This window comes from Crocuta crocuta, unplaced genomic scaffold (genome assembly GCF_008692635.1).
Source record: "Crocuta crocuta isolate KB4526 unplaced genomic scaffold, BGI_CrCroc_1.0 scaffold162, whole genome shotgun sequence".
NCBI lineage: Eukaryota > Metazoa > Chordata > Mammalia > Carnivora > Hyaenidae > Crocuta > Crocuta crocuta.
Genome location: NW_027529433.1, coordinates 3425909 through 3565498, shown reverse-complemented (window position 1 = coordinate 3565498; position 139590 = coordinate 3425909). Strand labels below are relative to the sequence as shown.

At 36.5% G+C, this 139590-nt stretch overlaps 1 protein-coding gene and 1 long non-coding RNA gene across 6 annotated transcripts; one reads left to right on the top strand and one right to left on the bottom strand.

Moving 5' to 3' along the window:
* Positions 1-40551: 40551 nt before the first annotated feature.
* On the bottom strand, positions 40552-62726 carry LOC144228021 (uncharacterized). Its single transcript, XR_013334096.1, has 3 exons — positions 62475-62726; positions 58395-58479; positions 40552-40850 (listed from the first exon to the last, which is right to left on the bottom strand). It is a non-coding gene; the product is annotated as an uncharacterized LOC144228021 (long non-coding RNA).
* Positions 62727-64412: 1686 nt separating this feature from the next.
* On the top strand, positions 64413-136874 carry TENT2 (terminal nucleotidyltransferase 2). Of its 5 annotated transcripts, none has more exons than XM_077759887.1 (16): positions 64413-64740; positions 64972-65036; positions 71021-71194; positions 71605-71694; positions 74074-74311; positions 93556-93670; positions 93760-93851; positions 95595-95673; positions 97638-97707; positions 105599-105675; positions 106044-106172; positions 111349-111392; positions 118588-118724; positions 127439-127530; positions 133867-133946; positions 135427-136874. In XM_077759887.1, the coding sequence occupies exons 3-16, from the start codon at positions 71058-71060 to the stop codon at positions 135499-135501; spliced, it is 1455 nt and encodes a 484-aa protein (XP_077616013.1). In that variant the 5' UTR covers positions 64413-64740; positions 64972-65036; positions 71021-71057; the 3' UTR covers positions 135502-136874. The 5 variants fall into 5 exon arrangements, with proteins under 5 accessions (XP_077616013.1, XP_077616015.1, XP_077616011.1 ...); XM_077759889.1 differs by having other exon boundaries at positions 64967-65036; positions 95607-95673; XM_077759885.1 differs by having other exon boundaries at positions 64967-65036.
* Positions 136875-139590: the final 2716 nt, after the last annotated feature.

Genomic DNA, 139590 nt, shown 5'->3' with positions numbered 1-139590 from the left:
CGCCACAGCCTCCTCCGCGCCCCACACCAGGTGCTCGCGCTGTGTCTCCATCCTCCCCGCAGGAGGACCTTTAAATAGCAACGTCAGCGCGCTCCTCTCCGCACACACGTCACCCGCCGCTCTCGTCACCCGGGTGCGGGGGATGATGTCACGCGGCCGGAAGTCCTGCTAAATTAGGGAAGGAGCAGGGNCGCCACAGCCTCCTCCGCGCCCCACACCAGGTGCTCGCGCTGTGTCTCCATCCTCCCCGCAGGAGGACCTTTAAATAGCAACGTCAGCGCGCTCCTCTCCGCACACACGTCACCCGCCGCTCTCGTCACCCGGGTGCGGGGGATGATGTCACGCGGCCGGAAGTCCTGCTAAATTAGGGAAGGAGCAGGGGGAGGAGGACTCGGTGAGCAGCAGCTCTGTGCCCACCTGCTCTTGCTGCTTCTTAAAGGCCAAAGCACAGGAGACAGCCCGAGAGGAGCTCCGAGAAGGAAGCGGCGGGAGGAGATTTCCTTGCAACAAATGTGCCAAACACAAGTGAATCATTCGTAGCAATAGTGCCGAAGTGTCAAGCGGGTGATCTCCTATCTCCCACCCCCACCTTTCGCAGCAGCATCCCTGGGCTTCTCAAGTTTCAACTAGCACGGAAATGTGGGAGGAGAGCCTGATCGCTGGTGGTAGATGGATTTCCAGCAAGACTTGGGAAAAATCATCTTAATTTTTGAAAGACTGATTAAGTGCCATTCTGAACATACTAGACTTTAAAACTTTTTTCCCCCACTTAGTGGTTTCCCAAGTCACAAAAGAATAAAGAGCATAACGATGAACAAGCCGTACAGTGTTATAAAGGGTCGTAATTAAGGTTGGAGGAGGGAAGGCAGTCAAATGATCTAAGTGTTTTCATTTGCAGAACAGCAACATTTTGGCACAGGATAGTGAGACAATCTTTAAAACTCACTCATAATCATTGTCATATCTATAGCAAATGCCACTATATTTTCTTGGTTCCAGTTTATCAAGAATGAATTCCAGTCTATGGACATTAAAAATTAGAAAGACTACCAAATTCTTTTTAACATTTTTTTAATATTTTTATTTATTTCTAGGAAAGAGAGAGAGAGAGAGACAGCGTGAGCAGGGGAGGGTCAGAGAGAGAGGGAGTCACAGACTGAAACAGGCTCCAGGCTCTGAGCTGGCAGTCAGCACAGAGCCCGACGCGGGGCTCGAACCCACGAACCGCGAGATCATGACGTAAGCGAAAGTCGGACGCTTAACCGACTAAGCCACCCAGGAGCCCCCAAATTCTTTTTAATATTAACAGAAGTTCGTTCAGGTTATTTTTGTATTCTTTAGTTTGGCCATGTAGTATATAATTACAGTATCACTTAAGTGTATTGTTTTTCATTTCCTATATGACAAGGGTGAGTAGCCACTTATAGGTTTACTAGTTATGTGTGTTTGTGTCTATAATAAATCATATTACGAATGCTTTTCAAATTGCAAATTACTACAAAGTTTTTAAACGTCCTTACTTTTATTATTAGATTATTGGGTAAACTCGAATAATGAACTCTGATTTGGTTTAATTTGATAATCATGACCCAGAAATAGAAAACTGCAGAATGCCAAAGGCCATTGCTATTTCAGGGTTGGTCTATAAATTCAGTGACCACGTTTTCCAAACTAAAATCCATACACATCATTTGACAACAGATAAAATATTTAAAATCTGAAGTGACCTGGAAAAGCCAGGACATAAGATTACCAACCTGCAAAGTGATTGTTAGGAGAGCTATAAATGGATATCAATGCATTTGTTTTAAATAAAAGAAGCTAAAACTCTAAGGAATTTCTATCATGTATTTTTTTTAAAGTTTTAATGTTAAACTACTCACATGACTCCTAGTTAAGGAAACTGGTTTTCCAGGTTTTTATTTTTATGTTTTCTTGATCAAGTTAGAAGCTTGATATTAAAGGACATCAGCCAAAAAGTTAGGACCAATTTGCATCTAAACCAGTCTTTCTGTTTATCTTCACATTATAAAATCATGATCTTATAATCTGATGAAATATTGAAAGTAGTTTTAAGGTTATAACAAAGGATAATCAAGAGCAAACCCCTGCTTGCCGATTTGTCTAATATATATTATCACATTAATAGAAACTGGTACTAACTTATATTTCAGATAAATGGGAGCTTATTATGTGTAAAATGCTAAAACAATAAAACTGTTATTCTTCAAATAATGTCATCCCTTGGCACTTGCAAATTAAAATAAAAATTAAGTTATGACTGTATAAAATCTCTGCACAAACTATTTACTATCTGTACTAAATCACTTTTCTCTCTTTCCTACTCTTTCCATTAGTCCATGTAGATTAAAGCTCTCACTTTACCATTTTCAAACACTTCGTTCTACCCTTTTATCAGAACTTCCTCCAGTTTCCAATCTTATTCCCCCTCATCTTTACCCAACTGTCAAAACAGCATGCCAGCTGCCTCCCTGCTTTTAAAATGCTGACCCTTCACTAGAGATTCTACTTTTCAAAGCTACCATGGTCTCTTCTTTTGTCGACTTGAAATTGAGAGCAACTTTTTTTCTATGTAAATCTAATTGTGCATCGTGAGGTAATTACTCAGAGTTTATGTGGTTATCTAATGTTGGCCTCTGTTCTCAACCTAGAAAAGTCTACCAATCGTTGGTCAATTTTTCTTTCTAGCTGGTATAAGATTAGTATATTGAGGAATACAAATGTCTGTGTACCCAAAGGGATAGGTAAAACATTTTATGTATCATGGAATATCTGATCAGAAAAATATAAAAGTAAGTGCTCTTCTCCTCCCTTGAAACAATTCCAACACAATTTTTGAGAAGAGTCAGAGAACCATTCTATGGCTTTCCGTCTAATAAAACAAATATCTTCTGAGGCGCCTTCATGGCTCACTCAGTTAAGCGCCTGACTTCGACTCGGGTCATGATCTGGCAGCTTGTGGGTTTGAGGCCTTCATTGGGTGCTGTGCTGACAGCTCAGAGCTTGGAGCCTGCTTCGGGTTCTACGTCTCCCTCTCTCTCTGCCCTCCTCCATTCATATTCTCTCTCTTCTCTCTCTCTCTCTCTCTCTCTTTCTCCCTCAAAAATGAATAAACATTAAAAAAAATGTTTAAGTAAATATCATCTAAAATGAGGCTGATGTAACCCAAATGCTAACCATGAATTTCCAGCCCAGATTGCTTTGTATGTTTTTTAAAGTATTGAGCTTCCTAGAAAGTAATATATTTTCCTTTCCCGGAAGAGGTAAAAAGTACTTTAGTAGAGTTTCAGATTTCTAACAGTTCCTGTTTCCCACTACACTCTGAAAATTTGTGGAGAGGTTTATGAATACCCTCTGATTTTAGAACCTGTGGGCGAAGGCATCTGTTTTAGTTACAGAATTTGCTTCCATGCCCTTAATAGGAGATGGCGGTGTTCAATGGGGTGTTCATAGATTGGTTGTGAGATAGGCCTTTTTCAATGAAAAGACATCTAGGTGATAGAAAGAATTTGCAAGAAAGAGGTTAAAGCCAGATTTTATTTTCGATTGCTTAACATTAGGTAATAGCAACTCCCTTTCAAGTTCTCTTTTTTTTAATTACCAGAATACCGCTATTGCTTTGAATAAACTCATAGTAGAAATAATAAATTAAGAGATATTTCAGCATACAACAGAAGTCTCAAGATTCATGGTTTATGCCACTTAGTTAGGAAGAAACTGCATAACCAGCAAAGACTAGATGTACTAATAACAATAAAAAAGAATGAAAAACTTGTAGGGAAACAGAGTTCATCCAGTTGGTTGTCCAAAGTCATCCCACCTCCTCCACAATATAACAGACATTGGGTGGCAGTAAAATGTGTTTGGCTTGTTCGAAGCTCTATTTTATTATTAATAATGTTCTGGGTCAAACCAGGGTAGTTAATGGTTTCAAGGATATAATGGCTTAGCCTCGCCAGCGTGGTGAGTTGAGGAAAATTTGTACTCATCTGGGTTTGTGCATTGTTTTACCAGAGGGTTTGGGAATGGTGGAGGGAGGCAAGTTAGAGAATTAGCCTCAGTAAAGATATGATTTAGAACACGTGGGAGATAATCTCATAAAACTACCTTTTGCTCTGATATTTTACTGTAAATTCATTATTTGTTTTCTAAAAATGGTTAAAGAGACGCAAATAATCCCAGACTTATTAAAGAGCATACCGGAAAGTTTTTGGTTGGTGCTATGAGAAAATCATTGTACAACTATATATGTGAATTTTTAAAATGTTTAGAATAGATGGGGATATGGTGTCTTTGAAAAAATTACCTGGCTTAACTTTAGGTTGCTTGTTCTAAACAGCAGTTACAGAGAACAGGTTGGAAAAAATATGCAGATCTGCAGAGAGCTACAGTAAAGAATGTTGAGTAAAAGCTTGTGCTATACCTGTGCGGTTACTTGTAATGGAATGCTGTGGAAGCTGATTGCCATGGTAACCAATAATCTTTTTCCTGAATGGGAGAACAGGACAACCATGAGGAAAATGCTTTAAATGAGCTATCTTGTTCTGCGATTCTTCTGGTGCTAGCTAAGAGAAAAACAACACCCAAGGTATTTAGTATAGCCATGCTTATAAATGGAAGTCGCCTTCTTTACAAAGAGTCAAGGCTGAGGCCAAAATTGGGGACAAAAGGTGATAAGGGCTTAAGGTGACAACTGAACTCTCTGAAGCAGAACATAATTGGTAAAGACCCTGACATGACTAAAGAGGGCAAAAGCAATACCTAGAAACTGTGTTAAGGTTCTCCCAAGCATAGGATGTCAGACATTAAGTAAAGATTCTTAACCTTTGAGATTTTCAGCCAAGGTATTTCCTGGGGTATTCATAAGAACTTTTATTTCTTTTAATCTGGTTCTAAATAGTAATTTCTCTAAAAATTAAAAAGGAAATGGTAAATATATTTTTATTCAATGTACCTTTTCTATTATTTTAAGAACAAATTATATTTCACCTATGCATAATAAATATGTATATAGATACAAATATACATATAAATATAGATAGATATATATCATATGCCTGCATTGACTTGATCATCTGCTAAAATATCTTATCCTTAAAATAAAATCCAAACTCATGCCTTGGCCTAAGAGCCATTGGATGATGGGCCCCTGTCCATCTTTCTTACCTTGGTACCATACCCTCCCTACACCTCCATGGCTAGTATGTGGGTTAGTATATTAACTGCAAGAAACAAAAGCCCCACCTGATTGTGACCTAAGCTATTAAATTGTTCAAATTACTTAAGAAATCGGGGGGGTGGAGGGGGTTCAGCTGGTTAAGCATCTGACTTCAGCTCAGGTCATGATCTCACAGTTCGTGAAATCAAGTCCCACATTGAGCTCTCTGCTGCCAGTGTAAAGACCACTTAGGATCCTCTGCCACCTCTCTCTTTGCCGCTCTTCTGCTCTTTCTCTCTCTTAAAAATAAACATTAAAAAAAAAAAGTCTGAAGGTCCTTCAGTTGGTTTGGAAAATCCAAAGTGTCATTATGGTCCAGGCTCTTCCCAGCCTTTCACTTTGCCATCTCAATCTGTTGTCTTTTAAACCTGGTTTGTTATCTCATGGTTGTTAAATTATTACATTTCTAGGTATTACAGTCTCACAAAGTGCGTTTCAAGGCAAAAACATAAGGAAAGAGACTTAGGAACTTTTTTCTTTGTGACTATGTCTTACCAGAAAGAAAAATTCTCAAGAGGACCCCAGAAAATTTCCTCTCATGTCTTCTTGGCCAGAACTGAGTTATATCCCTGTGCCTAAATCAATCACTGACAGCCTGCAACAGGATTTCCATGATTTTCTTAGACAAATGGTGGTTTGTCCCTTGAGTCTACATATTGTGTCTGAACCAAATTAGAGCTCTCCCAGCAAGGAAGAAGAGGCATTGGGTATTAGGCAAGCAGACCACGTATTCGACACACAACCAAAAGCCACTCTGGTGTTCCATATGCCTGGAACACATATGCCCAAGATCGTCACACTCATCATTCAGTTCTAATATCAAATTACATCTCTTGAGGGACACTTCCTAAGCATTCTTTATAAAATACCAGAATATACATAGTCACTCACCCTCTACCTGATTTACTTTATTTTCTTCACAGTGTATTTAGCACTGTCTAAAATAATATTTTATATTTATTAATTTTCTTATACACTCTAAACCCCATGAAGAGCAACTATAACTATAATCTTGTCTACTTTTCCATCTGCAATAGCAAGACAATGTCAAGCACATAGGAGGTACTCAGTAAACATTTATTGAATGAGTGAATTGCTAGACTTTCAGTTATACTTAGGTAGAAATGACCCAGTTAGCAAGGGTTCTTAACCAGTTTGCTAGAGTGAACCACAGAACCTGCTCTAACTAAAACAAGAGAGATTTACTAGAATGGTATATGTAACTCACGAAATCACTGGGAGAGCCGGTAATACTCTAGGCTGAGCTCCCAGGAATAAGAACTGGCAGGAAACAGAACATTTAAATAAGTTTTGAGGAACACGAGACTACTCTTTACAAAGGTGGGGCAAGAGAAGAGCATGTGGAGAGGAGCTGTGTCCTTTGCTGAAGAGTCACAGCCAGCCCACAGAGACTTCATGTGAAGGGAGCAAAAATAAATAAATAAATAAATAAATAAATAAATAAATAAATAAATAAATATCTCCACTTCACTTTCCTCCCCACCCAACCGTCCATCTCCTGTTGGTGCTTTTCCTAATCCTGACATATAGGAAGATAGAGAGGACACAGGAGCCCAGTGATGAGGTCCATACAGATTGACCCCCTGGGCGGGGGGCGGGAAGCAGGGAAAAAGAAGGCTGCAGGGTAGATCTGAAGGGGCAAACAGAAAATACGCAGCCCAAATCATACTTCATTTATCTGCTGTTAGATTAGCAATTATTTTAAAGTTTGGCATCTGGAGAAGCAAGCACTATCACACAGTCTTAGCCATGTCTACTGGTATACCCTTCAGGACATACATACATTTTGACACAGCAGTTCTGCTTTAAGGAATTTATTTTAATCGCTTCCCAGCCTTTTGGCTAAGACCAAGTGTAGGAATTTATTTTACAGATAGACTTTCTCAAATGTTCAAAAAAACACAGTTGTTTTTTTTAATTTTAATGTTTCATTTATTATTCAGAGAGAGAGAAACAGAGCATGAGCAGAGGGCCAGAGAGAGAGGGAGACACAGAATCCGAAACAGGCTCCAAGCTGTCAGCACAGAGCCCGAGACGCGGGGCTCGAACTCACGAACCGTGAGATCATGACCTGAGGCGAAGTCAGACGCCTAACCAACTGAGCCACCCAGGCGCCCCAACACAGTTTTTTTTTTTTGTATTGCTATGAAATTTAAAAAAAAGATGAAACAACCTCTATATTGATCAATGGGGAAAGGTAAATAACTGACCACTTTATTACATGGTGGGACCAAACAATAAAATATTATGCAGTCATTACAAAGAATAAGGTAGATCTATAGGGCTGATGTGGAAAGATGCCTAATGTAGAAAAAGAATTCTGGATGAATATAGTAAATTAAATTGTGGTTGCCTTTAAGGAGTAGGATTATAAATTTTACAGAGGTGGGATTTTTTTATTGCCTTATACCGTTCCTATTATTTGCATTTTTAACCATAAACTATATTATTTTCATAATATAAAAGCAAATCAAATTGTTTTAAAATATTATTTAAAACACAAATACACTTAAAATTCAATTGCAGGAGGCAGAATAAGGCATTACATACATTTCATTTTCCTATCTCCCTCAGATTCTTTTATGAAGAAGACTGTGTAAGGTTAAAAATACATTTATAAAAATAAAAGAAATAGAAATATGGCATTTTATTGGATATAGTCATTCCATCATTCTCTCCACGGATGCAATCATATGTAGATGTTCTATTTTAAGAAAGATGCTGATGAGACAGCAAGATAACCAAGATAGTGAGAAAGAACCAAGAAGGGTCGTGTGAGGTGTGGGTGAAGGTATGTATATGTTTAATGTGCTGATGACAAAACTCAAATGTTTAATTTGCTGGTTGATCTCATAGCATATACATCACAAAGAATGGATAATAGCTTTGTGAATATGTGCTCTATAAGGTAGTAAAGGCTTGATAGTAAAAATTAATAAAAGGTAGGTTTTTAGCTCAATATGCGAAAGACTGCAAAGGCATTCAGATCTATATGAATAGAACTGGTTGCCCTGACAATCAGTGGCCTCGCTCTTCCTCCCTGTATATTGAAGCAGAAACTAGCTGTATAATCATTTGCTGGGATGATGTAGAAAAAATGTTTGTATCAGGTAACAGGTTGGATATAACACCTCCAAAGCCATTTTTTATTCAAAGATTTTATGACTGCTTAACTCTGAGCTCACATCAAAGTAGTCTTTCACCATTAGCTTCTCTACATTGTTTTCTTCAGAGAACTGATTCTTTCCTCTGATGTCATTCATTGTCACTGCACAGATTACTTTCTCCTCTTTCCTTCAGGCTCCGATGTCACATCTAGCCTACCACATAACTCTCATTTGAGTGTTCTTTTTTCCCCCAGTTTATTTATTTATTTATTTTGAGAGAGAGATAGAGAGAGTGCATGCATGTGACCAGGAGATGGGAATAGAGAGAGGGAGAAATAGGGAGAGTAAGAAAGAGAATCCAAAGCAAGTTCTACACTAAGAAATGCCGGGCTCAAACTCACAAATGGTGAGATCATGACCCGAGCTGAAATCAAGAGTCAGATGCTTAACTGACTGAGCCACCTAGATACCCCCCACTTGAGTGTTCTTATAAATCAAAATGGCTAAAACAAATCAAACACCTGAAGCACTCATAATTGTCCTCTCGGGATTTTCTTATTTCTGTACATGACAGGTCAAGCAAGGCTAAGAGATTTGGCTGGCAAAAACAAAAGAAAACAAATCAAAAACTAAAAAACAAACAAAAAAACCACAAGCTTTTTAAAATTCAGACAGCTTATTACATAGATAACAAAAGCAAGAACAGCAAAGATGCCCGTTCCCCAGGTTCCTTTTCCCACAGACCAAGACAGAAACAAAAGGGGCTAGATGACAATGCAACCTGAGAGGTGGGGTACCCTGTCGCTGATGAGCTGATTCTCTGCTGCATGCTGCAAAATAGTTTGATAGACTGCAGTTGCATGCTAAAGAGGTGGAGATGTTGTATAGGAAAGAATGTGGCTGATGGTATCCAGGGGCTAACCTCTAAATCCTTGAAATTTCCCCAGAGATAGGATGTCTTTGACCATCATGTGATTAGAGAGTGGGACTTTTTTTAAGTTTATTTTTTATTTATTTTGAGAGATAGAGAAAGTGGGGCAGAGAGAGAGGAAGACAGAATCCCAAGCAGGCTCCATGCTGCCAGCACAGAGAGTTGGGGCGATGGGGGCGAGGGTGGCTTGAGCTCAAAAACTGTGAGATTATGATCTGAGCTGAAATCAAGAGTTGAATGCTTAACCAATTGAGCCACGCAGGTGCACCTAGAGAGTTTGGGACTTTGAACCAGGTGATATCAGCCCAACTTCTGGGAAGGAGAGAGGGACGAGAGACTAGGTTCAAACATTTGGCTCATGATTTAATCAATCGTGCCCACCTACAGAAACCTGTATAAAAACTCTGAACATAGAAGTTCGGGTGAGCTTCCCTGGTTGGTAATCATACAGTGATGTGTGGGACGATTAGACAGTCTGAAGATCTGAAAGCTCTGCATTTAGGACCCTCCCAGAGCTTGCCCCACATGGGTCTCTTCAGATGGCTGGTCCTGCTTTGTATCCATCGTAATGAAACTACAGTCACTACAGTGTAGTACTTTCCTGAGTCCTGTTGAGTTGTTCCAGTGAATTAGAAAAATTGAAGGATCGTGGGAACTTCTGAGTTTGTGGCCAGAAGTGTGTGTGGCCTGAGAAACTGAGCTCNTGCCCTCACCAGTGAAATTTGACCTAACTCCAGGTAATTAGCATTGTAATTGCCTGGCAGAGGAGAAGTTAGCAAACCTCTTACCTTCTTAGAACCTAGGAGATGATGAGACACTATCTCATGATAATCTCCTGAAAAGATACCAAGACAAATGAGAAATGGCCTTGTAGAAGTTTCTCACAACATGCTCTCATATTCCAAGAGGCTCACAGGAGATTCTGCCAAAACTTAGGTCAGCTACAGTTGAGCATTGCATCAAAGAGTGTCTGGAAATATACAAAATGTTGTCCTTGACTCATGGAATCAGAGGACCTTTGGCTTTTTTCTTGATGTCTTTCTTCTTTATATTTAAAAAAAATTTTTTTTAATGTTTACTTATTTTTGAGAGACACACAGAGAGACAGAGTGTAAGCAAGAGAGGGACAGAGAAAATGAGAGGGAGACACAGAATCTGAAGCAGGCTCCAGGTTCTGAGCTGTCAGCACAGAGCCCGATGTGGGGCTTAAACTCATGAACCACAAGATCATGACCTGAGCCAAAGTCAGCTGCTTAACCATCTGACCCACGCAAGGCCCTATTCTCCTTCATAATCTATAGAGGCAAATTAGGGAATAACTAACTATGGGGACATCCTGCCTGGCTTTGGATCTCAACTGTGCATTCAGTAACTACATGTCCTTGATAGTGATCCATTAACCTTTCCTCCAAGGGCTCAGCTGGCTCCAGATCCTCCTAGATCTGCTTTCACGCCCCTACCTTTACCTTTTTTTTCTTACAAAAGCATCACATGGAACTATCATTTTCTCTTATCCAATGAAGACTTTCCTTTATGAATTCATGGCAGGTCCTAATTCTTCATTTTATTTTCTCATTGAAATAAACAGCTCAATGAATAAACAAAAACCATGCTAGTTTGGCTTAACTGTTTTCCTGGTAAACTAAGACTTCCAGTAAATTGGCCTCTTGAAGACTAAATTTTCTCATTTTAAAATGGAAATCATAATAGTCACTACTGTACAGAGTTCTTGTGAGGATTAATTGACTTAAAAAAAAAAACCCATAGAATGGTGCCTGGCACATAGAAGACACTCAACAAATATTACCTATTTTTAATACTTATATATACTATCTGATTTGTTTAGAATGACCACATATTATCTTTGTAAACAGAAAGAATAAAACTAAAACTTGCAAAAATTCAAAATTTCTATTATATACAAATCCCATTAATTTATTTTTTAATTCACAACTAGACAAATTTGCCACATTTTTGCTTATAATCATAACATCTTACAGTCATCAAATAAAGAAATGGGATAACTTTAGAAAAAGTATTTGAAAACATTAGTAAATATGTTAGATGAATATATACATATATAATAAATATATTTGAAATGTATATATATAATTTTAAATTACTTGAAATTCTTCAACCACTCTCCAAAATAAGACACAGTTAAATTTTTATCTCGTATATATTTAAGGGAAGTACATTAAAATGTTCATGTTTTTTTTATCTGTGAGTAATGGAATTTTGAAGTTTTTCTTTATACCTTTATACATATCCTAAATTCTTCCAAGTCATCATGTATTACTTTTTGAAATTAGAAAGAAATTTTATATCTAAAGATAAAATTATTCTGACCAGAACTCTTGCACTGCACAAGAAGAAAGTAGAAACAGAAAAACATTTGAGACTCCAATGACATGAGAGATTGCTTTTGAAACATTCTGAAATTATATTTTTATTGGTTTTAACAAGATTTACAACCTACTCAAAAATGCAATAGAGTGGTCACCACAAAACAAATTTGTTTGAAAGCACTTGAACCAGTACATGAATAGTCATGACATTCAGGAACATGTCTGCTGTAAAACAGTTTTTATAATCTGTGATGGTGGATGTTCTACTGCCAGGGTAACGTGCATATAGAATAAAATGGAAAGAGTTTTCAGGTAGAGAGTAAAGATGAGAAAGTATTTTAGTGAAATTTCCTTTTGTTATGGTTATATAAATTACAATCGAATACAAACATGAACTTTAAAGAACTTTAAAGAAATCAGTAAGTTCTTATATATTTAGGGATATTGAGAACATTGACTTTGAAATCAGATCAACTTTGAGTTGACTCTGGAGTTGTCTTGGCTCAGCCAGGTAGCCCTGGATACATTATTTAATACTGCTGAGCCTCAGTTTCCCAGTTTCTGAAATGTGAATAATAATAGTACCTGAAGGCCTTGTAACAATTAAATGAAGTATGAAATATCGGTGCATTGAAAATGCTTAGTAAATGTGATCTTCATATAGGAAAGCAACTGTCAGTTTTTCTTACTGATGTGAAAATTAATTGCATTCTTTCTATTCCTCTTATAATAAGTTGTTTATTTATTTATTTACTTTTTTAATGTTTATTTTATTTATTTTAGAGAGTGTGCACATTCGTTTGGGGAAGGGGCAGGGAAGAGGGGGACAGAGGATCCTAAGCAGGGTCTGTGCTGACAGCAGAGATCCTGATTAGAGGTTGAGCTCACCAGTGCTGAGATCATGGCCTGAGCCAAAGTTGGACACTTAATCTACTGAGTTATCCAGGTGCTCCTATAATCAGTTGACTAAAAGCAACTATATAAATAGAAACATTAGAGTATATAGGAATTAGAGGAATTGACTCCGAAGTTGTTTCCAAAATGCATTCTCCTTTAAAGCATACAAAACCTGGGGTGCCTGGGTGGCTTAGTCGGTTAAGCATCTGACTTTCGCTTAAGTCATGATCTCGCGGTTCGTGGGTTCGAGCCCCGCATCGGGCTCTGTGCTGACTGCCAGCTCAGAGCCTGGAGCCTATTTCAGTCTGTGACTCCCTCTCTCTGACCCTCCCCTGCTCATGCTGTCTCTCTCTCTCTCTCCTAGAAATAAATAAAACATTAAAAAAAATTAAAAAAATAATAAAGCATACAAAACCTTTGAGAGTTTTACACAGAGACATACATACCATACCAACCCTTTGATCTTATCAGGTATAAAAGGAAGCAAAATCAGAGACCCTAGTACAAATACAAAATTCTTTCTACTTCAGGCCCAGTGATCTCTGAATCCTTCTGAAGTACTACATTTTAGTGTCTTCCATCCATGAACTGGACTGCAATTTATCATTGACTCTGGATTTATCCCATAGGATCTAGAGTAAACTCCTGGTTTTTTAAGAACATTTTCCTTGCACAAGGCTTGTGTCATCCCTCAAAGGACTTTGGAGATCTCAAAGATGGCCTCAAATCTTGCTTGTGAGTTAACTGATCCCTTGCAAGTACATTAGAGTACCTGACTACAAGGTTTAGTTAAGCCTCCACAAAACATTTTTCCTTCAGGGGAAAGCTTCACTTCATTAGTTTTTTTGCCCATCACACCGCTACAGGAAGACTTCTCTGGAGTGACAGAACATCCCAGTTTGGACCCAGAGAGAAAGTGGTCCATGTTTTGCCTAGAACCTACCTTAGAGGGAACAGGGAGACCCCAGTTCCATGGAACCTCCTCATGTCCAAGGTACTTTATTAGCTAACAGCATCTCTCTGTGACCCTGCTTATCTAAAAAGCTGGGTCAATAATCCTGGGCATTGAGGATTAAAGAATGAGAGCTGCTTTCTTTACGGCTACTTACTACTCACACTTTCAGATTTTTCCTACCATTACTCCCATTTGCTACTGCTGGCATTTTCTGCTTGGAATAACTCAATGTTACCTATGAAGCTGGTGGCCTGTCTTTCAGATTACTTACACAAAATTTAAATACCAATGTCCCAGCACAGAAGAATCTGTGAAATGCTGTTTATGCTCCTTCAAATTATGACGTGTGTATTGATTCATATACCCTGTTTCTTCATTTTAAGCCAGGTGCCTAGACATATTTTTTTTTAAAGTAGTGCTAATCCAATGATGACCCAATCAAAATTTCTTATTAAATAGTAGGAAATGGCTGTGCATATAATGATTATGGGGAGGTCTTATTTTTAGAAATGTTATCCACTAGTTTTCCCTTTGGTACAATAAGTCATTATTTCTTTAAAGTCCTCATGCTATTTCTACATGAATTTCCCTGATAAGCTATGATGCCTTTTCCCTGATAGATTTTGTTTTTACATTCAACTGGTTTATCCTGTATTGTGTGATACCCACTATCAGCAAGTTTCCACAGCTATGCCTGCAATTCTTCTTTCAGATAGAATTTAGATAGGCAATCCATCAGTCCCCTGGAAAGTTTGCCGAAACAGGGTACACAACTTGGCCAGCAGTTGCATAATTTTACCCTTGATGTTCTTTAAAAACCTAGATAGATCAAATCTTTTGATTTATCTCTTTCTGGTATGTAACTGATATGTAAACTAGGTCCGGGACACTTCTCACCATTTATTCATACCACCGTCCATCTGTATAGTGCTTTATCCCTTTCAACAATTTTCAACTTTTTAATGGTCCAATAGTATTAATCTTTGTGAATCATAGATAATTTATTTTTTCCCTAAACTTAAAACTACTCAAAAAAAAAAATCTGGGGTGCCTTGATTTGGTTGGGTCATCATCTGACTCTTGATTTTGGCTTGGGTCATGATCTGATGGTTCATGAGATCAAGCCCTGTGGTGGGCAATGTGGTGACAGCAAGGAACCTGCTTGGATTCTCCTTCTCCCTCTCTCTCTGTCCCTCCCCCACTTATGTACACCCCGCTCTCTAAATAAATAAACTTAAAGAAAAAAATTACTCAAAAAATCAAATAATTTTTTAAAATCTCATAATTTAAAAGTCTCATAATTTAAAAGTGAGACTCCTGGTATTGTTTCCTTAGTAAAGATGGAGGAAAAACAAAAACAATTCATTTACTTTATTAGGACTGTTGCATTCCTTTCCACCCCAGTTTAGTTTCTCCTTGTCTCTACTTTACCTCTCTGGATTATTTCAAGGTTCTTTTCTTGCTTCAGAGCTCCCTGCATAATGGTTCTTAAGTTCTTATTGACCATCATGTAGGTCTATTATCAGGTGATATTTCAAAGAAAGCTAGAAAATGTTTATTACTACTGCTATGTGTAATAGCTTTTATTTATTGGCTGTTTACTGCATGCCAAGCACTGTGCTAAACGTGTTATATATTTTTTTTTCAGTCAACGCAAAACAGCTCTAATGGGGTGGTATTCTGTATTCACTCCAGTCTTATAGAAGAGGAAAGGTTGTTTGCCTAAGGTCCAGCTAGATCCGAATTCAGCTCTGCCTAATTCCAAACCTTTGCCCTTAAGCCCTATGCTCTTTTGCCATTTAACGGGAGTTAAATCAAGCATTTCTAGAACTACGGGTGACTAGGTTAGGATGTCGATTATCTGCATTCTGGTCTCGTTCTCCCACAACTAACTACTTGATTGAAGTCAGGTGACTTAACTTATGGGGGTCTGTTTCTTCATACGTTAGACTCAGGGGTACATTACCAGACCTTAAAGTCTTTCAGTTCTATGACTCTGTTTATGTAAATATTCACCAGTGCCTAGGGGGTCATGGATAGGCCCTGAACAAAAGCAAAAATTCTTCAAATATGCCTTTCTTATAAACTGAAAGAGAATGGTTTTATTATTCATAACAATTTTTCTACATCAGAGGAACATGTTCTATTATTTTACTTTATAGTCAGAAAAACGGAGGTGCTCATTAAGCAGGTCAGCCCCCATTTTTGAGTGAGTTGGCAGTTATGTCTGTGAATGAATGTTTATTCATTGCCATGAGTGATGGATATACATGCTCATTTCTTGACTCGAAAATACAACAGTTGAAAGTTTGAATATAACAGAACATTTATTATCTTTATTCAGATTGTATTCAGAGTGATCCCGTGAAGAAAATTAACAGAGTCAGGGTCTGAATTTGGCTAAGTCAGATTTACTTTCCCAGATAATTTTTGTATTTCTAAGCTTTGCTTGTTCTATATGTACTATTTCAGCTTTTTGTTTGTTTGTTTCCATTTTGTTTCCCCATCTCTCTCCACCCTTGCCTCAGAAGACTGAAGTTGCTGGATGCATCTCCATGACTCCCTATGAGCTAGAAGTGGAAAGTGGGAGGCTTCTTCCTTGCCCAGTTCCCTGGTAGCTGCATCCCCCCCAACCATGTTTTCTTGCAGTTTGGTCTTATCCCCAGCTCCAGCTCTCACTGGGTTCTGCTGTGTCCTTTCTTTTTTTCTTCAGCCCCAGGGGAAAAATGTCTCTCCCTCTGTAGCTGGTTGCTGGGTGCCTCATCATACTTTGTCTTTTTAATGTTTATTTATTTACTTTGGGAGGGGTGAGGGGCAGAGAGAGGGAGAGAGAATCCCAAGTAGGCTCTGCACTGTCAGCCCAGAGTCTAACGTGGAGCTTGAACTCATGAACTGTGGGATGGTGACCTGAGCCAAAATCCAGAGCTGGATGCTCAATTGACTGAACACCCAGGTGCCCCAACTTTGTCTTTTTTCTTAATGTGGCCAATATATCTTTGCATAGCCTTTTCATTAAAGTGTCTTCATTTGCACCATCTAGCATGAATTTTGTTTCTTCTAGAGGACACCATCTCTTACCTAAAACACTTTATAGTGGAATTTAAATACCTCTTTCTAAAGATGACATTCAATCAATGAGTGTATATTGGATATCTTGATAAACATAGGATTATACTGAGTGCTTTGAGAGGTACCAGAGGTATCTGTGGCACGATTCTTGCCCTTAAGAAGTTTAAACTCCAGTTAGAAGGTTCCCGATCAATATATTAAGCAATATATAACCCAGGACTTTAAATCTTCAGTTAGGTAGCTCATAGGACTATTTAAGTGACACAAGATAAAATTATCATAGGAAACACTCTCCTTCCAGATATGCCACACTTGTATTTTTTTTTATTTCCTGAACTGGAAAAAGTTTTATTCATTAGACTAATAAAACATGTTATACTCGAAACGTATTCGTGAAATTTTAACCAGCTATGGAATACTCATTCTGGAAATATCCTGAGTAAGAGAAATGTGTCCAAAGTTACCTACTATATAAACCTCTTGAAGGCCAAGAGGTCATTTCTGTGTGTGGAAGAAAAGTTCATTAGCCAAACAAGAAGAATGGTGGGCCACTTGTCATTGATCAGTCTGGAACTCTCTATCATTCCTATATACTACGTGAGTAAGAATGTGATCAACTGCCGCTGACTCTTCACTTCAGTGGGAGCTTCATATGGGCCCAGAGACGTGAACTAAAACCCAACCTTGCTTATCAGTGTATTTCCTAAGTTGCTTTAGAGAGAAGGCTCTGGGGACAGGAGAATGGGAAGGGCATCTACTACACTCTGGTGCCTAACTGAGATTCATTAAACAGATTACTGTTTTTATGAACCTGGATGTCAAAAGTACAATTGATAGTTCAGCCACAGGTCAAAAGGGGAAGACAAAACAGTGAATTTCTCTGCTTGTGTTAGATACCAGTGGGGTTCTCCATCAGAGCAGAAAAGGCTTTAGGTGGATCTTGGGAGCTTGTTTTCAAGTGTGATTAGAAATCAGATAGGCAAGAGAGTAGACAGACTTACACAACAGAGAAACAATACAAGGGTAGGCAGAAATGTGGAAATAAGCAAGGTGTTACACACAGGATCACGAAGAAACCTGCTTGATTTGATGTCAAAGTACACTCTGGGCAGTACAAAGTAATACTGGACAGATAGGATACAGACAGATCAACTTTCTGTAATTGAGCTGATGAAAGAGAACAAAGCGTGAGAATTTCAAAGTTTTATCAGCTATGTGATTTCTCTTAAGTAATGCAACTTGCTCTTAAGTATGGATGTAGGCACTCTTTAGAATCATGGTTACCTAAAAATTGCTATCATATTCAATAAGCAGGGCCTGAACTGGACAGGATCTCATAAGATTTTAGATATGGAAAATGATTCTGAAGTCCTGTGCTAGATTGTCAGAAGAGAGGAAGTTCAGAGCTGCATTCTCAGCTAAACAAAGTGTAGGAATAGATCTACTAATGAGGCAACATAAGTTTGCAGCTATGGCAACAATAGTATCATTCAAGATTGCTTCCTTTCCGAAGCAGGAGACAACATTACAACGATTTCCTCTTTCTACACAGGAGCCTGCTTCCTACCAGCAGGGTGGAAAATGAGAGAAGCTTCACCATTTATTGCCAGTCTTTCCATGATGGGAACTGGGTAAAGTAAAGGTCGTAGGAATAGGAATAATAATGGGCAGGCATAGGAATGTTTAAGGTCTTAGCAAGCATTGTCTTGTTAATGCTACCTTCCGTGGACTCTTCCTTTCTGTCTTTGCCCTCTGTTTTCCCAATTCCAAATGAAGATAAGTGGCACTGAAACTCATCCAGCATTAACAACCGCTGCTTAAATGTCTTTTATCACTTGGTTCTGGAGTAGCAATTATTGGAGCACTTAGCTAATAAATGCCTGGTGAGTTTCATCTCTGGATATCAGAAAATTTAAATAAAAACGCCAGAAAACTGGATAGTAAATTAGCAACACTGGTTACTGAAGTGATATGTAAGTGGTTTTTTCACGTTAAGGTACCAGTATGATATAACACTCCTATCACGACAGTGCCTTGATTCCTTGAGTTAGGAGAACAAAGAATTTATTTTCTACATAACTATTTTAGGCAGTAAAAATGTATAAGTCAGCACCATTTTTCTCTATAAACCTGTCCTGCATACATCACATTGATGTGAAGTCAGATGAGATAATTACGTGAAGACACTTTGTAAACTGGAGAGCTGTATAATGGTCACAGAATCATTATTACTGTCATTCAGTGAATCATGAAAGAACGTATTGGAAGGTGACTTGTAGGTCAATATTTTCAAATTCTAGAAAAAGCATTTATCCTTAAGAACTAACGGCAGTGAGGGGTGCCTAGGTGGCTCATTCGGTTAAGTGTCCGGCTTTGGCTCAGGTCATGATCTTATGGTTCGTGGGTTTGAGCCCCACGTTGCGCTCTGTGCTGACAGCTAGCTCAGAGCCCGGAGCCTGTTTCAGATTCTGTGTCTCCCTCTCTCTCTGACCCTCCCCTGCTCATGCTGTCTCTCTCTCAGAAATAAATAAAACATTAAAAAAAAAATTTAATACAAAAAATAAAAAAAAGAACTAAAGGCATTGAGTTAAAATTTTTGAAGTACTTATTGAGTTTGATATGTTGATAATAATAATCTGAAGTGCTAACAAGAATGAATACATTGAAACAGTATTATTCTATTATTTCTTTTTAATGCTCTATGGTACCATGTTCCAAGTATATACAGATACATTTAAAAGGATATTCACTGCAACACTGGTGTGGTAAAAGAAAACAAAACAAACAAAACCAACCTGGAAACAACTAATGTGTCCATCATTGTGGATCTATTTGAATAAATTATGGTATATTTATATTATGGAATGCATATACATAAAGAAAAGAATGAAATAGGCTATATAAATACCAACATGAAAAGATGTCCAAGAGATATTAAGTGATAAACACAAAATATAAAACAGTATGTGCTGTATAATTTAGTACATTTCTGAGAGCTATATAATTATCGAGGAATTATTGAAAAAAGTCTCTCTATAAAGTAATACGTACATGTAAACAGGAAAACATTATTAAAGAATATTTGCTATTCTTCCATTAACAATGACTGTCTATATCAGAAGAGTTTATCTACAATAATTTTTTAACGTTAGAATTTTTTTTATAGTGAACATATATTCCTCTCATGAGCATAAAAAGTCAAGGCTTTTACAAATGGACAAAATATCTGTGCTTCAAACAAAACCTAAACACATTAATGAGTAGATAGGATTGACTTTCAATCAGATATTGAAAAAAATATTGAAGGTTTGAATTACTAAAGTCAAATAGAGTTTAGTTCAACTTGCTGAGGCTCATTTGGAACTGCAAGACTTGAAAAAAATGCCTCAAAATATTGATCCCACTGCTCCAAGGCACCAGGCAATAAGTTCAAAATAAGGTTCAGAGTCTCCATGGAGCTAAAACAACTCTTCCTGCTAACATAAGCTGAAACAAAGATGAGTTTTATCCTCCTGTAAGATTTTTAGCTTTTGTTTGTGACCAATAAATCAAATGTCCACATGTTTGTTGAATGCATTCTAAGCCCCAGAGAGAAATCAACTGAAATGATTTGAACACAGGTTGAACAAAGTCAACTTGGACTTGCACTAAAGGAAGTAGGGTTAATGTCCAGAGTTAGCTTTTCTATTTGCCGTCAGAAGAAAGCACGGAGAGTGTGGACTGTGTTTGAAGAGAAGTGTTTCAAAGATTCAGCCATTTCGAAGATGAATGATTTGTTTTTCCTATTTTCCTTCATTTGTCCATCCCCATACCATTAAAATACCTACCTGATGGCTGAATAGATAGAAAACTACTATGTTACTAAAATTATATTGCTACAGGCTCTTTAGTGGTGCAAAAAACCCCAAATCTTATGCAATCACATACAGTAGTAATAAAATAATAAAATCTCAATCTGTGAGGATGGTGAGGTTATAGATGATTCAAAAAAGTTCCTAGTGTTATTGTTTTCAAGTTGAATAAGCCACACATTGAAATACAAAACATATTTGGGCGGCCTGGGTGACTCAGTCAGGTGAGCATCCAACTCTTGATTTCAGCTCATGTCTTGATCTCACGGTTCAGGAGTTTGAGCTCCATGTCAGGCTCCATGCCATCAGCACGGAATCTGCTTGGGGTTCTCTCTCTGCCCCCCCCTCTCTGCCCCTCCTGTGCTAGCTTTCTCTCTCACAAAATAAATAAGTAAACTTAAAAAAATGTTTTTTTAAAAACAGAGTATTTAACAAAAATTATGTTTTCCTATTTCTCAAAGGATGCACATGAAGAAAAAAATAATTCAGTACTATATTTGTGAGGATAGGTAGGTTCCAGACTGATTCTCCAAAACTATTTGTAAATGTAGCACAGGAAAGGAAAACGTACTTTAGGTATCCTGTGACCATCTAATAGTTTCAGCTTGTTCAACAGTCTGTTATTATAGACGAAGGTTCACAAAATAAAAAGACTTTTGGAATCTGAAAGCTAGCTTCCATAATTTCACTCTGTTCCTTGTGGCATTTTCTTATGAGAATATAGAGTAAATGTGGATATATTATATTATATCCCCTTCTGGAAAAATAATGAGGAAAATTTTATAAAAAAGAAAGAAAGAAAGCTCAGGGCTCCTGGATGCCTCAGTTGGATAAGTGTTCAAGTCTTGATCTCAGCTCAGGTCTTGTTATCAGGGTCATAAATTCAAGCTCTCCTTGGGCTCCAAAATAAATAAGTAAATAAGTAAATAAATAATAAATAAAAAAGAAAAAGAAAACTTGTATACTCTATTAAATATTTACCACAAATTCCTAAAAGCTCCTTAGGGAATCTGAGGTCCTGGATCCATAATGCTTATAATAAAATATTGTAAACACCAATATATTTATAACATACACATATGAAGCCGTATTTAATAATTTTAGAATGGCATAAACTCTGAACTTGATTCAAAAATATTTTAAGTGAAAAAAGCCCTTATAATAAACTTAAGAAACTAGTCAGGAGGTAGCATAAGCTTAAATTTTGCTTGAAGTGAAGCTAAACAAATAACATGTTTAATAACAGAAATTACATAAAGATGGGAGTTTCAGATATTGATAGTATTGACTGCTAGGTGAGTTATAACATAACACGTTAGAGCTATCTTGGCTTTCAACTAATTTTAATCAAAGATTATGCAACATAATTACTTTGCTTTTATTCTTGTAAAAAACAGATTCAAATGTAAGCTGTTACATAAATGTATTTGCTTCTAAATGTATAATTGAGTTGCAGCATTGGGCTCTTTATTTCTTTAGCTAAAATCTGGTGTTTGCACATTTGCTAACATTTTATACTATGTACAATGACATTCTCTTCGTGGAATCATAATGAGAAATAACAGCATGTAGAAAACAAATTTAAAAAGGATTATTTCTAATAATAATCCTTAAGGTACAAATAGTAAAACAGTAAGAAAAAAATCACATCACAACGATTTCATATAACTCTTAAAAACTTAGATCCAAAAAGATTAACTTCTACACTTTTTAAAAAATTTTTAAAGTTTATTTAAAGTTTATTTATGGTTTCCTATTTTGAGAGACAGAGAGAGAGAGTGAGCATGAGTGGAAGAGAGGCAGGGAAAGAGGGAGAGAGAAAATCCCAAGCAGGCTCTGAACTGTTATCACGGGGGCTCGAGGCAGGGCTCGAACTCAAGAATGGTGAGATCATGACCTGAGCCTAAAGCAAGAGTCAGAAGCTTAACCAACTGAGCCACCCAGATGCCCCTAACTTCTATCATCTTTATTCTTCTTTATGCGCAAAGTAAACATAATTGTTTTCTTAGAAACTAATAACTTAAAAGTTCTGAAGAGTGCAACTTACCTTAGTATCAAAATAAATTATTATAAATAACTTTTAAAAAGTTTTTTTTTTTCATTTATTGAAGTAACCTCTACAACCCATGTGGGGCTCGAACTCATGACTCAGAGATCAAGAGTTGCATGCTCTTTTGGCTAAGACAGCCAGGTGCCTCATGTAAAAAATTTCAATTAAACAAAATAGATTTTTAAATCTACACATTTGGAATTCCTTTGCAAACATTTGTCAAAACTTAAAAACACCTCTTAATTTGTAAACAGGTGGAATAGGGAAATAAAGGCATACAGACTCTGGTGTCAAACAGCCTAAGTTTGATCTCAGGCTTTGTTTCTTATTTGCTGTGTGATCTAGGGCACGTTATGCAATCTTAGTTAAGAAACTGCCCTTCAGTTACCTTATCTGTAAAATGAGATGATAATAAGAGCAGTACTTCCTTCTTAAGGTTGCCATTTAAAATTAAATGAGTTAATAAAAGTAAAATACTCAGAACTGTGGGACTTAGTATGTGCTATACAGACATTAGATAGTTTTATTATAGTGCCTTTCCTTTAAATCCTCTAAATTAAAAAGCGAATGGTAGTTTCACAGTTCAGGTGTAGTTGATGGTTGGTTTAAAACTAACCTCATGTCTGTCTTATGGGGCTGAGTTTTCATTGAGAAATGTCTCAGGACAGAAATTCCAAGACTGTCACACTGGTCTTTGGCCAATGATTGCAAACATGCGGAGATGAATCCACTCTGCAGGAAGTGTGGTAAATGAGTCAGCTGGGAGGGAACCCACCTCTTCGCCGTTGACTGAACAAATACTAAAGTATCGTTTCATAAAGTCACTTGGTACTGGAGGGCAAGTTTTCCAACACAGGATGTAAACTTGAAGCCATTTAAACTTTCATGTCATTTTTTTCCAGAAAGATGGAAGATTAACAAAACCATGGTAAAATCATTTAGCAACGCACAAAATGAAATNGGGGGAGGTTGGGGAAGGGGGTGATGGGTATGGAGGAGGGCACTTGTTGGGATGAGCACTGGGTGTTATATGGAAACCAACTTGACAATAAACTATTAAAAAAAATGAAATGAAGAAGTAAAAGCCATGGAGCTCCTGGCCACCCAGTCAGTTAAGCCTGCCTCTCTCTCATACTCTGTTTCTTTCTTTCTTTTTAAAAAAATTTTTTTAATGTTTTATTTATTTCTGAGAGAGAGAGCGTGAGTAGGGGAGGGTCAGAGAGAGAGGGAGACACAGAATCCGAAACAGGCTCCGGGCTCTGAGCTGTCAGCACAGAGCCCTACGCAGGGCTCAAACCTACCAACTGCGAGATCATGACCTGAGTAGAAGCTGGACACTTAACCGACTGAGCCACCCAGGAGCCCCTCTGTTTCTGTCTCAAATAAATAAATAAGCACTTAAAAAAAAAAAAGCAGCAAAAGTCATAAAGAAACAAAACTCAGTTTTCTGAAGACCCTGTCTATCAAGTAATAAAAGTAAAATGCCTGGCAGGATTTCCTGAATGACTCCTCCCCGTCATGTCCAGCTGCCGCCCTGTCATCTTGAGGCATTAATAGTAGAGGACTGGGTGGCAGAGTCAGATTTGCCATGAAATGCTTTAGAGTCGCCCTGATTTACGTGTGCACAATTGAATGTATACTGCAAATATTTCCATAAACGTGGTGGACCAGGGGTGAGTCACCTACCACCAGTTGTGGGAACAGCATCCTTGCATTTCCTCTCCTTCTTCTTGACTCCTGTTTTCAGAATAGGATTACTAGTTCTAGAATAAGAATAGTAGGTAAGATTAATTTAGAATGTAATATGTGATACTGTGCTAAAAATTTTTCATATATTACCTAATTTCCTCATTAATCCCATGTGGCAAGTACTATTATTGTGCGCATTTTATAGGAGAGGAAGCTAAGACATCAACTATGCTATAGCCTTATCATTTTTTTAAAAAAATGTGTATTTATTTCTTTTGAGAAAGAGGGAGAGAGAGAGAGTGAGAGAGAGTAGTGGAGGGGCAGGAAAAAGGGGGAGAAACCCAATCAGGCTCTATCCTGACAGCACAGGGCCTGATGTGGGGCTTGAACTCACAAACCATGAGATCATGGCCTGAGCTGAAATCAAGAGTTAGATGCTCAACTGACTGAGCTACCCAGGTGCCCCAAGTCTTCATAATTTTTAAAAGGATGATCTGGGGCTCTTACCGATGCCCATAGCTTTTGCCTTGCTCTGCAATCCTCTCCAGCCTCTGGAAGGAAAGAAGCATTTCTTTGTACTAAGGGACAGCAGAGATGCAAATGTATCTGAAAGTGAACACAAGTGGTCTTAGGCAAACGTTTTGAAAAAAATGCATCCGTTTTCCATACCTGCCCACTTCTACTTTTGTACCTTTCTCCTACATTGTTCTATTACTCCTGTGATCTGGAGTACAAATTTAATAAATGTATTAATTTCTGGTATAAAATTTGCTAATACAATATAAAATTTGAGTATCGAATCATATCACAGTTCCTTACCCCTCATTTTCCACGGGTATCACACCAGCTCCATTTCCTCACACCGCGCTCTGCTCAGGCTGCCCGCCACAGACCCTGGTGCTGGTTAGCAGGGAGAGGAGACCATTCTGCTGCCCCAAGTGAGCTCTAACACGAGTCCTTTCTTTGGTCTTGCACTGCTCAGCAATGGCCTTCTCAGATCAGCTCCAAAATCTCTCGAGAATACAGTACCGATGTCCTGAAAGGTTCTGTACCAGATATACCAGGCTTTACACCTGGTCCTGATTATTAAAATATAGTTTTTAGTGAATTAACTATTTAAAATCCTGGTTCCTAAAAGCTTTTTTTGAAGTTATGGTGACAACAAACATGGTCTTAAGTTCATATTTATACACAGCTTCTAAGGAACAGACTTCTGGAGCAAAATGACTACAGTGTATTCTGGTTTGCAAACCAACATGTTTGATTGTTATATAACATTAGTGCTTAGAAATCATCTAATTCAAAACTTTTACCCTAAAGATGAAGAAATGGAAATCCCAAGAAGCTAAGAAATATTCTAAAGTTATACAACTTATTAAAGCTTGTACAGAATCTTCTTATCATATCTCTTCTAGTGAACAAACAACAAGGCCAAGCACAGTATGATGTGATGGAAGCAGCAGTTGGTTAGAGATAAAGAGAACTAGTCAGTTAAGTGTCCAACTTCGGCTCATGTCACGATCTCACAGTTTGTGAGTTCGAGCCCTACATCAGGCCTCCGCTGTCAGCACAGAGCCTACCTCAGATCCTGTCTCCCTCTCTCTGCCTCTCTCCTGCTTGCATACGCACGCTCACTCTCCTTCTCTCAGAAATGAAAAAAATTTTTTTAAAAAAGAGAGAGAAACTAGGTTCAATACCTAATTCTTCCATTAACCATGTGACTTCAGATTAGTCTCTTACCCTCTTTGGACCAATTTCTTCAACTATAAACTGATGGTTTTGACTTAGAATTGTCCAATAATATAGCTTGGAGCTGCACATATGGCTAGTGATCCCTCAAAACGGGGCTAGTCTAAATTAAGATGTTCTATAACTATAAAATATCTATACGGTTTCAAAGACTTAGTACTAAAAAAGAATGTAAAATATCTCATTACATAGTAATTTTTATATTAATCAAACATCGGAATAACATTTTGCATATATTGAATTAAACAAAACACATTACTAAAATTATTTTTCTGTTTCTTTTCCCTTTTCCCTAATGTGGCTACAGCAAGTTTTATTTATTATTATTTTTTAAGGTTTATTTATTTTTGAGAGAGAGAGAGAAACAGAGTGCAAGTGGGGGAGGTGCAGAGAGAGAGGGAGACACAGAATCTGAAGCAAGCTCCAGGCTCCGCACTGTCAGCACAGAGCCCAACGCAGGGCATGAACCCACAAACCACGGGATCATGACCTGAGCTCAAGTCCATCACTTAACTGACTGAGCCACCCAGGTGCTCCTACAGCAAGTTTTAAATTACACATATGGTTTGCATTATCTTTCTACTGGATACACGACAATAGAAGAGCTCTCATTTTCCTTTTAGGTGGGAAGTCAGCAAACTTCTGTGCAAATGGCCATATCATAAATATTCTGGGCCTTGCGGACCATATGGTCTCTGTTGCAACAGCTTAATTCTGCCCTTGCAGCCCTAAAGCAACCGCAAACAATACATATGAGTATAGCTATGTTTCAGTACAACTTTACACATATATACAAATGGGTGTATTAACATAATACATAGAGATGGTTGTGGCTGTGTCTCAATAAAACTGTAGTTACAAAACAGGCAATGGGCCAGACGTGGTCGACAAGCTAGCCGTAGTTTGCTGCCTACATTGTATGAGTCTATTCATTCTTCATTGACTAATTTATTATTTTAAAATACGTGAAATAAGGACTCATCCTCTGCCTTCAGTCTAGAGGGGGAGCCAGAAGCTTGAAGACACAAGCCACCATGGTACAGTGTAAAGAACACCACACTCAAGGGGATGAGGAAAGCTTTGTGGAGGGGAGCAACAACAGAGAGGCCTGAAGGATGAGTCGGGTAGCACCCAGATTTAAACCATATAAATATATCTGTGGAAGCCTGATAAGGGGTAAGGGGATGTGTGTATGGGGGCGCAGGAGTACTATGGTAGTGATAGTGGGGAGGCTGAAAGAGGAAAGGGGCCAGATAACGAAATGCCTTTTATGCTACATTGAGAGCATGCATGGTTGCTATGATAGTACGTATTCGACGGGGACTCTGAAGGGCAAACATGCCACTTGGGGGCCAGCCCTGAGTGCAGCACAGCTGTGGAGGGCAGCCAGGCTGGCAGGGGTGAAGAGGCCCTGGAGAAGCATAGAAGCAACTGCAGAAGTGATGAGCAGGCAACGTCTGGGTAACTAGATGAGGGTGTTTTGCATTAGAGGCTGAAAACCTAGGCCACTGTACCACAGTAGGTTAAGGTGGCCTTCGCAACTACTGTCGGCAGGCCTCTGGCAGAAGCACACAAGAAGTAAAGGTAAGGGAGGAAAGTAGTTGAAAGAAAAAGAGAGTGAGGCCAAAGCTGAGGTCTCTACAGAGGTAATATATTGCTAATTGCCCTAAGAGACCCGTGGAGAGGCAGAGTTGGGCCTGAGAGGCTAAGTCCAAAGGTTCCTGGTCTAGAGTATGCACTAGAATCTTGTGTGCAATTGGAATTTTTTTTTAAGCTTATTTACTTATTTTTGAGGAAGGGATAGAGAGAGAGAGAGAGAGAGAGAGAGAGAATGCATGGGAAGTACAGAGAGAGAGGGAGAGAAAGAACCCCAAGCCAGATCCATGCTATCAGTGCAGAGGCTAACATGGGGCTCCATCTCACAAACCATGAAATCATGACCTGAGGCTAAATCAAGAGTTGGATTCCTAATCAATTGAGCCACATGGGCAATCCTGTAATTAAAACAAAAATATGACTAACGCCCTGCCCTCACTCTCCTAAGATTCTGATTTAATTGGAATCAGGGGCCTATCCATTAACAACTTAAAAAAGATAATTCCATTGTATAGCCAGGGTTGAGAACTTCTGGTTGGGCTGTTTGGAAGTTAAAGTGATGCCCTATGATTGTTCGGCTGGTAAAAAGAAGCTCAGGAGAAGCCAGGCAGAGCAAAAGAGAGAATCTAAACTCATTTTTAGATGAGTGTGCCCCTTTCTCTGCTCTGTGCTCTGTGCCGCTTTCTCTGCTCATGCTCTTTCTCTACCAAAAGAAAGAAATAAACCTCCAACATATTTTCATATGTGGGAAAACACTGGAAATTACATGCTTTACTAATCTACAAATATTTATAGTTGGTTAGTACTATTTTTCACTGTATATGAAATGTAGCAGCATGCAAGAAATCTTTGCCTTTATCTGAAATAACTAACATCAGATGGGTTCACCAGAGGATTTTGCTCCCAGGTTTTCTAGAGTACTCTTTTTTTAGAGTCATCAACTCTTAGGAACATACATGTCTCTGATGCTCCAAATTGACAGTTACTTCCAAAAGTGGAATATTGCCATAAAGTGGTCAATTCAAACAGCAGCTATTCTATTTCCACTGGAATGGAAACTACCTGAAGGCAAAGGTTACTGTGTCTTTTATTCAGCTATGTTCCCAGTACCTGGCCCTAGTAGGGACTCAATAAATGTTTGTTAAAAAGTTGAATGAGTTGATTTAAAGACCTTGTTACTTTAACATGTTGCCAACCTGTTTGAGAACAAGAGAGGATATGTCTGATATCAGTTCAAGAGTGAGTTTCTTTGGGGTACCTGGATGGCTCAGTCAGTTAGGCATCCAACTTCGACCCAAGTCATATTTCACAGTCCATGAGTTCAAGCCCTTTGTCGGGCTCTGTGCTGACAGCTGGGAACCTGGAGTCTGCTTTGGACTCAGTGTCTTCCTCTCTCTCTCTGCCCCTACCCTGTTCATTCTGTGTCTCTCTCAAAAATAAATAAACATTAAAAAAAGAGTGAGTTTCTTTAAGAAACACACTGAAAAGAAATGGAATTCTGCCAAAGCTGTTTGAAGTGAGTCAATAATACATAGATGGAAAGTGTAGGTATGAAAGCAGTTACAAGCCTGCGAGAAATGGGATCAAGTTAGTCAGCAGTTGTGGAATTGCCTGTTGACTGAAAGAGGATCACTTGAGGATTTTCATTCAGGTCTAGGGCATTCTGAAGCACTTTTTCTTCTTCTTCTTTTGCTCTAAGGACCAAAAGATGAGGTCTGAAGCAGGGAGAGTTAAAGCAATTCCTTCCTTTCTAAAAGTTGTAAGCAGTTATAGATAACTCGCAGTTTACAAGCAGAGTAGAAACTATTTACAAAAATTTCTTTATGAAAAGTTGCTCTAAAGTCCCTTGTTTTCCTATCAAAGGCATGCCTGCAGACTTCTGATTATTTAACTGTAATGATAACAAAGGCTAATGGGCAAGGTTGTTGAGTGTAGAAGGGTATTAGATTTTCTTGCATTGTTGTACATTGTGATAGCTTTCGAATAAAAAACACATCCATCATCATTAAAAAATTTTACATAATGCATTATATGTTTCAGTAATCAGATTTCATATGAAAAAGTGTCACTGAGTGGTAGTTACTCACTCCTGTGAAGAAGCCCTCCAATNACTTATTTCACTCAGCATAACACCCTCAAGGTCCATCCATGTCCATCACCAGATGAATGGATCAAGAAGATGTGGTTTATCTATACCATGAGCCATTACTTCTTACTGGTTAACAGCTAACTAGATTTTTAGGTCTGCTGTTACCAAATGGTAATCTGGTTGTGGGGTACTCATCTCCAATCCCAGCTCAACGAAGTCATGGCACCATTAATAAAACATTGACTTCAGGGGGCACTTGGCTGGCTCAGTCAGTAGAGCACATGATTCTTGATCTCTGGGTTGTAAGTCTGAGCGTGTTGGCTGTAGAGATTACTTAAAAATAAAATCTTGGAAACAAAACATTGACTTCAGTTCTATATCCTAGTCGGTCAATGGAAACAAATAGACTCAGGAGCTACGAGAAGAGGAGGGAGAGAGAACAAGATGGAGAGGCAGGAGAGGGAGAAAGATTAACAGTAAGGAAATTGAGACAAAACTATCAAGGGACAAGAAGCATTATGCTTAATGGACCCCTGTGCTCATGCACACAGAGATCACAGACAGACAGGGAGAAGCACAATGAAAGACAGTCTTTAATGGAGTTTAGGGCTTATTAACTTAACGGANTTTTTTCCCCAACCATATATATATATATATATATATATGTATATGGAAATATATGGAAATACATTTTATATATATGGAAATATATATGGAAACACATATATATATATGTATATGGAAATATATATCCATATATGTATATGGAAATAGCTACATCTGAAACTTGCAAAATGAGCTGATACACATAAATCAAGAGAAAATATTTATCCTTCCTGTCTTGTGATATACTCTTTAGGCATTAAAAACATTGCAAACCCTAAATTTTCTTTCAGGTAAGGATTTTCCAAGTTACTTTCAAGATTACAGATAACTTAGAAGATATAAGAATATGTTCAACTATCTTGGTGACCTTGAATGGACCAACGAAGAAAAGATTACAAAAAAGTTTTTAAATCTTACATGAGCTATATAGGAAGTGAAAGAGAATAAAGTAAGGCAATATGGGTAACAAAGAGAGGACTCAAACTCAGTTTGCACTGAAGTCCCTCTAGGCCTACCCACACTTCCTTCTGGGAAATCTGCCCTGCTCATTTTTGTTGACCAGTCAGCCATATTTTGTACCACATGACCCTTCCTTCTCAGTGTCCAGCCACAGAGGGCAGCGCCCGAAGGTGGTATCTGATCTAGAGTTTGCCAGTTCGGTGACTTGTCTGTGGCAGTAAAATAAGTTCTGTGACAGCAGGCGTTTTTATCCGTTTCTTCCAGTGCTTTTACCCCAGAAACTAGAAGAATATCTAGCATATCTATTCTTTAAATATCTGTTGAATGAATATGGCTTGATGAACTTTGTCACTTAGAGTTCTTTCTTGTGGATCCGAAATTTGAGAAAAAAGAGGAAGTTGTGGGGGCAAAAGGTGAAAGAATGTTGAAAACTTGAATTGTAGCCAAAATTCATGCATAAATTATCAGGAAATCAAAAACAAATGGAGCTTGGAGAGAAGGAAGAGAAAGATGCAAAGATGTGACAAGAGGCCAAGAAGATGTTCTATGCCCCATGTGTACTTATATATCCCAAGAGGCTGCCTGTGCTTAGAGCCCCTACATATCACCTAAGTGTCTTAAAAACAGCTCCCACCCCCATCTCATCCCTTGAGTTAGCTCGAGTAATTCAGTTCCTTCTAATTATAAAAGTTCTAACTTAGGGGTGCTTGGATGGCTCAGTCGGTTGAGCGTCCGGCTTCAGCTCAGGTCATGATCTCACGGTTTGTGGGTTTGAGCCCCACATCGGGCTCTGTGCTGACAGCTAGCTCAGAGCCTGGAGGCTGTCTTTGGGTTCTGTGTCTCCCTCTCTCTCTGACCCTCCCCTGCTCACACTGTCTCTCTCTCTCAAAAATAAATAAAACATTAAAAATTAAAAGAAAATAAAAGTTCTAACTTAAGCAATAATGTTGTATATGATATAGTAATGTCCCAAAATAAGGTTATAAGAACTGCTTACATGATACTAAAAGAAGGATGCTAAGCTGGCATACAGAAAGGATTAAAATTTGCAAAGATAAGCAGGACACCTGGATGGTTCAGTTGGTTAAGTGTCCCACTTCAGCTCATTTCATGAACTCACAGTTTGTGAGTTCAAGCCCCATGTTGGGGCTCAGAACCTGGAGCCTGCTTCGGATTCTAAGTCTTCCTCCGTCACTGCTCCTACCTCGCTCATACTCTCTCTGTGTCTCTCTCTCAAAAATAAATAAAACATTAAAAATTTTTTTTAATTTTGGAAAAATAAGATTTATAAAATGAAGTTAGTCCAGGGACTAACAATACATGAAACTATACATTCACTCAGCAAACATTAAGTGTTTACTAGGTAAGGCATTGTGGCAGCCACTAGAAATGCCAATATGAGGCAAGTTCAACCCTCTTTAGGAATCAACAGCCTAAAAAAAGTGCAACAAATATATAAAAAAAGATCCAAACAAAGTCGAAAGGGAGCATGCAAAAGGGAGACATTTTGAACCAAGGCATGAGGCATCAATAGAATTTTGCCAGCAATAAATGAGAAGATTCTGCAGAAATATTGTACTAGAGTTGCTAAGTGGGAGGAGGAAGTCATTTTAGGCAGGAGGAATAAATGTGCAAATGCATTGAGGCAGGAAAAAAACACAACCATGGAGTTATTATGAAGTCCTAGAAGGGACAGGAGAAGAGAAAGCTGAACGGGTAGGCAGCACTAGATGGTGACAGAACTGAGGTTTCATTCCACAGATAACTAAAAACCATAATGAACACCGAGCACTAGAAAGACTTGATTACATTTGCACATGAGAAATTTCACTCTGGTGTTGGAGTGGTTTGAATGGAGTCTTAGGATAGTCAGGGGTGGGGTTAAGTGGGTGGTGAGGTGGTGATCCGGAATGGTGCAGAGGAATTGAGAGATATGAGAGATTGGGGGTAAAACTATCAGACGTAATAATGGATGAAGACAAAATTGATAGGTTTGTATAGACAAAAATAAATGAAGATAAAAAAACAATCACTAACATTTGGAAATAACTTTGGAATCTCTAAAAAGAATTTACACTTTTACTTAAACATCAGAACAGCACTGTGGGAGAGCTACTGTTATGATCAAAACCCCATTTTACAGAAAAGAAGTGTCTGAGAACTGTAGTGGCTTGTTCAAAGTCATTTACACTTTAAGAGGCAGAACCAGAGCTAAAATGACTCCAGTGCTATGCTTTCCCTTTCACTGGGCTGTGTATATGAAAATTGGGCAAACAGAGAGGAGAGCACAGAAACAGCTTTCTCAAGGTAGTTCTACTATTGAAAAAGCAACAACAACAACAACAACAAGACAAAATATTAGACTTCTGTCCAAGTATTTTTATAGAATTAAACTTATTTTTCATTTATTCATTAAAATGCCCAAAGAACTAAAACATTCAGGACTCAGATTTGATTCTTTTCCTTCATATATTGATTTTGTGTTTAAATTCAAGGGTAGGAGTCTTCATTTTTCTTATTTTCCTCTCTTTGAAGAAAAATGATATTTTATAGTTTTGTGAGCAGGGTTATTTTTCTTGTCGCGATTTTATACCCTATTTCAAAAATAGCATGTGGTGTATTTCACAGAGCCCTGGTAGCCAGTTTCTGATGATAGTGCACTGAGTCTTTACGTAACACTTCTCTTCTAAGGTACATGATATTTTTACCAACATTCAACTCGCTAATCTTTATGATGTCCTTGTCATTTCAAAAGGCATCAAGAATTTTATTCCTTACTTGAAAATAGAGAATACTCAGTCTTAAAGTGGTTAACTCTGTTCATGAGTTTCCAAAGTAGATAAATGCCATTCTCTTTTATTTTCAAACCACTAGACACATCAGGCTCCAGCTGGAAAAAAAAAAAAAAAAAAAAGTATTGTTGTGTTTTATATTCATGTTCACTCTCATGTAAGCTGTTTCAATACACTGAGTTGCCTACTATAGGTTAAGCTCCGTGTAAGTTATTTTGTTGAATCCTTAGGAATTCTCCAGTCCTTTACCTATCTAGATAATGATTAATGGCATTAATTTAGCAGAAGAGAGATGAATTAATTGATTTTTTTCCAACTTGGGCAAAGAAAGCAGAGCTTTTTTTTTCTCACTTTGTATTTAAAGTGAGTTGCACTCACAGAACATAAGTGCAAAACTTTTAAGTGTTTGGCTCAAGGACATTATTATTAAAACCAAATATCAATTCTTGTCAGTGGGAAAAATATATTTTTATTTAAGTGTGTGTTTTCAAAAATTTTAGTAACTTCACAAAATGCTTCCTTTAATTTTCATACATTTTAATTACAATGCCTAAAATACATTAAAGCAGGAAAGTTTTTGAGAGGCCTTAACAACCATTTTAAGCCAAGTTTTCTAGTCGCAAGGCTAGAAATAGCCACTAGGGGGCGATCAAAACTGTCATTTTTCCAGAAGTATTTTGAAATCACTGGATTGGCGTTTTAGACCTGGAAATGACCCAAAGGTCATTAAGTCCAAACTCCATATTTTATGGACTTGACAACGGATTCCAAGTTAAATTACTTGATTTACCCAAGATCGCACACCCATCTGTAAATAGAGGCAGCTTAGAAGTCAAGTTTTCTTGTTCATCTCCAGCCATGTTCTCCTTAATAGTAGTCAGACTTCAGTTCTTCTTTCCATCACTTGGCGAACATGTACCATCACTTGGTAAATCATTTCATTGACTCTTCCATCCTCTTAACTCTTGTTCCCTACCGGGAAAAACCTGGAGGCTGTGTTAGTTTTCTTGGAGTTTCTCCTGGTGAGTTTGCTGATAATAAGTACGTTTTGAAGCCAAAACTAGTGAACGAAGCATGAGCTCTCCTGATGTATCATTTTTCAGCAAGAAAATCAGCACCAGCATCATCAAATACATGTTCTCTGAATACTGTGGTTTGGCATTGCTTTGATTTCTTAATCTAACTATTTTGATAAATACTAAAGCTTTCTACTTTTAGATTTTCATCCTAGAGAAATTTGTGCACATGTACCCCAGGAGATATGAATAAAAATGTTCACAGTAGCACTGTTCATGAAGACACGAAAAATAGGAAACAATCCAAATATGCATCAGGGGTAAAATGGATAATAAAATTGTGGTCTATTCATATAGTGGAATACTACAGAGTAGCAAAACTGAATGAATTACAACTTCACATATCAATGGATGATAAATCTCAAAAACATGTTGAACAAAAAAACAAATCATGCAAGCCTACATATGTATACCATTTATGTAAATTGCAGAATCAGGCAATATGAAACCATATATTGCTTAGGACACACATATATGATACATCAATTAATAAAGGCAAGGGATGGTTAACAAAGTTTTAACATGTTACTTATGAGGTGGACAGGAAGGGGGACATCATTGGGGGAGATACAAAGGAAACTTCTAAGGTACTGGTAATGTTCTATTTCCTAAGATGAATGGTAGGTACATAATTAATCTTTTCTTCTTCTTAAACTACACACACACACACACACACACACACACTCACACACACACTTTCTTGTGGAGGTATGATGTATTTCACAGTAAGAAAGTTCAAACAAAAGAAAGCTAATATTTTCTGAATTACCTTGGAAATTCTAAATTGTAGTTACAAAGGTACATCTTTTTTTTTTAATGTTTATTTATCTTTGAGAGACAGAGAGACAGACAGAATATTAGCATGAGCAGAGGAGGGGCAGAGAGAGAGAGGGAGACACAGAATGGGAAGCAGGCTCTAGGCTCCAAGCTGTCAGCACAGAGCCCGACATCGGGTTTGAACTCACGAACCATGAGACATGACCTGAGTCAAAGTTGGACGTTTAACCAATTCAGCCACCCAGGGCACCCCTACACAGGTATATCTTAAAAACTCTTTTCTTTTTCATTTAGAATTAAAGCTTGGTTTTAACTTATAGCTCAGAACATATTGAGAATTAAACATAGTACAAAATATTGCGATAAAGACCATGTTTTAAGAAATACACTAAGCATGGGTAGGCTAAATATGGCTAGGTCTGTTGTTGTTGGATATAGCTATATTTGTGTTGGGCCAACACATTTGAAAAACCAAACATCCTCTTTTCATTGATGTTCCCAGAAATATGACATATCTGGTGAGCCTTACTCTGAAAACCGCATCAACTTGGTAAATGTTTCCTTTTCCTTGTTTTAGGTGTGGTATTATAAAAGCTTAAGTGGTCAAAAAGAAGAACAGATATATTCTGTTATCCACTTTAATATATCTTCAGCCATTTGGGGAACTGAAATTTGTTTTTGCTGAAATAAACATGGCCTTAAACAACCATATGTGTGCATAATTTAGAAATGTTATAAGGAAATTCTTTCCTATTACCACGTGTGTAATACCTGCTTATATTGTTAAGCTCTGCAAAAGTAAAGACTCTTGGCTAATGGACAGAGCAATTCTCTATGCCAGTAATTAGGGGAAGATGTAGGACCTTCTATGTGTTGTCAGCACAGAGCCAATGCAGGACTCGAACACTCAAACCGTGAGATCATGACCTGAGCTGAAGTCAGACACTTAACCGACTGAGCCACCCAGGAGCCCCCATGCTTATGTATCTTAATCTTTGCAACTACCATGTAGAGTAGTTCTACTAATGGAGGAAAATGAGGTTTAGGAAATTTAAGTACCTTTTCCCATAATATACAGAAGTATCTGGTAGAGGCTAAATCAAACCAGAAGTCTGTCTGTGTGATTGTAGAGCTTAGATTTACCCCTACACATTCTAAAGTAGTCCTTAAGACCTAATACTTTAATAAATGGACTGGGGCTGAGGCAGATTTTACATGAAGCTAATGAAACTTTAGCTTCAGACCCCCTCACCTGCATGGGTCCCTTCCATGTCCTCTGGGACATGCTCATATAGTCTACTGATTTTGTAAAATGTGAAGGCATAATTTTTGTATTCATTTTCTTAAAGTAGCTTTCCCAAATTGTGAAAGTTTAGGGGCTCACAAAACTTGATCCATCCCTGTTTGTCCTAGTCTCATAGAAATAAACAGTCTGTCACTTAGGACTGGCCTAACTCACTCAGTTTTTATTCATTCAAAGGCTTTTGGAGAATTGTCCTGGACATTTGGAACTTATGTTCCTACCCTATGAATACGTGCGATCATCTGTGTAACTCACCAGAATATGACTCTTTAAAGGCAGACACCATAGTTTTTTAACCTGTGTTTCTCTGACATTGAACACATTAAGCTCTTGGTAAATATTTGTTGAATGAATGAGCTTGAGATTCATAAAGAGTAAACATCCATTTTCTTCCCATAGTACTGATGATTAAAAATCTACATATGGCGAGATAGACTTCATTTCAAACAGTTAGATTGTGGAGCTGTTTTCCTTTAGCCAGATCAATGGGTTCAGAGTTGAAATTAAGACGGTCTGTTTCTTTCTTTCTTTCTTTCTTTCTTTCTTTCTTTCTTTCATGTTTATTTATTTTGAAAGAGAGCACAAGCAGGAGAAAGGCAGAGAGAAAGACGGAGAAAGAGAATCCCACGCAGGTTCCTTACTGTCAGCACAGAGCCTGACACAGAGCTCAATCTGATGAACCGTGAGATCATGACCTGAGCTGAAATCAAGAGTCAGAAAGTTAACTGACTGAGCCACCCAGGCGCCCCAACAGAGTCTATTTCTGATGGCACTACTGGATGTAGGGAGAGGAGCTGGAGAGGTTCTGGGAAAACATAGGGTCATACTGGGACATAAAAACATTAAAGAGGTTAGATTGACCCGATGTTTTTCAGGCATTCTGATTATTCTGACATGGATTTGGGGTTTCATGTTGGCATGGGGCTAAACTAAGTTCTCCATGGAGTCATGTTATAGCTGTGCCCTGTAGGATGGGATAGGTGGGGAGTATTTTGGGAAGGGGAGGGCCTGGCATGGAAGAATCAGGAATGAGTACCTGTCCCTCCTCTGAAAACAGGTAAGTGGGAAGAGGCATCGTGAAGGGAACTAGTACAGCAGGTGAAGAGAATTGGTGTTAGGCTTCATCTTAAGCATCAACTTGGCTGGGCATCAAGGTACCAAGACATTTGGTGAAACATTATTCTGGAGGCTGTTTATAAGGATGCTTCTGGGTGAGATTAGGATTTCTTTTTTTGTTGTTTTTTAAATTTTTTTAAATGTTTTATTTATTTCTAGGAGAGAGAGAGAGAGACAGCGTGAGCAGGGGAGGGTCAGAGAGAGAGGGAGTCACAGACTGAAACAGGCTACAGGCTCTGAGCTGGCAGTCAGCACAGAGCCCGACACGGGGCTCGAACCCATGAACTGCGAGATCATGACCTAAGTGAAAGTCGGACGCTTAACCAACTAAGCCACCCAGGCGCCCCTTTTTGTTGTTTTTTAAAATATAGTCTCTATACCCAAAATGGGGCTCAAACTTACAACCCTGAGATCAAGAGTCATATGCTCCACCAACCGAGCTACTCAAGTGCCCCTGAGGTGAACATTTCTGACTGGGGACTGAGGAAAGCAGATTGCCCTCTCTAAAGTGGGTGGGCTCTGTCCAGTTAGCTAAGGGCCTGAAAAGAGCAAAAAGGCTGCCCCTCCCACTTGTAAGGGGAAATGTCTCCTGCCTGACTGCCATTGAGCAGGGAAGATTTTTACTGCATTCAGACTCTGAATTGAAACACTGAATTGAAGCATTGCGTCTTCACGGGTCTCCAGCCAACCGATCTTCCTAACAGAACTACACCATCAGCTCTCTTGGGTTTCCAGCTTGTTGACTGCAACTCTTGGGATTTGTCAGCCTCCATAATCACGTGAGCCAATTCCTCATAACAAATTTCTTTATATATCAATATCTATATTTATACCCATATCTGCCTCTATATTTATCTGTCTCTATATCTGTCTGTCTTGATATCTCTGTATCCTACTGGTTTTGTTCCTCTGGAGACCCCTGGTAAGGTGTTTGGAAATAAGAGCCTGAGGGGGCAAACATACAGGTTTCTTGTGGTCTGCATGTGGATTATATTAAAAAGAGCAGGCTTTGGGTCATCTAAAAGATATATCAGGGGCGTCTGGGTGGTTTAGTCGGTTGAGGATTTGACTCCTGATTTTGGCTCAAGTCATGACCCTGGGGTCTTGATGTCAAGCCCCAGATGAAGCTCCATGCTGAGCATAGAGTCTGGTTGAATTTCTCTCTTTCTCTCCCTCTGCACCTCTCCCTGACTTGTGCTCTCTCTCTCTCTTAAAAAAAATTAAAAGAGACTCCACCAAAACAGTCTTTCTAAGGAGTGGTGGTGGACCATCTCAAGCTTCAAACTGAGATGCAATACGTGGAGCAGGAAGTGGTGAAGAAAGCAGTAGTTAGCCCCTCATCACTTATTATGAAAGGAAACTGGAGGTCCTAAGGAGTGGGAACTCAGGAAGTCCATGACAACAGCTAGAGAACACTACTTTTGTCCTCTAATTTACCTCCTCCATTGAAAGGACCATCAAACAGCCACAGAGGGCAGTTAGAAAGTATAGGAGGAGATAGATCCAGAAAGAAAGAATACCTCTGCATCACCACAACCAGGCAGATCTAGAAAGAAAAAATATCCCTTTGTGCCACACAAACCCACTCTGGCCTTTCCCATTTGAGGCTTGTGAGCTTGATTCAGGCCTGAGCGTGGAGAGAGGGGAAAGTGGGGTCATAAAGAGAAACTCTGAGTCAATTGACAGTATAACATGTTAATATTAGATAATACTGAGTTTTTAATACCCAAATATGATCAGAAAAGCTAGGATTCCTGCCTAAGACTTCATCCAAGGATGGAGGAGAATAATTTGACAGAAGTTTCAAAGAATGGTGAAGAAAGAGTAAAGCTGCGTTCTTTTGCCCTTGACTGAGTCCAGCTTATTCAATTAACCAGGAATATGCGGTTAGCCAAAAGATAAAGTTTTGGTGTGCTACTTTGTAAAACTTCCTTGTGACTGCCATTACTATTTTATTCCAAAAACTATCTTGGAAGCCTAAGAGTGCCCTTGATTTAAGCCCCAGGGGATTTGCTTTCTCTTTTTCTTTCCTCCAATGACTCTGCCAAAGGCCAGCAAACTCATTTCCTGCATCAACTGGATGATTCAAAATTTCTCATCTCCAAAGTATAGCCTTAAAAATCCTTTAAACAGAAATTGAATATTGTAGCTTTGTATGTATCATTGTAATAATATAAGCATGAAAATGACACCAAGACTTAATGAGGCAACAAGGTCTGTGATTAATTCAGGAAGGTAGGAGTCTGTTGAAGAGGAGGAGGTGGTTCCTGCCAGGAATCTAAATGCTTTTAATCAAGGAAAGACACATCCTCAAGATGCAGATCATGATAGTTGCAGGGCTATAGCTTTCAAACAATGCCCCTATTTCTAGGAAACAATACATTTGCCCTTAAGTATTCATAACAATCTCTGAGTGTTTAGCAACTCACTGCTTTTTGCCAGGCAGCAAAGTTCTCTGCTAAAATGTTGTCAGATCATCAACCCACAAGCTATAAACCACCTACCCACTGGCTCTGCTCTTCAACACTAATTTTCTTTTAATGCCTGTTTGTTTGTCCGGGAGGTGAGGGAACAGGGAGCTATTTTGATGATGTATAGCATCTGCTTGATCTCCAATATTTGATTTGTTTAAATATGGAGTCTGGTATTCAGAAGGCACTTGAAAAGTTTGCAAATAAATGAATATCTTTTCTTGAAACTGAACCTAGGAAATGATTAATCCCCTTGGTTTCTTCTTGTTTGTCTGAAAGTGAGGATCAGAAAGCATCAAAATGGAAAGCACCTGTTGTGCCAGGCTTAACTTTAACACTCAAATACAGCATAAAATCTCCTGGATTAGTAATAGAGTTTTGGTTTTCCAAAGCAGCCTCTACATTCTCAGAACCTAATTAATGGGCAGAATTTTAGGCCCACCAGTCTCATCTTGAATTTTCTACATGATGCTACTTTCAGATGTCCACACCTTAAGTCTCTGCCCTTTACAGGAAGGTTTCTTTCTTCTGCTTCCATTCTTTTGTTTTCTTCTTCGTCTTCGTCGTCGTCTTCTTCTTCTTCTTCTTCTGTCTGAAGGAATAGATCTGAAGGAATAGTGATAGCTCACAGAATCGCTGAGAAACCAGAGAACCAGGGTCTGCAAAGAGGGATAGGAAAGGCCAGTTGAATAGAACCACAGACACAGACCCACTTTAGCATCATCTGGGAAGGGTACTAGTGTCCTTGCTGGGTGAGAAACCCTGTAGCTTTGCACTGCTGGCCTTGAACACTAGATAGTGCCAATGGCTCCATGACTTCTGGTGCCCCTGGACACAGGTGTTACATTAAGGATTTTTTAAAAGATATAGTTGATGTACAATGTTACATTAGTTTCAGGTGTACAACATAGTGATTCAACAATTCTACACATTATGCAATGCTCACCACTATATGTGCAGTCAATATCTTTCACCCTACATTATTAGAATATTATTGACTGTATCTCCTATGCTTTACTTTTAATTTCCACAGTTTATTTGTTTAATTAATTAATCTAATTTTTTAAAAGATTTTATTTTTAGGGGCGCCTGGGAGGCTCAGTTGGTTGAGCATCCGACTTCGGCTCAGGTCATGATCTCACAGTTCATGGGTTCGAGCCCTGCGTCGGGCTCTGTGCTGACAGCTAGCTCAGAGCCTGGGGCCTGTTTCAGATTCTGTATCTCTCTCTCCGACCCTCCCCTGCTCATGCTATCTCCCTCTCTCTCTCTCTCTCAGAAATAAATAAAATATTTTTAAAAAAAGATTTTATTTTTAAATAATCTCTATACCCAATGTCAGGCTTGAATTCATAACCCCAAGATGAAGAATCACGTGCTCCACCTGCTAAGCCAGCCAGGTACCCCCTTCACAACTTATTTTATAACAGGAAGTTTACACTTCTTAATCCCCTTCACCTATTTCATCCCCCATCCCCTTCTGGCAGTCCCTCTCCCCACCCTTCTGAGGTTTGTTCTTGCTTCCATTCCTAGCTTCCAGATCTCTGGTAACTTCTCATGTGCTGATAAAATGCTCATGTTTGGGGTGCCTGGGTGGCACAGTCTGTTAGGTGTTTGGCTTCAGCTTAGGTCATGATCTCACATGAGTTCAAGCCCTGCATGGGGCTATGTGCTGACAGATCAGAGCCTGGAGCCTGGTTCAGATTCTGTGGCTCCTTCTCTCTCTGCCCCTCCCCTGCTCATACTCTGTCTCTTAAAAATAAATAAATATTTAAAAAAATGTTCATGTCTTGTGGTTGCAGATTCTGTTTTTCAAAACAGAAAGTTGAGAACCTCAGTATTACTAGTAATGATTCAGAACCTTTCCCCTGCATATCAGAAGCCTGACTAGAATGTATGACTTTATCTCTTTGGGTCAAGTACCATGACATCATTATAGCTTGTTGCCATTCTAGCCCAGTTTTTAAAAGGCTTTCTTTCTGTTTGCTTTCCTTCCTTTGAAATAAGTAGTCAATAACCATTTGGGCTTAAAAAGCAACCATACAACTGGTGATGGGTATGAGAGATAGGCAGAGAGAAAAATGAACAAAATAGAAAGTAATGGGATTAAGTGAGAGCAAGAGAAAGAAGAACAAGCCAAGAGGAAGAGAAGAATAAGAGATCATGAAGAGAGAGACGGGATTATCACACATGCCAGAGATGACCTGTGATATGATATTAACTAATAAAAAGCATAGCTAATGTGCAGGCCTTCTGCACTTTCTTATAATGTGGAAATCATGAGAACATTTCATTTTTCTTGATATATTTGATAGTTTTGGCCTCGGTCATTTAATTTTTGAAACAGGAGATGATAAGTACTCTGGATTTTGAAGGAATTAAGTTAAATCAGATAAAGTAAACAAAGCGTTTAGCCCAAGGCCTGGTGTATTGTAATTGTAATTTCCCAATGAAATGTTTGGTTTCCTCCTTTGCACACAACAGGTGAATGTTTTATCACCAAAGGAAAAGAGCGGGAGGAAAACAAAAACAAAGGCAACAGGGTGAAATTTCTAAGTAATGACATAACCACCTTTATCTATGGCTTCTAAACTCTTCTTCCTCTACGACTTCTTTAATCAGGGCTGTCAGTGAATAATAATATTAGCTGATTTGAGCTTTTCCTGTTCTGCTTCCTCTACTGGAAGAGACAGTATTTGCTTTGCTTTGAGGGGGGAGGGGACAGTTGTTTTCACGGAAGCCTGTTCTGCTGCGCTAAGGAGAGTAGACTGTACTTTGCAGGCTGAGGAGCCAGCAGCATTGTTCAAGCTCAGAAGGGATCCAACAGGCTTTTCATCTTGAAATGTCCACCCTATGTAGGAATGGAGATGAGAAGAGTGAGGCTGTAAGCTAGAAATAATTAGAAATAATCACACAACAGTATGTACTCAGTGCCTGTTTTATATTAGGAACTAGGGATTCAAGGTCCCTGACTACTTGGAGCTGACCGTATAGGAGAGGAGGCAGACCCTCAAAAAAGAATATAAACACATAGATAAATGTGATGAAGGAAAAGAAACAATAGGCACTGTGAATGAAAGGAAATGCTTCTCTGAGAAAGCGATGCTTGGGCTTGAGGATAAATAAAAGGAAGTCAGACAGAGAGGAACAAGGGAGGACCTTATTCAGGAAGCGAAAACTTGAACGTGTTTATGCACTGAAGGGAATGATGAGGTTGTGTGGGGGAGTTTAAGAAAAAGGAAAGAGACAGGATCATTTATGGAGTAAGAGTCCTCAAAGGATGTGCTCAGTGCTGGGGTAGAAAAATTAGGCTTGGCTGGAAAGAAGGTCACCATTTGCTTTGGGATAGGACAGATGGAGAGGGAATGAAAGGAAACATGGGTTAATAGATTTATAGATGAAAGGTAGGATATAGCAAAGTTCTTCTGGGATTATCTCCTATTCTTTGCTCAGTAGAAGAAGTAGTTGCTAAAGATGAGGAGAACTTATAGAGAGCTTATTGAAATAGCCTCCTTGGAAAACAAAAAGAAGCCATGCAGGGAGGGGAGGCTCCTGTCCTTCCTCTGACGGATGCTCCCATAGTCTCCTTATCTCCTTTTAATATATTTTCCAAGGAACTCAGTAATGACATACAGCACCCATGAGGACAAGCATAGGAGAATTCTCCCATTATACCAGTATGTCTTAAACAAACAAACAAAAATAATGGGACACTTGCGCAGGCTTCCTTTCATCTACCCTTCAATGAGACCCAATAATGATATTGGCAAAAATAAGAAATCTGAGAATATGGAGTGTGAGTGTCAATGTGGGCAAAAAGGAACTGAACTCTTATACACTGCTGAGCGTGGTGGTGGTGGTATAGACTCATACAATTTTGAAGAGCTAGGTTGCAATGTCTTGTAAAATTTAAACTTTCATAAACTATGCATGCTGCAACAAGATAACAGACCTAGGGGATTGTTTTTCTTTTTTCTTTTTTTAAAAGCTATTTATTTACATTTATTTATTTTTGAGAGACAGAGGCCGAGCACAAGTGGGGGAGGGGCAGAGAGAGAGGGAGACACAGGATCTGAAGCAGGCTTCAGGCTCTGAGCTGTCAGCACAGAGCCCTACGCGAGGCTTGAACTCCCCAACCGTGAGATCATGACTTGAGCTGAAGTCGGATGCTTCAGCTGAGCCACTGAGCCACCCAGGTGCCCTGAGGATTGTTTTTTAAACAGCAGATGGACACCCTATAGTGGGTCCAGAAATCAAGTAGCTCTCAGCTAGCAAGTTAAAAGAATATAGAGTAAAGATAGGTAATATCAGAAGTCATTATTCGTAGAAAAGATAAGTACTGTTTCTCATAAAACGTTGATTTCAGATTCATATATGCAACTGGTTACAAGGACACCTGAGCTGCTATTGTGAGATGGGGGCCAAATAGATAGAAACCCTGCTCTGGGGAGACTCACACACATGCACACAAGAAGACATGATTATAGCTATTTTTCACAGCATTGATTATAATAGTGATTTATACTTAGGAAACAGTCTCTGTCAGTAGATGAATTGAAAGTGGTCTGTTTATATAATGTAGTATTGAACTAGGTCCAACTATATCAGCATCCATAAATCTCAAAGGTGAAAAAAAGCAAGCTGAAGAATGCACAAATATGATACCAATTGTGAAAAATTTAAAAACTCACAAAACAATGCTATATATTATTTTCACTATATTTATATAAAAGAATAAAACATACAGGAAATATATGCCATATGGTTTGAAAATTGTTGCCTCTGGAGAGTAAGAAAGGGACTCACACTGCACATGGGAACAAAGAAGATTTTATTTCTAATGTTTTTAATTGAAAATGTTTCTGAGGGGCATCTGGGTGGCTCAGTCGGTTGGGCAGCCAACTTTGGCTCAGGTCACAATCTCACGGTTCCTGAGTTCAAGCCCCACATCAGGCTCTGTGCTGACAGCTCAGAGCCTGGAGGCTGCTTCAGATTTTGTGTCTCTGTCTCTCTCTGCCCGTCCCCCACTCATGTTCTGTTTCTCTCTGTCTCAATAATAAATAAAACATTAAAAATTTTTTAAAAAAAGAAAATGTTTTTGAGAAAAATACAATAAGATAATAATTGCCAATTTGGGGCAATGAGTACCCCACTGTTGTATTATTCTTTGTACTCACTGTAGGTTTTTTTTTAAGTTTCATTTATTTATTTTGAGAGAATGAGAGAGAGCAGGGAAGGGGCAGAGAGAGAGAGAGAGAGAAGTAGGAGAGAGTCCCAAGTAGGCTTCACATGTTGTCAGCATAGAGTCCAATGCAGGGACAACCTGCATGATCATGAAATCAAGAGCTGGATGCTTAACCGACTGAGCCACTCACGCACCCCTGTACTCATAGTAGTTTTAAAGATATGTTTATGCATTCTTTGTTATTCTTCCCCTCAAGAGATGGACTTTAATTTCCCTCTCCTTAAGTTTGAGCAGATTTGGTGACTAGCTTCTAAAAAATAGAATATGACAGAAGGAATGGAATGCCACCTTTAAGATAAGGCCAGTAGCTCGGACAGAAGATTACAGCTTGTATCCTGGGTTCTCTCTCTGCCTCTATTCCTTCCTCCCAGCCCACCTCTCAGATTTCTCACTGTGGGGGACCAGCTTATGGAGAGGCCCACATGGTGAGGAAATGAATCTGATACCAACAGTCACATGAGTGAGCTGGTGTGATTCTCAGTCCCTTCAGATAACTATGGTCCTGCCAGACAACATGACTACAATGTTTATTGTTTAAAGCTGTTAAGCATTAGAATAATTTGTTACGTTGCAGGAGATAACTAATGTAAGTTCTCTATATTTATATTTTTTTCTGAAAAAAGGAAAAATCTCCTCTAAATACATTGTTAAGGCAATAAAGCTTTAAAATGAAAGGAATGGAAAGAAACTATTACTTACGCCCTACAAATATCAACACAAAGCCAAAAAGTCAAGTGTTTGAGGGTGTCAGAGTCATAGAATGAAGCTTAAAAGCATGAACTCTAGAGCCAGACAACCTAGACTTAAAGCCCTTCCTCTGTCCCTCACTAGCTTTGTGATCTTGGGCAAGTTACCTGACGTCTCTGACCATCAATTTCCTTATCCGTAAAATGGGAATAATAGTAGTTCCTTCCTTGTAGGTTTGCTGTGATGATTAAATGAATCTATTTGTTCTCTGTATTTATGAGTTTGTTTCTATTTATTGTTTCTTTTCTTTTCTAGACCCCACATATAAGTGAAATCGTATGTTATTTGTCTTTCTTTGACTTATTTCATTTAGTGACAGACAGTCACTATACGGTGACAGACAGTGACTGTATTTGTCATGGTAAGCATTGTGTGATGTATAGAATTGTCCAATGACTGTTGTGCACCTGAACTAATATAACATTGTATGTCAAGTATATTTTAATGTGGCACAAAAACAGACACATAGACCAATGGAATAGGATAGGNAACGGACGAATGGATCAAGAAGATGTGGCTTATCTTTACAATGGAATACTACATGGCAATGATTAAAAATGAAATCTGGCCATGTGTAGCAACATGGATGGAACTTGAGGGTGTTATGCCGAGCGAAATAAGTCAAGCAGAGAAGGACAGCTACCATATGTTTGCACATATGGTGGATTAGGAAGATTAGGAGGAACTTAACGGAGGACCATGGGGGAGCAGAAGAGGAAAAATAGTGGGGGAGAGAGAGGGAGGCAAACCATGAAAGAATCTTGAATGCTGAGAACAAACTGAGGACTGATGGGGGTGGCAGAGAGGGGAAGGGGAATGTTGGGCATGGAGGAGGGCACTTGTGGGGATGAGCACAGGGTGTTATATGGAAACCAACTTGACAATAAACTATTAAAAAAAAGAAATCTGGCCATTTGTAGCAACATGGATGGAACTTGAGGGTGTTATGCTGAGTGAAATAAGTCAGGCAGAGAAGGACAGCTACCATATGTTTGCATGTATAGGTGGATTAGGAGGAATTTAATCAAGGACCATGGGGGAGAAGAAGCGGAAAAATCGTTGGGGAGACGGAGGGAGGCAAACCATGAGAGAGTCTTGAATGCTGAGAACAAACTCAGGGCTGATGGGCGTGGAGGAGAGGGGAAAGGGGAGTGATGGGTATGGAGGAGGACACTTGTGGGTATGAGCACTGGGTGTTATATGGAAACCAACTTGACAACAAACTAAGAAAACAAAAACAAAACCCAAAACTATATTTTAATTAAAAAAAAAAAGACTAAGTGAATCAACAAATAGAAGACAATTAGAACAGTGCCTGACATACAACGAGCATTTTATGCATGTAACTTATAATTATTGTCTAAAGGCAGGGGACCTTAAAGATGATCTAATTCAACCCCTTCATTTTGCAAGTGAGGAAAATGGAGATTTTTCATTCAGGGCTTAGAGCTATTTCTTCCTTGAGATGTCATTTCCACAAGAATTTTCTTTTTCCTCCCTTTATGTTAATTATACCTACTGAATGTCCCAATTTGCAAGGATCTCTGCTGGGCTTCTTTACATACAGTACCTCATCTAATCCTTAAAATAATGTAGGTATTTTTGTTATCTCCGTTTTGAAAAAACACTCAAACTCTACAAGCTTATCATTCACTCACAGACTGGTCAGTGGTAAAGCCAGAATTCAAATTCAGGTCTTCTGATAACAAGATTAGTGGCACAAGAACTTTTTAAACCTTTTCAAGGTATTTCATGATCGACTGTCTGAATTATAAAGGTCTTGTAGCCTTCTCCGCCTGTAACCTTATAGGACTCTAGAGCAGATGTTTTCTTTGTATTCTTCTTTGGAGGTTACTATGGGTCACTTTCACATTTTTCCAAGGATGATTGAATCCGGAATCATGAATTCATCTTTCTATAGGGCAAGACCTGTTTATACAGAATACATTGTTTGGTCTATTTCATTTCCATAATATTCTTCTACTTGGTTCCCTATTCTATATTCCAAAGAGGAACATTTCAGCTGATTGCTAAAAACTGGCAGTTGGTCTAATGAGACATAGCAGATTAGGAAGAGCTCAGGAAATGCTCCTATCTTACTAAAACTAACCTGAAAGCTAATATGAATCAACCATGAAGCTTTAGTTTTGTTAGTTGATTTTCACAACAATCCTATGAAATACTGAGATTTTTCCTTGTCTTACAGATGAGATAGAATCTCGGGGGAATTGAAGTGATGTACTCAGGGTAACACAGATCAGAAGAGGCAGAGTTCTGAGTGTCCTTTTCAAAGCATCTTTACAACTTTACCCAGTAATTCCACATCTGGGTCTTTAGCTTCCAGAAATACTCTCAAAGGGTGCAAGAATATATGTACAAGGGTGCTCACTGCATTATTCATAATATGAAAACTTGAAGATTACCTAAAGATTCAACCACAGAAGATTATTTTTAAAAATTATGAAAGGGGTGCTTGGGTGGCTCAGGTGGGTAAACGTCCAAAGTCAACTCAGGCCATAATCTTGCAGTTCATGAGTTTGAGCCACTCATAGGGCTCTACACTGACAGTGCAGTGCCTGCTTGGGATTCTCTCTCTCCCTCTCTCTCTGTTCCTAACCCACTTGTGTGCATGCGTGCTCTCTCTCAAAAAGAAATAAACTTAAAAAAAATCTATTTAAAAAAACTATAATAAATAAAGACATATTCATACGGTGGGAGGGACACTTAGCAGCTATCTAAAACAATGAGGTGAACACACACACACACACACATACGGACATGAAGAATAGACCAAAAAATTATTTAATTAAAAAAACCCAGTTGCGGAACAAGATGTGATTCCATTTTTATATAAGGAATAAGCTTTACATATAAAGTTTCTGTCTGTGCATATAAAAAGGTCTTGGAGATCATGTAACACATGTTAACAATGATAATCCTTGGTTACAGATAGTTGGGGGTAGGGGAAAAAAACATAGGAAATCCAACTTACGTTGTTTATAATGGTTATATGTTACTTTATACCTAAATCTTTTTGGTTGAGTTATTCACAATTTTTAAAGAAGTTATTCAGCCTCTCAAATATTTATTGAATTTTTGTTATGTGTGTGTTCAGCACTCTTCCAGGCATTAAAGAACTCGCAATGAGGCTTTCTTGAGGAACTTTGCATCTGGTTGGAGAGAAAAGCAGAACTTGGAAAATGATACAAGACAGTTTTTATACTTAAATGTGTATGTGTGTGTTGGGGAGAATGACCGATTAGTGTGCCAGTCAGATACCTTTTGGGAAGAGTCACACAGAGTTCCTTCTCTGTTGGAGCTTTTGTGTAAGAGACATGGCCATGTGTCCCAAGTTTTCCTGTAATGGGATATTTGCAACTTTGGGTATCACTAAAAATCATGAATTGCTCAGTATCACTTGAGCTAATTAAACTGGAGTAATATGTCCTTTTTTCATCTATTACTTATAGTTCACAAAGAGAGACTTTGATTGGCTTGTCGCCATCAACAGAAATTGGGCTGCTGAAACTGGGTGATGCTGCCTCAGGCACCTGGTGTCCCTTACACATAGACCAGAGAAGGTCATTTGTGGCTTGTGAAGCACTTCTCAGCCCAAGCCAAACCCAAATGTAATGGCCAGGATATCTGGGTTCATTTTACTGACAAAGCAAGCTCTTGAGCCACAGAGCTTATATTTAAAAGAGCTTATATTTAAAAGAGCTGATTGGTGCTGCTTTTCCTCATGGCAACAAATATTATGGACTCCTCATACAGCTGTGTAGTATAAAAGTTAGCAGTGAGAATAGCAGAGGTAAAGGGAAAACTTTTCTGATGATAGCCAGGTTCAAAAATGAAAGAGAAGTTGGCATCTCTTAGCTAGATTTCTTGGATGGCGCTGCTCTATATAGCTGAACAGGTTGTACCTGCATCGGAGTGTTCACTGAGGGACAAAATCAGGCTGAGCTCTGCTCACCAAAACACGGTGCAGCTCTGGCTGTGTGCCCTGGCATGTATGTGATCAGGTTCTGTGGGAGGAACACGCCTTTCTTCAAGTAACATAAAAGCACCTCGTGGACTAGCAATGACCCTGTCCTTGGGATAATATTGGCTTGTAAACCCTAGCAAACTGTAGAGTCAGAACTAAGCGTCATGCTAAAAGATGTGGAGGAAATGGAATTCAGAGAAAACTCAAGCAAATGTCTCCAACTTGAGCCTGGTACATAGTTGATACTTAATAAATATTTGTTAAGTGAATAAATAGTGCTGGGGAGAGAGTAGGGAGAAAAACAGACAAAATCTTTGAGCTTATGTAATAAATTAAAGTAAAATACAGTACATGCTCTACTGTATGATACCATTTACATAAAGAGCACAATCAATAGTTAACTGAGAGGAGAATTCAAGAATTATTAAAGATGCTAAATTAAAGGGACTTTTCAGTTCATATTGTTGAAAATTTTTACATGAAGAATATGTTCATGAATTACTTGTTTAATTTAAATTCAAGAAATTTAAGTACAAGAAAGCCGAGAAATAGGGACGTACAATAGATCATAACAGGGTAGCTTTTCAATCTTTCTCAAAAAACTTTTATAGTATTAATTACATGTATTATGTATATGAATTAACTTAACTTGTGTTCTATCAGATTGCCTCAGAATTACTCCTTAGCACAGTCATGCTCTGACTTCCTTTCTATAATTCATTCTCCCTTCATTCTTGGGGGCATATATCTTAGCACTTTCAGAAATCTTCAAATTACAAATTTCATGATAGGTTTTTTTTTTGGATAAAACTTCTAGTTAGGAATCACTTTTTAAATTAGGCTATTTCTGGGGCGCCTGGGTGGCTTAGTCGGTTAAGTGTCCGACTTTCGCTTAGGTCATGATCTCACGGTTCGTGGGTCCGAGCCCCACGTCAGGCTCTGTGCTGACTGCCAGCTCAAAGCCTGGAGCCTGTTTCAGTCTGTGACTCCCTTTCTCTCTCTCCTGGAAATAAATAAAACATTAAAAAAAATAAAAAAAGTAAATTAGGCTGTTTCTCTTTTTCTACAATTCCAACACCAGCACTTAAAGTTGGCTTCCTTGTGGAGACCATTTCCAAAAGGAAAAACCAATTAAAGAAAATTAATTCCCAAGCGTCCCCCTGTATATAAAAGTAAGAGGAGAACAATAACGTAAAAACTTGAGGGGTACCTGAGGAAATCTGGTAGTCTCATTCAGTCTCCAGAAATTCTGTAAAACTAGAATTTATGTATATAAAATTCAAATTCTTTTTTATGTATAATTCAAATTCTTACCACAAAAGAATGACAAATGGTCTCAAGACCAAGTGCCTATTGAACAACTGATTATATTCGTAATATTTCAGTTCAATTGGGTCTCTCTGAGGTTATGTTCAGATTACTTTGACTAGATTTTTGATGTTTGTAAAATTTTTAAATCTCACATTAATCAAAAAATTTCTTATGATGTATAATTTCTGGTTTAAAATTTTTTATTATTATGCATAACATAGACATAAAGTATAAATAACAACCACAGCAATAATAATAACTGAACACCCAGATATGCTCCAATCCACTTAAGAAACAGAATATTACCGCTCTCTGTCCCGCCCTCTGTCCCTGCACCAACTTATCCCTCTTCTTTCCTCCCCTTCCCCATGGCTATGTTCTACGCTGAATTTTGTATTTATCATTTCTTTGCATTTGTTTTACTACATATAAAAGTAACAGATTGTTTAGCTTTGTGTGTTTTTTAACTTCATATGAACAGAAGCATATCATTGTTCTCTCTTGAAACATGTTCTTTTCATTTTTTTTCAGCATATAGGTTTTTGATGTTCATCTATGTTGACATATGTAGCACTCATTTATTTTCACTGCTATATTGTATTCCATTTTATAAATAAACTACAGCTTATTGATTCAGTTGCTTGATATTAGAGTTACCAGTTTTGTATTTGAAAAAAACGGCAGTGTTAACATAATTAGACGTATCTCTTGGGTAAGAATTTTTTACAGTTTATATTTAGGGGCAGGATTGCTGCATTGTAAATAAATACACATTCTAGTTTATTTGAAATCCCATAATGTTTTTCAAAGTGGTTTTAAACAAAGTTTCTTTTTATTGAAGTATAGTTGGCATATAGTATTATATTAAAGTAATTTTTTAAAGTTTATTTATTTCGAGAAAGAGAGAGAAAGCAAGCACAGGGGAGGGGCAGAGAGAGAGAGAGAGAGAGAGAGAATCCCAGGCAGGCTCTGTGCTGTCGGTACAGAGCCCAATATGGGGCTCCATCCCAGGAATGGAGAGATCATGACCTGAGCCAAGATGAAGAGTGGGATGGTCAACTGACTGAGCCACCGAGGCACTTTGAAGTTTATTCATTAATTCTAAATTAACACTCAGAATTCAATCCTCACAACAAAGAAGTAGCTGCTATTATAATATCCCTATGCAGGTAAGGAAACTGAGATGCAGAGGTGTTTAAGTTATTTGGCCAAGATCTCATACGACTGGAAAGATGTAGCTAATATAGAGACAAAATACATAGACAAATAGACTTTTTGTTTTTGAAGGATGCCAAGATTTTGAAGTTATTTTTCTTTCCTTATTTTATTTTCATCACATTTCTATTTTCTGTAAACCAAAAGCCACACTCCAAAGTCTTATTCTTAGATTTCTGGCAGCTTGGACATCTAGCCAGATGATTGGAATTTCAGTCATCTTTTTTTTTAAAGTACTTACTTGTAGGTGGCAGTGTTACTTGCAAACCCTACTTTGCATTTTTCCTGGGGAAGATTAGAAAAAGCCATCTGGTTAACATTACCCTGAAAAATTCTTCTCTGAGTGGAGCTTCCTAAGAAGACATTTTAAGAGAAGAATGTGGTATAACCCTACACAGAATACAAATAGAAACATTTAGAAACTGAAGCATTGCATTCTGATACTTATGAGAATTATCTTTCCCTACAATAAATTCACTTTTCTTCCAGCCCTTTTCTTCGCTTTTCCTTTTGAGAAAATATTTTTTGAATGAAACTCTGTTTCTTGATAATACTGTTGTAGCTCTTGTTGAAGTTTAATCTTGTTCACATATTGCTTGTTTGATTTTGAACTTTGGGCTCCTTTTCTATTGTCTGTCTCTTCTATTCAGGTTTTTGTCACCACCATCCTCCATCTCCCTAAGAGTCATCTTTGCAACTCTTTGCCTAGAAGAGAATCTGGCAAATAATAGGTGCTCAGTAAATATTTGCTGATTAACTGAATGATTGCTTAAATAGAATAAACAAATGAATTAGTGAATGAAGAACTTTCCAGAGAAGGCAGAAACAAGATCAAGGAGAGAAAACTTGAAACAATTGTAACTGATGGATTTTGTAAAGAAGGTTTGGTAATACCAGCTTTATTCTTTAACATTCCCTAAAATCTGTTAATCTTAAGAAGGCTACATATCTATATAATTTCAGGACTCAGTTTAGAAAAATCAAATGTTATTCTAAAAATGACTATTGGATCAATTTAAAAAGTTAGTTTTTTGGTCTAACTCATGCATTTAATTGCAGTTATCCTGTCCAGGTATTTAGAGCCTACAACTAACAAGATGTTTGAAATCTTCAATGCCTAGTAAATTACTCTTTCATTCACAGAATTTATCTTTTACTTTGAATCTCTTAGAATATCATCTTACATTGTATGGTTCTGTAGTTGTCAAAGTAATAAAAGTTAAACACTGTGATGTTAATCTGGGCCATATTAAATCATACCTTTCTAAAAAAAATGTTCACGATGATAAAAATGGAGCTATTGATTGGCATTTATTATAATTCTTATTTTTGTCTTTATAAAATTAACTTTTTAAATTTAATTTATTTATTTTGATAGAGAGAGAGAGTGTGTGTGTGTGTCTGTGTGTGAGAGAGAGAGAGAGAGTGAGCAGCATGGGAAGGACAGAGATAGAGGGAAAGAGAGAATCTCAAGCTGAGCATGGAGCCCAATGCAGGGCTCGATCCCAAGAATGTGAGATCATGATCTAAGCCGATAACAAAGCCAGATGCTTAAGTGACTTAGCCACCAGGTGTCCCATAAAATTAACCTTTTAAACGGCAACTTTCAGGCCTGTAGACTTAAATTATATCATATCCTGCGAATTAAAATGTTTTATTTCCTTCTTACTATATTTCTGTATTTTCCTTTTTTAAAAAATGTTTAATGTTTTATTTATTTCTGAGAGAGAGAGAGAGAGAGAGAAAGAGAGAGACAGAGAGAGACAGCTGAGCAAGGGAGGGTCAGAGAGAGAAGGAGATACAGAATCTGAAACAGGCTCCAGGCTCTGAGCTGACAGTCAGCACAGAGCGTGACGCGGGGCTCAAACCCACGAACTGCGAGATCATGACCTGAGCCAAAGTCGGACGCTCAACCAACTGAGCCACCCAGGCACCCCTATTTCTGTATTTTCCAAAATTTTTCCCATAAACTTTTATTTCTTTTGTAATCATAGAAAGCAATAAACCCCATTAGCATCCTACCTCTCCAAATCAGCTACTTATCCTTCTGAGCAAATTGCTGCTCAGATTTATATTTTATCATTGTAATTTTTAAAGGCATGAGAACCTATGACAGTAATTTCTGAATTACTCTGAATTTCAGAGCCCTGAAATTTCTAAGGGCTCTCTCCAAGTGAATGAATAGAGAATTATATTCAAAATGTATTCATGTAGAATTTGTACTGTTTATTCTCAGGCAATATCTGAGTTGAAATTACATGCTGATATACTTAAAATTATTTAGAACATATAAATTTATTTCCTTTTCTATCTTTATTACATCCATTGTTTTCTTACATGTAAAATATGGCAATAATTGCTAACCTTTGTTTTATATTGATACTCTCTAATCACTCACTTAGACTGCTCTACAATAAATTCATTAGAGAGAAAATTATGGAGTATTGTATTTTGAATTTCCAAGAACACTGTTCATCTCAGGAACCAGTATATATTCACAAATTGCATACAGAAAAATGCACTTTGAAAGAGTACCCACGACCTATAAAGAGTCACACTGGATAGAAAAAAGTTGGTAAGTTTGAAGAGTTTTAACACTGTAACAATCATCTAACCATATCCTGTACATCTGGTTGCAATCATTCCCTCCTAATTAGTAAGACATCTATGGATTTCCGTGTAACATTAGTTAATAAAGAGGAACTTCCAGAATTTCTTTGTATCTTTTTGAATCTTTTATTTCTCTAACAGTAGAACCCTGCTTATAACGTAGACTGTTAATGAACTTCTATTCAGTTACCTCACGACTTTCATACACATCACCAGCGTAATTCAGGATGTCTCTGCTCTGTTTTTAGAAGAGGTGGTGGCCTTTGGATGGATTATGAATTAAAAATATATATATTACAGGTATTTTCTTTCTTTTTTTTTTAATGATTATTTATTTTTGAGAGAGAGACAGACAGAGCATGAGCAGGGCAGGGGCAGAGAGAGAGGGAGACACAGAATCCAAAGTAGGCTTCAGGTTCTGAGCTGTCAGTACAGATCTCCACGCGGGGTTCGAACCCAGAAACTGCAAGATCACATCCTGAGCTGAAGCCGCATACTTTCTTTTCAAAATCCATTTTCAATACTTCTGAAGGGAGCCAGTATAAGTTGGTAGAGAAGCAGTTAAAAATAACAAGCTTGGAAACAAACAAACCTGTTTGTATCACAGCTGCACTTTGAACTTCTGCCTGACCTTGGACAAGTTACTTTAGACTCTGATCCTCAGTTCTGTCATTTGTAAAATAGAGATAATAACAGAACTCCTTTTGTAAAACTGCTTATGAAGAATAATTGCATGCCACACATTAAGCACTTTGCATTCCATTTAGTCAAGCAATACTTATTGAGCACTAAAAATGGCCAGGCACTGTGCCAAACTCCTGTCTAACTCAGGACTGTTCTTTTTCTTCCCTCAATATTTTATTTATTTTATTTTATTTTATTTATTAAAAATTTTTTAATGTTTTATTTATTTTTGAGAGAGAGATAGAGACAGCATGAGCAGGGGAGGGTCAGAGAGAGAGGGAGACACAGAATCCAAAGCAGGCTCCAGGCTCTGAGCTGTCAGCACAGAGCCCAGTGTGGGTCTCAAACCCACGAACCATGAGATCGTGACATGAGCTGAAGTCAGATGCTTAACCGACTGAGCCACCCAGGAGCCCCTTCCCTCAATTTTTAAAATTTAACTTTTATTCCTTTAGGTTTCAGCTTAAATGACACTTTCTCACAGAAATTCTCTGTTCATGTCCTCCAAGAAGCTAATATCAAGTTAAGATTAGATGTGCAAGAGATTTATTAGGGGAGATTCCTGTGGAAGATAAAGGACAGAAAGCAAGAGTAAGCAGAGAAAGACTCAGATTCCAAGTCTGACATCTGTTGAAGGAGAGGAAGAATGAAGGAGAACTGGGTAAGAAAAGATTGCAGTACCGACTAAGAAAATGTTGCCTACGCCAATGGGGGAGTTCGCAAGCCAGACTTGTCCATTAGAGGAGTTCTGTGTCCTGTAGGAATGGGCTGGCAGTAGTATCTCTGCTGTGCTCAGTCATTGGCTGGTTGAGGCTCAGGAGAGGCATAGCCTCAGCTTTGAATGTAGTGGATCTGGAGACACAGCAGTTGGGGTTGTCAGTCAACTATGCTCCTTAAAAAGGGACTCTAAGTATTGCATGTGCACACCCATCACCGCCTCCATAATAGTTTGGATCCCTCTTATAGAAACATGTATTTCCCTTTTCTCTGTTACCACCATAAAAATCAAATTTTTGTTTTCTACATTTGTAAAGGTTTTTCTCTCTGAACTGTCAGCTATGGGGTAGGAACTGGGTACTTCCTGTTTATCATTGCTTCCCTGTTGCACAAGATGCAACAGGTGAAATAGCAGATGATAGGTACAAAGTACAGTAGTAGTCATTATTTTTATGCATTCTATTCTATTCTGCACATTACCACATCCAAATCAAAGCATTGCAGCCTCACACTGCAGTGTGAGTTGCAGATTTGAGCTTAATGTTATTTTCTCTGGAGCATCTTTATTTCGTTTTGTCTTAGGGAGAGGTTGCATCTTTACTTTTTTTTAAGTTATAAAAAATGTTCATCCATTTATTTTGAGAGAGGGTATGAGAGCATGTGGTGCAGGGGAGGGGTGGATAGAGTGTCCCAAGCAGACTCCGTGATATCAGCACAGAGCCTAATGCAGGGCTCGATCCCACCAAACATGAGATCATGACCTGAGCCAAAACTGAGTCAGATGCTTAATGAACTGAACCAACCAGGTGCCTCACATCTTTACTTTTAATATATATCAAAGCAAATCAAAAGTGGTGAAGCTTTGAAGATGGATTTTGGAAATGTTCTAAAATACACTCATGCATAAGAAAGTAGAACTGTCAGCACCTGTTTGTAAATCCTTTCTTCTTTTTCAGCGGGTAGAATCTAAAGAATGTCTCTTCTGGGACTAGACAGCTATCTATATACACTGGTGATTGCCAGCTTCTCTCTAAATGACCTATTTCTCTATCCCCATCTCCTTTCCAGAAAGCAAAATTTTCATCATATATAGCAGAAAAGTGTTAGGGAGATAAGAATGGGAATGTAAGTGAATAAAACAAAGATGAAGGAACCTAGAAGTTACAGTTGACTACACATCATGGAAAAGTTCAAGATGCCCAACATGCAAATATAAAATTAAAAATTACAAAACCACACCATCAGAAGCTCTTGAGTCCCTTAGTCCTGCCCTTCTTCCCTGACTATGTCCCAAAGCTGAGGGTTGAGTCGGGGAGGGACCTAGACCATGCTAAAGGAGGAGGCATGGAGTGCTGGGATCCAGCTATCTAGATTCAAATCTTATTTTTGGGATTTTTGTGGGATATTGAGCAAAGTCGCTTGACTTCACTAAGACTTAATTTTTTCACCTGTATAATAGTAAAGACAATGAAAGTAGTAATCTTAGAGGACTAGTAATCAGAATATAAGAGATAACTTATATAAAGTGCTTAGCAAGGTGCCTGGCATATAGTAAGCTTCCAATAAGTCTCTTTACAATCAATTCTTGTTCTGCCATACCCTGTTCCAGCCATTTTCAACATGTGATTACAGATAGTTTTAGGAGCCATGTAGTCAAAAATTTTTTCATAGTAATAGTAAGAATTTGTTTACCTTTTTATTGTTTTAACCTTTTCATTGATAGTTCAAAAGCAAATCATTGTAGAGCACAAAATACTGCTTCCCATCCACGAAATGGCTATAATAAAAAAGAAAGACAATAACAAATGTTGGCAAGTCTGTGGAGAAATTGGAAATCTCATACATAGCTGATGGGGATGCAGTTGGCAAGTCTCAAAAAATTAAACACAGAGTTATCATATGGCCTGGCAATTTCACTCCTAAGTATATACCTAAGATAATTGAAGATATATGTTCATTTTTAAAAAATTTTTAATGTTTATTTACTTATTTCTTTGAGAGAGAAAGACAGACAGACAGAACACATGCAGGAGAGGGGCAGAGAGAGAGAGAGGGAGACACAGAATCCAAAGCAGGTACCAGCCTCTAAACCGTCAGCACAGAGCCCGATGCGGGGCTTGAATCCACGAACCATGAGACCATGACCTGACCTGAAGTCAGATGCTTAACTGACTGAGCCACCCAGGCACTCAAAACATATGTTTAAGCAGAAAGTTATACATGAATGTTTATAGCAACATTATTTGTAACAGCCAAAAAGTGGGAACAATCCAATTTTGATGGATATCCATCAGCTGATGACTGGATAAACAAAATATGGTATATGACACGATGGACTATAAGGCTGGATAATACTATTGAAGGGGTTGTCCTATGTATTGATTATCGGAATGTTTAGTAGCATCTCTGGCTTCTGGTCATTAGATGGCAATAGCAACCATCTCTAGTCCCAAGTTGTGTCAACCCAAACTGTCTCTGGACATTGTTAAATATCCTCTGGGAGCAAAATCACCTCCAGTTGAACACCACTGGCACAAAACAATTGTCTTATATTCTTCACTATCCTTCTCTTGCTGTTTAAAAATAAATTACAATTTACTTAACAGTGTTCTTAAGGAGGGCTCTTGAGTGACTTAGTTGGTTAAGTGGCTGACTTTGACTCAGATCATGACCTCACAATTTGTGGATCTGAGTCCCATGTTGGGCTCTGTGCTGACAGTTCGGAGCCTGGAGCCTGCCTCAGACTCTCTTTCTCCCTTTCTCTCAGCCCCTCCTCTGCTCGTGCTCTGTCTTTCTGTCTCTCAAAAATAAACATTAAAAAAAAATAAAAAAGAATGCTCTTAAGGAAGCGGTAAAAATTATTAATTCTATTGACTATTGATTCTTGAATTCACAGCTTTTAAAACATGTTAAAAAAAAGTATTCATAATATATTTCTGCTACACACTAAAGACCATAACTGTCTCTAGGAGAAGTAATTTGTGAGATTGAGTTGCAAGCTGAACTAACTTCTTTTAATATTTAGAAGCACAATTTTTATTAAAATATCTATTCACAGGCAAATTGTGGTTATTTAGACTTGGGTATTTGATAAATACTTTCTCAGAAATGAATGAAGTGGAACCATCAGTTCATGTAAAACAACTGATAATATTTGTTGTCATTGATATAATTAAACTTTCAGGAAAAAAATTGTAAAAGTTGCATCATCACTGTCATCTTGACAATTACCAAATACTTAGATTCTTCTGATAACAAATGTGATATTTTTATAGCATAGGATGAAATATGTCAGCATTTGGGAGATCTAGATAACTCAGTGAACCAACACTTCCAATTGACCACTGTGGGATGTTAAAATCATGCATAGTTGAAGAGATTCACTGAAAGTGCAATGTGGGCCAATAGATTTTCCCTTAAAAAAATTTTTTTTAAAACATTTATTCATTTTTGAGAGACAGAGAGACATACAGCATGAGCAGGGGAGAGGTAGAAAGAGAGGGAGATACAGAATCCAAAACAGGTTCCAGGCTCTGAGCTAGCTGTCAGCACAGAGCCTGACATGGGGCTCAAACCCACAAACTGTGAGATCATGACCTGAGCTGAAGTCGGATGCTTAACTGACTGAGCCACCCAGGCTCCCCCCTTTTAAAAAATTTTTTAACAGCTTGTTGGAGGTATAACTGACCCATAATAAGCTACACATTTTTACACATGAATATATACGTGAAACTATTAGAACAATCAACATAATTAACATGAATATCACTCAGAAAAGTTCTCTTCTACTCCTCTGCAATCTCTCCCTTCTGCCCTTTTTAGCCCTTCACCCCAACTCTCATTTTCCTGACTAACACTGACTTCTGTTTTCTCTCTGAAGATTGGTTTTCATATCCTGGAATTTTATATGAATGGGATCATAGAGTATGTACTATTTTTTGCCCAATTTCTTTCACTGATGATAATTATTTTGACATTAACCACGTTGCATGTATATCAATATGCAATTTATTCTGAGTAATATTCCATTGCCTGGATATATCATCAATTATTTATTTACCTGTTGACAGACATTTGCATTGTTTCCAGTTCTTGCCTATTATGAACACAATTGCTGTGAAGATGTGTGTACAAATCTTTGTTTAAACAAATGCTTTCATTTCTTTTCGATATATACCTAGGAGTGTAATGTCTAGGTCACATGTAAATATATGTTTAACTTTTTAAGAAATCGCCAAAGCATTCTCCAAAGACGTTGTAACATTTCACATTTTCATTAGTGGTTATGAGGGTCGGTAGGGCTAGTCTTTTTAATTTTATCATTACATAGGTAGGTAGAGGGGTTCCGGGGTGGCTGAGTCAATTAAGCATCCGACTTCAGCTCAGCTCATGGTCTCACGATTCATGAGTTCAAGCCCCGTGTTGGGTTCTGTGATGGCAGCTCAGGGCCTGGAGCCTGCTTCAGATTCTGTGTGTCCCTCTCTCTGCCCCTCCCCCACTAACACTCTGTCTCTTTTTCAAAAAAAAAAAAACACTTTAAAAAAATAAAAAAAAGAAATAGGTAGGTAGCGATATTTCATTGTGGTTTTAATTTGTATTTTCTCTAATTATTCATGATGTTGAATAATTTCATGTGTTTATTTGCCATTTATATGACTTCTCTGGTGAAGTGTCCATTCAAATTTTATGCCCAATTGTTTATTAGGTTGCTCAATTTCTTCTTATTGAGGTATGAGAGTTTTCTGGGTTTTTTTTTTTTTTTGAGGTATGAAAGATTTTTTAAAAATACATTCTGGGGGCGCCTGGGTGGCTTAGTCTGTTAAGCGTCCGACTTTCACTTAGGTCATGATCTCGTGGTTCGTGGGTTCGAGCCCCGCGTCGGGCTCTGTGCTGACTGCCAGCTCAGAGCCTGGAGCCTGTTTCAGAGTCTGTGACTCCCTCTCTCTCTGATCCTCCCCTGCTCACGCTGTCTCTCTCTCTCTCCTAGAAATAAATAAAACATTAAAAAAATAGAAAAAAAAATAAATAAAAATACATTCTGGATACAAATTCTTTATCAGATATGTGATTTGCAAATACTTTCTTCAGTTTTTGGCTAGTCTGTTCATTTTCTTAGTGTCCTGAAAAGAAATAGTTAATTTCTCTTAACCATTTAATGATGAAGTTCAACTTATTACTTTTTGTCTTTCAAGGATGGTGCTTTACATATTAAGCCCAAGAAATCTTTGTCTAGCCTAAGATCACAGGTATTTTTCCTGTTTTCTTCCAGAAGTTTTAAGTTTTATGTTTAGATATATGATCCATTTTGTGTTTTCACGTACAATATTTAATTCATTCATTCATTTTGCCTATGAATACCCAATGTTTCAGCATTATTAGTGTAAAGTCTTTCTTCTCTCCACTGAATTGCCTTTGTCCTTTATTGAAATTAACAACTTTGGCACCTTTTAAAAATTCTCTATTCAGGGGCGCCTGGGTGGCTTAGTCGGTTAAGCGTCCGACTTTCGCTTAGGTCATGATCTCGCGGTTCGTGGGTTCGAGCCCCGCGTCGGGCTCTGTGCTGACTGCCAGCTCAGAGCCTGGAGCCTGTTTCAGAGTCTGTGTCTCCCTCTCTCTCTGACCCTTCCCTTCTCACGCTGTCTCTCTCTCGCACCTAGAAATAAATAAAAAACATTTAAAAAAAAATTAAAAAAAATTCTCTATTCAGCTTCATTGAATGGAATTTGGTCCATCTCATTGATCTGTTTCTCTCTCTTTACACCAATACTATACCTTCTGGGTTAATGCAGCTTTATAGTAAATATTGGAATCAGGTAATTTAGTGTAAATTTTCCAACTTTGCTCTTCACTCTCAATGTTGTTTTGGTTGTTCTAGGTCCTTTGCATCTCCATATAAATTTTGGAATTTTGTTAAGAATTTTTGCATCTGTTTACGAGTATATATAGTTTACTTATAACCTCTTGGGTCTGGGTATCAGGAGGACTTTTGTAGAATTAGAATTTTTCTTTTAAAAATACATCTTGTTAACTCTACAAAAAAAAGAAAGCAGGAGTGGCTATATTACCATCAGACAAAGTACAATTTAGAGCAAAAAAATATTACCAGAAGAAAAAGAGTTTTATAAAATGGATGATATATAAAATGGATCATTTCATAATGATAAAACACTTTTCCTAATCAATTTCGTTATGGATAAATATATCTAAATGACAGAACAGAATCCTGAAACCAAGAGCAGAATGTATACATTCTGTTAGCTAACTTGACAATAAATTATATTTAAAAAAATTAACAGAACAATTATAAATACAAAAAAAGACTGTAAGAGCAGAGTTCAAAACATATGAGGCAAAACTGATAGAACAACAGGCAGAACTAGAATCCGTAAGTACAGTTAGAGAGTTCAAAACTCCTCTCTTAATAATTAATCGGGTGAGTAGACAAAATATCAGCATATTCTAAATCCTCTAGGATTTAGAAGATTTGAACAATATCAACCAATTCGATGCGACTGACATTTGTAGAACATTTAACCCAACAATTGTAGCAATACACATTAATCTTAAATGCTCACTGAATATTTATCAAGGCAGACTATATTCAATAAATTGAAAATGATTCAAATTATGCAAAGTATGTTAGTTGATTATAATGGAATTGAATTAGAAATCAATAACAGAAAGATGTCTGGAAAATACCTCAATTTTTGGAGACTGCATAATATACTTACATACCAACCATGGATCAAAGAAAAAAATCTATGGGGAAATTAGACAGTATTTTGAAATGAAGGAAAATGAAAACATAATATATTAAAACGTGTGAGTTGTAGTGAAAGCAGTACTCTCAGACCACATCCCACCAGATGCCTATATTACAAAAGAAGAAACATCTGTAATCAATGATCTCAGTTTCCGAGTTAAAAAACTAGTAAATTAAAAAAAAAGCAAAAGAAAGGAAGTAAACCTAAGAGAAGTCAGTAAATAGGAAGCAAAGATAATCTTTGAAAGCGAAACATGGCTTTGGGATTTGAGATCAGTAAAGTTGGTAAGTCTCTCATCAGAATGATCAAGAAAAAGAACGAGGGCACAAATTACCAGTTTCGGAAATGAGAAATTCGTCTACACGTATTAGGAAGAAAATAAAGGTATATTGTTAACAGATTTACGTTAAGAAACCCAACAACTTAGATATCTTCACTCCAGTAAAATATTAAACATTTGAATAAAAGAATATTAGCTATTATTAAAGACAGGGAGCGGAGTCCAGGCTTCAGGGATAAATAAAGCATTTTCATGCCCAAGCTGCTTTCATTTCACTGCAGGGGGGAAAATAACCAAAACTTAACACAGATCAGCCCAAAAGAGGGAGGGAAAACTGGGTCAGGAAACGCTTCTCCCGGGGGCAGTCATCCAGCTAAGACACAAATTATCAGCAAAAAGTGCTTAACAGAATAGAAGCCGTTGTGCATCAGCTCGGGAGGGTGGCTCCGAGCAGAACTCCGCGGCTCGGCCACTGCCGACTGCCCGGTTCCCCTTGTTAACAGGGAAGTCCTAACCCTCGTCAGCGAGCGCTGACCTCCCACCTCCGTTCGAACCCAGACCTCGGCGTTTGTGCGCCGGCGCACTCAAGCAAAGCGCTGGCCGGGGCCGGGAGGCTGCCGGAAGTGTGACCTTTCGCTCCTTGCTCGCTGTTCCCATCCGGGTCGCGGCGGTCTTCCGGGTGTTTCTGACAGGGCTTTCTACGCCGCTTTTTCGGTGACTTTTTGGTCTTCCGCTTCTTGCCACCGCCCCGATCCTCCCACACCCTTGCTGGCCCTGCCTTTCCTTGTGTCGCTCCTCCCCGGCCGCCGAGCCTGGGGTTTAGGTTGCAAGCCGGATCCGGCCGGAGCCAGGCCTGGTTCTTCCGCGGGCCACTACCTGCCTTGGCAGGGGCGACAGCTGCATCCGAGCGCGCCGGGCTCTCGCTGCTCCGGCCTTGGAGCTCCTGGGCGGGCAGTACCAGTAGGCCCTGCTTAGCCCTTCCCCAAGGAGACCTGTGAGTTAGTGGGTTTCGGAAAGGGACGCAATGGTGTAGGCCCAGGTCGGGGGCGGGGCTCGGGGAACTTTTCCTCAAACCGCACTGTTGTGTTTGCGTGGGAAGTTCCAGCAGTCTCTTAGACGTCCCAGACACACGGGCGGCCCCCCGGCTGCTGCACTTTCTGGAGAGTCTTAGGACCGCTTACTTTTTCCACTCGTTTCCTTTCCTCGCGCCCCGTTCTCAGTCTAGGAGCCAGAGAGGAAGATTGTCTTGGCACCCCTGCATGGAGTTTCAGAGGGTGGTGAAAAAATAAGGTAAACATCTGGATTAAGAATTTAAAATTTAAGACGTTTAATTAAATTGGCCTCAGTTCTTCACTTTACAGGAAAGTGCACAGTCCAGGACTCTGTCAGATTGTTGTACCCTTCATTTCCCGCTCAGCCTTTGTAGATAAGACTCTTCCTCTCTCCAGGCCCGAACACGATGGGGTTCTGTGTCTCACAATTTCTTGATTATCCACATACCGTCTTTTCTGTCTTTCCGCTCTTCGTTTAAAATAGTAGTTATTTATTTAGATTGCGGATACCGATAGGGTGAACCGAGAAGAAACAAAGAAAAACTATAAAACTTAAGTTAAATAGGAACTGGTTAACAGGTCGGTGGTATGTGATTTTGTGAGGAGAGATCATAACTGAACAGTGAATCTGTGTTTTGTATTACAGGTAACATATCGTTTTGTAAATTGTGTCTTGCATGGTTTATTACCACAGGCTTTTGATATGTACAGCGAAAAGGCTCATAATAGCCAATAATAGTAGCATTTTGTTGGTGTGATAGCCCCATTTATGTCTGATCTGGAAATGGTCCCTAATATAGGCTTTATGTGAAACAAGCCATTTATCAGTCATTTAAGAAATGGCCATTTCAAACCGCATGACAGGATTATTTTTTTAGCTCTTAGATGGTATCTTATTCTTAGTGAAAAGGAATGTCCTTTTCAAAAGTTTCAAGTAGTTTTGACAGTCAGTGAGCAGACTATGAATTGGACTTGTGCGTTGTGGAGAAAAGAAGTGAGTTTAGGAGATGAAAGGCATTTATTTGGACAAAGTGGACAGATAACTTGATTTAATTGTCATAGTTTTGGCTTTTGGTTTTTATACTAGGGAGATTCTGCTTTCCAGGGAATCCTGATTATGGAAGGAATTATGTAACCTTGAAAGTTCTCTAACTGGTTGGAGAAGAGTCAAATTCAGGATAAATTCCAGATTGTTAGTTATAGGACCAAATACCGTATCACTAGGAAGTACTTTGTAAACTACTCCTATACACCTTTGTTTCCTGTATGATTGTTTACAAATAAACTTGTGTAATTTCCCATTGTGTCAACCTTAGTCAAGAAGCAGCTTTGAGATTCTTTCCTTAAGGCATGACCAATCCAAAGGTTTTAAAGCACTTCAGAAGTTCCTATATCATCATATTTTATTGTCATGTGCATTCAGAAACCAATAACTTTCAAGCTGAGGAAAATAAGATACCAGCAATAATCTGGATTTTCTTTATTTATTGTAGAATTTCTCATTCCCGCTACCACAGTCGATGTGGAATTTTGTTTTATGTAGATCATCAAGTAGACTTAGTGAAGAAGCCTTTCATTCAGAATTTATATATCTGAAAAAGATATTTTGGGGTGGTCTCCTTAATTCTACTATGGTAATAGGTTTGCTGGGTTTTATACTCTAAAACTCTATATTCTGTTTAAAAAATGATTCCTTATATTATTTTTGATAGATTATTATTTTTGAATTCATATTATTACTTTTATCTTCATCAAAATCAGTGTTGAAATGTATTAGAAAAAATATTAGAAAGAGGAATTGAAATTCATGGACTTTTGGTTTACTTCTTCATTTCTAGATGGTGGTGCCCGGTGCCTGTCTTGTGGAGGAGTAGTGAATGCCATTGGTTACTTGTTCCCTAGGAATGAGCTTACTGTGAGGGCTGGCCTAGTTAAGAGCCATTTTAAGGGCCAAGACTTATACTGAGGAGAACCTGACAGATATTTTGTTTGGAGAAACTCCAAAAGCTTCAGTTACTTATATGGGAATTTGGGATAGGCTGAACTAGATGTCTGCCTTACGGTAAACTTCTGACTGTGGAATGGTTGTAAGCTTTTAGACTTGGGATAATTTGGTCATTAGCTTTGTAGAGTACTTCTGGGCCACACATCTTTTGACTTGTTCTTGTTTTGGATCTTATCATATCATGGGATAGAAATAAGGTGAGGTCTAAGCTATTTTGTTATTTTGGGCCTTCAAGTCTGAATGCATGTATATGGGACTTTATTTGGGGCCAGAGGAAAAACATATTATATATATATATATGTGTATATACACACACACACACATAAATGTTTTATTTATTTCTGAGAGAGAGAGAGAGACAGTGTGAGCAGGGGAGGGTCAGAGAGTGAGGGAGACACAGAATCTGAAACAGGCTCCAGGCTCTGAGCTGGTTGTCAGCACAGAGCCCGACGTGGGGCTTGAACCCACGAACCATGAGATCATGACCTGAGCTGAAGTCAGCTGCTTAACTGACTGAGCCACCCAGGTGCCCCATGGCATATAATTTATAGATGTAAACAGAGTGTCTAGAATTTTAACTATGACTTGATTTAAATAAGTCTGAAAATAGAACATTTTAATTTTAGCTTTCTTAATACATATTCCTTCCCTTGTTTGATCAGTAGTATCTGCTTTGCAACAAAATGAAATATCAAGGAAAATTCATTTTAATGAATTATATTTAATGTCATTTTTGCATGAGTCTTATGAAACAGGAATTATATTTTGTGGGAGTTTGGATTAGGAAAGCAGAGTGGAGAAAGCCAAGAAAGAAAGGAGCGAACCCAGACAAAGGTTAGAACAAGGTTTTAGTTGATAGTCTTGAATCTGGCATTCTGTGATTATTGCATGTACTTTTAATAAAGAATTATCTTGAATCCTGTTTGGTTCAAGATACTTTCCATTTCCTTTGAGCAGTGAAAATCAGGGAGTACAGGTTAGCAATTATGATAGGAATGATTTTTTAAAAAATCTCCTGTGAAAAGAGATACAGACCTGCTGAAGGGAGTTAATAAACTCTTGTTTTCTGGAGGTAACACCTTGCCTCTGGTTCAGATTACAGAGTCAGGAACTTGGGATGAGATGTGATTGGGTCCCAAGACTTATTCACAATCCATTATAAAACCTGGACTAGTGAATCTCATTATTTGTGCACATCCTTGGAAATTTAGTCTTACAGAATTGAAAAAAACAAGGAACAAAGTGTGTATGAGTGATGTATTAGTTTCTTCACAGATCTTCCTCTTTTTCTCTCCTGTTTTCTCTAGTTTTTCCAACCATCTGGTCTTAATACCAAGAGGCAGCTATTATTTCTTTTAGATGCTTAAGTGTTATTTTCCTCTGTTAGTCTTAAAAAACTTCCATGGCTTGTTTTTAAAATTGACATCTACTCAGGGCGCCTGGGTGGCTTAGTTGGTTAAGCGTCCGACTTTCGCTTAGGTCATGATCTCACGGTTCGTGGGTTCNAAAAAAAAAGAATCTGGTTATTCTGACCTCTTCAGACAGAGGGACACTATTAAAAAAAAAAAATTGACATCTACTGAAAATAAGGATTTAGCACCTTAATGTACCCTCTCATTAAATTATACTGTATATGAACCTGTAAATATTTACCTTATATTTTAATAATATATGTAGTCTTTAAATAAATATGTGAAGGAGATTATATGGAATAAATGTTACAATTTTTGTTTAAATTAGTATTCTATGTTTGTGTTGTGAGAACCAAATAGATAATGATTATATTTCCTTTTTTATATGATTTGAGTGTGTATGTGTGTATTTTTTTAAGTAATTTCTTTTTAACTTACTCCTTTTTTGTTTCTGTGATTATTTTTGCTCTGTTAGCACAACTCCTCTCTGTGGTCAAATACATCAGGTAAACTGTCAGTAAAGTTCTTTTTTTCTCCTTGGGTATCTCCTTGAAACCCTTTATCCTCTTGCTGTAATTTAAGCTGGTAGCTTCCCTTCACCACCATTCTGGGGAATTTACTTTGTCTCTGCCCTACAGCAGATCTCCCTTTCCCTAGGTCCCAGGTTTTGTTTTGTTTTGTTTTGTTTTTTGATACTTTAAAAAACATGTTTGAACATGTTTGTATTCTCCCTTGCATTGATAGTGTAGCTGGGTATAGAATTATAGCTTGAGAGCATTTCTTTCAGAGACATGAAGGCACTAACTTCATTGTCTTATAGTTTCCTCTGTTGCTCTTGAGGATTTTAATCAAAGTCATTTTGATTGCCAGCTCTTTATTTATAGCTTTTTTCTCTTCTGTAATATTTCATACGTTTCTTTTTCCTGCTGTTCTGAAATGTCACCATAATATAGCTTGATAAATAAATTTTTTTAAAGGTCCTCGTGCTCATTAGGTCCTTTAAATCTCAGGATTAGTTTTTGTTTTGTTTTGTTTTTAGTTTGGGACATTTTCTTGTTTTGTTTGTTTGATAATTTCCTTCCATGTGTTTTCTCTCTTCTACAGAAACTTCTGTTATGTTGGATGTTGGACCATATAGTTTGATTCTTTTACATTTTTTCTCATTTCCTGCCTCCTTTCTGACTTCACTAGTTTTTCCTATTTATTCTAAGAGATTTCCTCAGTGTTCTTTTAACTTTTTATTCAGTATTTGTCTTTAACTTTATAATTTCCAAGAGCCATTTCTGCTTTTTACACAGCATGTTTTATGGTGTGTGTATGTGTGTTTTATTTGTTTTTTTAAATTTGCTCTTGGTATTGTTTTTGTTTATTTGTAGATCTTTTTCTCTTCTGGTGATCCTTGGATGTTTATTTTAAGTGAGAGGTTCTAGAAGTCAAATTGGAAGCTCTGTGTGCATGGGTGGGCAGTTTAGTAGTAGACTTTACTGTAGGTTGCTAGCAGGCTTAACTTTTCCTTGGTAGAAAACTGTTACTATATTATTGGTTTTCTAGTTACCATGTCACTTGGTTTCTTTCTCAGTTATACCATAGATGGGTTTTCTCATTACCTGCATTGGAAGGTAGGCTGGGGATCCTATTTTCACTTTGTTGATTTTACTTAATACTTGATTTCAGTTTGTTACCTTGCCCTACTCTTTGTAAGTTTGTAGCCTTTGGGATCAGTCATTGCAAAGTATACATCTCTAGTCTCCTGCCTGTGAAGTGAAAGGTTCTGATTGCTTTGTACAGTANTACCCCCCCCCCGCCCCCCCCATCCACAGGGGATACATTCTAAGACCCCCAGGGGATGTCTAAAACTGTGGATAGTACTGAACTCTATATATACTATATTTTTTCCTGTACATATGTACCTTTGATAAAGTTTAAATTATAAATTAAGTACAATTAATAATAAAATAGAACAGTTATATTAGTATACTGTGATAAAAGTTTTGTAAATGTTGTCTCAGAATATCTTATTATATTGTATTCTGTGATGATGTAGATGATAAAATACCTATGTGATGATAATGAAGTGAGGTGAATGATGTGTCTGTTATGACATAGTGTTAGGCTACTATTGAGCTAATGATATGTCAGCAGGAGGATCATCTGCCTCTGGGCCTGGTTGACCACAGATAATTGAAAGCACAGAAAGTGAAATTGTGGGATAAGGAGGGACTTATGTATGTTTTCGCCATTGCTGTGGAACAAGCTCTCTTTTATTGTACGCCCTTTATATAAATTATTTAGACTTCGAAGGAAATCTCAGAATTTTATAGTTAGGTAGTACAGATTCCTTCTTTTGTTTGAGTATATCTGTAAGAAGATGTGTCAGATCTATATTCTAGGAATCAGGTTGTCATATTATGATTTATACTTTTGAATAAATTTGGGTATAAACCTAAGAATCTATACGGCTTCATTAAATGTGTGTCCTGAGTGGTGTCTTTTTTATTATCAAAGTATGTGGTGATCACCTGATTTCAGAAAGTTCTGTTGATACTGGGTTAAATTCATCAGAAATTAGAAACTTGCATATTTTTTCTGTCATTTGCATAATATTCTTAATCTAGATTTAAAATTCATTATTAACAAGTTTTTTGTTACCTGTAGTAGGACTTAAGAGATCTGTTGAAAGTTTTGAAATAGCTTTGTAAATGAAATTCATAACTTGGTAAATAATTGTTTTAAATAATAGATACTAGTTATTACAGAGTTCAATATTTTCAAGATACAATAATTTGTCTTTTAAAATTATTCTAGGTAGAAGAATACATGTTCACTTTTAGTGAACAAGAGCATGTTCCCAAACTCAATTTTGGGTCGCCCGCCTTTCACTCCAAACCATCAACAGCATAATAACTTCTTCGCTCTGTCGCCAACTCTTTATTCACACCAGCAGCTTATAGATGCACAGTTCAACTTTCAGAATACAGAGTAAGTTTGGTGATATTTTGGTCCATATCATTTATAAATTTTGTTTTCTACTTGAGACATCCTTTTTATATGAAATGTTTGAAGTTAAAGAAAATGTCATTGTTGGGGTGCCTGGGTGGCTCATGCGGTTGAGTAACTGGCTCTTGGTATTGGCTCAGGTCATGATCCCAGGGTCATGGGACTGAGTTGCTATGTTGGGCTCTGTGCTGAGCGTGGAGTCTGCTTAAGATTCTCTCTCTCTTCCTCTGCCCCCATCCCACTTGTGCTTGTTTGTGCTCTCTCTAAAATAATTTTAAAAAAGTAACCGTCTTGTTTTTTCTGATCATTGACATATTTAGTTTTTTATGAAATTGCTTTTTGTTTTTAAGGGAAAATGTTTATTACTACTGTTCTCTATGTATTTTTGGTAGTTTGTCAAGAGCTGTGTCATTACAGCAGTTGACATATGGAAATGTCAGTCCCATACAGACCTCAACTTCTCCGTTATTTCGAGGAAGGAAGTAAGTACTTCTTAATTATTTTAAAAGAAAAGTTTGCATTTCTCCGAACTATAGTTCAGTGTTTCTTGTATTAAGATAGGGTGGACATTATGCGAGGTCATTTCTGTCACAGAATTTTAAAACTTCTATATTAAGTTAAAAAATTTTTAGGGATACTTTTGCTGATTTATTCCTGCCATTGCAAATTTTAGATGTAATGAAGCTATATTTTTAATTGAAATTTTGATTAAATTAGGTGGTTTTCTGAATTAGTTTGCTAGGGCTGTCATAACAAAGTACATCAAACTGGGTGGCTTAAACAGAAATTTATTTTCTCACAATTCTGGAGGATTGTGGGCTAGAAGTCCAAGATCAAGGTGTTGGCATGTTTGGTTTCTTCTGAGATGTCCCCCCTTGGTTTGTAGATGGCTGCCTTCTCTGTGTCCTACATGGTCATCTCTCTGTCTGTGTTTTCTGTGTCCTAATGTCCTCTACTTCTAAGGACACGAATCATATTGGATTAAGACCCACTTTTAATGACATCATTTTAACTTTTATAAAAGCTGGATGTCCAAAACAGTCAAATTTTGAGGTACTGGGAGTTATTGCTTAACCATTAGAATTTTGAGGGGACACAGTTTAGCCCATAATAACTTTTTTCTAGTAAAGTTTACTATTTGATTTATCTAAATCTTATACAGGTAAGGTTCTGTAATAAATATTATTATAGTAAAAATTTCTGCACGATTTAAAGCTTTCTATAGAGAAGTCAAAGTTAATTTTAACCAATTAAAAGAAATTGATGTACCACAAGTAATTATAATAGAATTTTATACATGATTATTAAAATAAGATTCGGCAGTATTTGCAAGACATTGCTGTTTAATATTCATTACCTTTATGTCCAATTAAAAATAACACTAGCTAAGAATTATTGATCACTCATGTAGTAGGCGTTGTTCTGAGGATTTTACAAATGATTTAAGTTTCACAAAACTTTATGAGGTAAGTACTGTTATCCCTCTTCTGTTGAGAAGGATGAAACACAGAGGTTAAGCAGCTAGTTATTCAGGTAGAAGCACAACTAGGATTTGAACCCAGGCAAAACTTCAAAGCACTGTGAGTTGTTCAAAGTTATCATTGTGGAAAGCTTTATAATGATACCAAAAGTATTGACTTTATTGAGATTTTTTTGAAATTGCCTGGATAACTAATTTGTGAACCACAAATGAAAATAAATTCCATTGGTTTCTAGTTGTACTTTAAAAACTAAAATTGGCATTCTCAAGAGAAGCATCATATAAAGCTAAATCACTTTTATGTTAGCAGATATTAAATATACTCTTATCTTTTTAGCACTGTACACTTTTACTTGTGAGTAGGCGTTCTACTTATTTTGGCAGTCAAGTAGAGATGAATTGGTGTAATCCTAAAGGAGTGTTGTAATAAAAACCTTTAGATGGCTGTGACCCATAGAATTTTAGAGCCTAAAAGTAATTGGACCATTCCTAAAGTATTGTCTCTATGAACAAACTTAATATAACAATGAAGTAAATATCTTTTTTTAAACAAATAGTTATTTTCCTTCTGCCTTTCATTTTGAAAAATTTTATGCCTCTAGAAAAATTTAAAGAATATAATAATAGTATAATGAACATCTGTGTGCTGTTTACCTAGATTCATTAAAGTTTTGCTGCATTTGGTTTTTTTTTCCTCTTTCTCTACCCCTACTTTTTTCCCCCCTGAGCCATAATAAAAAGTTGTAGACATCATTTCACTGTACCCCAAAGCACATCAGTGCATTCCTCCTAAGAATAGGGATATTTTCCTATATAACCAAAATATGTTAGTCATGCCCAAGAAATTTAACATTAATACAATACCTTTATCTGAAATGCAGTAAGTTTTCGTATTTCTTTAGATGTTCAGTGTCTTTATGGCTTTTTAATATGATCTTTCCAACTGATGATCTAGAATATAGGTGGACTTAAAGACTCTTTTAACTGTATAGCACTCAGTTCACTTAATCTTACTCTCCTTATTTAGAATTTGGGTTTTTATTGTCATTGTTTCTATGAATAAAAGTTTTTCTCCCAAGTTTTAACTGCTGAGATAACACATTGGGGTAGTTATACAGGAGACTAACTTTGATGTATGTAGTATTTTGGTTTTTTCTTAAAATAATTATTTATATATACATTATCAGTATGCATATTTCCTAAGGTGTTTTTCTAAGACTTCTCTTGTGATTAAAATGAATATTTTAAGATTCGTAGAGAACTACTAATGTGGCCTTGCTGAAAGAGTCAGTATTGGTATTTGTTACTTATATAGTTTTAATTATTTTCTGTTATTAGAAAGTTATTTCTTTAATCACTAAGGTATATTGCTTGTTTTCAGGAGATTAAGCGATGAAAAAAACCTTCCTCTTGACGGTAAACGGCAGCGTTTCCATTCACCCCACCAAGAGCCAACTCTAGTTAACCACATAGTGCCTTTATCAGGTGAAAGAAGATACTCAATGCCACCATTGTTTCATACACACTATGTACCAGACATAGTCAGATGTGTTCCACCTTTTCGAGAAATACCATTTTTAGAACCTAGAGAAATCACACTGCCTGAGGCCAAAGATAAGGTAATAATAATATAGATTTTAGTTTTACCTTTTGGGAAGTTGATTAAAGTATTGAAAACATCAGAAGTATCTAATGTTTTAGATTAAATAGAATATGCCTTTTTTTGTACTGTTTAAATTCTCAACCCAGCTTTCTAGGTAAATTTGATGTTTTGATTTTTGTTAGCTGTTCTTTTATGGAAGTGCAGCTTTCATATCAGGAAATCAGATTTTCTCTGGTTCATAAAAATCTGGATTAGAGCTCAAAATATTTCATTTCTTAGTTTAGAGAATTCTATTGTTTGTTGTTATTTTAGAGAAACACATTTTCATATGGTTATTATAATAAGTGTCAAAAAGCATTTCCTTTTTGAGTATTTGTGTTTGTCATGAGGTATTTGAATCCAGGGACTCATGGAGAAACTGATACAATCAGAGTGATATGATAAAGATTTATCAGAAACATTTGTCAAAAGCATTTCCAATAAATGAAATGAAGCTGTTTAAATAATAATTCTTGGAAAATGACATTATCAATTGTGGAAAAATGAGTTATTTAACAGTAATATTAAAAGCATATCCACCATATGCCCCCAAAAAGTTTTAGGTAATTTAGAAGAGTTTATAATGTGAATATCTGTGTTCTCTTCGCTTGTCTATGGCTTACATTTTGCTGTTTTCACCTTTCAAAGCTGCACCACTTTTAAGAAATAATTGACATCTGTAGGCTAAGGAGAATGATTCTGAAGGAAATACAGTGACTTTATTTTACTCATCTTTGGGTTCCTGGCAACCAGGATAGGTCTGGAATGTAATAAGTGTACACATTCAGGTGTATGATTATAATAGGTGTATGATTCAGTTTTTAGTATATTCATACAGTTATACAGTGATCACCACTTTCTAATTCTAGTATGCTTTCATCATCTCCAGAAGAAACCATGTACCTAGTACCAGTCCCTTCCCCATCCCTAACCGTCCTCTCCCTTGCCCTCTTCTTGGTTGCCACCAGTTGATTTTTTTTTTTTTTAATCTCTTTGGATTTGGTTATTCTGGACATTTCATGTAAGTGGAATTCTACAGTATGTGGTCTTGCTTTTTTAACTTAGTGTATTTTCAAGGTTCATCCATGTCACAGAATGTGTCAGTTGTCTCTTTTATAGCTGAATAATATTCTGTTGCTTAGATATACCATTGTGTTTTGTTTATGCATTCATCATTTGAACAACTTTGGGGCTGTTTCTTCTTTTGGCTGTTCTGAGTAATGCTGCTATGAAGATCTGTGTACAAGTTTGTGTGGACATGTTTTCATTTTTTGGTCATATACCTATTAGTGAAATTGGTGTGTTACTTGGTAACTCTGTGTATACCTTTTTGAGAGCTACCAGTGTTTTCTAAAGTGGCTGCACCATTTTACATTCTCAGTATCAGTGTATGGGCATTCCAGTTTTTCTACATCCTTGTCAACACTTATTATTGTCTGACTTTTTGATTATAGCCGTCTTAGTTGGTAAGAAATGGTATCCCATTGTGATTTTGATTTGCACTTTACTAATAACTAATGATGTTGGTCATCTTTTCATTTATATATTGACTATTTCTGTGTTTTCTTTAGAGAACTTTCTATTCAGGTCTTTTGCCTACTTTTTAATTGGATTATTTATTTTTTATTGTTCAGTTGTAAGAGTTCTTTGTATATTCTGAATATTAAACCATTATCACATATATGATTTGCAAATATATTCTCCCATTCCTGGTTTGTCTTTTTCCTTTCTTGATGGTATCTTTTGAAGCACAAAAGCTTTTCATTTTAACCAAGTCCAAATTATCTTTTTCTTTGGTTGCTTGAGCTTTTGGTGTCGTATATAAGATACCATTGCCTGATCCAAGGTCACAAAGATTATTGTCTACATGTTATTCTAAGAATTTTATAGTTTTTCCTCTTAGATTTAGGTCTCTGGTCCATTTTGAGTTTTAATATGCTATAAAGTAGGGGACCAACTTCACTCTTTTGCTGTTAGTCCAGTTGTCCCAGCACTGTTCATTAAAAAGATTCTGTCATTCTTTTGTTAATATGAAGTAGAAAAGCAATTAGGTAAAACCATTGGAAGGGAGGAAGAGGCAAAGTAAAATGGGAAAAGATGAAAAGCTTTGGTACTGTTTCCCACCTTCCTCCATTCTTTCTCCTTTCTTTGCTTTCTAATTTTAAAGAAATGCTTATAATGCTATAATGCAAAAGCCTGTGGTATAAATCAAATCTGACCAATTCTTTTAGTGAATATAGAAGAATCTTTTGCTATATGTGAGTTTTTAATATATATGCAAGCTCATTTTCTATGGCATTTATAAATATTGAAGCTTTCTATGTTTTTGGTGTATTTATACATTCATTATAGTTAACTGTTGGAACTAACTGCTAGTTCTGCATATGGACTAGGTATATGTTGAGTCTCAGTAAATTTAATAACATAATTTACAGTAGTCAATATATGTCATTTAGTGAAGTATAGTACCACATCAGTAAGTTTTTTTGTGCCTAGTAGCATAGAAAAAGATCTCTTATATCTCATGTTTTTGGAATAACCATTTATTTCAGAAAGATAAAGGTATATTTTGTTACGCAAATTTTTTTGAGTGCTACTCTCTACCTGCCTAGTTGTGGGAGAAAGCAAGCAAGCAGTTAGTTCTGTGTTTATTCTTTAAGAGAACACTTTTGGTTTTTAAAATTTTTTAATTTTTTTTACTTTGGTTTTGTTTTATTCATGGAATTTCTTTAAAATTTCAGATAATCTTAAGAAGAGTGTAAAATCTTTTTTTTTTTTTAAATTTACATCCAAGTTAGTTAGCATATAGTGCAACGATGATTTCAGGAGTAGATTCCTTAATGCCCCTTATCCATTTAGCCCATCCCTCCTCCCACAACCCCTCCAGTAACTCTCTGTGTGTTCTCTGTATTTAAGAGTCTCTTAGATTTTGTCCTCTTCCCCGTTTTTATATTATTTTTGCTTTCCTTCCCTTATGTTCACCTGTTTTGTATCTTAAAATCCTCATGTAAGCGAAGTCATATGACATTTGTCTTTCTCTGGCTAATTTCGCTTAGCATAGTAGCCTCTAGTTCCATCCATGTAGTTGCAAATGGCAATATTTCATTATTTTTTATTTATTTATTTTTTTAATGTTTTATTTATTTCTGAGAGAGAGAGAGGCAGCGTGAGCAGGGGAGGGTCAGAGAGAGAGGGAGACAAAGAATCTGAAGCAGGCTCCAGGCTCTGAGCTAGCTGTCAGCACAGAGCCCGACGTGGGGCTCAAACCCGTGAACCGTGAGATCATGACCTGAGCCGAAGTTGGACACGTAATCCACTGAGCCACCCAGGCACCCCAATTTTTCATTCTCTTTGATTGCTGAGTAATACTCTATTGTATGTGTATACCACATCTTCTTTACCCATTCATCCTTCGATGGACATTTGGTTTCTTTCTATATTTTGGCTATTGTTGATAGTGCTGTTAGAAACATTAGGGTCCATGTGCCCCTTTGAAACAGCACTCTTGTATCCTTTGGATAGGTACCTAGTAGTGCAATTGCTGGGTTGTAGGGTAGGTCTATTTTTAATTTTTTGAGGAACCTCCATTCTGTTTTCCAGAGTGACTACACCAGTTTGCATTCCCACCAGCAGTGCAAAACAGATCCTCTTTCTCTGCATCCTTGCCAACATCTGTTGTTGCCTGAGTTGTTAATGTTGGCCATTTTGACAGGTGTGAGGTTTTGATTTGTTTCCCTGACGATGAGTGATGTTGAGCATTTTTTCATGTGTTGGTTAGCCATCTGGATGTCTTCTTTGGAGAAGTGTCTCTTCATGTCTTTTGTCCATTTCTTCACTTGATTATTTGTTTTTTGGGTGTGGAGTTTGATAAGTTCTTGTCATTTGCAACTCTCTTCTCCCATTCCGTTGGTTGCCTTTTAGTTTTGCTGATTGTTTCCTTCACTGGGCAGAAGTTTAAGAGACCTTTTAAAGAAAACTAACATTTATTGAAGTCTTTCCTAGGCATTCGTATGTTACTATCATTAGTAAAAGACTATCATGTAGTCTTTTAAACAACCCCATGACATGGATATTATCCTAATTTTACTGAGGTTCAGAAAGCTAAATGACTTGCTCAAGGTCACAGCTAGTAAGTGACACAACCAAGATTTGACCCTTGTCTCTAATAATACAAAGAGGAGGAACTTAAGATGTTTAAAATCAAGGGTAGGGAGAGGCCATTCTTAGAATTGACTATAACACCAGGTAATCTGTTAAAGTAATAGCTAATGTTTAGTGGCTTGCTTTGCCAGCAGTGTGCTCAACGGTTTGTATCACTTACTTATGTTTATCTCTGTTACAACATGAAGTGAATGGGAAGTCCACTGTGAAAAAATGAGTAGTGGTTGGGGTTTTGAATGCACAGTAGAACGCCATTGAAGGTTTTTGAGTAGAGAAATAGCGCAGTCAGATTGACAGTTTGGGGAAGATAGTTCTTGTGGTAGAGTGGAGTTGAGCTTGGAGTAAGGAGGACCTGAAAGATGGGTGATTAAGGCTATTAAATTTATTTGATGAGAGGTGTGGAAGCTTTCCATTATGGCATAGGGTAGTGGGAAAGATGTGAGAGACCATGCGTAAGGAAAATTGGTAGAATCTGTGGAATCACTGAATATAGGAGAGAGAGAGAGAGAGAGAGAGGCTTTGATGTCTCCAGCAATTTGATTTTGGACAACTAACAGAAATAAGGAAATCTAGATTTGAGGCATATAAATTAGTTGAGGAACTAACTAGTCATTTGTTTTTAAAAAAAAAAAATTTATGTTTATTTATTTTTGAGAGATAGAGAAAGACAGAGCATAAGTAGGGGAGAGGCAGAGAGAGAGAGGGAGACACAAAATCTGAAGCAGGTTCCAGGCTCTGAGCTGTCAGCGCAGAGCCCGTTGCAGGGCTTGAACCCACGAACTGTGAGATCCTGACCTGAGCCGAAGTCAGGCACTTAACTGACTGATCCACCCAGGCATCCCACAAGAACTTTTGGAACTGTGGGAAGATCTGTAATTTTTGTGCTTTTGAGAAACCTCACCTTGTGCAAATTGCACACTAAGAATATAGATCTATGGAAAAATAAGGCTAGAGCAGATAATTCGAAAGCTAAACAATTTTGTAACTGGAACACTATCAAGACTAATAATTGGTACCCTGGGAAATAACTTGGTCAGACCAAGTAGGCGGCTTAGTATGGCTGGGTGCTGCTGCAGGGGATATTAAAAATATACAAAATAGAGTTGAGATATTGGCTTGAGGTGGGTACTGAGACAAGGCAGTTAAAAGTGGAGCTCTGAGTCAGTGAAGGTGCTGTAAGTAGACACAGAAGGAAATACACCAACAGAGAGCTGTTTGAGACTGAGGGGATGCTTTATTGAATGGGAATCCTCAATATAGTAGGAACCCAAACAAATAGGTGGGGCTTATTTTTAGTTGTGTTGGATCCATAAGGACCCCTACCTGTGTAGCAGCCAAAGCGAGGGATTCTTTTTCTTTATCACTGAAGGTTATGATTCTGAGACTTCGCTGTATGAATCTGAATAAGGGTAGATGTAGAGAAGTTATTGTAGTGTTCTGTTCTAGGTGAAAGGTATTTGTGCCTTGAATTATGAAATGCTTGTAGAACACTTTACATTATGAAGAGAAATTGATGTCTTTAAGTTGTATTTGGGAATTGGAATTGATAGGCTTGAGGATGGATTATATTAGGTCATCCAAGCCTACTTTCTTTGTGGAAGGAGTGTCTTTTGCATTTTAGAATGTAGCATTCCTGGCTTTCAGCTCACTAGATGCTGCTAGTCCCATTATGAGAAACAAAAAAGTTTACAGACATTGCCATATGTCACCTGAAGGTAGAATTGCCACTGGTTGAGGGGGCACTGAATTAGATAGAGAAGAAGATACTGAGGATTTCAGGCTTCTCCATGGATTCATGGTAGTATCATTTACGGAGATGGAACCAAATGGAAGTGGAGCAATATTTGTGTGTGTGTGTGCTTAGTAGGAATTAGAGGATAAACGGGCCTCATCAATACTGGGGACATGTTGTCTTTAGTGTGTATTTGAAACATCAAATTAGATATCAGAGATGATAGTTTAATATTATAGATCTGGAATTCAGAGGAAAGGTATTGACTAGAAATGTACATTTGGTAATTGTTGGCATTTAGATGGTAATTGAAGCCAAGACTGTGGATGTGATTGTTCAGGGAGAGGAGAGAGCCTGGATTCAAGACTGAAATAGTTTGAGGAAAGAATGGGAAACAGAAACGGATACTAAAAATATATGCAACTGTTTTGGGAAGTTTGGCTATGAAGTGGAGGAGCTAAAGATTTGCAGTTGGAACAAAGGAGTTTTTAAATTGTTTTATTTTTATTTTAACCACTTATAAATGTTTATGGGAAAGATTAGTGGAGAGAGGGGAGACTGACTATTCTGCCAAGAAAAGAACATGACTAAGGTGCCTCAGAAGATAGAAGGGGCATGTATCTTGCTTATGGTTGGAGTGATCGGCTTTAGGTAAGAGAAAAGCTTTCTGGAACTGGAAGAAAGGAGGGGAGGATAGGTGTAGATGATAATAAGGAAGTTTGTAGATACAAGGCAGAGAAATTAATGTGGAGTTGGCATATTTGAGTGGCTTCTTCCAGTTTCCTCTGTGAATTATTGTACACGGTCATCTGTTAAGAGTGAGGAGAATGAAGTGGGATATCCAGGGTTTGAGAGTAGTGGAGAGGGTTTGAAATAAAATTGACTGAGGGCAGGAAATCAAGCTGTGACCAGAGAAATAGAATGTAGAAGACTTGTACTTGCTGGCTCTTGTAGAGGAGTCACTTAAGATTGGTAATAGTGAATTTATTATAAGTAATAATAAGCTGGTTCAGTCAGCTCCAAGGAAACTTTTTGTTAAAGTTTTAATTACTTTGAAAATTCATAATCTGTGTTTTGAAACCTGAATATTTAGGTTTTTGAAAAACAGTACCCTCTTGAGTTTACATTCTTTTCTCCATTTGAAAATCCTTTGTCAGTTTTTCAAGTTGCTATATTAACAGAACTCTTTAAAATATCTGAATTATCTTTCTGAATTAATAATTTATTTTACTCTAGCTTTTAGGTGACTATATGGTTGCCTGGACAAAAAAGAGGCTGTAGAGGAATCAAGAGTTAACCAAGCTCCTGACTTCTATTATAACTGTTCTTTGGAAATTCTGATTAGTTTGAAGATACTGTGTGAGTTGAAGTAATTGATTTCGAATTTTTAGTTGAGATGAGGTTAGTCTAAGGTTTTTTGGTATTGATTATAAAATAAAAAAGATGATTGTGAATGAATTACTCAAGACATCTTGTATAATGTTTAATTTTAGAAAGGAGAAAATATGATGGACCCTCTTGGCACCCTTGGAGGAAGAGTTTTAAGGACAGTTATCTTACAGATCTCTTAGAGGCTCTATCTTAAAAAATTTTTTTTTAATTTCAATATTTTACTTTATTTAGAAACATTAAAAAAGGGGGTAAAATATTTATAAAGTGTTAGCTTACTGAGTTTTAAATATAGCTGGCCCCTGAACAACAGCAACACAGTTGAAAATCCTTTTATAACTTTTGACACCCCCAAAACTTCACTTTAATAGCCTGTTGACTGGAAGTGTTACCAATAACATAGTCAGTTAATATCCATTTTGTATGTTATACGTATTATTTACTGTATTCTTAAAGTAGGTTGGAGAGAAAATATTGAAATCGTAGGGAAGTGGCACAAAAACAGACACGTAGACCAATGGAATAGAATAGAGAACTCAGAATTGGACCCACAAATATATGGTCAACTAATCTTTGACAAAGCAGGAAAGAGTATCCAGTGGAAAAAAGACAGCTTCTTTAACAGATGGTGCTGGGAGAACTGGACAGCAACATGGAAAAGAATGAAATTAGATCACTCTCTTACACAATACACAAAAATAAACTCAAAATGGATAAAGGACCTGAATGTGAGACAGGAAACCATCAAAACCCTAGAGGAGAAAGCAGGAAACAAGCTCCCTGACCTCAACCGCAGCCATTTCTTACTTGACACATCCCCAAAGGCAAGAGAATCAAGAGCAAAAATGAACTATTGGGACCTTATCAAGGTAAAAAGCTTCTGCGTGGCCAAGAAAACAATCAATAAAACTAATAGGCAACCGACGGACTGGGAAAAGATAGTTACAAATGACATATCTGATAAAGGGTTAGTATCCAAAATCTATAAGGAACTCCCCAAGCTCCACACCCAAAAAACAAATAATCCAGTGAAGAAATGGGCAGAAGACATGAACAGGCACTTCTCCAAAGAAAACATCCAGATGGCCAACAGACACATGAAACGATGCTCAGCGTCCCTCCTCATCAGGGAAATACAAATCAAAAGCACACTGAGATACCACCTCATGCTGGTCAGAGTGGCTCAACTGAACAAATCAGGAGACTATAGATGCTGGCGAGGTTGTGGAGAAACGGGCACGCTCCTACACTGTTGGTGGGAATGTAAACTAGTGCAGCCCGTCTGGAAAACAGTGTGGAGGTTCCTCAGAAAACTAACAATAGAACTCCCCTGTGACCCAGCAGTAGCACTGCTAGGAATTTGCCCAAGGGATGCAGAAGTGCTGATGCATAGGAGTACATGTACCCCAATGTTCATAGCAACACTTTCAACAATAGCCAAATCATGGAAAGAGCCTAAGCGTCCATCAACGGATGAATGGATCAAAAAGATGTGGTTTATCTATGCAATGGAGTACTATATGGCAATGAGAAACAATGAAATCTGGCCATGTGTAGCAACATGGATGGAACTTGAGGGTGTTACGCTGAGCAAAATAAGTCAGGCAGAGAAAGACAGATACCATATGTTTTCCCTTATAAGTGGTACAGGAGACACTTAACAGAGGACCATGGGGGAGGAGTAGGGGGAAAATAGTTGGAGAGAGGGTGGGAGGCAAACCATGAGAGAGTCTTGAATACTGAGAACAAACCGAGGGCTGATAGGGGTGATGGGCATGGAGGAGGGCACTTTTTGGGATGAGCACTGGATTTTATATGGGAACCAACTTGACAATAAACTATGAAAGAAAAATATGTAGAATTAAGAAGACTAAATCATAGAATAAATATTAATGATTGTCAAAAAAAAGTCATAGAGAAGATTTTACATTACATTTACAGTACTATACTGTATTTATTGAAAAAAGTCTGACCTGTGCAGTTCAAACCTTTGTTATTCAAAGGTTTTTCTTGTGGTGAGAGGAACTAAAACACACTCTCTTAGTAAATTTCAGGTATATAATGCATTATTTTTAAAAAACTTTTAAGTATTTCTGAGAGAGAGAGAGACAGTGAGCAGGGGAGAGTCAGAGAGAGACAGAGACACAGAGTCTGAAACAGGTTCCAGGCTCTGAGCTGGCTGTCAGCACAGAGCCTGACGTGAGGCTTGAATTCACAAACTGTGAGATCATAACTTGAGCCGAAGTCAGATGCTTAACCGACTAAGCCACCCAGGTGCCCTACAGTGCATTATTTTTAATTGAAGTAACCATATTGTAAATTATGTCTCCAGAACTTACTCATTTTATAACTGGAATCTGTATGCTTTCACCAATATCACCCCATTTCCTCCATACCCCCTAGCTCATGATAATCACTGTTCTACTCTCTGCTAATAAACAGAATTAATAAATTAATAAATTTTAATTTTTAATTTTTAAAAATTTCACATAAAAGTGGGGATCATGCAGTATTTTCTTTTTATGTTTAGTTTATTTCATTTACTATATTGTCTCCCAGATTTATCCATGTTGCAAATGGCAGAATTTCCTTCTTTTTTAAGGCCAAATGATATTTCACTGTGGTATGTGTGTGTAGGTATGTTTATATGCGTATGTGTATGTGTGTATATATGTTTATGTACCACATTTTCTTTATCCATTCATCACTTGACATTTAGGTTTTCTTATCTTGGCTACTGTGTTTGATGCTACAGTGCAGTGCAGATATCTCTTTGAGATACTAATTTTATTTCCTTTGAATATATACCCAGAAGTGGAATTGCTGGATCATATCATAGTTCTATTTTTAAATTTTTTAAAGTTTATTTATTTTTAAGAGAGAGTGAATGCAAGTGGGGGAGGAGCAGAGAGGGAGCATCCCAAGCATGCTCTGCATCCTGTCAGCACAGAGCCTGACACGGGGCCATGAATCCACAAATCCTGAGATCATGACCTGAGCCAAAATCAAGAGCCAGATGCCCAACCAACTGAGCCACCCAGGTGTCTCATATTTTTAATTTTTTGAGGAGTCTCCATACTGTTTTCCAGTGTGGTTGTACGAGTTTACATTTCTCACCGACAGTATATAGAGTTTCCTTCTCTTTGCATCCTTGCCAACACTTGTTACCTTTGACTTTGATAATAGTCTTTTAATGAGTGTGAGAGGGTATCACGTTGTGGATTTGATTTGCATTTCCCTCATGTTGAACATCTTTTCATGTACCTGTTGATATTTGTGTGTCTTTGGGAAAATGTTCAGGTCCTTTGCCCGTTTTTAAATTGGATTATTGATTGATTGAGTCATATGAGTTTCTTTCATGTATTTTGGATATTAGCCCCTTATTGGGTATATTGTTTGCAAATAATTTTCTCCCATTCTGTACATTGCTTTTTCATTTTGTCGACTATTTCTTATTCTGTGCAAGAACTTTTTAGTTTGATGTAGTTCCACTTGATTTTAGCTTATGTTGCCTGTGATTTTGGTGTCAAGTCCAAAAAATCATTGCAAGACCATTGTCAGGGGGCTTTTTTATGCTCTTCTGTTCTAAGGAGTTTTAACATTTCATGGCTTACATTTAAATCTTTAATCCATTTTGACTTGGCTTTTGTGTATGGTGGAAGATAGGGGTCCAGCTTCATTCTTTTGCATGTAGATATCTAGTTTGCCCAACATTTAAAAAAAAAATTNCGTGGGGCTTGAACCCACAGACTGTGAGATCATGCCCTGAGCTGAAGTCGGACACTTAACCGACTGAGCCACCCAGGCCCCCCTGCCCAACATTGTTGAAGACTACCCTTTTTCCATTGTGAAGTCTTGGCACCTTTGTCAAAGATTAGTCATATATATATGATTGTATATGTATGGGTTTATTTCTGGGCTCTCTAGTGTGGTTTTTGTGTCTTTTTTTTTATGCTGGTACCATACTATTTTGATTATTATAGCTTTGTAGTATAATTTGAAATCAAGTGTGATCCTTCCAGCTTTGTTCTTGCTTAAGATTGCTGTAGCTGTTCTGGGTCATTTGTGGTTCTGTAGGAATTTTTCCAATGCCTTTTCTATTTGTGTGAAAAATGCCATTGGAGTTTTGATAGGGATTGCATTAAATCTGTAGATCACCTTGGGTACTATGGACTTTCTAATAATTCTTCCAATCCACGAATATGAGATATCTTTATATTTTTTTGTTGTCTTCACTTTCATTTGTCAGTATTTTATAGTTTTCATTGTGAAGATCTTTTACCTCCTTGGTTAAATTTGTTCCTAGGGCCCTATCTTTATAATGTATGTATTGGAAAAGTTTTGAAAGCTACTGAGATACATAAATTTATGTGGAAAATCTAGGCCAGGACTCAGCAGAAGAGGTCCTCAAGTGAACGCTTGTTTTGTTTTGTTTTTCCATTCTCTTTTTATTTCTTGGCCAAATTCGTAATAATATATGCCTAAAAGCAGTCAAACTTAAGGGAAAGAAATCAGTAATTCAGACTGCTTCATCAGTGTGCCAGTTGATAAATTAAGAAGACTATATCTTGTCCCCACACAAAACATAGTAATTTAACACGCTAACAAGGAGTGTGTTATTTTCGGCATGACATTTTCCTGATTCTATTTTATTTTAGTTAATTTTAAGAGAAAGGGAATTCAGCATCAATAATGAATTTAAATTTTTATTACATACATAACTTTATTCTGTAATTAGTACCAGCTTTTTCTTGCTTTTTTGTTAAGTTTATTTTTTGAGAGAGAAAGAAAGAGTCCATTTCTGTGCACATGCGTCTGTGCGTGAGTGTGAGAGGAGCACAGAGAGAGAGAATCCCAAGCAGGGCGACCCCTATGTAGGGGCTCAATCTCACGAACTGTGAGATCATGACCTGAGCGGAAATTAAGAGTTGGATACTTACCTGACTGAGTCACCCAGCTGCCCCAGTACTGTATTGTAAGATTATGGCAGTCTTGTTGCCTGAGGAGAGAAAGCCCAAGAGAGCCTGAGAAATTGCTTGTTTTTGTTGGAATATTTATGAACTAATAACTGATGTTTTCTGTACCATGTTTAATTTTATTTCCCTTGTCTTGAAAGCTCATTACTGATTTGTCCTTGTTGTTTCAAATAGCAATTATATTTAGTCAAAAACGTGTTACCATTTTTATACTTTACAGTTATGATCAGGTCTNACAAGAACAGATGTAGAAGCTGCTGAGAACGACATGTGAAAGTTCTATGTTAGGCTTTATTTATTGACATACTTAAAATTTTTTCTGAATCCCAATATATACTTGTCCTGGATGGCTTGTGTTGACCTAAGACAATGGTAACTTCATTAGTAATTTGTTTGAGCCTGACTTTGACGACAGGTTATAGTATTTTTTAGGAAAAATGAGCATTTATATTTGGAAGAAACTATTTTAAACTCTATGTAGGTAAATCTTTTTACAGTTTTGAACATATATAACATATACTTATAGTAAAAAATAGATATCTTTTACTATTACTATTACTTTTACGTTAAAGCAATAGATCTTGGCAGGCAGCCTAAACAGGTAGTATTGTAGAGATTTAAATAACTTTAAGAATAGGGGTACCTGGGTAGCTCAGTTGGTTGTGTCCAACTTCAGCTCAGGTCATGATTTCTCAGTCTGTGAGTTCAAGCCCTGCATTGGGCTCTGTGCTTACAGACCAGAGCCTGGAACTTGCTTTGCTTTCTGTGTCTGCCTCTTTCTCTGCCTCTGACTAGTTTGTGCTCTGTATCTCTCTGTTTCTCAAAAATAAATGAATGTTTAAAAAAATTTAAGAAAAATAAATATTAAAAAATTTAGATAACTTTACGAATAATATATTTTATGGATACTTTGTTGGAATTATTTTTTTAAGCTAACAATAAGGAAAAATTTGCTTCTGAGTGAAAAAAAAGCAGTTACTATTTTTTAAAAGTTTATTTATTTTGAGAGAGACAGAGACAGCATGATGTGGGGGTGGGGAGACAGCAATAGAAAGAGAGAGAATCCTAAGCAGGCTCTACACTGCCAGCACAGAGCCTGATGTGGAGCTTGAACTCAGAAAACCACTAGATCATGGTCTGAGCTGAGACCAAGAGTCAGATACTTAACTCACTGAGCCATCCAGGTGCCTAAGTGAAACAAAAGCAATTACAGAAAGCTCCTGAAGTGCCATTATTCATAGTCACTTTGGTGTTCCATTTATGATCTGAATAGTTGATACTTCATATTCATCTGCCAAGGAGAATTCATATCCTACTTTCCTCCCCCTCCCCTGGATTATTCAGCCATCTTCTGAAATATTTCTCTAACTTTAAGTAGTAGAAGTCTTATTTTAGCGTATATGTATATTTATTTTGAGTTTTGTCTCATTTTTACTTTATATTCTATATGGTATTTGTTCTAGGATATAAGAACATTATTTGATAATGTGAATCTCTAAGTAAATAATTAGCTAGTGAGGAAAATTCTTTTGTATAGAAGCCTGTTAGATCTCCATTATAGCAGTACTTGAAAGAGAAGAAATGTTTCCATGAATGTAAAAAAGGGAAGGGAGCAAGTATATAGAATTTTATTTTCCACATAATTGCAAATTGTTTCATATGTGAATGTTTCTGTATGAACATAACATTCAGATGAAAGAACTTTTAAATATGATAAAATTTAATTTGAGCATTGTTCTAAAGAAATTTGTGTCTTTTTGTTACCCACCAAATGTAGTTAGGTATAGGATAGTACCTACTATCAGTTCTAGGATTGTGTTGCTCTGCCTAACTGATTCCCTAGATCAGGAGGTTGGCACAATTTTTCTGTAGGGGCCAAATAGTAACTATTATAGACGTGTGGGGCCTCTGTTAAATATTGTTTTTCTTTTCTTTCTTTTTGAAACAACGCTTTAAAAATGTAGGGGCGCCTGGGTGACTCAGTTGATTGTCTGACTTTGGCTCAGGTCATGATCTCATGGTTCGTTGGATTTGAGCCCCGTGTTGGGCTCTGTGCTGACAGCTCAGAGCCTGGAGCCTGCTTCAGATTCTGTGTCTCCCTCTCTGACCCTCCCCTGCTCACACTGTGTCTCTCTCAGAAATAAATAAAACATTAAAAAAAATTTTTTTTTAATGTAAAAATTATTTTATCTTACTGGCCTGTAAAACAGCTCAGAGGCAGTATTTTGCTTACAGGCCATATTTTGCCAGCCCTACAAATGAATGAAACTTAATCATTCAAGTGTCATTTAAAATTTTACATTAACCACTTTACTAGAAACCTTTTTCAAATCTTTTATAAACTTGGATGCTTTCTTAAAGCTTTTTTATCATGGAAAATATCAAATGTATATAAAAATAGAGTATAAGATCCTCATATCACCAAACTTTAAAAACCAACAACATGCTACCAGTTTTATTACATCTATATATCTGTCCCTCATTAGTTTGAATCATTAATATAATGGTATAACATTCACAAATACTTCAATATTTTTTGTTACCTTTTTTATCTATCCTTTTTGCCAGTGCCATACTGTTGTAAGTCTTGAAGGCTGGTTAGGCAAATCCTCCAACTTTTTTTCTTTCCTCCTCCTCCTCCTCCTTTTGGCTTTTCTTGTTGTTGTTGTTTTTTTTTTTTTTTTTTTTTTTGCCTTTCAGATAAAATTTAAAGTTATTTTCTCAGTTTCTAGAACTAAGCCTGCTAGGTCTGGTCTTGTCTTTTCCTTCTTTTCTCTCTCTCTCTCTTTTTATTTTTATTTATTTATTTTGAGAGAGAGTGTGAACAGAGGAGGGACAGAGAGAGAGTCACAGAATCCAAATTAGGCTCCAGGCCCCAGTGCAGGGCTTGAACCCTCAAACCGTGAGATCATGATCTGAGCCAAAGTTGGACACTCAACCAGCTGAGCCATCTAGGCTCCCATCTTGGCTTTTCTTTTTAATTGTACTGACTCTATAGATTAATTTCAGGAGAATTAACATCTTAACAGTAGTTACTTTATTCATGAGCATGGTATAGCTCTTCATTTGTTTAGGCTTTTAATTTCTTACATCAATATTTGTTAATTTTAAGTGTACAAGTTTTATATATATTTTGGTAAATGCATTTCTAAATATTTCTTGTATTTTGCTGCTATTGATGTTTTTTAAATGTAGATTTCTGATTGTTCTTTGTTAGTACTAGCACATATACTAGTAGAGTATACTAGTAACTTTTTAGAAACTTAAAAGGTGAGAGAAAATTCCTTGGCTTGATATATTATGTTAAAAATTCCATTAGTCTTGTGGACATGTCTTTCTCATGTGCTTTATTATCTCTCAGAGTGTTACCTCTATTTTCTTATAAAAACTTTGTATGGGAATTGACCAGAATCCGTTTTAGGCATCATTTCTTCATATATTTTTTCTTACCTCTCATTCACACCTCCCTTTCTGAGATACCAGTTTTCTGTTATTTGCATTTAACAAACACAGATACAAGTGAGAGATCTTTTCCTGTACCACTTTTAAATTAAGAAGGTTGGCAGGCTAGCTTTACTATGTTACCGCTTTAAGAATCTCTTCTGTTGTTATATAGTATTCAGCAATATAGTTTCTGAGAACTTTTCTCTCCTTTTTCTCTATTTTTCTATACAGTAGAATTTTTCACCCTCTCCAGTACTGGCCTTTGAGTCAGATAATCTTTGCTGTGAGGGATCAACCTATTCATGGTAAGATGTTTAGTGGCATTCTGCCTTCTATCTACTAGATACCAGTGACCACCCAGTGGCACCTCTCTTCCCCCCAGGTATGATAACTAAAAATGATGGTAGGCATTGTCACATGTCTCCGTGAAGGCAGAGTCATTCTAGTTTCACACTCTTTTCTCTTTGCCTCTAATGGCTCTTTACTGTTTATTTTAGATTTCTTCTTTTGCTAGTTTCCACTTGGTGTATTGCTCTGTCTTAGAAGGGAGCTTTCACGTTTTTTTGAGATTTCTCATCTTTCTGTGATGCTCTTGAATTTATCTATGGACTCTTGCATATAGCCTGTGAAACTCTCCTGCAGCTTTGATTGCTGTACTACTCTGAATTGGATTCCTTAATTTGAGGAAGGGGCAGGAAGTGTAGTACCTATGGACAATTTGATTTCTGGATGGTCTGGCTTTGGGACTATCTAAAATTTTTTCCTTTTTTTCTTCTTATTTCTGATACCATGTGGGTCTTGCTTCTATTGGTATTTGGTCCCCTCTGCTCATATCTTGGGTCCATGAGTAATACATAATCATCTGTTTTGTATTTGTTGGCCCTGTTTTATTTTATTTTGTTTTGGTTTGATCTGTTTATTTTATTCTCCTATTTCCTTTATCGTTTTGGAGGGAAGGTTATTAAAAAATATTTAAATATTAACGTTAAGGATGTAAATATTATTATCAAAGGGATATTGAAAAATTATGTCTCTTTCACTGCCAAGTTGCCCAGATTGCCTCTGTCATCTTAAAATGTATATTCTAAACTTAGTAAAAGGAAATGTTTTGTTTGTTTACTCTTTTGTCAGCCTACTTACAATTTTTCTTTTTTTTTAGTTTAAAAGCTTGTTTCTAATTGAAGTATAGCTGATATTAGTTTTAGGTGTACAACATAGTGATTTGACACTTATGTATATTAGGAAATACTCACCACATTAAGTGTAGTTACTCTGTCACCATACACAGTTGTTATAATATTATTGGCTATATTCCCTGTGCTGTACCTTTCATTTATGCAACTAATTTATTTTGTAGCAAAGTTTGTACCTCTTTTTTTATTCAGTGTTTTATTTTAATGTTTATTTATTTTTGAGAAAGAGAAAGAGCGCTCCCATGTGCACACGCGCTAGCAAAAGCGGGGGAGGGGCAGAGAGTAAGAGAGATAAAGAGTCTGATGCAGGCTCCAGGCTCTGAGCTGTCAGCACAGAGCCCGATGTGGGGCTCAAACCCACGAAGCGTGAGGTCATGACCTGAACCAAAGTTGAATGCTTAACCGACTAAGCCACCCAGGCACCCCTGAAAGTGTGTACCTCTTAATCCCCTTCACCTGTTTTGCCTATTCTCCCACTTCCTCCTTCTGACAACCACCATTTTGTTCTCGGTAGGTGTGAGTCTGTTTCCTTTTTTTGTTTTTTTCATTTTAAGAAAACATTTCAAGTGATGGGTGATACTTGTGCCTGGTCATGGACTCTGGGGAAGGCCTAGAGAAGGAGCTGAAAATGCAGGAGAGAGATGAAAAACTGATTGGAAGTATTTGTGCTTTAGAATGACCAGAAGACTTGGATACAGAAGTATTGGTAGAGGGATTAACTTTGAACAGGGGAAGGGAACAGGTTGTCTGACAGGAGAGAGAAAGAGATGAGATTTTATTTAGATATGTTGGTTTGCAAAAGGTTGCAGTTAGGGAGCTTAGGAATGTCACATCTGGTACTTTCAATTTGCATAGTAAACTTGATGTAAAGTTATTTGCTACAGAAAATGAGGTAACTGTAGGGGACTTGAGGAAAGTAGCCAAGATTGAAAATGGTGATGGTGTGAAATGAGAGCAAAATCTAACCAGAGTCATGGGTGTTTGAGTGATGCTAAGGACCAGCCTTGGGCTAGACCTTAAAATATAAATTTGAAAGATGCCAATTTTGTGACTTAAACATTTTTTCAGTTTCATGTTAGCAACTCAGATATAAGAGCTTAGAAGGTGGTTGTTTGTATATACCTAAGATTAGTATTTTGCAGGACAGATGTCAGAGCATGACACGGGAATAATGTTAAGGCATGATAAAAGAGAGTGGTTCAAGGGATGCACTCTGGGGTATAGATAGGGAAGGGAATCACACCATTCAGGTGCTGATAACCTCGTAGAAAAGGAAGGGTTCAGTGGAATCCGTGTCTTTGTGTTTCTAGAGCAGGTATGAGGGGAGTTAAGAATTGGATTAGAGATTGAAGCCCAAGATAGTATACTGGAATTTAAATTTCAGAAGTAGAGGAATTCTGATTTTTTTTTGTAAAGACCATGTTATGGCTGTGGGAGTGTAAAGCAGATGAAAAATATTGGAGTAAGAAAATTCAGAAATGGTAGGAGTGATAGGTAGTGCATTGTAGATGAGGAATTTACCTGTGATGATGGCAAGAGTTGGATTGAAGGGGAAAGTGTGAATCAGACCGATAAACAAGGAGATCCAACTGTAGATGGCAACAAAAAGACAGGGTTCAGGCCAGTATTGTTTTTAAGAATGGGGAATAAGGGTGGTTTGCATGAGAAAAGACAACCAGGGGCTTCTAAAGTTTGTTAATATTTATTTTTGGTGGTATAAATACTAGAGGTTGTGCAAAACTTGTTTTTTTTAAAGGGACAGATAATAAATGTTTTATACGTTGCTGCTCACATGCTTCTGTTGCATATTTTATTTATCTGTTTGTTTTAATAACCCTTTAAAAATGTAAAAACCATTCTTTACTCATGTGCCAAAAACAGGCTGCAACCAAAGATTATAGTTTGCTGTCCCATGGATTATACCCATTAAGAATTATCTGTGATGGGGGGGGGGCGCCTGGGTGGCTTAGTCGGTTAAGCGTCCGACTTTCACTTAGGTCACGATCTCACGGTTCGTGGGTTCGAGCCCCGCGTCGGGCTCTGTGCTGACNAAATAAATAAAACATTTAAAAAAAAAAAAGAATTATCTGTGATCAGTTGTACTTTTCTGTGACTTATCAATGATACTTGGGAAAAACTCATAACTATTTTATTACTGAGTAACTGTCATTACTTGAGTGACAGTAGTTTTGGAAAGTGTTAAGGAGATCATATGTATTCATTTTAAAGATACCATTGGTAATATTGTTTTACACTTCTTAGTATGGTAATTACGTTTACATTTCTAAACAAAATTTTTACTTTTTTTTCTTACGGTGGATTCAAGTTGAGTCAGCAGATACTGGAGTTATTTGAAGCATGTCAGCAGCAAGTAAGTGATTTAAAGAAGAAAGAACTGTGTCGAACACAGCTGCAGAGAGAAATTCAGCTCTTATTTCCACGTATGTTTCCCTGTTTTGCATGCCTTTACGTATATATGTTCCTATTTTAAGTTTTAAATAATACTTTATAATCCCTTCTATTTCTCTAGAAAGCAGACTTTTTTTGGTTGGGTCCTCTTTAAATGGATTTGGTACCCGGAGCAGTGATGGTGATTTATGCCTAGTTGTTAAAGAGGAACCAGTAAGTAACGAAACATGTATTTCAAGTGTTAAATTTCATATAAAAATCTTTGAGAGAAAAAACTTGTTTTAATTAGTTCTTTGGATTTTCTCTTCATAATAATTCAAGAAAACCCAGGAAATGCTTCTTTCTCTTTTAGGACACATGCACATGCACAAATAAGCATATCACGATTTTAGCATTAATTTATTCTTAAGTTTTTAAAGTGAGATGTCTTCACTGTGTTTTAAAGAGCTCTACCTCTGTATTGACTGGAATGGATATGTTGCCAAGATGTAACAAGAAGAGCATGTGTCAGTATTATGTTGATATAGTGAAACCTTGGATTGTGAGTAACTTGTTCTGCCAGTGTTCCACAAGATGAACAAACATTTTTTTTTATTTCAATAGCTTTTATTATTCATTTATTTATTTATTTATTATTTTACAAATAGTTTGTCAAATTGGTTTCCATATAACACCCAGTGCTCATCCCCACAAGTGCCCTCCTCCATGCCCATCTCCCCCCTCCCCCCCACAAACATTTCTAATAAATTTTTACTTGATTAATGAGTAAGGTCTTGCAATACATATAGTACATCCCACCAAATGTCACATGATCACAACTGAGCCAATGGGTTTTGAAATTTGCTTTGTTATACAAGTGCTTTGGATTACAAGCATGATTCTGGAATGAATTATCTTCTTAAACCAAAGTTTTCCTATATTTCCTTTCCATTTGAATTATCAGTGATTCTTTTAATTCCCCTTCCTTCCTCCCCCCCCCCCTCCAAAAATGCTATGGGGTTTGGGGTTCCTGTTTTGGGAATACAAAAAGGGATTTCACTGACATTTTAAATATTTTGGGTTGTTTCTTTTTATTTTTGTTTTGCAACCAAATTTTTTTTTTTAGGATTTGTTTGAATTTCCTGTTAACTGATACTCTTGTGTGTCCTTCACACTGTAGTAATTGGTGTTCACTATGCTGACTTGAAGCAGTCTCTTCAATATGCTGAAGTCTCTTCTGAATTACCAAAGATTAATTTCAGTATAATTTTAATGTGCCTTATTATACTCTATCTCTTTAAATATACAAAAAAATCTATTGAATATATTTTTATTAATATATATTAACATATTAATATATATTTTTATTAATTTTATTATTTCACTAATAAAATTGGCTTCTAATTACTGCAAATCATAAGGAGATTTATTCCAGGAAACTCTGACACTTTTCTATGCCTTGAAATCATATAAAGGAAAAAAAAAGCCTCAGAAATAATAAACATAGCAAAGAATACTAGAGTTTTAATTAAGTCTCTCATGCAGTTAGACTCTTTTCACCCACATCACACCAATCCTCCGTCTTTTTGATATGTTTGTACTGTTTTGTTGGAACTTATCCTTAAAGCAGCTCACATTGTAGACAGGGAAATAAACAGAATTTTAACTTTATGTAACATATTTTGTTTTCCTAGGAGAGGATTGCTTTATGTGCATTTTACTAAAGTAAAAAAATGACATATAAGACTTCCAATATTTTAAAAACTTTCCTTCAAATTTATAATTTGGGATTTAGGAATGTGGATGTGAAATGAAAGACAGCATAAAAGTTGACATTTTTTATAACATAATTTAAAGCGTATATTGAAAAATAACTGGAAATAAAACCATACTTTTTCCTTTGTTGAGAAACATTAAGAAAATAAAACGCTAAATTTAGAAAGATAGTGAAAAAACACTTTATTTTTAACTTTTCAGTGTTTTTTTCAGGTAAATCAGAAGACTGAAGCACGGCATATACTCACCTTAGTCCATAAACACTTCTGTACTAGACTTTGTAAGTCTCGTAAGCCTCAAGTTCGTATGTCATCTGACATGACTATTTAATATATCTCTCATCTGTCTCTCACTTTACTTTCTGATAAGAATTGTTTATTTTCTGGTCAGGATAGGCATAATGTGGATCCTTTTTTCTAAATAAATTCTGTTTAACTCAATTAAAAGGAGAACAATTCTTTATTGAGTGTACTTGCAAGATAATCCCACTGTTCGCATTGGGGAATTCAAATGTATATAAGCTTTGTTGCTTTTTCTCAAAAGGTTATTGGGCTGGTAGGGAAGCTAACGTATGAATATGAATAGCTGTAGTGTATGGTATCTGTGAAAAGCTAAGAAAGTGATACAGGTAAAGTCTTACAGGTGTTCCTGTGAGGGAGTGAGAATTTCATCTTTTTCCGCAGTGACATGCAACTTATGACACCATGTTTTAAAAATAAGATCATTGAACATGAAGCCCAACTGAATTACTCCCAACAGAAAGCAAATTATTGACTTAGGCCGCTTTATTATAAGATTTTATTTTTTGAATAAGCTAGCTAAGCGGATTTAATCCACATGTTAAGCCATCATAATGTATTTTATTTACTTATTTATTTATTATTTTTTAAAAACTTTTTAAATGTTTTATTTATTTCTCAGAGAGAGAGACAGCATGAGCAGGGGAGGGGAAGGGAGAGAGGGAGACACAGAATCTGAAACAGGCTCCGGGCTCCAAGCTGTCAGCACAGAGCCCGACGCGGGGCTCGAACCCACAAGCCGTGAGATCATGACCTGAGCGGAAGTCGGACGCTTAACCGACTGAGCCACCCAGGCACCCCCATAATGTATTTTAAACTTCCACACCACAGAATATCGTGGACCAGTGAAGTCACATTTACCATGTGATATTAGAAAGAGATGTGCCCATTTATTCAGAAGATAGTCCTTATGTGTCAGGCTTTGAACTGGAAAATACAAAGTCAAGTGACCTGTTACTGCCCTTGAACAAGTTATATCTATTGTTGAAGAGAAATAAATCCAAGTGACTTACTTTAGTGGACTTAAGTTGTCACATCTGTAAAATAAAGGAGTAATTCATAACTTAAGTAGATTTTTAATAGCTGTTATGAAAATCACATATTAAAAATGGAAGGAACCTTAAAGATCATCTAATTCAAAGGTATTTTTGGTTGTTAATTTTCAGAGTTAAGGAGAATAGTGATCGTGGGTTCAGTAATTTGCCTGAAGAATGTAGTTTGTTTGTTGGGTGTCAGAACCTGTACCTGGAACTTGAAACTTTTAACTCTTTTTTTCATTAAGCCTCATTGAATTCCTGCATACAAGTTCTGTTGAAGCTTGACATATTTTATGATTTTGGTGGTGAAAGCAATATAATGGAAAAATTTTTAAGTCTAGTGTTATGTTTTTCCTTTAGTTATAATATTAGGAAACTGCTCCTTTGGGAAAAGTTGGCAGTTTCCATTTTACATACTTCTGTATTTTCCTGATTTTCTGTAATAAACATGTATTATTTTCAAAAAAAATTTTTAAGGTTTAATGGGATAAAAAATATGTATATATGCATTCTTCTTAGAGATCATATTTATTTAAATGTATCTCTATTCCGTGTATCATGTTGCTGGCATTTCCACATTTGAGACTCTTTGTAAATATGATATTTATGGCTACCATAATATTTTGCCTTATGCTATAACAGAATTGAGCTATGGCCCTGCTGCCAGCCTAGATATTTTTCCTGCTTATAATCCTCTGGTGAATTTCTTTATAAGTATTATTAGATACTAGACTACATTTCTGAATTTTAATATAAAGCTCTCTAAATGGTATTGGAAGTTTTCAGTCTTAGAAGAATTTGTTAATATCCTTTCTTTGTGTTCTTAAAAGACTGTTTTCATAAACTCTTTTAGCTTAGTAAGAAACTATTTGAGAAACATTTACAGATGTTCATATTTTATCCTTCAGCTGGCTACATAGAGAGACCTCAGCTGATTCGAGCAAAAGTGCCAATTGTGAAGTTCAGGGATAAAGTCAGGTAAGTAATTATCGAATTTTCATTTTTCAGTTGTTTTAGATCATTTTAGATATTCTTTTGATACAGATAATTAAGAAGTGTATGCTACAGCATAATAGCTTGTCTTCATCAGTTTTTAGAACTTCACCTGATTTGTTTTTGAGATGATTATTTAGAATAGTCTGAGCAATTCTTTATGCTTAACTGTGCTTAGTTATTTTGCTGGAGTGTTTGAAACTATCCATTTTAAAGAATGTATATATGTTTATTTACATTTCACATTTTAAAATGCTCTCCTGTGGGGTGCCTGGGTGGCTCAGTTGGTTAAGTGTCTGACTTCAGCTCAGGTTCATGGGTTTGAGCCCCACGTCTGGCTCTGTGCTGACAGCTAGCTCAGAGCCTGGAGGCTGTCTTCGGGTTCTTTTTCTCCCTCTCTCTCTGACCCTCCCCTGCTCACGGTGTCTCTCTCTCTTTCTCAGAAATAAATAAAACATTAAAAAACTTTTTAAAAAATAAATAAATAAGCAAATAAATAAAATACATTATGATGGCTTAACATGTGGATTAAATCCGCTTAGCTAGCTTATTCAAAAAATAAAAAATTTTTTTAAATAATCTCTTGCTTTTTCGAAATGTAATATATTTTTTAGAACGTATCTTAATTGATGAGATTTGATGTATGTTTATATCCTGGGAGTTGTTATAATTATATCTGTATACTCTACCAGCCTAGGTTCTGAATTTTTTATGGGTAATGGGATTAGGATATTTTATATAATATCTGAATATAAAATGTAAATAGGTGTTGACTGCCATTGATTAAAAAATATTTGTTATCTAAAAAATAGATAGGATTGTGATAAATTAGGTTTTCTAACCTAGTTTTATAAATTACTGAAGTGGTTTACATAAATGTAAGTGTAAATGTACATACATTGTTGATTCTCATTATTAATGGATTCTTTATGAATTTGCCTACATGATGATTTAAAAAAATCTTTTTTTCTTAATGTTTTATTTATTTCTGAGAGAGAGACAGCCTGAGCAGGGGAGGGTCAGAGAGAGAAGAATATACAGAATCTGAAACAGTCTCCAGGCTCTGAGCTGGCTGTCAGCACAGAGCCCGATGCGGGGCTTGAACCCACGAACCTCGAGATCATGACCTGAGCCGAAGTCAGAGGCTTAACCCACTGAGCCACCCAGGCGCCTTGATGATTTTTATTTTGTAACCTGCCAAATTAATATTTCCAGCACTGTATGGTCATTTGTAGACATTCGCAGAGTGGAGAAAATTCTGAGTCACTAGCTGAGATTAAATAGTGTGACATTCTGCCTTCTTTTTTTCTTGGTTCAAAGCTTCCCCTTCATTCATTCAAATATCTATCCAGTCTATAAGTTTTTACTGAATTTTTTCAAATAAATAATGGTAGAGTTTTCTAAAATACTTTATAGGAGATAAACTAAAGATAAATAAAATTATTTAATAATAATATTTAATAAAATTCTTTGCTTATTGTAATTATTTTTTTAAAATACATGGTTGGAGGCCCCCTGGGTGGCTTATTCCATTAAGCACCAGATTCTTGATTTTGGCTCAGATCATGATCTCATGATTCATGAGTTTGAGCCCTGTGTTCGGCTCTGCACACACAGCGAGAAGTCTGCTTGGGATTCTTTCCCTCTCTGCTTCCATCCCCCCACTTTCTCTCTCAAAATAAATAAACTAAAATAAAACATGGTTGTAATTGTAATTATATAAAAACTTTATTCTTTTTCTTTTTTTTATGTTGAAAATTTTAATTCTAGTGTTTTTATCATATGGTTATATTACTTTCAAATGTACGATATAGTAATTCAGTAATTCTATACATTACTCAGTGCTCATCATAAGTGTACTCCTAATCCACATCACCTGTTTCACTCATCCCCCTACCTATTTCCTCTCTGTTCTCTAGAGTTAAGAGTTTGTTTTTTGAGGGGCTCCTGGGGGACTCAGTTGGTTAAGCGTCCAACTTCAGCTCAGTTCATGATCTCACCGTTCGTGGGTTCGAGCCCCGCCTCAGGTTCTGTGCTGGCAGCTCAGAGCCTGGAGCCTGTAGTTTCCGATTCCATGTCTCCCTCTGTCGCTGACCCTCCCCCACTCATGCTCTGTCTCTCCGTCTCAAAAACTTATGAAAAAAAAAAAGGAGTCTGTTTTTTGGTTTTTCTCTTTCTTTTTTTCCCTTTATTTTTATTTTTAATTCCACATTAGCAAAATCATATGGTATTTGTCTTTTTCTCACTGGTTTATTTCACTTAGCATTATACTCTAATTTCACTCATTTTTATGGAAGAATAATATTCCATTTGTATGTGTGTGTGCATATGTTTATATATATCACATCTTTATCCATTGATGGACATTTATCTGTTTGGCTTTTGTGGATATTTGGGCCGTTTCCATACTTGGCTATTGTAAATAATGCTGCAGTTAACATAGGGATGCATATATCCTTTCAAATTAGTGTTTTTGTATGATTTGGGTAAATATGCAGTAGTGCAGTGAATGCATTATACGTTAATCCTCTTTTTATTTTTTGAAGAACCTCTATACTGTTTCCCACAGTGGCTGCACCAGTTTGCATTCCTACCAACAGGGCACAAGGGTTCTTTTTTCTCCACATCCTTGCCAACACTTACTGTTTCTTTTGTTTTTGACTTTAGACATTCTGATTGGTGTAGTTTTGATTTGCATTTCCCTGAAGATAAGGGATATTGAGCATCTTTGCCTACACATGTAGAAAAATGTTGCTATGCCCAGTGTCTGAAAAACTAATGCCTGTGTTCTCTTCTAGATTTTTAATGGTTTCAGGTCTCACATTTAGGTCTTTGATCCATTTTAGTTTATTTTTGTGTGTGGTGTAAGAAAGTGGTCCAGTTTCATTCTTTTGCATGTAGCTATTCAGTTTTCCCAACACCATTTGTTGAAGAGACTGTCTTTATTTCATTGTATATTCCTGCCTCTTTGCTTGCAGTTCAGTTGACCATATATAATTGTGGTTTGTTTTTGGGCACCCTGTCCTTTATTTATTTATTTTTTTAATGTTTTATTTATTTTTGAGAGAGAGATAGAGACAGCATGAGCAGGGGAGGGTCAGAGAGAGAGGGAGACACAGAATCCGAAGATAGTCTCCAGGCTCTGAGCTAGCTGTCAGCACAGAGCCCTACATGGGGCTCAAACCCATGAACCGTGAGATCATGACCTGAACTGAAGTTGGACGCTTAACCAGCTGAGCTACCCAGGCGCTCCTGAGCACTCTGTCCTATTTCATTGATCTGTGTTTGTATTTTGTGCCAGTACCATACTGTTTTGGTAACTACAGCATTGTACTGTAACTTGCAATCTAGAATTATGATGCTTCCAGCTTTGTTTTTCTTTTTCAAGACTGTTTTGGCTATTTGAGGTCTTTTGTAGTTCCATACAAATTGTAGGGTTATTTGTTCTAGTTCTGTGAAAAATGCTGTATTTTTTAAAAGTTTATTTCTTTTATTTTGAGAGAGAGAGAGACCGTGAGATCATGACCTGAAATCCAAGAGTTGGGCACTCATCTGACTGAGCTACCCAGGCACCCCGCTGATTGTATTTTGATAGGGATTTCTTTAAATCTGTAGATAGATTGCTTTGCGTAGTATGGACGTTTTAATAATATTTCTTCTTCTAGTCCATGAGCAAGGAATGTCTTTCCATTTGTTTGTGTTGCCTTCAGTTTCTTTCATCAGTGTTTTATAGATTTTAGAGTACAAGTTTTTTTTTTTAAATTTTTTTAGCATTTATTCAGTTTTGAGAGACAGAGAATGAGTGGGGAAGGGGCAGAGAGAGAGGGAGACACAGAATCTGAAACAGGCCCTGAGTCATCAGCACAGAGCCTGATGTGGGGCTCGAACCCACAAACCGTGAGATCATGACTTGAGCTTAAGTCGGATGCTTAACCGACTGAGCCACCCAGGCACCCCTAGAGCACAAGTTTTAACCTCCTTGGTTAAGTTTATTCCTAAGTATTTTATTCTTTTTGGTGCAGTTGTAAATGTGATTGCTTTTTTAATTTCTTTCTATTGCTTCATTATTAGTGTATAGAAATACAATAGATTTCTGTATGTTAATTTTGTATCCTGTAATCTTACTGAATTCATTTACCAGGTCTTGTAGTTTTTTGATGGAGTCTTTAGCATTTTTTATACATAGTATTGTGTTATCTACAAATACTGAAAGTTTTACTTTTTGCTTACCAATTTGGATGCCTCTTAATCCTTTTTCATGTCTGACTGGTGTAGCTATGGCTTCCTATACTTTGTTGAATAAAAGTGGTGAGAGTGGGGATACCTGAGTGGCTTAGTCAGTTAAGTGTCCGATTTCAGGTCAGGTCATGCTTTCGTGGTTTGTGGGTTTGAGCCCATGTTGGGCTCTGTGCTGACAGCTCAGAGCCTGGACCCTGTTTCGGGTTCTGTGTTTCCCTCTCTCTCTGCTCCTCCCCTGCTTGGACTTCGTCTCTCTCACTCTCAAAAATAAATAATAAAATTTTTTAAAAAGTTGTGAGAGTAGACATCATTGTTTTGTTCTTGATCTTAAGGGGAAAGCTCTCAGGTTTCCACCATTGAGTTTATTAGCTGTGCTTTTTTCATATATGGCCTTAATTACAGTGAAGTATGTTCACTCTAAACCTACTTTGTTGAGGGTTTTTATTATAAATGTTGTACTTTGTCAAATGCTTTTTCTGCACCTATTTATTTTTTTATTTTAGAGAGTGAGAAAGCACAAGGCAGGGAGAGGAGCAGAGGGAGGGAGTGGGAGAGAGAGAGGGAGAGTGAACAGGAGAGAATTTTAAACAGGCTGCATGCTCAGCATAGAGCCCGATGCAGGGTTTGATCCTATGATGCTGGGATACTGAACTGAAATGGAGTTAGGTGCTCAACCAACTGAGTCACGCAGGTGCCCCTTTTTCTGCATCTTTTGAAATAATCATATGGCTTTTATTCTTTCTCTTATGGATGTGACATATCATGTTGATTGATTGCAAATATTGGACCCCATCCTTGCATCCCAGGAATAAATCTCGCTTGATTGTGGTGACTGATTTTTTTAAAAAATGGATTGCTGGATTCAGCTTGCTAATAAATTGTTGAGGATTGTTACGTCTATGTTCATCAGAGATATTGGCCTGTATTTCTCTTTTTTGTAGTATCTTTATCTGGTTTTAGTATCAGAGGAAAATGTAGGTCTCAGAGAATGAGTTTGGAAGCCTTCCCTCTCTTCTATTTTTTGGAGTAGTTTGAGAAGAATGGGTAGTAACTCTTCTTTGAATGTTTGGTAGAATTTGCCTGTGAAGCCTTCTGGTCCTGGACTTTTATTTGTTGGGAATTTTTTTGCTGGTAATGGGTCTTTTCAAATTTTCTATTTCTTCCTGATTCATTGTTGAGAGGTTATATGTTTCTGGGAACTTACACATTTCTTTTAGGTTCTCCAATTTGTTGGCATATAATGTTTCATAATATTCCCATATAATCATTTGTAATATTTTTATGGTGTTGGTTGTTATTTCTCCTCTTTCATTTGGTGATGTTGCTTATTTGAGTACTCATTCTCTGTATCTCTCTCTGTTTTTGGATGACTCTAACTTTTTGTGGTTATTTTCAAAAATCCAGCTCCTGGTTTCACTGATCTGTAGATTTTTAAGTTTTTATTTTGTTTATTTCTGATCTAATCTTTATTATTATTTCCTTTCTCCTATTGTTTTGGGGTTTTGTTTATTCTTTTTGTAACTCTCTTATGTATAAGGTTAGGTTGTTTATTTGAGATTTTTCTTCTTGAGGTAGGCCCATGTTGCTATAAACTTTGCCCTTAGAACCACTTTTGCCCCTTCCCAAAGATTTTTGGTCATTGTTTTCATTTTCATTTGTCTATGTGTATTTTTTTATTTCCTCTTTAATTTCTTCGTTCATCCATTGTTTTAGTAGCATGTTGTTTAACTTCCATTTATTTGTGCTCTTTTCAGTTACTTCCTTGTGGTTGATTTCTAGTTTCATAGTGTTATGGTCAGAAAAGAGGCATGGAATGACTAATTTTTTTGAATTCGTAGAGGCTTGTTTTGTGGCCCAGTATGTGATCTTTTCTGGAGAATGTTCCATGTGCACTTGAAAAGAATATGTATTCTGGTGTTTTAGGATGGAATGTTCTGAGTATATCTATTAAATCCATCTGGCCCATTGTGTCAGGCAAAGCCACTGTTTCCTTGTTGATATTCTGTTTGAATGATCTGTCCATTGATGTAAGTGAGGTGTTAAAGTCCCCTACTTTTAGTATTACTGTTGATTATTTCCTTTATATTTGTTATTAATTGCTTTACGCATTTGGGTGGTCCTGTGTTAGGTGCTTTTTTTTTTTTCTATTTAAGATTATTATACAGACTTTTTCCATTGGTAAGTGTTCTTTATAAACACCATGTTATATTTCTTCTCTATACAGACCGTTAAAAAAAATCAACTTTTAACATCCAATGATAACTGATGTTAACATTTTGGTGTAAAACTTTTAGTCTCTCTGCTATGTATATGAATGCATAAGAGTTTTTAAAGTTAAAATTGAGATTATACTTTTTTACTTGACTATGTATCATGGATATTTGCTTATATCATTGAATGAATTTTTCTGGCTTGGGTTTTAATGGTTTTACAGTAGTTTTTCGTTCAGTCAATATATTAGGTTTAACTTATTCTACCATTAGAATAAGCATTTTGTACATTAAATTTTTTCCATATAAAGGATTAGTTTAGTATTTCTAGAAGTAGAATTTGAAGCAAGTACTATGGATATTTTTAAAGCTCCAAATCATATTTTTGAAAAAGTTTTTGATTGCAGACTGGTTGCTGCCTGTTTTTTCCTCCCTTTTGTGGTATATAGATGAAATGCAAACTGGTTTAGTGTTAGCCTTGCACAGATGCAATTAAAGAATGTAACTCTGTTGCTGTCATAAGTTTCCCAAAGGCAAATATATATATCTGAAGTGTTGATACTACTATCCATTTTTGTCAGTATGCATGTTTAATTGAAAGATTATAGGATTTCATTTCCCTAAACAAGGAAATCAGCATTGGTAAATTTCAAATTTTATAATTAAAAGTTTGTAGAAGGGAATTTTCTTAAGTTTTTATATTAGGCAGTCTTTTCATACAAAAACTCAGTGTGCAGAAGTTGTTGGACCTGATAGTATATTTATGTTATTTTCTTTTTATTTTGAGTTTTGCCATTCTTTGTAGATCCCTTTATTATTGCCCTATTTTTTAAATTGTGAATTGTATCATATCTTTGCTTTCAAAGAAGTATCCCTTCTGTCTTCCCAGATTATCAGTAACTCAATTTGGTATGGTATTATAATTTATATGTTATTTATATCTTATCCTTTTTTAGAGGGAATATTATGTATAGACTACTTTTTTCCCCACTACTACTTTATTTGGCATTTTATTCCTATTGTTTTAAATCAAATGATGCTTTACTTACAGATTAGTTGAGAATATGTAACTCAGTGGAATAACTTGATCAGAAATGCTTTTGGTAACATAATTTTGTTTTCCTGGAAAAGGTTGCAAAATTTTATAATTTCTTTTATTAAGGATAATTAAAGCCTTAGTAGTACATTATGGATCTTACAACTGTAATCCTGTTTTATATTTTTAATATATACTAAACCACATTAAAATGATATACTGGCTATATATTTATTCTTACTTCTAATTTAGTGCCTTAATAAGTATTTGGTCTCTGAGAGCATGCTATTTTTACATCATAGGGTAGATGAATATTAATTTAGTTATTAGGAAGTTAGTTTAATTTGTTCAAAAATACTTGAGCTCAAGTGTTTCTCTCTCTTTTTAATAGTTGTGTGGAATTCGACTTGAATGTAAACAATATTGTTGGAATAAGAAACACATTCCTTCTCAGAACTTATGCATACCGTAAGTTTTTTGTTTTATTCCAAATAATTATCAGCTTCTCTCTTTATCCTTTATTCTTTATTCCTTTTTAAACATGTTTATAATAAATACTGACATCTTATTATATTTATGTATAGTGTCACATTTTATATGTATAATATGTTGTACACTAAAATTATATACTACCAGAGGTATAGTCAATAAAATGACTCAGCAATTTTTAAAAGGTGACTAAGATATCTTATAAAAATAAGACATATTTATGGTGAAAACAGTGTTTTATACACAGGGAGAAAATGCTTTTTCTCTTGGAGTTGGGAAATGATATGAACTTTCAAAGAAACTGTAATTATTTTCTTACCATTTTTAAGTTTTAATTTTACTTTCAGTTGAAAATCGAGTTCGTCCGTTAGTACTGGTGATTAAGAAGTGGGCGAGTCACCATGAGATAAATGATGCCAGTCGTGGTACTTTAAGCAGCTATAGTCTTGTATTGATGGTTTTGCACTATTTACAAAGTAAGTATTATGGGTTTTTCCCAATTTTTAAAATTGAAACACAGTTAAACTTCATTATGGTGTCTTCTCTCTTGACACTGTTGTCTTATAGCGTTGTTTTAAAAAAAGTTATTTCTAAGGCCCATAAAACCATATTTTCCTAATTTGTTGCTTTGAATAAATATTTTAGAGATGTTATTCCCTGGAAAACATAAGGAAGTTTCACTGTGGGTTTTTTTTTTTTTGACAGTTTTTTCATATTACTCTTTTGTATTCAAAGAACTTTCACCACTGTATTGTGGACCCATCATCTTGAGGCATGTGCATGTTCAGAAGCCCTATAAAAATAAGCTCAAGCACCATTCGTCATGTTTTTTATTTTTCACTTGAGACAGGAATTGAAGGATTTTTCTTTTTGGATAAAGAAAGCTGCCAGGGAAATTGGGTGAGAGAAATAATAGAAGATTAGAAATAATCTAAGTTATTAAGAATAGGGGAATGAGGGGCACCTGGGTGGCTCAATAGGTTGGACATTTAACTTCAGCTCAGGTCACGATCTCCCAGTTTGTGGGTTCGAGTTCCACGTTGGGCTCTGTGCTGACAGCTCAGAGCCTGGAGCCTGTTTCAGATTCTGTGTCTTCCTCTCTCTCTGACCCTCCCCTGCTCACACTGTCTCTCTCTCTCTCTCTCTCTCTCTCTCTCTCTCTCTCTCTCTCTCTCTCTCTCTCTCTCTCTCTCTCTCTCTCTCTCAGCAATAAATAACACATTAAAAAAAAATTAAAGAATAGGGGAATGAATTAATTATAATATTTCTCAGCTGCCAAGAATATGTTTTTAGGATATTTAATGGATAAAGAAAATATCCATGATACAGTATCATATACAACATGGTATCAGTTTTATTTTAAAAATTGTATCTGTATTTGAGTTTGTGTATGTATTTATGTGTATATAAATATTGAAGAGTTATGTGCCAAAAATATATCAGGGGTTATTTATATTTCATCATATGTACATTTTAAGTCACAACGAAAACTAAAAAGTGGATAGACACTAGTTGTGATTTAGAAATTAGATTTGATTACAGTATTGAACATGTATGAGCATCCAATGTGCCCTTTCTCTCCATTTTTAAGGGTTACATTAGATATTTTAATTTGATTGCCTTCTTTAGAAAAATGTACTTTTATCATATGTGCACCAAGGTGGTTTGGTGAAGAAGTTGTAAGTTCAGAAATTAGTATTTTGCCAGTGTTTAGAAATCATGTTAAAATTCTGTTTAGATTTTGGTAAGCCTATTTTATTTTTGAAAAGTAGTCCTGTTCACTGAGATGGTTTGTAATTAATGGCACTATCATCCATCATTTCTAGTTCTTTGTTAAAGGACGGCCACTGTGCAGAACTAAAGTATAACTGTATTGGGGCACCTGGGTGGCTCACCTGGTTGAGCTTCTGACTCTTGATTTCAGCTCAGGTCATGATCCCAGGGTCGTGGGATTGAGCCCTGAGTGGGGCTCCGCACTAAGGGTGGAGCCTACTTAAGATTCTCTCTCCACCCCCCTCCCTTCTCCTCTCTCTCCCTCCCCCCCCTCCTTCTCTCCCTCTGCCAATCTTCCCCTCTCACATTCTCTCTCTCTCTCTAAAATAATGATAAAAATAAAAGTATAACTATTATTTGGCAAATTTAGGCTGCTTCTCACTAGAAGAAATTTGATTGAAATACGTAGCTGTGTTGAAATTAGATTGAAATAAATAGCTGCGTTTTTTGTCTAACAGTAGTCTGCAAAGTGTATTGAGCATTTCCAGTCATGCCACGGTGAACTGGTGTTTGTGATTTTGGCCAAGTTATTCTACCTTTCTGGCCTTAATATTTTTATCTGTAACAGGGATAATTGGATTGAATGGATCTTTAAGTTCTGTTTAACTTCTTAAAGGCTTTTAATATCTTTTCTGCCATGAGTAGAGAAAGGAAATAGTCTTCTATATGTGGAAAGGTTGAAAAAGATTAAAAAACATTTCCTAGGATGAAATGTTCGTAATTGACTACATATGCTTGAAAAGGTGACTGATGAAAGTGTGAAGGGTAAAAACCCCATGAGAAGAGATTTTAATGGCCATCTAAGATTAATAATAATAATTAATAAAACGGCAAAAGTATCACCTGATTAGAAATAATAATTTGAATGAATATTCATAGAATGTTTACCATGTTACCAGGTACAAAACTGTCTCAGGCATTTTAAAATTGCTCTTGAATTTTTGGGGTACCTGAGTAGCCCCAGTTAGTTGAGTGTTTGACTCCTGATTTTGGCTCAGGTCATGATCTCAGGGTCTTGGGATTGGGCGACATCTATGGCTCTGTGGTGAGAGTGTAGCCTGCTTGGGATTCTCTCTCTCCCCCTCTGTTCCTCTTCCTAGCTTGTGCATGCCTTCTCAAAAACAAAATTGTCCTTGAATTTTCAAAATTGTTGTTTATTGTTATTGAAGATTTTTTTTTTAGTTGAATTTTTGATGAATCAGAATGGAATGTTTTTATGTATACATTTATGGGGGTCCTGACCAGAAAGCTCTCATCTGAAATGTAGGCAAAGTAAAATCTTACGGAGTAGCTATTCTGAGGGTGTTATCTATTGATCAAATACTGTAACTGTAAGGTTTTCTTTTCTTTTCTTTTCTTTTCTTTTCTTTTCTTTTTCTTTTGCTTTTGAGAGAGAAGTTTAAAAGATGAAAGTCCAAAATTTTGAAGTAAAAATAGATCCGATCCTTCCTGAATGTATATTGCTTTTTTTTCTTCCAAATGTTTGTTTTTGAGAGAGAGAGAGTGGGGGTGCGGGAGAGGGCTGGGGCGGGGTGGGGTGGGACAGAGGATATGAAGCAGGCTCTGCACTGACAGATGTGAAGCTCAAACTCATGAACTGGGAGATCATGACCTGAACCCAAGTCAGATGCTTAACCGACTTAGTCCTCCAGGTGCCCCTGAATTTATGTTGCTTTGAGTAAAATAAACATGTGAAAAACTATTCAAGACTTTGAAGTTACTATGAGGGTAGTCTTAACTTCCACAGTACACCAATTGTTCTGAATTGTGTTGACCTTAAAAAACAAAAAAGCTAGTTTTTTTTTTTTTAACGAGTACAATGAATTTATTCTAGAATAGCAGAGGAATCGCAATTCTGAACACGCATACTGTAGTGAACCAAACCATTGGCAAGGCTAGAGAATGGAGGTGAGGGGCTTGCCTGTATAGAGGAAGGGGAGGAAGCTGGAAGGGGCTGTTCTGCTGAATTCTCATTGGCTGAAGTGCTGCTGAGCAAGGAAAAATTCTTTCTTCCTCTGCTGAAGTGTAAAGTAAACTTCTTCCTATTGTGCAATGCAAAGTATACTTCTTGGGGAGAATGGTGGCAGTGTGTGAGAGCCTTCCTTTCAGGGCTTCCTGACTCCAAGTGAAATTTCTTTCATTTGTTTTCACAAATGACTCGTGTTTTTATTTATTTGTGTATTTATTTATTTACAGTTCGTGTTTTTAAATATTTAAGGTTGTTAGACAAGAGATTTACTGAGTGATATCACTATTACCCAAAATTTCCAAATTGCTTAGTTCTAAAGGTTCTTTGTCTATTGAACGGCCCTAAACCAGTGGTTAGTGTTTGTTTTTTTCTTCTAGCATTCTGGATATGATTCTAGAATGAGATAAATTTTTTTTCTAAATCTCTATAACCTTTTCTTCACTGTTTTAAATTATAATTTTAATATACTAAGGGTATTCAGTGAGAAAGGAATTCAGGTTTCTAATTAGGTAAACTAATTTCTAGTAAGATTTACCAATTTGACTTCTGTATTGTAGCAACGTTATTAGAAAGTCATTAAAAATGTTATGTGAATATAAAAACGTTTAGAATGAAAGTAACTGGGGCTTGAGTTTATTTATAGGCTCTTCTAGAATTTTGAGCATTTGAATGCCTCTGGGAAAAAATATTTTTACTTCCTAAGAGTGATTCCAGTAAGTTATAAGTTCTTCCCCTCAGTCACACACTGTGAACATTCCAGACTATCATGGAATTTTATTTTATTCCAATTTCAACTTGGGAATGAAGCATGATACAGAAGAGATATTGAAATACTATGTGATAGAAATTTATACATTTATAACCATAGTTGAAGATCACGTAAGTTGGTAATAATAGTTGATTATTAGGACATTAACGTATTCCAGAAGTCATATAAAAAGGTTTTTGCTAAATTGTAAATTAAAGATAATGATTGTTACTGAGTTTACGTAATTATATATAATTTATTTCTTTCTTAAATACACAGATTGTTATACAATATTATATATTTGGTCTTTAATATTAAAGAAATCTTGAAAACACATTACTTGCATCTTACCATACTCCAGATATTGTATTTCACAGTTTTTTTTTAAATTGTGAATATTAATTACTTTGCTTTCCATGTTATTTCCTTTATATTATAGTAATGTGAAATGACTGTAAATACATTTAATGAGATTGGATTTTGATAAAGCTATTAGAGAATGAAGAATGACAAAAAAGAAAGTAACATGAAGATAATGATTTGTTTATATATTTTAATTTTTTATAGCAAATTTGTATAAATATCCTGATTTACGTTTCTAAACTTTGCTGAAGCCTTCTTTTTAAAACTTAGTGAAGATGAAGATTTTTTTTTTCAGTTTTTTTAATAGATCAGTTTCCTGAAACTATTTCAGTTTTGGTATTACTGTTTAATAGAAGAAATTAAAAATAAAGGGATAATTATGATATGGCTCTTATTCTTCTATGATATAGTATTGGACTGTGTTAAAAAATTTTTTTTGATAGCTACATTCATCTTAACAATGTTCATTCAGTATATGTAGAACAACCCTTGTCTTATTTTCTTTGTGTGTCTAATGTTGGAACAAATGATGTATGTCCATTGATGGTCTGTTTTTCTAAAAATGTAAGGAACATTTGTTTACATAGAAATATACATAGTTTATTAACCTGAAATTATCAACTTAGATATACTTTGAATTTAAATTTCTAGGGATCAGAGTTAGTTCACAAAATATATGGAGACTGTTGAGTTGTAGCAGAAACCCATATAGTCTCATACCTGGGGTATAGCTGACAAATTATTGCTTTATGAAATGAATTATGTGAATCACAGAAGCTTTAAACTTTTTTTTTTATAGCCCTACCTGAACCCATCCTTCCATCCATCCAAAAAATTTACCCAGTAAGTGTTTCTTATAAATTATTCTAATACATATTATGACAAATATATGTGGAACTATTATATGCAGTATTAATGTGAATGTAAAAGGTGTAATAGTTACCTTCTAAGTATATGACAACATTTTCTATATAGGCCAAGGCGTTGGCCACTAGCATATTAAAAGTATTTCATATACTTTTCCAGAAGAGTGTCTTATTTTATTTGGTTAGTGGCAGTGTGGTCATTTATCTTAATGGTGGAATTTTTTGCATGATGCACATGATTATCACTAAAAGGAATTAAATATACTCAATTGGTCAAGGCCCATGTAAACACTCATTCCAGTTTTCTTCATGCTATTTTCAAATATAATTTTATAGTGTTTCTTTACTCAGAAGTCTTTTAGCTCAATGTATGTGTACTTTGAAAGCAGGGGAAAAATTAAGTTGAAGAATTGGATAATCTTTTTATCTGTCACTTGATTTTACCAAGTAATACACCAAAAGATGTAACATGAATACTTACACTCTTTGTGTGCATAATATTAAGAATCCTTCTGTAGTTAATTGGAAACGTTAAAGTGGTGAAGGGTACCTACTAGAAGTTTGGTATATACTCAGTTTTTTAGAGAAACCTAGGTAATGTACATAATTCACAATCTATATATACTTTTGTTTCTTTTCCAGTTTTTTGTGTTCCTTTTTTCCAGAATTCTGTTTCCTTGTTTTATAGTCCTACTGTTTCTGTTTTCCTCCATAATCATCCTTATTCCTGGTTTTATTTGGAAATAATATATAAGCTATCTGTTTAGAATGTTTAATCAGTCTTCCCGTATATGTGCTGCCGAAGCAAGCACTTAATCAGTCTTCTGAAACCACGTAATTTTTACCTGTTAGTTTTATGAACTTACAAAAAGAGCTGTTTTCTAAACTTACTAAATAGTTAAATTGAAAAAGATCTGAGTGATCAATTTTCAAAGGACTTCTAAGTATGATAGAAAATATAAGTACATTTTATGTGGGATCTAAATTAAATATAACTTAGCCTTTGATAATTGAGAAGAACTGACGTTCTTTTTGAGCATGTTATTACTGTAATAATATTGCACACATGCAAGGTGCTCGATAATGAAAGGTTCACTGTAATTGAGGTTTGCTGTGGTGAGGTTTGCTTCCCAGGTTGTGGTGGGTCATCTGGCAAAGACACTGTTATAAGAATCTTTTAGAATCTGGGTATCTTATCTTCCTCATTCTGAAAACTAATTTATGGTTTTATAAAAAGCTACTATAATTAGTTTCAGTTATTGCTAGGCATCACTATTTATGCTTTCATAAACATTGTGAAAATGAAAGCATCAGAAAGCATAGAAATAAAAGTAACTTGAACTTTTGGGTCTTCTCCTTGAACGGTTTTCTCCTTATGTGAAATAGTGATTCTTTAGGTCATACTGAAAGGTCAAAAATAACGACTGAGCATTTTATTGTCCCAACTTTATTGTTAAGACCTGGGTTTCCATATAGAAAGAGCTGTGTATACTTTTCAGCATGCAAAGCATCTAATAGTTAAGACTTATCCTTTAAAGAATCTATTATTGTGTATGGAACAGATGCTTATACACAAATCTCACTTAAAACTCTGTGCTACATGAATTCATTTTACTAATATAAAGTACTAACGAAGTCTCAGTTTAATGCATTATGCTTGAGAACAGAGTAGAGGTACTGCTTTTATTATAGGATACCTAGGTTCTTACTAGTATGTTCTAGCTTAAAGAGCCTTACTTTTACTTCTGTTTCCTTTTTCTAATTTTCTAGCTTTCCCCCACGACAGAGTCCCATCTTCTCTTCACTTACACTATCTCTCACCCTATACTCTACACCCCTATTGTGCTAATAATCTTATTTTGATACCTGTAACAAGGAAATAGACTTAATACTAGTCCAGTCCCAAAGCCTTAAAAAATATTCATAGCAAGAACTGCTAGCTTTAAGAATGTCTTAATTTGCTTTCAGGTGTGGTTATATTCTATAAATATTTGAAGAATGTTATTTTTACTATAAGGTTGATCTTTACATGGGTAAGAATTTACTATCCACTCTTAACAGGATTTTAAATTTTATCTGAAACCTGTAGGCTAATTGATCAGTAGATTGCTTTTCTTGGTGGTCCATCTAATGGAAAAAGCAAATCAGCTTATTTCTTATGACTAATAATTATCATTTTTTAAGTATCTATTTTCTGTCAGTACTCTATAAGTTTTATATACAGTGTCCTTTAATCCTAGACAAGCAAACTTATGTAGTATTTTCCTTGATTCACAGATGAAGAAACTAAGTCTTCAAAAGGTTACATTATTGATCCAAGTTGTATTACAGTCCCAAATTATGGACCCAGCAACTGATATTGTTTCTATTATACTGTGCTGCATGAAGAAAGACAAAATGATAGTAGTACTCACTAATATATCATTTCATCTAGTTTCTGTTGATTATTATATTTTATTTGTGTATATCTAATTGTCCCTATACAGATACGCTTTTCTTTAAGAAAAACATATATGACACAATTTCAGCTTGAATAAGTAAATTTGAGAATGACTTCAAACTTTATAGTAACAACAAAAAACTTTATTATTTTACAAGGGAATAAGGTTCTTTTAAATTTTGAGCTTCTTTAATATAAGTGGGATATAAATTTTGGAATAGAATAACATTTGTTCAGTATATTATGCTTTTTTAGTTATTTTCATATTTTCTCAAATTTATGATAATTTTTTAAAAAATTGGAATGGTGTTTCAGGTCAGTTTGGATACTAAGTTGTGAAAGAAAAAGATGAAAGACTATAGTCATATCTTTACCTTCAAAAGCTATATAACATTACTCCTACTTACTGACTTAAGAAGGCAACATGAGTAGTGATAGAAGGCAGAATATTTATTATTGAGTTAAAGCAGTGAAGTTGAGAACATTTAAATATATAAACTCCAGTTAAAGCTTATGAAGAGATCTTTATTTTAATGCAAGTATATTATGAGATTTACATAGATTTATGCTAGGTGGAGATTTATGAAGACAACTTATATTTGTTTCTTTCCCTAGTGGCGTCTTCATATTCCAGGAAGCCATTTTTATAGTTATAAAGTTAGGGATTCTGAGAAGTAGAGTTCCCTTGTGTAGCTATGTATTGAAAATATATTAAATTTTACATATATACATATGCATACATATATACATATACATGTAGCAGGGTTTTTTTTTTCAGTTTTAAAATGCATACAGTATGATGAAGAATTTTAGTTATGTAAAGCAGACTATAAATGAATACCTTTGAAAAGACAAATTTAAAATTTTGGGGGGAAGTTTTTTTAATGATAAGAACATTCTTTTAAAATTGATATTACTGAAGTTTTAAGAGTTATAAGGAAGTTAATTTTGAAATAATATGTTATTTAGAAGGTAACCACACTGCATTATTGTATAAATTGGACAGTTATGGGGTACCTGAATGGCTCAGTTGGTTGAGTGTCTTACTCTTGATTTCAGCTCAGGCCATGATCTCAGGGTCATGAGATCGAGCCCCACATCAGGCTCAGCATTGGACACGGAGTCTGCTTAAGATTCTCTCTTTCTCCCCCTCCACCTTGTGCTGTCTCTAAAAAAAAAAATGTACAGTTATAATTATAATGATGCCAAGCATATGCTAAATAATATATAGGTAATACTATTGCTGCTGTGCTTTGCATACATTATATCATTTAATCCTGATTACAGTTCTATGAGTACTGTTATTTTCCTTGTATTATAGATGAAGAAGCTGAACCTTTTGAAAGCTAAGTAACTTAAGTTCATGGTAGCTAATAGAAGGTTTCAAAGCTAATTCTGACTCCAAAGCTCATGCTTCTAACCACATCATTATAGTACTTCTACTTTATGATATTTATTGATTTCAGAACTTTACTAACATTTTACTAAAAGCAAATAAAATTTAAAGGAAATGTAATGATCAATCTTTAACATGTCTCACTAGATTAGTGGTAATCTGCATATAATTAAGAAAGGTTGGTGGAACTTTAATATATCATTTAGCTCTTTTTCTATTTAGGTAGAACTCTGTTTAATCTATATCAGTTGTCTTTTCTTTGAGACCTTCCTCAACATTTATATAATTTATATTGTTAGAATAGTATGTAACTTAAATTTGTTTGAATGGAGGTGAAAAACAGTCATCTTTCATTTAAGGCATATATCTTTTTAAAGAACAGGTAACAAGTAAAAGTTTCGCCAATCTGTTTTATTGCAGAAAGTGCTTAATTGTCCAAATTTCAAACTTTGAAGGGAAGATATTATGGTACAGTCTCAGAAAATGATGGAATTGGGCAGAAGATGTTTTTGCCATTTTGGGGATAAGCAGTTCTATGGGCAAAAAAAGTTGAGACTTCTCAGATATTTTTCAAAGGATTGCCCATTTAAATTTTTCTTAACTTGGCATTGATTGAAAAAGAAGAAAAGGTACAGAAAGTACAGTTCTTCAAAAATGTTAGCATTTAAATATCAGTTGGAAAATGTTTGCAGAAATTAAGTCATTACAGATTTGATGACTAGACGCCCCAAATAGGATAAACCTTAAAAAGTAATAAAAATGTCTTCCCTACATTAAAAACAAACAGCAGGTGTTGGTAACCCGCCTACCTCCAAATGCTTTAAGAAAGATGTTACACTGTATCAGTTAAATTGTTTTCCCATGGATTTAGGTTGTAATTCCTTTGGCTTTTCAGTTGCTCTTTATGTGTTTTCTAATATGTTAGTTTAAGTTCTGCCCACTTATATCCAAAGTAGCATATATTATTCTTAAGTACATGTGCAGTGGGGCAGCTCCCTTTAAAAAAATTCTTTGGTGAAATTTTTCTTAAAGCAGAGAATATTTCTGTAATGTGAATGATTACCAACAATGAGGATTTCTGATGGTTAAATGGAATTTCTGTTTACTTGTAGCATCTATTAGACCCTATTTTGTTAATTTATTGTTATTATATTTTTAGTTTGAATTTTACTTCATTTCTCAAGTATATATGTCATGGCCCTATTTGTATGTGACCATGGAAAAGAGTAACAGAGCTAAGAGGAGACAGGTCACACTGTTGGTCAAGTCATTCAGCATTTTAGTAGAGTAGGTCTCAGAACTCTTCAGTGGTAATCTACAGTTGCTGATCTTTTTATTTAAATTATTGAAAAAAATAAATATTTTAAAAGATTCAAACAGTTTTAGAATTAAGAAAATGGCTGTTTTATTTCAGCATCAGTTCATAAATTGAATGCTTAGTGTTATATGCGCTAGAAATCAAAATTAGTAAAAAAGCTTTCTGAGCGGAAGGTATTAGAAGTGGCCCACTTTTCTTTTCCTTGTCATTTGAACTTACATTATATCTTTTTGCTTAATTAGCCAGAAAATAAATTTAAATTTTACAAGTTAAAATGCTGTCCTAAGTCCAGTTTTATACATACCAAGTACTAGACAGAGGGTGGTAGACGCATTACCCCTGCTGCCCCTCTGCTTTCACTCTTTCCTAGGAATTGAGGCTTCTCTTGTGCTCCTCCTTGTTGGAGAGACAATTTAGATTTCTACTTTAGTCTCATAATTTAATACTAAATCTGCGAGAAGTGTAAGGGGAGGTTCCAGGTTTAGGAGTGTCAGCTTTACGAATTGTGGTTGGGGTAGAATTGTCTTTTGAGAAAAGTAATCCATCACTTCTTGGTAGATAAAAATTATTGATAGAATTGTAGGTAATAGGATAGGGAGGGAATTTTTTATTTTCTTCCTCCTTTATTTTTACTGATGAGTTTTGAGGATTACCTTAATTTAAAAAATTTTTTAAATGTTTATCTTAGAGAGAGAGTGAGCGTGTGTGCTTGCAAGCAGGTGAAAGGAGAGGGGCAGAGAGAGAGAGGGAGAGAGAATCCCAATCTGGTTTCACATTGCCAGCACAGAGCTCATTGCAGGGCTTGAGCTCAGGAACTGTGAGATTATGACGTGAGCTGAAATCAAGAGTCAGATGCTTAACTGACTGAGCCACCCAGGTACCCTGAGGACTGCCTATAAATAGATGCACTACCCTGTTTCTCTGTATCAGCTTAGTTTTGGGGGGAGCCTTTTTTTTTTTTTAAATGAAGTTACTTAGATGTTACTAATTGAATTGATATCCATAAACCCAAGGTTGATTTGTTAGATATTTGGGAACCTTAAGAATAAGCTGTCATGCCTGAACCAGTTGTTAAAAACAAAAGTCTATTATTATCCTGATGGCAAAGGGCCATGTAGAAAACCCATCTTAAGGACACTGTTCAAATTACCTTTAAAAAAGTATTTTTTAACACGTGGATATGTATTCCTTTAGAATCTCCATAGTTCATTTAGTATGTTTTAGAGCCAGAACTTGTTACTAATAGAGGAAAGATTGGATAAGAAATTGAATGGGATACTATCAGCAAAAAGATAAGTACCCATTAGTATTCTTTTTAATAAGTGTGTTGTTTCAGCATGGATTACAAGCAAATGATACCCTCCTTTATGAATATTGTGGTAAAAGTTTGCTAAACATTGCTTGCTGGTTTGATTCCTTTCTTCTTTTTCCTGCCTTCTTTGTCTTTTCAAGTTCAATTTATGTTGAATTTCTATCTTCTCTTCCTATTAAGATACAGAATACAAAAAATGAAATAAAAATTTAAAGATCTTTAAATTGTTATAGGTACTATTCATATATTAGTTACTTTTATGGCCTCTATGAGAAATTTTAAGTGGCAATTAGAAATGCTCTTATCTTGTCCTTGATATAGCCTTTATAAAGTACAACTGCTCCTTGTAGAAGCAGTTAAGAAGGAGATACATTTATAAAGAAATCTATATGTTATTTGATGAAATCTTAGAATGTACAGTAAGGGTTTATTTGTGAGTTAGAAAATCTTTTGTTACTGTGGAAATCCCCTTGGTTAAATTAGTGATATACCTCAGCCAAGGTTTAGAATCTCTTAGTTTTTTAAGTACTTTCTGTCATACTCCAAATACTGGTGAAATGTTTAGCAGGAGAAAAACTTCAGATTTCCAAACTACCAACATAAAGATTTCTTCTCTCTTTTTCAGAGAGCATTACATAAGGATTTGTAAAGTTTATAGTGTGTGTTTTAAATGGCTTTATATTTCCCCCTTTTTCTTTTTGAACAGGAATCTTTTAGTCCTGCTATACAGCTGCACCTTGTACATCAAGCTCCATGTAATGTTCCTCCTTACCTCTCGAAGAATGAATCAAATCTTGGGGACCTCTTACTGGGCTTTCTTAAATACTATGCTACAGAATTTGAGTAAGTGAAAACTTCAGATTGTGTTTATTCATTTATATATGTGAATGCTACAGTTTTGGTCAGAAGCTATATTTGTTAATTTCAGTGCTACAGACTTGTCTAGAAATATGCAGTTTATAAAATTTAATATCTAATGATTAATTATTAGAAACTAAATAGATTTCATATTCCTAGCTAATGAAAAATTACAGTTCAGTAATTCCAAATTTAGTACATGTCAGTAGTGATCTCATTTTATGTTTACCTGTTTTCATAGCAAGGCCTGAATAAATGTTTGTGTTGGCCCTGTATAGGTGCTGCATAGTTTGAAACATCTGTTTTTAGAAAGTTAAGATTTATAGTAAAAAAAACAGCTAAAACAAACTTAGGAAAAGATCTTGTGTATACTTGATACCTGAATAGTTGTGTTAGTGTGAATAAAAAGCAAGGAATACTCCTTTTCCTGTTTTTTTTTTTTTCCCCCTTCTGAGGGCGATATGTAAACATGGAACACTAAAGTGTATAATCAGTCTGGATTTAACTGAAAGTTCTTAAGGGAGTTCTTAGTCCAGATCAAGTGGGATTATGGATTGTTCTGAAAAGCTTGAAGGAAGAAGAGAGAGGACTTAGGAGTTGTACAGAGGAGGGTACAGTAACCACAGGGTACTACTTGGAAGAGATTTGGAGAGAGGAAAAATAGTAGCATTTGTAATAAATTGCTATTACTAGGTGGGAAGAATTGTTCTAAATAAACATAATAACCATATCATATGGCATTATATTATGCCCATTTTACCAGTGAGGCATTTAGAGAGGTGAAGAAACTTGCCCTAAGATCACACAGCTAGTCAGGGGAGTATTTCTGATGGTTTTGACTGCAAAATTCATACTCTTAACTATGGTACTTGACTGCAGTGTCCATATTATCTTGTTTGCTGTGATGCGGTAACTCTAAAGAAACCTGTCTTAAAGGAGATGGTTTGAAACATAGGACATGAAAAAAGTAAATGTTATTTCAATTCCTCAAAGCAGAGCTTTTACCAGACTGTTACTGTTTAGTTTACAGTTGTGTCTCCATTACCTCGCCTAGTGCTAGAGAGTGGGTACTTGAAAATTACTTGTTATAAATTACTTTTGAAGTGGAGGGTAAGATTATGGACATGTTTGCAAAGATACTAAAGATGACTTAAAAATTACTGAATTAGGTTAAGAAACGGTAGAGGAAAAGTGCTGGAGGAAATTAGTTAACAAGAATGAAGTTAAAATAATCAACATTAAAAATGACTAGCACCAGAATGTAAGTCCAGGCAATAAGGATAAAAAGGAAGAACCTTCATTTATAAAGACACGAAAAGATTTAAGACAGATGAGACATGGGATGTAAGAGGCTGGAAAGGTTATTCTAGAGTTAAGATTTTTGAGATGTTGCAGTAACAATAGCTAATGTTTAGTGAGTATTTACCTAGTATCCTATAGTATACCGAGTGATTCCTATGAATTTCATTTCATCCTCCTGGTAATCCCTCTTGAGACCTAGGGGATTTGTATACTTTGTATGCTTTAAATTTGCCCATGGCAGTACAGCTAGATAGTGAGAAAACTGGGATTCAGTCTTGGGTCTGACTCCAAAACCACATTCTTAAAGTTTAGAATATTTTGGCATTGTTGGTTTTATTGTAAATAAGGGAAGTTTGAAGAGAAGGAAAGGATTCATAGGAAAAAGATACATTTCTACCATGGATAGTTTAGGATTAGAGCATCTAGATACCAATACCTTGAAAATCAACTGCTTTGTTGGACTGAAACAAGATGGCAAATGTGCAGGTTTGTGTGTTCAGTATTAACAGGAACTAGCCAGCTGTGCCAAACGATACTGGCTAGGATATAGAGGCTTCGAAAGAGGTTTTGAACTCTTGGATGCATTTATTAAACACTATGACACATGATTAAGGAGACATCTTCATGTATTCTTTCATCATACAGTGCAGTTGTCAAGTATATTGTTGTTTCATACCAGATATTTTCAGAAATTTGACTGGAGGGAGCACTGCCAAGAGTGTAGTCATGGCAATGAACTAGGTGCTGTTCAGAGGAATTCTGGCAGCTGTTAGAAATGTCAGTAAGGATTTCTTCTGAACTTTGAGATACTCATTTAAAAAAATTCTCTTTACTTAAAGACAGAATTAAATGCCTATTATGGAACACTTGAGTATATCCATAAATGTTGCAGAAATTTTGTATGGCCATTTAAAAACCACTAAGATTTTTCTTATCTGCTTCATTCACAGCTTCCTCTTAAACCTTCCTGCTGAAAACTCTTAAAATGAAGCCATGCTTCTAGAACTGTACATGGGAGCAGGGAACTGACAAAATAAAAAAAGTATCAGGTAGCTCAGAGAACCTAGGGGGAAAAAATGTCAGAATATAATAATTTTGTATTTTAGCAAAACAAAGGAAAAACTTAAGTTTTAAATATCTTACAAACTTCTAGGCACTGGAGATTCTAGAAACCTTAAAAGGTTACCTATTTTTTAATCTCCTTTATTCCCTTCTGCCTAATCACATGCCATTACTACTAGTCTATCTCTTCAGTTAAAAATGCATGCCTTCTTACTTAAATACATTTTTTAAGAAGGAAATTACAAAGTGACTTTTGTTTAAAAAAAAATTTTTTTAAATTTCTAGAAGAGAGAGAGACAGCATGAGCAGGGGAGGGTCTGAGAGAGAGGGAGACACAGACTCCGAAACAGGCTCCAGGCTTTGAGCTGGCAGTCAGCACAGAGCCCGACGCGGGGCTCGAACCCACAAACCGCGAGATCATGACCTAAGCGAAAGTCGGAAGCTTAACCGACTAAGCCACCCAGGCGCCCCTAAAAAAAATTTTTTTAAGTGTATTAATTTTGGAGACAGACACAGTGAGTGGGAGAGGGGCAGAGAGAGAGATGGAGACACGGAATCAGAAGCAGGCTCCAGGCTCTAGGCTCTGAGCTGTCAGCACAGAGCCCAATGTGGGGCTTAAACTCATGGACTGTGAGATCATGTCCTGAGACAAAGTCAGACACTTAATGCTTAACTGACTGAGCCACCCAGTTGCTCCGAAAAGTGACCTTTTAATAAAGAACTGATAGAGAGGAATGTGTGAGTTATGTCTGTGGAGAAGAGGTTTCCAAACAGAAAGAAAAGCAAGTGCAAAGACAAAGAGCCTGAGGTGGGGGTTTGCATGACATCTTTAAGGAACAGCAAAGAGGCCAGTTTGCCTGGAAGAAAATGCTCTCAGAGAGTTAAGTCCACTTCATGTAGGACCATCTAGTTAATTTTGGTGACTTTGGCTTTTCCTCTGGGTCATCTGGGAAACCACTGGAGGGGTTTCAGTAGATGTGGTTTGGTTTGGTTTGGTTTATCACAGATAAGAACAGATTGGCTGCTGATGGGTAAGAATGGACTGAGGGGAGCCAAGGGCAGAAGCAAGGAGACTACTTAAAAGGATATTACAATAATCTAAGAGAAATAATGTGCCTTTGATAAGGGTGATTACAGCAGAACTGGATGAGAAGTAGCCAGATTCTACTTGTATATATTAATTTGCAACAGATTAGATGGAGCATATGAGAAAGAGTCAATAATGATTTATAAGAGTTTGGTCCAAGCAACTGAAATGATGGAGTTGGCATTAGGTGTAATGGGGAATGCAACGGAGAAGGGTTATTGATTTTAAACATTGAAATATTGAGATACCTGCAAAATATTCAAGCAGAGTTATTGAGTAGATAGTTGGATATACAAATCTAGAGTTTAGGAGAGAGGTCACAGACTTCTATATTTGGCAGTTGTCAACAAGTAAATGGTATTTAAAACTATGAAACTGTTTGAGAAAACCAAGGGAATATGGATAGGAAAGAGAAAAGACCCAAAGACTAAACCCTTAGAAAGTCTATTGTTAAGAGATTTATAGGAAATACAGAAGATACAGGAATATGTTAAATGATACAGTGAAGAGACATAGGCAAATTCAAAATGTATATATTCTTTGAAACAACTAACCTTGTCTCTTAAAATGTCAATGTCATTAAATAAGTGGAGAGAACTTTTCCAGGTTAGGAAGATGAAACAAATTAAATATACAAACCTTGATTATAATCTGATTAGGGTAGAGGAATTATAAAAGATACTGTTAATTTCTAGATGCTGTTGGTGTTAGAAAGGAAACTACCGTCTTAGGAGATATATGGCAAAAGATAAAGAAATGAAGTTTCTTTTTTCTTTAAATTTTTTAATGTTTTTTATTTATTTCTGAAAGAGAGAGACACACAGAATCTGAAGCAGGCTCCAGGCTCTGAGCTAGCTGTCAGCACAGAGCCCGACCCGGGGCTCAAACCCATGAACCGTGAGATCATGACCTGAGCTCAAGTTGGTCGCTTAACTGACTGAGCCACCCAGGTGCCCCAGAAATGAAGTTTCATGATATCCACATCTTAGCAACAAGTTCAGTTCAGAACATACACATATATACATACACAGGCACATGTGGAAAATGTTAACACTGTTGTATTCTTTTTGAGCTTTATGCTTCTCAAGTTTTTCTCTTTGAAGAATTTCCTAATACAAAGATGAAATAAAAATGAGGTGAGGGATAAGAAAGAACTAATTTATAGTCTAAGAAGGAAGGATCATTGAGATAGGAGAATGTATTGTCTTGGAATCCAAGGATGCGGAAATGTTTCGAGGAAGAAGGAGTGATTATCTATCTGGATCACATTTTTTGATAGATGAAGTGTAAGATGAGAAGTAAAAGGTGACCATTGGAACATTGGTCCACATGGAGGCCTCTGAACTATTCTCAGGAGCAGGTTCTATGGAATAATAGGGATAAAAAGTATTATTGGTATGGGCTCAAGAGAGAGCAGGGAAGAATTAAATACAGATAGTATAGTATATAGTATGGGGAGCAGAAAAATGGAATAGAAATCAGTGAGTTAAGTCTCTCCCTCTCCCCCTCTCCCCCGCTCGAGTGCTCTCTCTCTCAAATAATAAAAAAGAAGAAAAGAAATTGGAGAGTTCGTTGGGGTTGAGTTTTTGTTTTTAGAAAGGGGAAATAACGCATCTTGATATGAGAATTGATGATAGCAGGGAAAGACATAGTAAATTGTTGAACAGTATAGTTTTTTGAATCGAGGAGGGTTGGAACCTAGAGCAGAAGTGGGATAGGAGCACAGACCATTAATAACAATAAGAAAAAACAGAGTATCTGGATACAGAAGAATTAATAGAGTGGGAGGTAGTAGAAATTATCTTTTGGTTACTTTAGAATTTTAGTGAAAGGAAGCATGGACATCATCTGGGAATGATTGTGAGTAAGGAAATTGGAAAAGTGAGAGAAAGTATGAATTGTCCAGTAGGAGAATAGGGGAGTGAATTAACTGTGAAAATACAATATGATTGGTGGGTAGTAGCATTTAAGGTCCTTTTGAGCTAAGCCATCATGAATTTAAAGTTACCATGAATTTAAAGATCAGCATGGTTGCATATTTCTCTCCAGGCATGTTGAGCTGCGTGGAAAAGAATTGGAGTAGAAAAAGATTTCATTATGGTTGTTTTTCAACCAAGTTCATTGCAGCAGGAAGGGTAAGAAAGTTGAGGGGATATGCAGGGAAGTGATTTATTCTGACCATAGCCAGAATGTATTAAATTCAGTCTTGAACATGTGGGCACAGGGATGCATGTAGGACATCCAGGTGGCGTTTCCAATTTTTAATTGCTAAGATTGTCTTAGACCCTAGTAGCAGGATCAGGGCTGGAGAAAAGGATTTAGGAAAGAAACATCAGACTGTTAAAGCTTAGGAGGGGTGCTGTAGCATTAGAAGAAGATTGAAAGAGGTAAGGCCCTGATGGACACCAGAATTTAAGGAGTCAGGTGGAAGAAAAGGCCAGGCAGAAGGCAAACCAGTCAAAACAAAACAGTACTGTAGGATTAGAGCAAAATTTTCTGTCTGCATAAGAAGCTTGAAATCCCTGACAAAATATTTTTTTGTTTGCTTCCCAGCCCCAAATATGTATTTGTTCACTTAATTAGACTAGTCTAAGTGTATGTACACATACACACACACATACGGTCATATAGTATCATGCCCATAATTTTGACTTTGTTAGACNAGCCCCAAATATGTATTTGTTCACTTAATTAGACTAGTCTAAGTGTATGTACACATACACACACACATACGGTCATATAGTATCATGCCCATAATTTTGACTTTCTTTGTTAGCATTAAAATTTTAATTGTAATGTTCCAATTTAAGAAAACATTTCAAATACTTTGTCATTAAAAAAAAATGACTAGGAGAGTCATAATAGATGAGTAACAGTCCATTATCTTTACTGAAGAAAAGAAGCAAGCATTTTACCAATATAGAGTTGGTGAACTAAGTTTTATATTCAAAAGATTATCATATATTATCAAATCTGTTTTAGATTAAATTAAGCCCTATGTCTGCTTTTCTGACACATTCTTCTTTTATAGACTGCATCTTTTTTACGTCTTAATTATTGAGTGAAAAATAATAGATTTTTACATGCAAACAAATTACCATAGAAAAATATGGTATGATAAAAGGCTTAGAGCCCTGTTTTAAAGAATGAAATATTTAGGGAAAATGTTTATGGATTCTATATTTAAATTCACCTCTAAAAATGAAAATAGTAAATTAATTATATGTCATTTTATTATTTCAAATATTTAATAATTTAGAAATATTTTAAAGTATTCTTTTTTTCTCCTATGTGAAGTACTTCAAATGATATAGTTACTTAAGTAGCTGCATTATTCAGGTTGATGATAGGCTAAAGCTTAAGTGATACCTGGTTAGGGATGATAAAGTGAATGTAGGTATATACACTGTGACCCAGGTTAGAACCAAGTATTGGCATGTAGTGTAAATTCAGAATTGGATTTCATAGAAGTACGGTTGTAAGGAGAGTTCCTTTGATTTAAGAAAGTACAAAATTGTAATTTAACAGCAGGATACAGTATTTCAACATTCTAAACTTGTCTGAAAGAAAAAAAAAATCAGTCTACCACTTTTTAACTTTCCAATTTTAATTGTATTTTAGATTCAACTGTCCTGTAAGTTGAATGAGAAACAAGTAGTCTCAGGAAAAAGTTCATTTTATTAGTGAAATTTACCTCAAATGGTATAAAGCGAAGTAGCACAAAGTATCATTGTTTGGTTCAGGCATGTGGTTCTATAACACTCTCCTTTACATTGTTATTTATTTTATTTTGTATTTATGTAGGTATGTAATCTCTATACCCAATGTGGGGCCTGAACTCATGACCCCAAAATCAGGAGTCTCATGCTCTATCTAGGACTGAGACAGACAGGTGCCCTTTTCTTGTTATTTTACAAAAATTTTGGAAACACACTTGGGCCAATAGAGCAGTGTAGTTCTTTTCTGTTTGGAGTTTATACTATTGGAGTTGCTATACATGAAAGATCTAAAATTTGTTACTATAATTAATACTAAGTGTTTATCTTTGATAACCCACTTGGTTTTTAAAAAGCATAAATTCTGATATGTATTTCTTTGCTAAGTATTTCTAATATTTCTGATAAGAGAAAATAGAAAATCATACTTCGAGGATCCTTTTCAATTATCCAACTTCACAAGATGCAATGTTTTCTTTCATATTTAACATAGAGAATGATCAGTTTTCTGGAAACAAATTCCATATTGGACCCACAATTATATTCTTAGGAATTCTTTGTCTGATAAAAAGAGGAAGAGTAGATGAATGTTGGATATGGAAGGTCCCAAAACTTGGTTTTTCTCTTCTTACTGAAATGGTGGACAGAGCTAAATATGGCTGAAAAAAAAAGATGTCACCTATTTTCCAAACTCATTTTTATCTTGTATACAAGCTGAATTGTCATACGTTTTAGAGAAAAAGAAAATCATACTTTTATAGAACTTTTATAAAGAAATAACAAAACCAAACCAGGATGTAAGGTGAGTACCTACTACAGACAGACTGGACAGTTTACCTTTAGGCATGCTGATAAAATTGTTTTGTTTGAATAAAACTTTACTCTTAATAGCTGCATCTGATATACAGCAATAACAGTATGTTTTCATAGACTATTAATTTTTCCTAAAACAGCATCTATTAGTTTCTATTGGAAAATTGCAAAATTTTCTCCCAAATTATATAAATGGACATGCACTAAACAAAAATTATTTAATGATATCAGAAAACAACATGCAGTTACATGTCTTAATAAGAAATCCTTGCTGAGTTGCTAATAGTGAACATAATTTTTATATTTTCTGCTTACATTTTCTTATTTTTTATATTCATCAATTCAGTAAATATGTACTGAATGCTTACTTTGTACTAAATAATATTTGAACAGTGAAAAAAACATATAAATCATCTTGGAGCTTTCATTCTGCTTGGGGGAGACACACAATAAACCATATCATAAGCAAATTGTTAGAATATAAATGCTATGGAGAAAAAAGAAAGAAAAATAGGGATTGTGGTGCTGAGGCAAGTTTCAGTGTTCTGTGAGAAAAATAGATTGGGATTTACTCAATTATAATTAATTTGATATGATTAATATCAAATTAATTTGATGTGATTAATATCAAATTAATGATAATAACATATCATTAATATGATAAACATTATAAAAGGAACATTAAGAAAATAGTTAACATGATGTTTTTCTTTTTGTAGCTGGAACAGTCAGATGATTTCAGTTCGTGAAGCCAAAGCCATTCCCAGGCCTGATGGTATTGAATGGAGAAATAAATACATCTGTGTAGAAGGTAGCTTTCCCACAACTACTAATTTACCACCCAATTATCACCATGGTACTGAGAGACTTACTTGGATAATTTCAGTTTGTATTTCAGTTAAAAGTAATACATTCATATTCTGGCTTACAAGTCTTTTAGTTATAAAATTTTCTTTTTTTTTCCTTTCAACTTTTTATTTAAATTCCAGTTAACATACAGTGTAATATTAGCTTCAAGTGTAGAATGTAGTATGATTCAGTACTTAATATACACCACACGGTGCCCATCATAAGTGCCCTCCTTAATCCCCATCACCTATTTAATCCATCCCCCTACTCTCCTCCCCTGTGGTAGCATCAGTTTGTTCTCTGTAGATAAGAGTGTGTTTCTTGGTTTGCTTCCCTTTTTTCCCCCTCTGGGTTTGTTTTGTTTCTTAATTTCCACATATAAGTGAATTCATATGACATTTGTCTCTCTGTGACTTACTCAGGATAATACTCTTTTTTTTTTTTTTTTTAAATATTTTTATTTATTTCTAGGAGAGAGAGAGAGAGAGAGACAGTGTGAGCAGGGGAGGGTCAGAGAGAGAGGGAGATACAGACTCTGAAACAGGCTCCAGGCTCCGAGCTGGCAGTCAGCACAGAGCCCGATGCGGGGCTCGAACCCACGAACCGCGAGATCATGACCTAAGTGAAAGTCAGACCCTTAACCGACTAAGCCACCCAGGCGCCCCAGGATAATACTCTTTAGCTCCATCCACGTTGTTGTAAATGGCAAGAGTTCATTCTTTTTTGTGGCTGAGTATTTTCATTGAATTTTTAAAAATTAATTCTTTAGCTGTAAAAAGTAATAAATATGAATTTAGGCGTTTAATCTTCTAGTTGGTAATATTTGAGCAGTCTTTATTCATCTCTCATGCTTGTAGGTGATTGAAACTTAATTTCATGACTTGAAGGTAGAAGAAAATACTATCTTCATGTGATGATTCTTACTGAGATAAAATGAGTTCTTTTATAATTAAAATATCAATACCTAAAGCAAGCTAGGTTTTTATGAATAGTATTTTACTTTAAAAATAATTGCTCTGAACATAATCTGTTCTCTAAAATTAATTTACATGTTGTTGAATATTTCTTTGAGTTGGTGGGAACTTGACTTCAAGAGAGAAAATTACTTTCACAGATTCCAAGTTGAAGACTTATAAATCTAGAGGTAAAAAGGAATGAAGTGTAAGTGCAGTGTTTGTAGGAAAACATCAAACTTAGAATATTTTATTCTTGGATTATATGTAACATCTTAAGAGTCTGTGAATATGAAATTTAATTTCCTGCTTTGGTGGTTGGTTTGTTAAATGGCACAGTGGGTGTATATTATTTTAGTTACTTGTGTTATTTTGAATATTAAAAACTGTTGTGAAGTGCTGTGTGTGATGTGATCCAGTAGCTTAGTGTAAGGCATTATTCTATTAAGAAAAATAAGCACAGGCATACCTTGGATATATTGCAGGTTTAGACCACCACAATAAAGCAAATATCACAATGAAGTGAGTCAAATGAAATTTTTGGTTTCTTGGTCATATAAAAGTTACATTTACCCTATGTTGTAGTCTATTAAGTGTGAATAGTATTACGTCTAAAAGAATAGTGTACGGAATGGCTTAGTCAGTTAAGAGTCTGACTCTTGATTTTTCTCAGGTCATGATCTCATTGTTTTTGAGTTCGAGCCCCACATCAGGCTCTGTGTTGACAGTACAGGCTTGCTTGGGATTCTCTTTCTCCCTCTCTCTGCCCCTTCCTCTCTCATGCTCTCTCAAAATATATAAATAAACATTTAAAAAAAGAGAGAGAACAATGTACGTACCTTAATTTAGAAAGACTATTGCTAAAATATGCTAACCGTCATCTAAGCTTTCAGGAAGGCGTAATCTTTTTTGCTGGTGGAGGATCTTGTCTTGATGTTGATGGCTACTAATTAGGGTGCTGATTGCTGAAGATTGAGGTGGCTGTGGCAATTTCTTAAAATGAGACCATGAAGTTTGCTGCGTTGATTGACTCTTCCTTTCACAAATGATTTCTCTATAGCATGTGAGAACATTTTACAGTAGAATTTCTTTCAAAATTGGAGTCAGTCCTCTTAAACCTTGCCCTGTTTTTCAGCTTAATTTATGAATTATTAAATCCTTTGGTGTCATTTCAGCATCTTCACCAGGAGTAAATTCCATCTCAAGAAACCATTTTTTTGCTCATCTATAAGAAGCAAGTCTTTATCCATTCAAGTCAAGTCTTCAGGCTCCACTTCTTCTCCTTCTCTGTTCATTTTTGAGAGAGAACATGTGGGAGAGGGCAGAGAGAGGAGACAGAGAATCTGACGCAGGCTCTGCGCTGACAACAGTGTTCAGTCTCCACTTCTGATTATCTCACTCTTTCCACCACAACTGCAGTTACCTTTTCCACTGAAGTCTTGAACCTCTCAAAGTCATTCATGAGGGCTGCAATCAGCGTCTTCCAAACTCATTAATGCTGATATTTTGCCTCTTTCCATGAATCACAAATGTCCTTACTGGCATTTAGAATGGTGACTCCTTTCCAGGTTCACCAGGAACCTGGTCGACTTTGTGGAATTTGACTAGATCCATACAGAGACTTGAAAGTTGAAAATACTTCTTGATCCATGGGCTGCAGAATGGATGTTGTGTGGGGGGCATGGGTGACTCAGTCGGTTGGGCATCCGACTTCAGCTCAGGTCATGATCTCATGGTCTGTGGGTTCAAGCCCTACGTTGGGCTCTGTGCTGACAGCTCAGAGCCTGCTTCAGATTCTGTGTCTACTCTCTCTCTGCCCCTCCCCCACTCATGCTTTCTCTCTCTCATAAATAAATAAACATAAAAAAAATTTTTTTAAATAAAAAAAAGAATGGGTGTTATGTTAGCAGCCATGAAAACAGCAATTTTTTTTACATTTCCATCAGAACTCTTGGATGACCAGATACATAGTCAGTAAGCAGTCATATTTTGAAAGGGATTTTTTTTTCCTGAATAGTAAGTCTTAAAAGTCAGCTTAAAATAATTTAGTAAACTATGTTTTAGACAGATGTGTTGCCATCCAGGCTTTGTTGCTCCGTTTATAGAGCATAGGCAAAGTAGATTTAGCATAATTCTTAAGGGCCCTAGGATTTTCAGAATGGTAAATGAACATTGGCTTCAACTTGCAGTTATTAGCTACATCAGCTCCTGACAGGAGAGTCCTTTTATCCTTAAGCTTTGAAGCCAGGCATCGACATCTTTCTAGTTATGAAAGTCCTAGATAGCATGGTTTTCCAGTATAAGGCTGTTTCATTTATTTGGAAAATCTGTTGTTTATTGTAGCCACCTTCACAGATTATCTTAGCTAGATCTTCTGAATACATTTCTGTGGCTTCTGCTCCTTCACCTTGTACTTTTATGATATGGAGATGGCTTCTTTCCTTAAACCTCATGAACAAACCTTCTCTTCTGCAGCTTTCTCACCTCTCTCAGGCTTCATAGAATTGAAGAGAGTTAGAGCCTTGGTCTGAATTAGATTTTGGCTTAAGGGAATGTTGTGGCTACTTGGACTTTTGTCCAGACCACTAAAATTTTTTCCATATCAGCAGTAAGACTTTGACTTTCATGTTCATGTGTTCACAGGAGGGGCTCTTTTTATTTCCTTCAAGAACTTTTCCTTTGCATTCACAACTTTGCATTTAGTTCAAGAGGCCTCGCTTTTGTCCTGTCTTGGTGTCCAGCATGCCTGCTTCATCAGACTTCATCATTTCTAGCTTTTGATTTAATTTTTTATTTTTTATTTTTTTTACAAATAGTTTATTGTCAAATTAGTTTCCACATAACACTCAGTGCTCATCCCCACAAGTGTCCTCCTCCATGCCCATCCCCCCCTCCCCCCCACATCCATCAGTCCTCAGTTTTTGTCAGCATTCAAGAGTCTCTCATGGTTTGCCTCTCTCCCTTTCCCCCACCATTTCCGCCCTTCTTCTCCCCCTTGTTCCTCCGTCAAGTTCCTCCTAATCCTCCTATACGTGCAAACATATGATATTTGTCCTTCTCTGCCTGACTTATTTCGCTCAGCATAACACCCTCAAGGTCCATCCATGTTGCTACACATGGCCAGATTTCATTGTTTCTCATTGCCATGTAGTATTCCATGGTATAGATAAACCACATCTTCTTGATCATTCATCTGTTGATGGACACTTTCTAGCTTTTGATTTAAAGTGAAAATTGTGAGTCTTCCTTTAACTTCACTTGAATACTTTGAGGCTATCATGGAATTATTTTTTGGCCTAAGTTCAATATTGATGTGTCTCAGAGAAAATAGGAAGGCCTGAGGAAACGGAGAGAGACAGGGCAATGGCCATTGGGTGGAGCAGTCAGAACACACACGTCTACTAAGTTTGCCTTCCTATATGGATGTGGTTGTGGTGCTCCTTAAAATTTAACATAGCAACATCAAAGAGCACTGATTACAGATCACTCTAACAAGTATAATTAATAATGATGAAGGGTTTGAAATATTGTGAGAATTGTCCAAAATGTGACAGAGATAGCAAAGTGAGCAAATGCTTTTGGAAAAATGCCACCAGTAGACTTGTTCAACACAGAATTGCCGCAAGAAACACCGTGTCTGTGAAGTATAGTAAAGTGAAGTGCAGTAAAACAAAGTATGCTTATACTGTGACAATAAACTCCTTTCAAAAATAGCCTTTCTAAGGGGTGCCTGGGTGGCTTAGTCGGTTAAGCGTCTGACTTTCGCTTAGGTCATGATCTCGCGGTTCATGGGTTCGAGCCCCGCGTCGGGCTCTGTGCTGACTGCCAGCTCAGAGCCCGGAGCCTGTTTCAGTCTGTGACTCCCTCTCTCTCTGACCCTCCCCTGCTCACGCTGTCTTTCTCTCTTTCTTTCTCTCTCTCTCCTAGAAATAGATAAAAAATATTTAAAAAAATAGCCTTTCTAAACAATCAAAAAATGTATATAAAAAGGAATGTTTTAAAATTATGGGTCTGCTTAGATTATGTGACAAATCTAGAGTTAACCTCTTTATCAGATTTCCTATATACTTTTTCTAGGTCTTTCCCTTCAGTTCTATTTCTTCTTTCTAGCAACTTCATTCTCTTCGTCTTTAGTCATTCTCGTTCAGCTTTAGAGCACACATAGCTCTTCTCATCTTTGAAAAATGTTCTTGATGGTACTGGCTCTTGTAGGTAGGGTTTTTTTTTCTTGTTTTTCCTTTTTCAGTGCCAAAATTCTTAAACTGTAGTAATTTTTACCTACTCTGGCATTATTTCAGCCATTCCATCCTGTTTCTAATGCCTTTAGTTCTCTTCCTTTTGTCACTAGTACCCTCAGTTTCCTAGTCCTCTCAGTTTCCTAGTCCTCTCATATAGACAGTTTCCTTATCTCTGTATATGGACTCTTCTCTCTTATCTTGTGGGGGAAGGGTTAGTGGGGTGGAGGTGAAGAGGTGGAAGGTAATGCTGGGCACACACAAAAACTTTTCCTTTGTGTTATTCCTGTCTTCTTTTTTTTTCTCAGTTCAAGAAAAATAAGTATTTATATAAGAGTTCCAAATGAAATCAATGTTGTCTCATTCTCATGGGGCTAAAATAGTTAAAATAAATTTATAATTAGACTTGTAATTTATAATTAGACAATAGAAAATGTAATAATTGAATTTAACACCTAACCAGAAATGTTATTCCTGTCTTCTATACTTTCTCTCCTGTTTCTCTCTCTTCTTTCACTGCCAAAGCTCTCCTGTAAGTTACTGTTCTCACTGTATCTCTTTTTAAACTGTTAAACCATCCACTCACACCATAACTTTATACTGTTTTCCATCCTCATGAGTATTGCACTTATAGTTTCAAAGGTATTGACTTTTCTCCTGCTGGTTAAATCAGTGGTCTTTTAAACTTAATTTAAAATTGCCTTTCTGTGATATTTGACATTGACCACCTTTTTTGTGTGTGTGTATAGTGTTTTGTTCTTTTTGATAATTCTTTGTTCTTTATTTTTAGTTCTCTGAGGGTAGGGGATAGGTCTTTGACCCTCTGTCTCTCTTCGGAAATCTTACTTTTGTGATTTAGACTTAAAACATACCTATGCTGATGACTTTGTTTTAAGTTATCGTGTCACTTGAATTCCGTCTACCTTACTAGTTCACAGGTATAAAAAACTTTTTTATGCATATGTTTAATAAGAGATTAGGATTCACAGTGTGCAGTTTTGTAGGTTAAAAACTGTCAAATATTGGCAGTTTCGTATAGTTCAACCTAACATAAAAACCAAAATTCTCATTTTAATAATTTCTTGTTTATATGTACATTTAACATTGCAGAACCTTTTGATGGAACAAATACGGCCAGAGCTGTGCATGAAAAGCAGAAATTTGACATGATCAAGGATCAATTTTTAAAGGTAAACAATGTATCAGATTAACTCTGGAAATCTTAGTGGACTAGTATGCTTTGAAAATGAAAAAATATATATTTCTAATAGGACAGAATAGCCCTGGTTCCTGTCTTATGAAGCTAATATAAACTTCAGCAATATATATGTGTATATATATAAACTATTATTCCTTAGCTTTTTAGCCCACATTCTGAATTTATTCATCATTGATTTTGCTAGGTATGGTTTCTTTTCTCAAGGAGTTTGAGGTGCAGTGCAGAAACACATTGATGCAACTGTAAACTATGAGACAGATAGGCGAGTGCTTCATTAAAGAAAAAAAGATCAGCAAACTGTGAAGGTCATTTTAGAGGAATACTTTTTCATTAGACATACAAGTTGACTTTATTTTGATGATAATTAAAAATGTAAGTGTGTCATATTACAAGCTGTCCTTCACATTAGGCCCTCTCTTTATCAACAGAATAGAAAATTTAAAATTAATGGAATTCTCCAAGACAAAACAAATATTCAAGAGGGAATATTTTTGTCTATTAGATTAAATTGAGAACTCAAAAATAGCATTGCTACATTGTTGTCCTTCTTGATGCCTGAGCTTTCATTTAGGATTGTTTAGCTATAAAACCAATACTTGTAGTCAGTTGAACAACTGAAGTAAGAATAAACTACAAAGATATGCAGTCATCAAGTAGTGAGCCAAATTTTTAGCCTCTGAATAAGAATTTCAGTTTTTTTCTGTTTACAAGTTCTGTTTGCTCTTCTTTTTCAGAAGTAATTAGAAAAGACTTTTTTTTAATGTTTTTTATTTATTTCTGAGAGGGAGAGGCAGCGTGAGCAGGGAAGGGTCAGAGAGAGAGGGAGACACAAAATCTGAAGCAGGCTCCAGGCTCTGAGCCAGCTGTCAGCACAGAGCCCGATGCGGGGCTTGAACCCACCAACCGTGAGATCATGACCTGAGCTGAAGTTGGTCGCTTAACCGACTAAGCCACCCAGATGCCCCCAGAAGTAATTATAAAGTGCTTTGTTAGAGATTTATTCTCTGCTTTGTAGTACTATTTTTAATTGTAAAAGCTTATAGATGCAAATTAGTCAACCAAATAATTAAAGTAATCTCACACTCTCAAACCCAAAGGTTTTGTCTTAATTACTTTGCTATTTTAGATGAAATTACTTAAATCTGTGAATAAATGTTAATATTGTCAGTTGTATCTCTTTGTACCATCTATGTGTCCATTTCCTTATTAATGAATTGGAACCACAAGGTATAGGGTTTTTAAATAACATTTTCTTTTCTGATGGCAGAAACAAGACTTCTACTATATTAAAAACTTGGGAGATAAACACACACACGTATACACACACAAAATCACCCCAAATTTTACCACCCAGAGGGAACCACTGTTAACATTCTAATTACTCTCCTTTCAGTCTTTTGTTCCACTTCTATTTTGTGTTTTAAGAATGCTTTTTTTTCTTTTTCTCTCAGTCATGGCACAGATTGAAAAACAAAAGAGATTTGAACAGTATACTACCTTTAAGAGCTGCTATCCTGAAAAGATAACTGGCTTCTATTTCTTAATAAATTCTTATGAGAAATAAAGAACAGTAGTAACACCATAATGCATTTTGTTTACCTCCATCATAGTTTCTTTTTAACTTTTCTTGTTTTCATGTTTTATTTTTAAGAGGACATACTTATATAAAGATTGCATATTTTATTATGACATTTCCTAATAAAACCCTTTGATTTAAAGATGTATTTTTGAAAATGTTTACATTGATTAGTAATATTATGGCATGAATTTTCAAGAGATCAGATAAAATATTTTTGGGGGAATTATCTGAACAAATAAAAGGTTTTTGATATAACTTCAACTAATTATACCACATGTTAATACTGAAGAGATGTGTGGAATTTTGGAAAGGGACTGATTCACACATAACATATAATGTACAGTAGATAGTTTGTTGCCTGTCTGTTCTGGTAAAGTGAAGATTCAAGCCAGTTATTCGGTTACTTGAAACAAAATGAAATCTGTTATTTCACTGAAATCACTGCAGAGGCATGAAATACTGGACAATTGCCTTAAGTCTTCACTTGACTGCCAGGATAGACTGAGGCTTTGGGTATGTCTATATTAGCATTTCATTAGTACCTCACGTGCTTTTCATGTACTCTTGAGATTGCTTTAAATTTTTTGTTGAAAGCAGTACATTTTGCACTGTAGTAATATAATATGAGCACTCTGTATTGTTCAGTGGTTAGTAAGTTGTTTTAAAGAATTAGTTCATTGTAGACTTTTTGAAAAGATTAAGTCATCTGTGCTTTATGATAGGTCAGTGCAATGTGCACTTTTACTTTATTTCATGTTTTCCTGCTTTTATTTTCCCTGTGACCTGAAGCAACAGAAACTCAAAGATCAGAGTTGAGATTATATCCTATTGATAGTATCAGAGTTTGTCTGTGTACAATTATAGGATTGTAATCTAAACTGGAATTTTTAGGCAGTAAGCCACTATAAAATGTTTTAGGTAAGACATAAAATTATTATAAATAAAAGCTTAATGTTTGTAAAGATATCTTTTTTAGTATTTTTTTTCCACATGAAGAAGTAGTGGTGGCTGCTAAAAAAAAAAGTTACAGTGTTTATTAAGGTTGATTTTGGTTTATGTAAATATTTGTAAATTGGTCAGTGCCTGTACATTTAAATATGAGACGTAATCTTGAAAACAATTTTAACTTTTTCAAAAGGACTGTGTACAACTTCTTTTAGACCTGCTGTAGCACAGTTTGTACCTCTAATGTATTTGTTTTTTGCAGACCAATTCAAATGCTAAGACTTTTGCTTTTCTTTGAATTGTAAAGGTGCAGATTTTCATTTTCTTCTTTAATTTTTGTATGATGTCAAATGGAATAAAGTTTATATATGGAAATTGTTGATGTGTGTGTGTTTTTTTTTGTGCAAGTTTTTACTTCTGAGATGAGGCTATAGTTACCATCTAGAACGGATCTGGGCTGAATCTAATTGTTATGCTTGATAATTTTAGATTATACAGAAAAATCTCAGAATTGATCTTTCTTGGTTAAGCCAGCTAACCACATCCACAACTCATTTCTCTGCAGTTTGAACCAATTAAGCTTGACAGATCAATTCTTTTTCTTGGAAACTTTCCTAAAATATACCCTGGACAACTCTTCTTTATTAGAATGTATTGAACATAATTAATATTCTAGTGATGACTGGTCATCATTAAAAACAGTAAAAAATAGTCCTAATGCTCTATGGTAATACTGTATGGCTGTCAGGGAGGGTAAGTCGGCTGGGAGTTCCGCCTCTGTAGCATTAGGACATTTCCTAGGAAAGGCCCAGCGTTCACTGTGGTACTGACTCTTCCACTGCCACTGTTTTCTCAGCTCTCAGTGCCATACTCCCATCGCCCCCATCTTCCTGCTGCTGCTTGTTAGCTACCTTGCTACAATAAATACGTAAAGAAGTTATTAAACTTATACACATTTCTAAGTCAGTAGACTGAAACCTAAGATTATGTATCTTGTGATAGTCAAATGTGTCAGATAATTGGGCTGTTAATATATGAGGGAGTTTTTTAGACTTAAATTATTTTTCAGTTTGAATCACTTATTTGTGTGGTGAATAATACCTTCTTTCATTTTCTATTTGTTTTGATCTGGCCACTTCTATATGTTTGCACGCGTTGTTAAGAAAGTAGTGTTAGAAAGTTAAAAAATGCAATCTGTACTGCAGTCTAATTTTTGATTTGGTTTGAACTAGATCTTTGCACATAAATGTTGTTGGCTTTATTAGTGTTCCCAAGAAATGTTGAGTGAAATGAAAGGAATATACAGTGACTTCCTGTAGTTTGATTAGTGTTTAACACATTCCCATGACTGATTGAATGGTTTTTGTCCTAGGTTAGTGATCATTTGGGATTACTAGTTGGAAAAGCCTGGCTCATGTTAGGATGATGACTGTTGCTTATGTTAAACCTGGTTTAGTGAAACCTGGAGGACTGGACTCGTCTCTTCTCACACGTACCAGCTGATAATTCTGTACTGTAACTGGACTATCTGCAGTTCTTTGCACACAGACTTAATGCACACCTGTAAGCTAGTATAACTGGTGAATACTACCTAACTTGTGTTCATCATATTTAGCAACTCTGTGAATAGAATTTGCTGTAATTAAAAATAAATGTTGGCTATTCTAGCCATAAAATTATCCTCATGAAAAGAAGAATATGTATTGTAAAGATCTCTCTACCTATTATATGTACTGAGCAGGTCTGGTCCTGTTTTCTTCAGGCGATAGTCATTAAGCATCTAATATGTGCTAAGTACTTTGCTTCCTTCTGGGACTATATGAGTTGGGGATGGTGGAGGAAAAGATAGTAACAGATTTGCAAAATGTACAGAGGAAAAGAGACACGTGATTTGAATATAGGATTGAATTTAACCTCAGCATTTCAGAGAAAGTGACCTTGAATGGTGAGTCACTAGGTATAGAAAGGTGGGAAAAACCTTTCAGGCAGAACTGTGTAAGTAAAGGCATTGTACTGTGACTTAATAAATGTTGGGAATCCTGACTTCCACAGACAGATGTGGGTTTTTGTTATCCAGTGTTCATCTTCCTGAGGAGTTTGGGCTTTAGTCCTTGGGCACAGGGAAGCCATTGAGGGTTTTAGAGTTATGGGCATGACATCATCCAGTCAAAGGTCGGGGGCATTTGGGTTGAGTTTCAGACAAAACTTAAACGTTGGCTAATGTGAGGAAAATTATTTCTCTTCAAGGTTTTTAGGGGAGATAAAAATGCCCTCACTGAATAGCCTCGGGGCCACGGGGTAAAAGAATACACGATTGATAGGCAAACGTAAAAAATGAACGGTTCAGAACTGGGCTTGTGAACATGGCAGACCTAGCTCTTTCCCCTTGGATCATTTACACTAGGCAGGGGACCTTGAGCAAACCAGTTTCCCAAGCTCTTCTGAGCCTCAGTTTTCTGATCTAGAAAACCAGCACTGCATGCAGTTAAACGTACCACCGCAGAACCGCGAGGGGGTAATGAAAGCGAGACCCTTAGCAGTGTGCCTGAACTAGGAACTGGCTCCGCTCGGTAACTAGCTATTGGGTTGGGATGAAAGGTTTATCAGGTAGTTCTGTACCAAACATGGGGCCTACCGAAACCACACTGCGGGGGAGAGGCGGGGCTGGGTCCCTTTTCTCCGCTCAACTCCCTGGCGCAGCTGGATCCTGTCCCTCGTGGAGTGATCACTGCCTGCCCAAAGGGCCTCCTGGGACCCGCCTGAACCGGTGGCGAGGGCTGGGGGGAGGTTGGCAGGCGTGGCGGAAGAGGANACTTGGGGTCCTGCCTGACTACAGAATGTGCCGAAACGCTTACGTGCGGCCCAGGGCTTAGGAACAATCGTGAAAGCCCGAGCTAGAAGAGAAGGGAGTACTGGGTGGGGGAGGAGGCAGAGAAGGCTGCTCTGGAGCCTTCAGATAACTGGAAGTCTGTTGGAACCTAGCCCTGGACTAGGTCGCTATGAGAAGGCTTCAGTTTGGTAGAAAGGCGCATCAAACCTCCGGACGAAAGGTGCCTGAGTTTCAGTAACCCTTGTTCTTAAAATCGTGCTG

Excerpts from the sequence above, each read along its gene's own strand:
- TENT2 (XM_077759888.1), top strand. The coding sequence starts at position 71,058 with ATGTTCCCAAACTCAATTTTGGGTCGCCCGCCTTTCACTCCAAACCAT. Across the intron at positions 74,312-93,555 it reads TGCCTGAGGCCAAAGATAAG|TTGAGTCAGCAGATACTGGA; the intron begins GTAATAATAATA and ends GGTGGATTCAAG. Across the intron at positions 133,947-135,426 it reads TCAAGGATCAATTTTTAAAG|TCATGGCACAGATTGAAAAA; the intron begins GTAAACAATGTA and ends TTTTTCTCTCAG.